Below are 143083 nucleotides of genomic sequence, written 5' to 3' on the forward strand. Positions count from 1 at the left end.
GGAATTGAACCCAGGACTTACACGCCGAGCCAATGCTCTACCACTGAGCCAACTGGCCAGCGCTGGCTTCATGATTTTTTTTAATGATATTTGATTTTGTGTTGTTTTAAAAGTCTGGTCAACAGCCATGCAAGTTGCAGCTAGAAGGAACTGACTATAAAGGAGCACAGGGAGGTATTTGGAGTAACAGGGATGTTCTGAATCTTGATTAAGGTGGTGTACAGTAGTGTACATTTGTCACACCTCACTCACCAGCTATACCCTGAAAAAGAGTATTTATTATGTGTAAATATATCTCAATAAAATTTAATAAAAACAGTAAGATCCACAAAAGTGATTTCACAATCCGTTATTTGCTTGTGACCCACAGTTTGAAAAACACTAGAAGAAAGAAAAAAAGGAAGAAAGAATGTGGGAAGGGAAGGATGAAGGGAGGTTGAGTTAGTCCACAATATTTAAAGTAGGGAGATTTCAAGTGCGGTCTGCATTTCCTGCTTCTCTTGGGAAGTGGAAAGATCCTGGCCTGGAGGAAGCAGAGTTTGAGCACCTGGACAATCCCACCATTGCTGAGGGCTGGCATCCCCTCTTGACCAGCTCAGTGCTGGGCACTCAGAGGCAACTCACCCTGTAGTTTGGTTAGTTTAGGGGCACACAGAGGGTAAGTGCAGAGCAGACAGAGCCCCAGGGCCCTAAGGATAGAAAGGACAGGAGTCAGCCAGTCAAAGCTAGGGTAGGAGTGACAATGGGAAACTGAGATGGAAAAGGGAACTGAAACCCACAAGACAGGGTGAGAGCCAGTGCAGGGGCTGCCCGGGCATGTTCTTGCCAGGTGCCTGGGGTTCCTTCTGGCCCTGGGTCCCTTGCCAGATTTGTTGCAAGTATGGCCAGGTGTGCCTGCTCCGGAGAACGTCCCACCAGTGAGCCAGTTAGCAGGAACCTGTCACAGGTGTGACTTTGTAACTGTGTGTTGAGGGCCAGTTTCTTTTATGTCTGACTTGATCTATGTCTGTGAGGGTCAACTTCTGACAGTTTTACTGTGTCAGCTGTAAGCTAGTGGGGCTGTGTTTGTGTGGGTCCCTGTGGGAGTGCCATCTAGATCAAGCTGTATATCCAGGTATCCATGACAGGTGTGGTTTTGTGTGCGCGTGCGCACACGCGCACCTGCTCAATGGGAATGTCACAAATGCGAACTTGGTCAGCTTGTGGGTCTGGATGTGCTCATTAGTGTGGGTGTCTGTGCACCTGTGTGTGTCGCTCTTGCTGGGTCAGTCTGCGTGTCCCGGCTACTGTGTCAGAGTGACAGTCTATGTATTTGTGTCTGGGGGTATGTGTGTGTGTGCCCCAGGTCAATTTGTGTTTGTACATCCTAGCCCCTGTCCAACGTGTGTATTTGTCAAGCTGTGACCGTGCGTCTGAGTCGACTTATCCCTGTGGCCCTGTCTCCACGTGACTTTGTGTATCTTGGAGCCACGCTTCAGGGGTGTGTGTCTGTGGGTCCCAGTCAGTGTGTCAGTGTGTCAGTGTGTGTCCGGCTGTCCCGCGTCGCCCTGGGCCAGGCCCCGCCCCGCCTGGGCTGCAGGGAAAGCCCCAGCGCCGAGGTGGGGGGCGCGGCGCTCGCCAGCAAGTCCCGACTTGTCCACGGCGGGCAGGCGGGGCCGTGGCGTCACGCGGGGGCGGGGCGTGGGACCCGCCGGACGGGGGCGGGGCGGGGCGGGGCGGCAGGCGAGCGGGCCGGGATCCGCCGGGCGGCCTGAGACGCTGCGCGAGCCACATGCGAGCGGGTGCCTGGCGATCGCAGCAACAAATTCAACAGCAGCGGCCACGACGTGGACGTGCCTGCGGGCAGAGTAGCAGCAGCAGCCACAGCAACAGCAGCAGCCACTGCAGTTAGAGCAGCAGCAGCAGTCGCCGCAGCGAGCGGCGCTCGGCGGGCGCGCCCTCCTGAGGGAAGCCGCCCGCCCCCCATCACCGCCCCCTCCGGCGTGTTCATGCCCCCGGGGTGAGTGTGCGTATCCCGGGTCCCTGCCGACCGCGATTGGCCAAGCTGGGTGGGCTCCCTGGAGGAGGTGGCGGGGAGTGCACGCAGAGAGCACTGGGAGCACACTGCATTCCTACCGCGTGTCACCCTCTCTCCCCGCCCTCCACGCACACGAGGGACTCTGGACTGGGCTGGGGTCGCTGGGCCGGAGGCACTAAGGGTCCGGGAGCGCAGGTGCCTCAGCGGTCTGGCGGGTTTGTTTACAAACAATGGGGTGCGGGCTCGGCAGCGCCCCCTGGCGGCCAATGCGGCCCCGGGGAAGTGAGTCGACCCCGACCGTCCCGGCCCCCGCAGTCCGGGAGGGGCGAGGTGGGGGTAAGGCAAAGAGGGGCGGCCACACCCCGGGCGCGCGCCCGCTGAGGGCGGCGACAGGGGGCGGCTCGCGGACCGCGGAGTCTGCGGCTCCTGCGGGCGGGGGCTGCGCCCCAGCAACAGCCGGTTATTGGCCCCGCGCTCTCCTGGCGGGCGGGGCAGGCGCACGTGGCGGCGGCGGGGTTGGGGGGGCTATGACAGCGCAGGGGGGCGTCTGGCCCCGCCGTGGGAGCGCGCGTGTGCGGGGTTGTGGATCTGCAGGTGTCTCGCCTGGGTGTGTGCGTGTGTCTGGCTCCGAGTTTGTGCTGGGGTCCGCAGAGGGTGGTGGTGTCTGTCCAGGGGAATGTTGGGGCAGTGGCCCGGGGTATGTGCGTGAGTTCCCGTGTGTGTTTGTGTGGAGTGCTGTCTGTGTCCGCCCAGCCTGAGGGGTGGGGGCTCTGTTTATGTGTGGTGTACCTGTGTGTATGTGTTTCTCTGTGAGAGTTGTCTGTGTGTGCTGTTTGGGGGTGATTCTGTGGATCTGGATTGCTTATGTATGCTCTTGTGTGGTTGTGTGCTGCTTAAGTGAGCTGTGTTTGTGTGTTTATATGTGTATTCTGCCCGATGAGCTGCTCTTGTGCTCGTGTGTCTTGCCTGTGTGGACTGTGACTGTATATCTCCAGGGCATGTGTCTCAGCTAAGCGTTTGTGATGTGCCTGCTGAATACCGATGTCTGTTTTCTGTCCAAGTGTCTGTGAGTTCTGCACAGTGTGTGTGTGTGTGTGTGTGTGTGTGTGTGTGTTTGTATGGTGAGGGCTTGTCTCGGATTCTGTTTGGCTTGTGTGTCTGGCATTGGTGTCTGGGAATTGAGGACTGCGTCTCTGTGGGGTCTGTGCAGTGCAGTCAGTGGGTGTTGTTGGCAGCCTCTTGCATGGGGCTGTGTCTGAGCCTGTGTGTGTGTGTGTGTGTGTGTGTGTGTGTGTTGGATCTGAGGGGCTTGTCTCCGTGATCGGCTGGCTCATGTGTGTCATGTGGTGTGGGCTGCGTGTGTGTAGTGTTTATGTCAGTCACGTGAGACCAGTGTTTTCTGTGGGTGCTTTAGGTGTGGTGCTGCCAAGGCTGTGTGGGATTAGAGTTAGCTGGTGTGTGCAGTGTGTGTCCCGGGCTGACAGTTCGGGATGGTGTTTTCAGGTTGAGGGAGGAAGGTGGGTTGATGTCTGCTGTTCTGCTGTTGTGTCTGTGTGTCATTGCGGGCATGTGTTGTGATGCGTCTGGGTCCCATGATATGTGTCTCTGTATGGCTGATTTAATGTGTCCTGGGGTCTAAGAGTTGGTGACACGTGGGTGTGTTTCAGTTGTGTTGGTTTCTGTGTGTCTGTGGATGTCTGTTTTGCGTTGATATATGTGTGAGACCTGAGGTGTGTGTATGCCTTATCTCTTGGGTGTGTTTATGTGTGGGGGGAGGGCTATGTGTGCTTGAGAAGTATGTGTTTCTGTCTGTGCTTGTGTTGGCTGTATTGTGCGTGTGTGTGTTTGTGGGCATATCAACAGTAAGTCAGTGTGAGGTTCTGACAGTGTGTATATGTGTGGTGGGGGCTGGGTTTTGCCAAACAGTATGCATTGTTTGTATAGTTCTTCTAATAGTCTGAGTGTATGTGTATGTTCACTGTTTGGTCAGTGTTTCTGTGTGTGTGTGTGTGTGTGTTTGTGTGTATCCTGTGTACTGAATAGCGACACTGGGACCATCTCAATATTTCTGTGCAAATGGGAGGTGAGGTGGGAGGTCAGGCTGGCCAATCATGCCTGAGTCCTTACGTGTGTGTTGTGTACCCTCACACACATCTACAAATTTTCTCCATTTGGGTCCTCTGTGAGTCCCTGTGTGTGTTGGGGGAGCCATCACAGTGCCTGGCTGCCTTCCATGTGTGCCTATCATTGTGTCCCAGAGCTAACCCCACCAGCCTATGTCCTGTGTGAACGTATCAGGTTGGGTGAGTTTGTGTTGTGGGGCTGTCAGCGCTCACATACACACACACACACACACACACACACACATCTGACAGACCCCTGCCTCTGGGTCCTGTGTGAGCTCTTGTACTCCCTGTGAGAGCCATCCTATGCTTCCCTGTCCCTCATGTGTGCCCATCACCATGTACTTGCGAGGCTGGCCCCTGCTGAGCTCTGGGTCAGGCCCTAAGTGAATGTGCCTTGTGTGCTCATCACACACACACATAGTCCCCTCCATCTGGGCCCAGTTTGTGTGTGCCCTCTGTGTGCAGGAGTGTAGGTGCCCTGGGGACCCTGTACGGGTTGTGTATTGTGGGGCCCTGATGACCCCTGCTCTTGCTAGCTGACAGCACCTCTCTCCCCCCTATCCTGCAGGCCTCAGGGAGCGCCATGGCCCGAGCACGCCAGGAGGGCAGCTCCCCGGAGCCCGTAGAGGGCCTTGCCCATGACGGCCCTCGCCCCTTCCCGCTCAGCCGCCTGGTGCCCTCCGCAGTGTCCTGTGGCCTCTGTGAACCTGGCCTGCCTACCGCCCCCGCCGCCCCCGCCCTGCTGCCCGCTGCCTACCTCTGCGCCCCTACTGCCCTGCCCGCTGTCACTGCCGCCCTGGGGGGCCCCCGCTGGCCTCGGGGTCCCCGCAGCCGCCCCCGAGGCCCGCGCCCCGACGGTGAGTGCCTGCCCCACACCAGGAATGATGAGAGCTGGGAGAGAGACACTGAGGAACTAGCCAAGTGGGAAGGGGTGGGGGGAGGTGGGAGCTGGCCCGGCCACAGGGAGGGTGTGGCCAGTGTGGTCTTTGTGTTGCAAGAAGCAGGAAGACAGAGTAGGAAGCTGGGAGGTGGGGGTGGAGAAGGCCGAGTGGGAAGTCCCTCCTGGAATCTGACTGCAGTCCCCGAGTTGCAGCCGTGGCCTTTTCCGGGCCTGGGGCAACAGCTGTTTCCCAGCCCCTCTCCTGTAGTCTGGGTCCCCTTAGCCCCCCTGAGGGTTGTAGTGAGAGAGAGTGCAGGCCGAGTGAGAGGACGGTCACTTCAGGATTTTGGGGAGGGGTCGAGCGTGGCCTTTTGCCATTTATCTGCGTCTGTTTTGGCCAGGGCCCGCCCTCTGCGCAGTCCGGGAGGAGGAAGGAGGGAGCAGGAGCCATTGTGTTGGGGAAGTGTGTGTATGAGGTGGGGTGGGGGGGAGTCTTGGGAAGGGAAGGGTTAAAGGTCCCCTGCCTGATGGGCCGTTAACCCTGTGCTGCCCAGGCCGACACACTCGGTGGCAGGGGAAAGACTGTCCCGGTTTCCTTCCAGCCCCACCCCCTCTTAAGCCCAGGAAGGCTGGGAAAGAGAAACTTCTCTGGCTCAGTTCCCTGGCGGTGGGGCAAAAGAGGACTCCATTTCAAGACCCGAGTCCCAGGTGTGGAAACTGAGGTCCTGATTTTTGGCCTTAGGGAGCTCTCAGGCCAGGAGCTGGGGTGACAGGAGGGAAGAAGAAACGTCAGAGGAGCTGAGAAGGGGGTGGGGCAGGAAGGCATCCCAGCCCCCCAAGCCCATACTCATAAGGCAACCAGTCTGGCCTTCTAGTCTCCAGGCCCCTGCCACATCCGGGGGTGTGGCTTCACTGTGGTTGGACACGAGAGGGCAGGAGACCTGAGACTTGTGACTTTGGGTGTAGCCAGTGGCTGTATCCCTATGTGACCTTGGGCCACTTCTTAGGGTGGGCTTTAGTTTCTCCATCTGTTAAATGGAGCAGGCAAAATTTGGCACCGTTTTGGAAGAGGCACTTAGGTCGATTAAGAGGAAGGCCCTCCAGACTAACCCTGGCTAGACGGTGATTTGAGAGAGACCACCCCAGGACCTCTTTCTTGCTTTTTGGTGCCTGGGAAGTAGGAGCTGACAAATCTGGCTCTAAGAGGGGAAAACAGAATCGCTAGAAATGAGGTGGGAAGCAGAAGAGAAATCAGGCGTCAGGAAAACGGAGCAGCAGGCCTTAGCTAACTAGTTCCTCGGGAACACCTCAGGGCTAGAAAGGTCATGGGTGCTGACCACAACCCTCGGTTTTCCCAGGTCCTCAGCCCTCACTATCGCCCGCGGAGCAGCACCTGGAATCGCCGGTGCCCAGCGCCCCGGGGGCCCTGGCGGGCGGCCCCACCCAAGCAGCCCCGGGGGTCCGGGGGGAGGAGGAGCAGTGGGCCCGAGAGATCGGGGCCCAGCTGCGGCGAATGGCGGACGACCTCAACGCACTGTACGAGCGGCGGGTGAGTGCTGGGGGAGGGGCAGACGGCAGGTGGGACTTCCCGCCGGGGAGGGGGCTGCGGGCGGCCCCGCCAGATGTGCGGCAGCTGCTGTCCTGCGCGGCGGGGTCGAGCTGGGGACGCAAATGGGAGGGGCAGCGTGGCCGCGAAACCGCCGCCGAATGCCCCGCGCGGCGGCTGGCACGGCCTAGGCTGGGGCAGCCCGGAGCGCTGCAGCGCGCCCAGGCCCGCGGCCGCGGGGACTGAGGGCGGCGTTCCGCGAAGCAGCTCATATATCCCCGGCTATTTATAGCCGGTGAGTCAGCAGCAGCGGCGCAGCCGCGCCCGACGCGCGAGGCAGTGCGCCACACAGCCTCCCGGGCCGTCAGGGGGCGGGGCTCGGAGCCCCGCCCCGCGGTAGTCCCGCCCCAACCCGCAGCTCCGCCTCTGATTAAAACAAAATATTTGAAAGTTACAGCAAAGAGTAGAGATTAACAAACATCAGGTCGCCCACCGGGCACTGTACAACCTCGGCGTGACACCCTCACTGCTTGCATATTCGAAGAAATACACAAACCGGATGTTGTGAAGCCTGTTTCCCTCCGTGACCTTCTTTTCCCCCCTTTCCAAGGAAACCCTTCAATTTGTCTTGTTCCATTCCTTTGCAGGTGTTATTTTACTCCGTATTTACCATGCCACAAACAATGTTTAGGGCTATGGGGCGTTTTGGGCGTAATATATATGATATAGTGTGTTTCTCTCCAAACTTTTTCCTCTCTCAATTTCTGCTTGAGGTTTCTCCATCTGGGCAGAGGAGCTTTGGTCCACTATTTTACTGCTACTTAGCATTCTGTTGGATCAACATATAGTATCCATGTTCATTTTCCCATTGGTATTTAAAAATGTTTCAAATTTTATTAATTGGCTTTTTTATTTCTCTCTTCCAAATGATGCACGTTTTCAGGTACACTCCTGTGTCTCCAGAGTAGATACCTGGGTGGTCTGCCCACCCTCACCTTTATTAAATGATTGCCAGCTTACTCACCAAGGTGGTGGTGCCATGGAGCACCCGGAAGCCATGGAACGGAGGCAGGCTTTTTAATTTACGCCAATCCCAATCTGATGTGCCTCCTTTGCTGCCTCCTGGCTTGGTGGGGAGTGAAGTGTCAGGATCTGTACCAGGCATCCGTTAGGATCATTAGGATGGTTTATCTGACTTTATTCTCATCTCTAAGATGGGTTTCTCTTTCCCAATAATGGGGGGGGAGTGCTATATCTTGCCTTTCAACTTTATCTTTACTGGTGGGAGTCTTTTTTTTTTTTAAACAGACAGAGAGACAGGGACAGACAGGAACGGAGAGAGGAGATGAGAAGCATCAATTATCAGTTTTTCATTGCGACACCTTAGTTGTTCATTGATTGCTTTCTCATATGTATCTTGACCATGGGCCTTCAACAGAATGAGTAACCCCTTGCTTGAGCCAGCGACCTTGGGTCCAAGCTGGTGAGCTTTGCTCAAACAAGATGAGCCCGCGCTCAAACTGGCAACCTCGGGGTCTCAAACCTGGGTCTTCGGCATCCCAGTCCGACACTCTATCCACTGCGCCACCACCTAGTCAGGTGGTGGGAGTCTTCTTGTATCTAGCTTTCTACTTGCCCACTTTCCTAACAATTTGGATCTGAGAGGCCACTTTATCTTCATCCTGGTCCTGGAGAGAGGGCAGGAGTCAGCTCTGCCTGGAAGTACTGTGCAGCTTCAGCACAAATGTTAAATTGTTCCCAGTTCTCCTTCCACAGAGTGTTCTAGCATCACTGAGATTAAGTTCCCTGCTCCCTTCTCTCCATATCTCACCAGCTTTTAGGGCAGGGCAGGATGGGCTCCGGCCCTAATCCACCCCTCACCCCCTGGGACTTTGGTTGGGTGATTTTCTCATCTGGAAATCGGTGACGAGATCACAGCTAATACACACTGAGCACTTGCTGTCCTCCCTCAAGGTGATGACATTGGCCCAGTTTGGCAGAGGAACTAGGATTTGGGCCCAAGTACCAATAATAGCACCTACTTCAGAGGGTTGGTTGAGGTTGTAGCTCACCCTCAGGACCACGCGTTGTTCCTCACTCCCCTTGGACCCGACCACTCACATGCCTCTGTCACAAGCCCACTCTAACTTCCTCTTCTTTCTCTTTCCCTAGAGACAAGAGCAGCAGCAGCGACACCGCCCCTCGCCCTGGAGGGTCCTGTACAATCTCATCATGGGACTGCTGCCCTTACCCAGGGGCCGTGGAGCCCCAGAGATGGAGCCCAATTAGGTGCCTGCATCTGCCCCGGGGACGTCAGGGACTCGGGGGGCAGGATCCTCCCACCTCCTGACGCCCTGGCCAGAGCAGGGGACATTTTCTGCACCATGTAGCATACTGGACTACCGGCCTTGCCTGTCACAGGGGCAGGCCAGAGCAGCCAATGCAGACCCAGCCCCGGCCTCGCCTGGGGTGCACTGATGGAGATGTGGACTCCTGGGTCCCTGGCTGAGGAGCCAGGGGAGAGAGGGCTGACGGACTTAGTGTCTGCAAGGCGGTGACTGAGGGGGTGGGGACTGAGCCACCCGCCTCTGCCACCCATCACCATCTCAGGAAAGGCTGCTGGTGCTGGCTGCCCGTTCCAGCTGCAGGGGTGACACTGGGGTGGGGGGTGTCTCCCTCCCAGTGCTCCTTCACTTTGGGCCTGACCTCAGGCCCCTGGTGCTTCCCCCCCTCCTCCTGGGGAGGGGGCCCGTGAAGAGCAAATGAGCCAAACCTGACCACTAGCCTCCTGGAGCCAGAGAATGGGGTGTGTCTGATGGCTGCCCCAGCCCAGTGCCCAGCCATCTTCCCTGAGCCAGCTGGCAGGTGGTGGGCATGCCTGCCTCACCTTCATCTGGGGGTGGCCAGGAGGGGCCCAGACTGTGAATCCTGTGCTCTGCCCGTGACCACCCCCACCCCATCAATCCCATTGCATAGGTTTAGAGAGAGCACGTGTGACCACTGGCATTCATTTGGGGGGTGGGATGTCTTGGCGGAAACCGCCCCAGCCTTAGTCCCCAGGGCGAAGCGCTGGGGGGAAGAGGGGGAGTCAGGGAGGGGGGAAATCTCAGAAGAGGGAGGAGTCTGGGAGCGGGGAGGGATGGCCCAGCCTGTAAATTACTGTATATGCTCTGCTGTAGATACCGGAATGACTTTTCTGTACATGTTTGGTTAATTTTTTTTGTACATGATTTTTGTATGTTTCCTTTTCAATAAAATCAGATTGGAACAGTGGATACTCTTTCTGCTCTCCTTCCCTGCCGCGTGACCTGTCAGAGCCTCTGACCTGTCTGGGTCTGTGGGGAACTCCTTATTGCCTGCAGCTGCTCCTAAAGGCAGGCCAGGGGGCATGGCACTGCTGTGCGAGCCCGGCCTTCACGAGTGCCTGTGCACTCCCACTCGAAGCAAAGCTCCACGCCCTGGCCAGATGGCTCGGTTGGTTGGAGCCTTGTCCTGAAGGGATGAGGTTATGGTTTGATCCCTGGTCAGGGCACATACAGGAACAGATTGGTGTTTCTCTCTCTCCAAAATCAAATCCTTTTTTTTTTTTTAAAGCTCCATGAAGGTGGGGTGTTTCAGCGCTTTTCTCATTTTATCCCCCGCTGGATAAAGTATGCCACGGGGGCACGGTATTTACTGAATGAGTAAATGACCTGTAACTTATTCAGAAGCATCCACCACGAGGAATCCTGGGGAACACATCAGTAATGAGATGGTGTTGTCACTGCTCTCGTGAAGAGCTCAGAGCGGGCTTCACCTGGGTAGCTAGCTGCCCCACAGCCTGGCACAGTGCCTGGCACGAAGAGCTGTTGTTGAATTAATATAAGGAGGGTGACCCTGGGTTATCTTATTATTTTTGGACATTTTAGAGAGGAGAGAGAGAGAGAGGGAGGGAGAGAAAGAGAGAGAGAGAGAGAGAGAGAAGGGGGAGGAGTAGGAAGCATCAACTTCCCATATATGCCTTGACTGGGCAAGCCCAGGGTTTTTTTGTTTTTTTTTTTTAAATTTTTTTATTTTATTCATTTTTAGAGAGGAGAGGGAGAGAGAGAGAGACAGAGAGGGAGAGAGAGGAGAGAGAGAAGGGGGGAGGAGCTGGAAGCATCAACTCCCATATGTGCCTTGACCAGGCAAGCCCAGGGTTTCAAACCGGCGACCTCAGCATTTCCAGGTTAACGCTTTATCCACTGCGCCACCACAGGTCAGGCAAGCCCAGGGTTTTGAACCAGCAACCTTAGTGTTCCAGGTCGACGCTTTATCCACTGCGCCTCCACAGGTCAGACCAAGGTTATCTTCTTGAAAACTGGCCAAATGCTTTCCTTTTTTTTTTTTTTTTTCTTTCTGATTGATTTTAGAGAGAGAGAGGAAAGGAGAAAGAGAAAGGGAAGCATTCCTTTTTTTTTTTTTTTTAAGATTTTATTTATTGCCTGACTGGGTGGTAGCGCAATGGATAGAGCATCAGACTGAGACACAGAGGACCCAGGTTCAAAACCCCGAGGTCGCCAGCTTGAGCGTGGGCTCATCTGGTTTGAACAAGGTTCACCAGCTTGAGCCCAAGGTCGCTGGCTTGAGCAAAGGATCACTCAGTCTGCTGTAGCAGCCCGGTTAAAGCACATATGAGAAAGCAATCAATGAACAACTAAGGTGCTGCAATGAAGAACTGATGCTTCTAATCTCTCTCCCTTCCTGTCTGTCCCTATCTGTCTCTGTCTCACCCCACACACGATTTTATTTATTGATTTGAGAGAGAAAGGCAGGCTGGGGAGGAGCAAGAAGCAACAGCTCACAGTTGTTTCTCGTTTTGTCTTGACTGGGTAAGCTCAGGATTTCAAACCAGTGACTTCAGCATTCCAAGTCAATGCTTTATCTATTGTGTCCCCCAAGCCAGGCCATTCATTTGTTGTTCCACTTAGTTGTACATTCATTGGTTGCTTCCTATACGTGCCCTGACCAGGGTTTGAACCCACAACCTTGGTGTTTCCGGATGATGCTCTAACCAATTGAGCTAAATGGCCAGGGTCTCGCCAAATGTTTTTCTGTGTCCTCCCCCATACAGGACTGGCACAGGTTCAGATCCCAGTTCTGCACCTTCCTGCTGTCCTCACTGGAAAGTGGAAGTTCAGGGGAAATTGCCCTTCTCCTGAAACACCACACCCAGGTAAAGAGAACTATCACTTTGAAGAGGTATTTGTCAAAACCCTGTCAAGGTAAGGTTCCAACATACTTCTGCCAGTATTTGCCTTCCTTGGTATCTCCCTTAGAAGTAGATGTGCACGTGTCCAAGTGTTGGCAATACACAAAACCAACTAAGTATCCAACAGCTGTCGAAAAGGAAAATTGGGTATGCTGTAGCCATACAACAGAATGGATAGCAGTTAACTTGAACTAGAACCATATCAGTATAAAAAAAAAAAAGAAAAAAAGCAAGTGGCAGAATGATGATACCTGGGTGTTTATTATTCTATTTTTCCTCATGATTAAATACTTGCTCACAGGCCTGAGACCCCACAGGGGCGGCCACCCCCATCTATCTGACAGCAAAGCTCTGTTTGTTTTTTGTTTTTTTTAATTTTTTAAATTCATTTTAGAGAGGAGAGAGAAAGGGAGAGAGACAGAGAGGAAGAGAGAGGAGAGAGAGAGAGAGAGAGAGAGAGGAAGCATCAACTCTCATACTGTGCCTTGACCAGGCAAGCTCAGGGTTTCGAACCGGCGACTTCAGCATTTCCAGGTCAACGCTTTATCCACTGTGCCACCACAGGTCAGGCACTATTTGGTTCTTACTGTGGTTTGGGAACCTCCTTTTTCTAGTTAACAGTTCATGGAGTGATTGATATGGTCAGATTAGGTTGCTCAGTTTATTATTGTTTTCCAGTCATCCTATTTTTGATCCTCGTTCCTCTCTCCTGCCTCTTCTTGGATTACTTGAGTACTTTTTGAATTCTTTTCAATTTATCATTTGGAGCTTGGCATTTCTTCATCACTGCTCTAGGGGTGCCACCCACATGTGGACCTGCTTAAAGCTCGTGCTGTACCACTTCATGGACAGTGTAGACACACTGCCACAGTTGAAACAGGTCCCTGAGCCTCTCCACTGTCTCATCAGTCCATGCTAGAGCTGTTGTACAGATTACATCTACACACATGGCAGAGTCTGCAAGACAATGTCAGAACATTTGCTTTAGTCATATATATTCCAAATAAATTAAGAAGAAAAAGTATTTAAAAAAAATTTCCCTGCCCTAGCCGGTTGGCTCAGCCGTAGAGTTTAGCCAGTCGTCCTGGCATGTGGAAGTCCCGGGTTCAATCCCTGGTCAGGGCACACAGGAGAAGCGTCCATCTGCTTCTCCACCCCCACCCCTATCTTTCTCTCTTCTCCTCCAGAAGCCATGGCTCAAACGGTTTGAATGATTCAAACAAGTTGGCCCCAGGCGCTGAGGGTGGCTTCCTAGCCTTGCCTCAGGTGATGAAATACCTTGGTTGCCAAGCAATGGAGCAGTGGCCCCAGATGGGCAGAGCATCACCCAGTAGGGGGCTTGCCGGGTGGACCCTGGTGGAAGCGCATGCAGAAGTCTGTCTCTCTGCCTCCCAATTAAAAAAAAAATTCCCCATTTCTCTACCATTTCTAGTGCTCTTCAATGTGTCCTGAAGTTCCAAGTTTCTTCTGGAACGATTTCCTGTGAGCCTGAAGACCGTGCATTAAGCATCCCTCAGTGCCCTGGCCGGTTAGCTCAGCTGGTTAGAGCACTGTCCTGACACACCAAGGTTGCAGGTTTGAGCCCTGAGTGCATGAATATGTAGAGCAATAAATCAATGTTCCTCTCTCTAAAATCAATAGTATGTCTTATAGTGCATTTCTGCCAGCAACAAATACCCTTATATACTTCTATGATTGACTGTTTCCTTCCAGCATTAATTTTTTATTTGATTTGAGAGAGAGAGAGAAACACTGATGTATGCATTCATTGACCAACTCTTTTTTTTTTTTTTTTACAGAGGCAGAGATAGACAGGGACAGACAGACAGGAACAGAGAGAGATGAGAAGCATCAATCATCAGTTTCTCGTTGCGCGTTGCGACTTCTTAGTTGTTCATTGATTGCTTTCTCACATGTGCCTTGACCGTGGGCCTTCAGCAGACCGAGTAACCCCTTGCTGGAGCCAGCGACCTTGGGTCCAAGCTGGCGAGCTCTTTGCTCAAGCCAGATGAGCCTGCGCGCGACCTCGGAGTCTCGAACCTGGGTACTTCCGCATCCCAGTCCAACGCTCTATCCACTGCGCCACCGCCTGGTCAGGCCATTGACCAACTCTTTTTTTTTTTTTTTTTTTTTTTTTTTTTTTTTTTAAATTTTTTTTTTTTTTTTTTTAATTTATTTTTTTAGTTGTTTACAGAGGCAGAGATAGACAGGGACAGACAGGAATGGAGAGAGATGAGAAGCATCAATCATCAGTTTCTCATTGCGCGTTGCGACTTCTTAGTTGTTCATTGATTGCTTTCTCACATGTGCCTTGACCGCGGGCCTTCAGCAGACTGAGTAACCCCCTGCTGGAGCCAGCGACCTTGGGTCCAAGCTGGTGAGCTCTTTGCTCAAGCCAGATGAGCCCGCACTCAAGCTGGCGACCTCGGGGTCTCGAACCTGGGTCCTTCCGCATCCCAGTCCGACGCTCTATCCACTGCGCCACCACCTGGTCAGGCCATTGACCAACTCTTGAATGTGCCCTGACAGAAAATCAAACCTGTGGTCTTGAAGATCTGAGAAGTCCAGGATCATCTGAATCATAGCTCCTCTGCATGGTGTTATTGCGTCAGGCTGCTTTCAAAATGTTTTTTTCTTCATTTTTTTTTTTTTAATTTTTATTTATTCATTTTCAGAGAGGAGAGAGAGAGGGAGAGAGAGAAACAGAGAGAGAGAAGGGGGAGGAGCTGGAAGCATCAACTCCCATATGTGCCTTGACCAGACAAGCCCAGGGTTTCGAACCGGTGACCTCAGCATTTCCAGGTCGACGCCCCATCCACTGCGCCACCACAGGTCAGGCTTTTTTCTTCATTTTTGATGTTCATATTGGTTATAGTATGTCCAGGAACAGTTTCTACACACACACACACACACACAATTTATCCTGTTTGGGCTTCATTGAGCTTTTCAAATCTGTAAATTTATGTCTTTCACCAAATTCCAGAAGTTTTAGGTCATAATTTACTCATTTCTTTTCTTCCCCACTTTCTCCTCTTCCTGGGACTCCAATTATGTATATATCAGACCTCTTGAGGATGTTTCACAAGTCCTGGAAGCCCATTTAAAAAAATTTTCTTGCGGCCTGACCTGTGGTGGCGCAGTGGATAAAGTGTCGACCTGGAAATGCTGAGGTCGCCGGTTCGAAACCCTGGGCTTGCTTGGTCAAGGCACATATGGGAGTTGATGCTTCCAGCTCCTCCCCACCTTCTTTCTCTCTCCCTCTCTCCCTCTTTCTCTCTCCTCTCTAAAATGAATAAATAAAACTTAAAAAAAAAAAAACAAAAAAATTTTTTTTCTTGCCCTGGCCGGTTGGCTCAGTGGTAGAGTGTTGGCCTGGCGTGCAGAAGTCCCGGGTTCGATTCCCGGCCAGAGCACACAGGAGAGGCGCCCATCTGCTTCTCCACCCCTCCCCCTCTCTGTCTCTCTCTTCCCCTCTCGCAGCCGAGGCTCCATTGGAGCAAAAATGGCCGGGGCCCTGGGGATGGCTCCTTGGCCTCTGCCCCAGGCCCCAGAGGGGCAGAGCATCGCCCCCTGGTGGGCATGCTGGGTGGATCCCGGTCGGGCGCATGTGGGAGTCTGTCTGACTGTCCCTGTTTCCGGCTTCAGAAAAATACAGAAAAAATAAATTTTTTCTCTTTACACTAAATTTCTTTTTATAAAAATTCCTTTTGCCCTGCCTGTTGAGCTCGGTTAGAGTATCACCTGGAAGTGCAGAGGTTGTGGGTTTGGTCCATGGTCAGGGCACATAGAGGAGTAGATTGATGTTCCTGTTTCTCTCTTCCTTTTTCAACCTCAGCCTTTTGTTTTGTATTGTCTAGAAATTATTTGCCAGGGGGACTGGCTGTCAGAATCTTACTCCACCACAGAAGAAACAGAACTTCAATATCTCCTTTTTAATAGAACCAAGACCATGATATTTAGTGGGGAATCTCGCCCCAACATCCAGGTTAGATGGAAAGGCAGAGATCCAGGGACAGTCAAGGCCAGAGGCCACATTTTCTTAGCAAAGCCTGAAGGCCTCCTGGGAAAACAAGGATTGGTTGCTCCAGTCGTCTATGTGGCCTTCTCCATTGGAATCAAGGTACCGACCAGTCCTGCAAGTTGGCCAAGCTGAGGTTTAGAGGACCTGGCAATGAGGCTGCAGCCAAACCCCTGCCACCTGCAAATTGTGTGACCACTAGCAAGCTGATACAAATGTTCCCATCCTGCAATGGTTTCTTTCTCCCTTTTTTTCCCCTCCTGCAATGGTTTCTTCTAAAGAGATTTACTTTTCATTGTTCATAGTTTTCTCCTTCCTTAAAAAAAATGACTGTGTTTCTGCAAAACTTTCAGTTCTATACATACAACACACATGTATTATCTACCCAAATAACAAATGAAATGTACAGTGCTGCCACCCTACAGTCTTTTGGAAAGAATCACCATCTCAAATGCATTTATATACTCTGTAACCTGAGCATTTGGCTTTGGGGAGTCGTTCTCAAGTGAGCACAAAGAAAACAGGCTCAATGTCACTCAACAGCAGCCTGATTAAATAGCTTATGGTTCATCTGTGGTTTCAGAATTCGATGCCTGTTGCACCGACAAGGATCTCCAAGGCAATGAGAAAAACCCAGTTGCAGAGTTATTTATAAATATGCACAATAGCAGCTAACATTGAGTAATTTGTACTCAGAGAACATATTATACATTTATCAGAGGAATGTACTACTGTCCCATTTTACAGATGGGGCAATCAAGGTACAAAGAGGTCACTTGTCCAGGGTCACATAGCTAAGTAAGTGGTGGTCTGGGTTTAAACCTGAGAGACTGGAAGGTTTTGATCTCAATGGCTGTGAGGGGTGATCTCTGGGAGCTAGTTACGAAGGTAGACACACGTAACCTACACATAAAGCATCTCATGTATCTCTCCAAAACCCTGAGTTTAGATGTGATGTCAGCTGCTCCCATTACATGGCCACATTGAGCTGACGGGACCGTGCAGTGGGGAGAATTCTTCTTACTTTTATGCTGATCTATTGCTGGAAGGTTTTAGTGTAAGGTGGCCCTTCTGGACCCAGCTGAAGGCCCTCCATTAGCACCTGGGCCTGCCTTATGGTTTTCAGTGGTGACGAACTAGGTCTAAGGACCTTGTGAAAGCAAAGCCCAAGTCTCCTTGTCCTCACCGAGATCACGTCCTGCATGAAAGCCTTCCCCATCAGCCCACATTCAATCCCTTACCTCTTGGGTGAAGCTATTTCCTCTGCAATATGGTCACAAACACAATCTACCCCCATGGGGTTGCTGTGAGGCTTCAAACAATTTAGCTCAAGTATAAGCATTTTGAAAAGTACCAGGCAGCCTAACCTGTGGTGGCTCAGTGGATAAAGCGTTGACCTGGCATGCTGAGGTTGCTGGTTCAAAACCCCAGACTTGCCCGGTCAAGGTACATGCAAGAAACAACTACTATGAGTTAATGCTTTCCACCCTCCTTTCTCGACACTCTAAAAATTTAATAAATAAAACCCTTAAAAAAAAAAAAAAAAGAGTACCAGGCAGGTACTGTGAACCTGTTAACATTATTATTAAACCATCTGACTTGAAAACTGCAACTTAAGCTTCTGTTTCCCCACCAGTAAAAGGGCAAGTAGGACATAAAACACACATTGTATTTACAAGAGAAACACAAGAAACTGACAAAGTGCATCTGCAGTGCCAGAACAGGGCCTGTGGTGGACTGAGAGCATCTGCCTTTGCAGGCACTGCCTTTGGGTTTGTGTTGAGCGGCACCTGTTCTGCCTTGGGCACACTAAGCACTTACAGGAGTGGCTTCTGCACAACCAAACAGAAGTGGGGACGCAGTGAGACCTGCCTCCCAAAGCCAGCTGTTTCCTCTCACACAGTAGCGCCAGCGCCCTAGAGGTATGTCACTTTCAGAGAGGAGGGCCTGCTTCCACGTGGGCCTCTCCTGGAGGTACTAGAAACCACAGCATAATCACTGCGCACTACCTGGAGACTTCGGGAAATCCATTTTATAATAGTGACGTGTACTATAGGGGAAGATGAAATTTGATGAGAATAAAGACATTTCTTGCCTGGGGCTGGCAGCTTCCAGCACCACCTCCCTGATTCCCGAGGGGTCCTCCCTGCATGACTCAATCTCTGCCATGAGAGGTGCAGGATGGAAAAGTTTGAAGAGCTTCAGAGAAGAGTCAGTCTACAATGACAATTTTGTTTTTATCCATCCAGACCTGCCTGCTCCCCCTTGTGACCAAGTCCCCACATTGCAAAGTAAAGGGTGTAATTAGCTCAACATTTCAAAGAGGGCGTGAGATTCATGCATTAATAAAACTGCTGAGCCTGACAAGACTGTGGCACAGTGGATAGAGCATTGGACTGGGATGCAGAGGACCCAGGTTCGAGACCTTGAGGTCGCCAGCTTAAGCGCGGACTCATCTGGTTTGAGCAAAGCTCACCAGCTTGGACCCAAGGTCACTGGCTTGAGCAAGGAGTTACTCGGTTTGCTGAAGGCCCACGGTCAAGGCACATATGAGAAAGCAATCATTGAACTAAGGTGTCGCAATGAAAAACTGATTGATGCTTCTCATCTCTCTCCATTCCTGTCTGTCCCTGTCTATCCCTCTCTCTGTCTCTGTAAAAAATACACACAAACAAAAAAACATGCTGAACTTAGTGTCCCTGATTTGACACTAAGAAACAAGGCCCCAGCCCCACCTAGGGTGGGAGCTGAGGTGACCAGGTTAGGAGGGCTGCGAATTGAGCTCTGCCTCCACGAGACTAACCCTTTCTCAGAGTGCGACAGGATTCAATAGGAAAGGAGCTGATTTATTCAAACTAGCCAGCCCCAAACCTCCCACCATTTCACATCGAGGAACCCACTCAGACTGCTGAGTCAAAAAAGACTTGGTGCTCCAGTGACAGCTGGCTTGTACCAGTGCTTCATTGGGACTGGGGCATATTACTGAAGTGTCACTTAACTTGAAACTGAGGCCACGGCCCACTTTAACCACGCAATGCCAGGTACACAGAGGAGCTACACCTCACATTTTACTCCTTTTCCATTTTAAATCTCATCACTGAGAACAGCCACTATTTAACCAAATTGTTCAACAGACAACTGGAACCAGAAGCTTCTAAGCCAGGGGTACACACACTTTTTACAGAGGTCCAGTTCACTGTTCCTCAGACCGTTGGAGGGCTGGACTATAAAAAAAAACTATGAACAGCCTGACCAGGCAGTGGCGCAGTGGATAGAGTGTTGGACTGGGATGCAGACGACCCAGGTTCGAGACCCTGAGGTTGCCAGCTTAGGCGCGGGCTCATCTGGTTTGAGCAAAGCTCACCAGCTTGGACCCAAGGTTGCTGGCTTAAGCAAGGGGTTACTAGGTCTGCTGTAGCCCCCCTGGTCAAGGCACATATGAGAAGGCAATCAATGAACAACTAAGGTATTCCAACAAAAAACTAAGGATTGATGCTTCTCATCTCTCTCCGTTCCTGTCTGTCCCTATCTATCCCTCTCTCTGACTCTGTCTCTGTAAAAAAACAAAAAAAAAACTATGAACAAATCCCTATGCACACTGCACATATCTTATTTTAAAGTAAAAAAACAAAATGGGAACAAATACAATATTTAAAATAAAGAACAAGTAAATTTAAATCAACAACCTGACCAGTATTCAATGGGAACTATGCTCCTCTCACTGACCACCAATGAAAGAGGTGCCCCTTCCGGAAGTGCGGCCGGGGCCAGATAAATGGCCTCAGGGGGTCGCATGCAGCCCCTGTTCTAAGCTCTCGGAACTTTCCTGCTTTACCCAGAAAAATGGTGGCAGCAATGGTGTTGGAGGGGAGGACTCTTGTCACGTTGAAAGCAGCCAGTGGCATTTCTTCAGGTTTGAAAAGGCAATGGGTGGGATCACACCATGTCGGAGGGAGTTTCAAATGTGGAAGAAAAACAAGTCCTAAAGCAAATAACTTTATTTCTACCATTCTTTTTTAAAGAACCATGGAAATATAGAAAATATAAAAAACGAAACTGCTGGGTAAATGAAGAACCGACACAGCCCTTAAACGCAAGTCTCCAGCGCCACATCAGAGTTGGGGGATCCCCCTCCCTGTGAGGCCCCAACAGATCAGGAGCCCCAGGGGGTGGGACCCTGGCACCTGCCTTTTAAAACAAGTTTTCCTACCGATACTCAGCTTGCAAGGTCTCCCCATTTCCTCCGCCCGCAGCCCAGGCTGCGCGCACTAATCCTCCACTAGACTCACAGCACACCACAGGCCACCTGTTGTTTTTCAGAATCTCAAACTTTGGAGAAAATACCTCCCGCCTGCCATGTTTTTTCCTCTCAGGGCACTGTCTGCCTTTGGGACAGCAGGTCCACCAGAGTCTCACCCGGTTGGGCCTCTGTGTGACGGCAGGTGGGGAGGAAGTTGGGGGAGGCGGCGAGGGCCCCTAAGCAAGCAGGTGAGCTGGGTCCTGGCAGGCACCACCAGCTGTACCCTGCCACCATGACGGCACCAGGACAAAGGGGTGTCAGAGGGCACTCTGAGGTGACTACCACTCAGGGGAGCTGGCAAAGAGTTCCAAGCAGTCCTGGGTGAAGACAGACAGTCCCTCCGCCCCCTAATGTGTAGCAGCTGCTGGTGCTCACGAGGAGCATGTCTGCACAACCTCATCGTTAGCAGGAAATGGTTTGTATCGATCCAATGACTTCACTTTTCTCTCGCCTGTAGATGCCTTCGTTGGGGAGGGCACAAGGGGACACACAAGGGCACGCTGGGGTTGGCATCCTGGGGCTGTCACGTCCTGGCTTCATTTGGGGCCGAGGCACTCCACAATCCCACTTCCCTTCATACCATCAAAAAAGAAGAAGTTGTTGTGAGGTGGGTCCCTTTGAGACAGGGCCTGGGGGAAAACAAGAAGAGAGGTCAGCTCGTGGTTTAAAATGGATAAAGGCAAATAAAAAACAAAAAAAATACAAAAAAGAAAACCCCAAACCAGATCTTCTATGAGCAGTGTGGGCAGTGGTTTCTCAATAGAGGTACATTTTATTCCCCAAGTGCTACCTGGTCACATCTGGAGATCCCTCCCCCCCGCCACCCAAATTCAAGCAAGTTTATTTAGAAAGTCACAGAGGTAGAAAAAGTGAGCCCACTGTGCATGGGCTCAAGAAATGAGTCTCAGAGGCAGAAGAAGGGCCCCTGGAGCTTGGGAGAGAGAAGACAGAGGCAGTGTGCCAGGGGGAGGGAGAAGGTGCCAGCAGGTTCTTGAGACGGTGAGCACGCATGGGGACATTTATTGTCGTGTCTCTGTGTCGGGGCCTGCAAGCTTTGTGCTCTCAGACAGATCATTTAGCCTCTCTGAACCTTACTTTTCTGTGTGAAACCAACCTAACAAATGTAATACCCTAGGCACTGAGAGAGATGATGTACCTCAAGCAGCGCCTAGCACGAAGGAGTGCTGCCTGGCAAACGCAGAGGTCATTTATGACTGAGAAAGGCAGCAATTCACTGTGACACGTCTTGGCTGCAGCCTTCATGACCCCCGGCACATGCACTGCACAGAGGGCGCTCCATGAGGAGACCGTGTGGCCCACCCTCCACAGGGCAGGCCTGGGAGCTGCTCTTCAGCCCTGGAAACGGCAGGGGTCTCATGGGGTTAACAGGACACAGCGCTCAGGAACGGGGTGAGACAACCTGAGATCACAAGCTGAGTCACACATGCACATGTGTGTACTGGGTTCATACATGTCAGTGATAGTTCTAAGAGGTTCTGAACCCAAACAGGATGACCACTTGGAGAGGGCATCCCCTAAGCAGGAGTCTAGGTAGAGTTGCAGGATTCCCGGGAGCACCACGGTGTCCCTCAAGACAGAGGCTCATTTACAGGGTGCTCTACACACCCAGAACTTCTTGAACGGAGCGCCAATCCCATCCATTTCCTCAGCCCCCTGTCCGAGGGGAGGCACTGGACATCCACTCTGTCAGGCATAGTGCTAGACACTAAGCACTCTGGGACAGTCTATGGAAAGGCAGAGAATTAGCACCCACCTTCCAGTTTCTGGTGAGAATGAAATGCGACCCACCTTGTAATGTGCCTGGCACAGCGCAAACTCCCAGTGAGCGTGAGCTGTGGTCAGTAACGGGCCGCGCTCCCTGAGCAGGACCTGGGCCCCCAAGCACTCAGGCGGAGGGCCCATGGCCCACACGACACTCCTGGAATAAACCCAACTTACAGATACAGGGTGACTCAGCATGGAGCTGGGGTGGCCACTGCTGTCACTGGCACCTGGGACACTACTGGCAGGGATACCTACTGTGGACAGTGGGGAAAGGAAGGGTGACGTAACAGGGACGCGGACAAAACACATGGTGTCTGCAATGACACAAGGAAGGAAGGAAATGAAGATGATTCCAAGGAAACAGACTTATACATTTGTCCCACCTCCTAATGTTTACTTCCGAGTGGTCAGGTGGTCGCTCAGGAGAGGAGGGTGTGCGGCCCTCAGCCGGTCGGGCCCCCGTGCCAGCTGAGGTGGGGATCGCATTAAGCAGGGGAAGCAGTGGGGACAGACAGCAGGGCATGGGGTGAACAGGGGGCAAAAGGTAAAGTGCTTCCCCAGCAGATGGGGGCAGGAGATTCCAGACACACCCAGCAACCAGGAATGCAGAGCTGCGGCTGGCTGCCATAAACAGAAACAAGATGCCGCAGCAGCTGTCCCCAGCAGGCAGCGAGGAGGGGCTGCATCCGAGGTGAGGACTGGGGTGCAAGCAAGCCGCTGCAAACTACGGAATCAAGGCCACTTGCCTTGACCCCAATCTCCATCCTACATGAAAAATTCAGGGAGCAGCTTCTCCATGGGACGTACAGAGTGAGCCTGGAGGCCCAAGGACAACTGTCTGGTCCTCACATTTGCAGTGCTGCTGGACAGGCGGGCTGCTGCTTTGGGACAGCACCTGAGGCACGACAATGGCCCAGAAACCAGACTGCCTGGGTTTGAATCCTGGCTCTACCACCTCCCTGCACCCCATCCCACCTCACAGCCTAGAGATCACACTTCCTCCTCAAAGGCTGCTGTGAGGGCACAGGAGGCCGTCCATATAGAGGACAGGCTTGGGGTGGCACATGGCGGACTTCTGGTGTGTGCTAACTACCACTGCTGTCATTATGGACTACAAAGTGTGCCTGTCCCCACCGCCACCTCACCCTTCTCATGTACCCAGGCACAACTCTGCTCCCACAGAAACAGCACAAACCATCACGACAAGGTCACTAAAGCTCCTAGAACCTGACAAAGGCAGTTAACATCTTTGGGCAGATGGCAAAGTCCCCAAAATTATTTATTAGAGGGTATGCTATAGTTTTAGCAATCCAAATGTTCTTCTAGAAGAAATAGAAAATGCTGTGCTAATTATTGGTTACATGACTCCAGGTGAGTCTTCCCTTCTGAGCATGTGAATGCCAGCTGCCAGACTGGGCCGATGTCTCCCTCCTCTGCAAACATCTGCAATGTGAGTCTCAGGAGAAGGGTGCCGGAGGCCATGGTGACGGACAGAAACCCTACAGAGGTTAAGAGCGCAGATTTGAGAGTCCCTTCCCAGGGCCTTGACAGTGTCCTCGCCCTAAGAGGGGGTTATGCCAGGGCTCATTCACAGAGCCAGGAGAGCAGAACACCTGGGACTATCACAGCACCAGGTACCTGACTAGTTCAGCTACGGGAGGGAGACTGCACTATGGCCAGCTCTGGGAGTAGCACAGAGCAGGCTCTCGGAGGCCATCTGCTGAACGCCCACCTGGATGGGACCAAGAGAATGGGATGGGATGGCAGAGGGAAGGCAGGAAAGAGCGGGCGTGAAATACGAGGAGTGGGGCTGGAGACACCAAGCAGCCAAGACAGCCGGGCTCTCTCAGCACAGGCACAGCTGTAATGTGCACGTGCTGTGACTGTTTGTTTACCTTCACAATTTCCTGGGCCAAGATCCCTCCGACCACTGCACACACTGGGGCCATCTCGGAGAAGCAGTACCTGGAAAAGACAAGTGGCACGAAGCACTGAGGGACAGGAAGGCTGGCAGGACACGTGGGAAGGTGGGTAAGGGGTGGCCAGTATGTCAATTCAGACCTCAGAGCTAATGCCGGCATCTAGGTGTGAAAATTACAACTGACCCAGGGCTCTGGGTGGCTGGGGAAGACTTTTGACCCTTGGCAGGCAGGAATTGTTTCACAACACTTTTTTTTAAGTTAAAGGAAAGACTATATTTGTACTTCCTAAAAATAAGGACCTACATTATCAGATGTTTCAGTGCCCCGGTCACATTCTCGCAATTCTCTCCTTACCCACAAGGGGCGGGGTGTCCATATGCCATCCCCAGACAAATGTCAGGGGGACAGCCTGTGGTAACATGCAGGAGGCATGGGAAATTTGGGACTTGAAATTCAAGTATAGGGACAGAAAAGTCTTCACTACTCACACAGATACCGTCTCTTCTGGGCCAGATTGGGGCAGCCAGAGGACAAATTGGAGCTGATTCTCTCACTGGCCAATCCAAATCAACCATCATGGGGAGCTCAACTCTCCCCCAACCCGACCTCCCCAGGGGAAGCACACTCTGCCAGTTCCCAGCCCTAAACTCAAAAATATTTTTTAAATAAGTGAACTGTGACACAGACAAGTGCAGCTTCTCAAAGGAGCCATGTCAAGAGACCACCTTCAACCTTCCCAGTTTGTGCTCATTCTCCTAGACATTTTTTAAAGTGCACACATTGGCACTGGCCAGGTGGCTCAGTGCGTAAAATGTCGACCTGGTGCACCTGAGGTCATGAGATCAACCCCTGGTCAGCGCACTTACGAGAAGCAAGCAATGAATGCAGAACTGAATGGAACTAAGTGAAACAAGTTGATGCTTCTCTCTCTCCCTTCCTCTCTATTAAATGAATGGGAAAAAAATTTTATGAGTACATACACCTAAACAAAATAGTTTTGAGCCCAAGCAGTATCAACTATTATTCATTCCACACTGTAATCTACTGATAGATATTTAAATTATTCAATATCACAGCCATATATCTTTTTTTTAAAGACTTTATTTATTCATTTTAGAGAGGAGAGAGAGAGAGAGAGAGAGAGAGAGAGAGAGAGAGAGAGAGAAGGGAGGAGCAAGAAGCATCAACTTCCATATGTGCCTTGACCAGGCAAGCCCAGGGTTTTGAACCAGCAACCTCAGCATTCCAGGTCGATGCTTTATCCACTGCGCCACCACAGGTCAGGCACAGCCATATATCTTGGCATAGTGTCCAAACAATTTCTTAAGGCAAATCCTTGAATAAAGATTTGCTGGGTCATAATACATTTTGCCAAAATGCCCTCCAGAAAGGCTAGACCCATCACCACCTCCACCAACTGCTGTGACAGTGCCCTCTGCTGACGCCCCAGCCAGGCCCAGCACGCCCACCTGTTCAGCCAGAGGCAACCTTTCCTCCTGTTTAGCTGGCTCCATTATAAGAGAACTATACCAAAGAAAAGTTAATCACCCAGAATTCTACTCAAAGATGATCAATGTGGGAATTTTTTCCCTTTAATATATATCTATATAAAAAGTGCACCTATTCTCTTGTGATAATACCAAGCAATATGATATTCTGCTTTTTCTCTTAAAAGTACAAATATTGATTGACTTACGACCTATGCAACTTATGACCATTCGACTTTAAGACCACAATCACTAGCCACGACTGCTCTGCGTCTGGCAGCGCAAGTGTTGCCCAGTTGGGCATACGACAGTGCGGACCAGCTTCCGGAAGCACTACCATCTCCGCCTGCACCATTTCAGCTCTTATCCCAGACTCGGTACAGCAATTTGTGTTTTGTGTCTTGGATATTTTTCATCAAACCCCTCCCAAGATGTCTACCAAGAGGAAACTGTCTTTACAATGATCAGTTGTACTGGTAATGCAGTGTTTTACTTAAATCTGACGAATGTAAAAATAAGAAACAAAATGATGTAGAGATGATACAAATGGCATAAAATGAACAAAGAAAATTATGATATATAACAATGAAAAAAAATTATGATAAAATATGACTTAAAGATTTTTTTTTTTTTTTTTTTTTTTTAAAGACCATTTATATCATTGAGGGTCAATTTTCTGCTGTATGTGCTCACCTAGTGTTCACTGACAATCTTATCTTTCTTTTTTTGTTTGTTTGTTTTTTATTATTCATTTTAGAAAGGAGGGGGGAGAGAGAGGAAAGGGGGGAGGAGCAGGAAGCATCAACTCCCATATGTGCCTTGACCAGGCAAGCCCAGGGTTTCGAACCAGCGACCTCAGCATTTCCAGGTCGATGCTTTATCCACTGCGCCACCACAGGTCAGGCTTAAAGATTTTTATAACATCATTTCACAGTACTGTACATATAGCCTACTCACCTTATGACCAAATAGTGTTACGACCGGTCTGTTGGAACGAATCATGGTCGTAAGTCGAGCATTAGCTGTATATTATTTTGCCTGGCCTGTGGTGGCACCGCGGATAAAGTGTCAGCCTGGAACACTGAGGTTGTGAAACCCTGGGCTTGCCCAGTCAAGGCACATATGACAAGCAATCAATCGATGAACAACTGAAGTGAAGCAGCTATGAGTTGATACTTCTCACTCTCTCTCTTTTTTTAAGGCACACTCTTAGGTAAGAGGTGCTTTTTTAAAATTTATTTTTATTCATTTTTAGAGAGGAGAAAGAGAGAGAGAGAGAGACAGAGAGAGAGAGAGAAAGAGAGAGAGAGAGAGGAGAGACAGAGAAAGAGAAGGGGGGAAGGAGCTGGAAGCATCAACTCCCATATGTGCCTTGATCAGGCAAGCCCAGGGTTTCGAACCGGCAACCTCAGCATTTCCAGGTCGACACTTTATCCACTGTGCCACCACAGGTCAGGCTCTTTTTTTTTAAAGACTTTATTTATTCATTTTAGAGAGGAGAGAAGGAGGAGGGGGGGGGAGAGAGAGAGAGAGAGAGAGAGAGAGAGAGAGAAGAGGGGAGGAGCAGGAAACATCAACTCCCATATGTGCCTTGACCAGGTAATCCCAGGGTTTTGAACCAGCGACCTCAGCATTCCAGGTCAACGCTTTATCCACTGCACCACCACAGGTCAGACACACTTCTCACTCTCTATCCCTCTCTGTCTCCTCTCTCTGTAAAATCAATATACAACATCTATTTTTAAAAATTTTTATTTACTGATCTTAGTGAAAGAGGAAGGGAGAGAAAGAGAGAGGAATATCAATCTGTTCCTGTTAAGATCACTCTGCTCCTGTATGAGCCCTTACTAGGGATCGAACGGGCATCCCCTGTGCTTCGGGACAATGCTCTAACTGACTGATTTATTTGGCCAGGGCAATAAATGAAACCGTAAAAAAAAAGGGAAAAATGCCCTGGCCGGTTGGCTCAGTGGTAGAGTGTCGGCCTGGCGTGCAGGAGTCCCGGGTTCAATTCCCAGCCAGGGCACACAGGAGAAGCTCCCATCTGCTTTTCTACCCCTCCTCCTCTCCTTCCTCTCTGTCTTTCTCTTCCCCTCCCGCAGCCAAGGCTCCATTTGAAGCAAAGTTGGTCTGGGTGCTGAGGATGGCTCTATGGCCTCTGCCTCAGGCGCTAGAATGGCTCTAGTTGCAACAGAGCAACGCCCCAGATGGGCAGAGCATCGGCCCCTGGTGGGCATGCCAGGTGGATCGCAGTCGGGCGCATGCAGGAGTCTGACTGCCTCCCCATTTCCAGCTTCGGAAAAATACAAACAAACAAACAAAAAAACTTATTACTAACAAAGATATAGTAACTAATATACTGTGATACTGGCACATAAAGACAGGCATATAGATCAATGAACTAGACTGAGTCCAGAAATAAATAAATACTTAAATGGCCAATTAATTTTTGACAAGGGTGCCAAGACCATTCAACAGGAATGAAGAAGTCTTTATAACACACCTAGCCTGTGGTCGCACAGCGGACAGAGTGTCGATCTGGAATACCAAGGTCGCCAGTTCAAAATTCCAGGCTTGCCTAGTCAAGGCACATGCAAGAAATAGTCAATGAACAACTCAAGTAAAGCAACTATGAGTTGATGCTTCCCGTCCTCTCTCTAAAAATCAATAAAATCTATTTAACAACTGGTATTAGGATAACATGCACAGAATGGAATAGGACCCCTACCTCACACCATGCAAAGGTTAACTCAAAAATGGATCATAGACCTAAATGTAAAAGCTAAAACTATTCAAATCTTAGAAGAAAACAAGAGGAATAAACTATTATGACCCCTGATTAGGCAGTTGTTTCTTAGATGTGATACCAGAAGAATATGTAAAAAAATAAAACAGATCAAACTATATTTCAGTAAAATTAAAAACTGTACCTCGCCCTGGCCGGTTGGCTCAGCGGTAGAGCGTCGGCCTAGCGTGCGGAGGACTCGGGTACGATTCCTGGCCAGGGCACACAGGAGAAGCGCTCATTTGCTTCTCCACCCCTCCGCCGTGCTTTCCTCTCTGTCTCTCCCTTCCCCTCCCGCAGCCAAGGCTCCATTGGAGCAAAGATGGCCCGGGCGCTGGGGATGGCTCTGTGGCCTCTGCCCCAGGCGCTAGAGTGGCTCTGGTCGCAACATGGCGATGCCCAGGATGGGCAGAGCATCGCCCCCTGGTGGGCAGAGCATCGCCCCTGGTGGGCGTGCCGGGTGGATCCCGGTCGGGTGCATGCGGGAGTCTGTCTGACTGTCTCTCCCTGTTTCCAGCTTCAGAAAAATGAAAAAAAAAAAAAAAAAAAACACACACAAAAAACAAACTGTACCTCAAAAAATACCATCAGGAAAGTCAAAAGAAAAAAAAAAGTAAAAAGACAATCCACAAAAAGGGAGGAAATCTTTGCTAGTCATTTACAAATAGAGGACTTCTATCCAGAATATATAAAGAACCCTTGCAAGACCTTCCACCAACAAAATAATCACAATTCACTTTACTGCGATACTGGTGTTATTACGGTGGTATGAAGCCTCGAGCCCTCAGTATCTGAGGTGTGCCTGTGTATTCCATTACTGGGAAAGGCAGAATGACAGGAATAGAGAGCAGACCAGCCACTGCTGGTGGGGAAGGGGCTGACTACAACAAGGCACCACGGGGAATTTTTTGAAGTGATGAAACTCTTCTATATCTTGATTGTGGTGGCGTTACATGACTCTATGCCTTTGTAAAAATTCACAAAACTTTAAAATAAAAACAAAACTCATAGAACAGTATACCAAAAATAAATTATGTTTTAAAAAATACACCATGAAAAAACAGAAATGAACTTTACTGCACTAAAGTCTAAATAACAATTAAACAAGACAAAACAAGTATCACCTCAGGAAACAATCAGACAAATAAAAATTATGGGATATTCTACCATATAACCAGCCTTGACTTGTTCAAAAAAAATGTAAACTGTTCTAGATCAAGAGCTAGAAAACTCTGTAAAAAAGACAGTAAATTTTCTGGCTTTATAAGCCATATGGTCTGCTTAGATTCTTTAAGCCTGCCATTATAGAGTTGTAAGAACTCTACAAAATCTGTCACAAATAATACATAAATCAGTAGGTATGGAATGAAACTTTATTTACAAAAAAGTCATAGTTGCCAAGGCCTAGGATCAGTGATTTTCAACTAGTGCATCACAAGAGGCACACAAGAATTTTTAAAACATGCAATACTTGACTCTTAGGTCAACAGTACTGACCACTTGTGTCTTAGATTGTCAAATAAGAAAATGACAACAGCCAATACAATAGTTATCCAGTGTGAATGAATCAAAATTATACCTTTTTTTTTTGTCAAATCAGCAAAAATATGTATTTTTTTGGTGTGCTGCAGAATTTTAGTAGTTAGTTTATGTGATGAAAAAATGGGCCTGACTGGGCAATGGCGCAGTGGATAGAGCGTTGGACTGGGATGTGGAGGACCCGGGTTCGAGACCCCGAGGTCGCTGGCTTGAGTGCGGGCTCATCTGGTTTGAGGAAAAGCCCACCAGCTTGAACCCAGGGTCGCTGGCTCCAGCAAGGGGTCACTCGGTCTGCTGAAGGCCCACGGTCAAGGCACATATGAGAAAGCAATCAATGAACAACTAACACGAAATGAAAAACTAATGATTGATGCTTCTCGTCTCTCTCTGTTCCTGTCTGTCCGTCCCTGTCTATCCCTCTCTCTGACTCACTCTCTGTCTCTGTAAAAAAATAAATTAAAAAAAATATATAAAAAAATGGAAGGCCTTGGCCCATTGGCTCAGTGATACAGCATCAGCCTGGCGTGTGGAAATCCCGGGTTTGATTCCTGGCCGCCAGGGCACACAAGAGAAGCGCCCATCTGCTTCTCCACCCTTCCCCCTTGCCTCTCTATCTCTCTCTTCCCCTCCCACAGTCAAGGCTCCATTGGAACAAAGTTGGCCCAGTTGCTGAGGATGGCTCCATGGCCTCCGCCTCAGGGGCTAGAGTGGCTCTGGTTACAACGGAGCAACGCCGCAGACAGGCAGAGCATTTCCCCACTAGCGGGCTTGCCAGATGAATCCCGGTCAGGCACATGCAAGAGTCTGTCTCTCTGCCTCCCTGTATCTCACTAAAAACAAACAAACAACAAACTGCTGCCCTAGATTAACAGACATAGAACCAAATGCAACAGAACTTTGATGCATTTGTAAAACCTCACACTGGCATCATGCCCCCCTCTACAAAACTGAAAGCAAAGTATTAGCAACTGAATCTATCTGAGTGGTATATAGGTGTTCATTATTATACTAATCTTTTCATTTTCTGTATGCATGACATTTTCCATGATAAAACATCATTATTTTTTAAGTAAGAAAAAGGGGGGCGGGACAGGAAGGGGGAAGAGATTCGAAGCATCAATGCATAGTTGTAGCACCTTAGTTGTTCATTGATTGCTTTCTCATATGTGCCTTGACCAGGGACTCCAGCCAAGCCAGTGACCCCTTGCTCAAGCCAGCAACTTTTTGGTTCAAACCAGATGAGTCCACACTCAAGCCAGCGACCTTGGGGTTTTGAACCTGGGTCTTCAGCATCCCAGGTTGACCCTCTATCCACTGTTCCACCACCACCTGCTCAGGCATAAACATTTTTAATCTATAACACTGCATTGTCTTACATCATCAAGTCTTTAAAGCCTTTAAGTAATTTTTTTTGTTTTTTTACAGGGCAGAGAGAGGGATAGACAGGGACAGACAGACAGGAACGGAGAGAGATGAGAAGCATCAATCATCAGCCCTTTGTTGCAACACCTTAGTTGTTCATTGATTGCTTTCTCATATGTGCCTTGACCGCAGGCCTTCAGCCGACCGAGTAACCCCTTGCTCTAGCCAGCGACCTTGGGTCCAAGCTGGTGAGCTTTTTATTTATTTATTTATTTTATTTTATTTTATTTTTGTTTTTTTTTTATTTTTCTGAAGCTGGAAACAGGGAGAGACAGTCAGATAGACTCCCGCATGCACCCGACCGGGATCCACCTGGCACGCCCACCAGGGGCGATGCTCTGCCCACCAGGGGTTGATGCTCTGCCCATCCTGGGCGTCGCCATGTTGTGACCAGAGCCACTCTAGCGCCTGAGGCAGAGGCCACAGAGCCATCCCCAGCGCCGGGCCATCTCCGCTCCAATGGAGCCTCGGCTGCGGGAGGGGAAGAGAGAGACAGAGAGGAAGGCGCGGTGGAGGGGTGGAGAAGCAAATGGGCGCTTCTCCTGTGTGCCCTGGCCGGGAATCAAACCCGGGTCCTCCGCACGCTAGGGCTGGTGAGCTTTTTGCTCAAGCCAGATGAACCTGTGCTCAAGCTGGCAACCTCGGGGTCTCGAACCTGGGTCCTCTGCATCCCAGTCCGATGCTCTATTGACTGTGCCATCGCCTGGTCAGGTTTTTCTTTCTTTTAATATAATTTTTTTAAAAGACTTTATTTATTTATTCATTTTAGAGAGGAGAGAGAGAGAGAGAGAGAGAGAGAGAGAGAAAGGAGGAGCAGGAAGCATCAACTCCCATAAGTGCCTTGACCAGGCAAGCCCAGGGTTTTGAACCAGCGACCTCAGTATTCCAGGTCGATGCTTTATCCACTGCGCCGCCACAGATCAGGCTATAATTATCTTTTATACACGTTTGCTCACGTTAGTTATTTAGGGTATCTTATTAGCAAGGAGCAGAATTACTATGTTGAAGAGAAAATATTTTTTTTAATACTTTTTAAATTTTTTCTTTTTTAAAAAGACTTTATTTATTAGAGAGAGGGAGAGAGAGAGAGATGGGGGAAAAGCAGGAGGCATCGACTCCAGTTTGTGTCTTGAGCAGGAAAGCCTAGGGTTTCGAACTGGCAACCTCAGTGTTCCAGGTCGACGCTTTATCCACTGCGCCACCACAGGTCAGGCAGAGAGGGAACATTTTTTTTTTTTTTTGTATTTTTTTTTCTGAAGCTGGAAATGGGGAGAGACAGTCAGACAGACTCCCGCATGCGCCTGACCGGATCCACCCGGCAAGCCTACCAGGGGCGATGCTCTTCCCACCAGGGGGCGATGCTCTGCCCCTCCGGGGCGTCACTCTGCTGCGACCAGAGCCACTCTAGTGCCTGGGGCAGAGGCCAAGGAGCCATCCCCAGCGCCCGGGCCATCTTTGCTCCAATGGAGCCTTGGCTGCGGGAGGGGAAGAGAGAGACAGAGAGGAAGGAAGGGGCGGGGTGGAGAAGCACATGGGAGCTTCTCCTATGTGCCCTGGCCGGGAATCAAACCCAAGTCCCCCGCACGCCAGGCCGACGCTCTACCGCTGAGCCAACCAGCCAGGGCCGAGAGGGAACATTTTAATGGCTCTTGATATGTATTTCCAAAATGCTCACTAAAAAGACTTCACCTTTTGCTGCCACCCTTTCTAACAGTAAATGAGCATATACATATATTTAAATCTACAAAGGATTTTGTTGATTTTACATATGCTATTATAGAAGATGTGGGAAAAGACAGTACCAAGTGTCAGTCTCTGGGTAATGGAATTATGATTTTCTTTTTTCTTTTCTTTTTTTTTTTTTTTTTGGTATTTTTCTGAAGTTGGAAATGGGGAGGCAGTCAGACAGACTCTCATATGCCCCCGACTGGGATCCACCCGGCATGCCCACCAGGGGGCGATGCACTGCCCATCTGGGGCATCGCTCTGTTGCAACCAGAGCCACTCTAGCGCCTGAGGCAGAGGCCACAGAGCCATCTCAGCGCCTGGGCCAACTTTGCTCCAATGGAGCCTTGGCTGTAGGAGGGGAAGAGAGAGACAGAGAGGAAGGAGAGGGGGAGGGGTGGAGAAGCAGATGGGTGCTTCTCCTGTGTGCCCTGGCCGGGAATCGAACCCGGGACTCCTGCACGCCAGGCCGACACTCTACCACTGAGCCAACCGGCCAGGGATGATTTTCATTTTTATCTTTGAATTTATCCTGTACTATCAAATTTTCCCATAACATGTATATTATTTCTGTAATTTAATTTATCTGGTGGGATAGCTCAGTTGGTTAGAGCAGTGGTCCCCAACCTTTTTTGGGCCACGGACCGGTTCAATGTCAGAAAATATTTTCACGGACCGGCCTTTAGAGTGGGACGAATAAATGTATCACATAGCCTGACCAGGCGCAGTGGATAGAGCGTCGGACTGGAATGCTGAAGGACCCAGGTTCGAGACCCCGAGGCCACCAGCTTGAGCGCAGGCTCATCTGGTTTGAGCAAAACTCACCAGCTTGGACCCAGGGTTGCTGGCTCAAGCAAGGGGTTACTCAGTCTGCTGCAGCCCCACAGTCAAGGTACATATGAGAAAGCAATCAATGAACAACTAAAGTGTCGCAATGAAAAACTGGTGATTGATGCTTCTCATCTCTCTCCGTTCCTGTCTGTCTGTCCCTATCTATCCCTCTCTGAGTCTCTCACTGTCACTGTAAAAAAAAAGAAAAAGTATCACGTGACCCAGACAAGCATCAAGAGTAAGTCTTAGATGGATGTAACAGAGGGAATGTGGTTATTTTTAAAAAATAAAACATCGGCCCTGGCCGGTTGGCTCAGCGGTAGAGCGTCGGCCTGGCGTGCGGAAGTCCCGGGTTCAATTCCCGGCCAGGGCACATAGGAGAAGCACCCATTTGCTTCTCCACCCCCACCCCCTCCTTCCTCTCTGTCTCTCTCTTCCCCTCCCGCAGCCGAGGCTCCATTGGAGCAAAGATGGCCCGTGCGCTGGGGATGGCTCCTTGGCCTCTGCCCCAAGCGCTAGAGTGGCTCTGGTCGCGCAGAGCGACCCCCCCCCCACGAAGGGGCAGAGCTTCGCCCCTGGTGGGCATGCCGGGTGGATCCCGGTCGGGCACATGTGAGAGTCTGTCTGACTGTCTCTCCCCGTTTCCAGCTTCAGAAAAAAAAACACACACCATCTTTCAGGCTTAAATATAAATAAAATGGAAATAATGTAAGTTATTTACTCTTTCTCTGCGGACCAGTACCAAATGGTCCATGGACCAGTACCAGTCTGCGGCCCGGGGGTTGGGGACCACTGGGTTAGAGCATTGTCCTCAATATGTAGAGCAGGGGTCCCCAAACTACAGCCCGAGGGCCGCATGTGGCCCCCTGAGGCCATTTATCCGCCCCCGCCACACTTCCGGAAGGGGCACCTCTTTCATTGGTGGTGAGAGGAGCATAGTTCCCATTGAAATACTGGTCAGTTTGTTGATTTAAATTTACTTGTTCTTTATTTTAAATATTGTATTTGTTTCTGCTTTTTTTTTTATACTTTAAAATAAGATACGTGCAGTGTGCGTACGGATTTGTTCAGTTTTTTTATAGTCCAGATCTCCAACGGTCTGAGGGACAGTGAACTGGCCCCCTGTGTAAAAATTTTGGGGACTCGTGAGGTAGAGGTTGCCGGTTCAGTCCCCAGTTGGGACACATAAGAAACAGGTTGGTGTTTCTCTTTCTCTTTCTCAAATCAATCAGTAAAAACAAAACTGTAGGTTCACAAAAAGACAAATATTATATGATTCTACTTATACAAGATACCTAGAATAATTAAATTCACAGAGACGGAAAACAGAAGTTACCAGGCCTGTGGAAGGCAGAAAGGAAAGCTGGTGTTGGAAGGGTGTGAGGTAAGGAAAAGCTCTGGAGATGGATGGCGGTGATGGTACAACAGTGTGAGCGTATTTATCACCAATGGACTGTACGTTTAAGAACGTTTAAGTTGGTGTATTTTATGTTGTATGGATTAAACCACAATAAAAATTTTAAACAGTAAAAGTTATATATACAAATTATGAATGTTCACCATAAACATGTAATAGTAAAAAAACTATGAACAAGTTAATACTCACTATAAGATGATGGTTAAACAAATAACCATCCGTCCGACACAGACATGGATCTGTATTTTTGACACAAATCAGTCTATGACACACTGAAAAAGGCAGGTATTATAGAGAAAGTATGACCTCACTTTGACATTAAAAAAGAGAAAATAGGCCCTGGCCGGTTGGCTCAGCGGTGGAGCATCGGCCTAGCGTGCGGAGGACCCGGGTTCGATTCCCGGCCAGGGCACACGGGAGAGGCGCCCGTTTGCTTCTCCACCCCTCCGCCGCGCTTTCCTCTCTGTCTCTCTCTTCCCCTCCCGCAGCCGGGGCTCCATTGGAGCGGGGATGGCCCGGGCGCTGGGGATGGCTCCTTGGCCTCTGCCCCAGGCGCTGGAGTGGCTCTGGTCGCAGCATGGCGACGCCCAGGATGGGCAGAGCATTGCCCCCTGGTGGGCAGAGCGTAGCCCCTGGTGGGCGTGCCGGGTGGATCCCGGTCGGGCGCATGCGGGAGTCTGTCTGGCTGTCTCTCCCTGTTTCCAGCTTCAGAAAAAAATGCAAAAAAAAAAAAAAGAAAAAAAAAAAAAGAGAAAATATATGGGTAAATACACACAAATGTCTGTGAAGCTAAACCCCAAAATGTGAGCTGTGGCTACTTCTCAGTGGTGGGACCACAGGTAATCCTTTTCTTCCCTACTACATTTCCTGGTGAGAGGCATCTGTTACTTTCATAATCAAAAAAGCAATAAAGCTCTGAAAATAATACATAGGTCACATAAAGGACAGCGCAAGCAGACCACGGCCAGATGAAGGGAACAGAGACTTGTGCACAGCTCTCCCTACTTGAGTGGGCACCCTGCTGGGGCTGGCCGTGGGCAATCTGTGAGGGTAGCTTGGCTGCCAGACAGCCCCGTCCCGTCTCAGGCCCTGAAGAGCCACCAGCCCTCTCACTTGAAGGGCAATAGAGCGGGAACACCTGAGCACACGAGGCTCTGGCCACAAGAAAGCGGATTCTGCGAAGCAGGCAGGCGGGGGAAGGAGATGCTTTGGAGAGAAAGGCAGCCAGCAACTGGTTAGGCTGTTAGCAGTTAGGTGGTGGCTCTCTCCTTCTGAGAAGCGGAGCCTCTGCTGCTGGCTGGCGACACAGAGCCAGGCCACTCATCACTCTAAATGTCCAAATTAGTCACTTGGCTGCGCGCTCACGGCTGGGCGCTGGGTATACAACCTGGCGGCCCAGCCTGCCCGGTGGGGTCTGTGCAGACAGAGTTAGAGCTTCCACCTGCTTCCTATACAGTCTCCCCTCCACTAGGACATGCGTGCCCAGCTGTGGGTCTGGGACAGGGACCACTCCTCAGCCTGCACTGCCATTAGCCCCCAAACTCCCAGTGCCCACTTACAAAAGCACCTTGTGGACGCCACCTCTATAGCGGAGGGCTCAGCAGGGGCTGAGAGCCTACTGCTCGTCCTAAATCTAGTAGGATCTGCTTGTGTCTAAACATGATGCCCAGACACAAGCAAGAAATGACTAGGGAAGGAAGGGACCCAGTATCGCTTTACTCCTGGGAAGAAAACCAAGGGAGCGTGCTCCTACTAGAGATCAGCCTGGTGAGACTGGGGTGAGTGAGGTCTTGGTTGGCTACTTACTAAAACCTCGAGCAAGTGATAGAAAAAACCTTCTGGGCCTCAGTCTCTTTATTTAAATAATGGGAAAACAGCCATACCTCAAGGGAACACTGGGGCAGTTAAGTGTGGTAAAGCACAGGACATCTCTAACATGTGGTGTGGCTGCTCTGAGCCATATATGCCTCTGACTTGGCACTTCCTTTTCCATCATCTATATAAGGATTGTTGTGAAGAGAGACCACACACAACATTATAGCTGCTCAATAAATTATAGCCTCCATTATAACCGATCCAAGCTGGAGGCACAGCAAAGCCATTTGGGAAGTTTCCCCGGACAATGGAAGGGAATGAGTGAGCCGATGGCCCCAGAAGTTCCTGGAAGGGGTTCCTGACCTCGTCACCATCTGGATTTCTCCAATTAAATCCTAAACCTGATTGTATATAAGAGCAAAGACTGGTCACCTAAGGTGAATGCGTCCCAGGATCCAAGGGAGAGGATGCTGGGAATGCGAGTGCTTTGCTGCGCGGGGTCTACACCGGCAAGCCATCAAAGGACAGCAATGGAGTGACAGCTACCAAGTAATAATCACATTCTACTGACCCAGCTACTCCCTTTCTGCCATTTACCCTGCAGTCACCCTGCAGCCACAAGGGCACACAATGCAGCACATGGTGGTCACAAAAGCCTGGCCACAGCTCGAACGAGGCCAGAGGGGACTGGCTCAGTGAACCACCACCACTCCATGCTGGGATACAGAGCTGAAGACACGAGGGAGGAAGCTATGTACCGACTGGGAAATATCACAAGAAGACACTGTAAAGTGAAAAAGGTACACATCAGTGGACGTAGAGTTTATACGGCCTTGAATTCTGAACCAGGTGAATATAAAATGCCTATCAAACAAACAGGACCCATGCCTCTCTGTCTCGCACTGCGGCTGCACCGCAGAGAGGCAGAGGTCTGGGAGAGGTGACAGAACACAGCCGAGGAGGCTCTCCACAGGGCTTTCAGTCTTGATAAAGCAGCTCCCCAACTTAAGACAAATAGAGCGGGCGTTTACCAATCCAGGCCACACTAAGAAATGCTGAGACCAACCTGACAAAGTCCTCGGGAAGCAGGTCAGGACTGATACCCAGGGAGTCAAACACATCATTTCGAATCTGGAGCAACAGCTCCGAATCTTCCCCAAAGGTATCACAGCTTGGGTCTCTTCCCTTATCTGTGCGGAACTTCAGGAGCACTGGGAAAGGAAAAAGAAGGGAGGTTAAAAAACAAGCCTTTCCAAAATAAATGCTGATAGATGTTGAAAATGAATTTTTCATTCTCTAAGAACTATACATTAGTTAAAATGTGGGCCAAGTAAAAGGTAATAGACTTCATTTATTCAGCAAATACAGTAAAGAAAAGGCAATCAAATAACTACAAAAACTACAATGACTGTGATGAGAGCCAGGACAGCATGGCAGAGGATCTGACAGCTGCAGGGCAGTGTCAGGAAAGGCCTCGCTGAGGAAGCAGCGAGGGAGTGAAGTGTGTTTGGGGAGGGGGCGGGAAGCTTCCAGAAGGAAGAGAAGGCCCGATTATGACCCAGAAGAGAGGTCGGAGCAGGAGGCATGCATTCTAGGCATCAGTTCAAAGGGCTGCTTCAGCCAGAAAGGCCAGCCAAACGCTCAGACTCATCAGACAGACAAGTCATTACAAACAAAATCTCCCTTAGTACAACAATTATGTTAACCTCCAGAAATGAGTGTTTAATTTTAGTTTTGAACCAGAGAAAGGCTGAGATGATGGCAGCAAATCAGAGCTACTGTGTAATGAGGTCCTAACAAGGCTTGAATTTTTAGCCCAACCAAAAAGACCCAGGCAGGATCATGACCAAAATAGAAACCCCTTGTACCACCACACCTGTCCACGATATTCACTGCATGCTGGGCAGGGGGCATTCTTGTTCCCTGGGGACTTCCCATGGCCGGTGAGCAGCCCATCTCCAGGGCACTGCTTCTACCTCATCACAAAAGCTGTGTGTATCGGAGCAGACAGAGACATGTGGACCCCGGGTACCCTGGGGTAGCATCTCATACCCCATCTCATACACCAAATGTAAAGGAGACTTTACATTTACTTCTACCAGTGCAAGGGGCTCTTCCCTAAGAATAAAGGTGGACTGAAAACTCAGGCAATTGCTGTGAGGCTCTTTAAAAATGCATTTGGAGTCTAACCTAGACCAAGAAATGACTCCTCCTTTCTACTTGTTTTCTTCTTAAGACTCACAAATAGTTTTGGTGATGAGCAGCCTGGGTTAAGAACTACTCTCCAAGAAATAATACAAATTCATTCGTTCAGCCAACAAGACTGAGCACTCTGTGTGCCTGGCAGACTGAGGCACGGAAGAGACAAGGGCGGGTGAGGGAGTCCTGGTGTCTGCATGTATAAAGGCGATGGGGAAAACAGGGGATTTAGGAGTCACAACAGATGGCTTCGGTTTAGTCTGAAAGAAGTTCACAAATGGCTTATAAAGTGTTCCAAGAACCCCAACCACAGAGGTCCAGGTAAGACAGCCTGCTACTGGGCCACGCCCTCTCAGTGGCTGTGCCAGAGAAAGGCCCCTGGTGTTTCTCTGGCAACTTTCAAATACCCACTTCAGGGCTCTGTTTGTGAGAGGTGTAAAAAAGAGTGGGGATGGGGTGGGGTGCTCGGGAACACCTGCTTTGAACACTGTTTGCCATCCGGGAACATGGGGCTCTTTTTCAAGAACACTGCTCCTAGAACCCTCAATTGTACCTGACCACTTGGCAGCCAACAAGGCCAATGGCCACGTGCATGCTGCTAACTGAGCTGCTTCGTCTCGGCTTAACTTCCACCCCTACAGATATGTTGCTGGAACCCGAATCTGAAATAGGTGCAATCACAGAGGCATTTAGGGGCTGGGTGGAGAAGTGGCTACAGAAAAGGGCAGCTAAACTGTGGTTAGATGAAGTCTCCTTTCCAATCATGTCCTGTGAAGACAAAGGGATCTGGAAATCTGCTAATCCAGCCAAAACGGAGGCTACTCCGAGTGCACTCTATCAAATGTCAGCACCATTCCCATCTACTGCTCCTGAAAGGGCACGCCCACAAACCCAGGGTGAGTGTGAGTGTAGCCTGAGCAGATGATGGAAGCAATGCTTGTAGCCGCTTACTGCACAACCCAAGGCCCAGTGGCAACCACGTGGCAAGTGAGGGAGACTGTCAGGGCGGTGAGCAGCAGCAGGGGCCCCACATGGTGCCGCTAGGGTGATCCTCTCATTTCTGTGTCACTGAGACAGAAGCACCAACTGTCGTACGGGACGAAGAAGACAGGATCATTTTCCAGCCCTCCCTACAAAGCTTTTCTTTTTTTTTCTTTTTTTTACAGGGACAGAGAGAGAGTCAGAGAGAGGAATAGACAGGGACAGACAGACAGGAACGGAGAGAGATGAGAAGCATCAATCACCAGTTTTTTTGTTGCAAGACCTTAGTTCTTCATTGATTGCTTTCTCATATGTGCCTTGACCGAAGGCCTTCAGCAGACCGAGTAACCCCTTGCTCAAGCCAGCGACCTTGGGTCCAAGTTGGTGAGCTTTGCTCAAACCAGATGAGCCCGCGCTCAAGCTGGCGACCTCGAGGTCTTGAACCTGGGTCCTTTGTATCCCAGTCTGACACTCTATCCACTGCGTCACCGACTGGTCAGGCCCCACAAAGCTTTCCATGTTTTGGTTAAATACAAGCTTTTGGAGAAAAGCTGAAACCATCAGAATAGTAAAACCAACAGTGCCTACTTATGCTAAACATTTTGGATACATGAACACTTATCCAAGCCCTGGCCAGCTAGCTCAGTGGTAGAGTGTCGGCCCGGCATACGGAAGTCCCAGGTTCAATTCCAAGTCAGGGCACACAAAAGAAGCGCCCATCTGCTTCTCCACCCTTCCCCTCTCCTTTCTATCTGTCTCTCTCTTCCTCTCCCGCAACCAAGATGCCACTGGAGCAAAGTTGGCCCGGGCGCTGAGGATGGCTCTGTGGCCTCTGCCTCAGGCGCTAGAGTGGCTCTGGTTGCAACAGAGCAACACCCCAGATGGGCAGAGCATCGGCTCCTGGTGGGCTTGCTGGGTGGATCCTAGTCGGGCGCATGTGGGAGTCTATCTCTCTGTCTCCTTGCTTCTCACTGCAGAAAATACAAAATACCAAAAACAACAACAAAAAAACACTCATCCACAATAACCTGGTGAGGTAGGTAGGTCCTATTCCTCTCCCTCCTTTATGGATGAAGAAACTGAAGTTCAGAGAGGTTAAGTGGCTTGTTCAATGTAACTCCCAATAAGTGATAGGGCAGAAACACCAACTCTGGCATTCAGACTCTGTGCTTCTTAACCCTAATGAATCCAGGAGAAACAGCAGGACCATTCGGAATGCAGTCCCAAGGATTCCAAGCAGTCTGGCTCCTTGTCTCCCACCTCAGGAGGACTCCCATCTGACCACATTTTTATGGATTTTCCAGATGGGCCCTCCCCTCTCTCAACTAGTCCATTAATTTTAAGTTACTAATTCAGTGGTGAGAAGTAGAGGCAGAGGCCATACGAGACCATGCCCACCAGTCTTGAGAGAGAGAGAGAGAGAGAGAGAGAGAGAGAGAGAGAAACAGAGACCAGTTTCATTTCAGAAAGAAAGAAAGAAGATGGCACTAAGAGGAGGAATAAAGGCAGCCAGCAGCCAGCCCCGCTGTTTCTCTGGGCCCCTTGCCCACTCCTTGGATGAGGGCCGGCAGGCTGGCACCGTCCCGATACCTCGCTGACCACATCTGAAGTCCTCTCAGGGCCTCTGGGAAGGAGGCCAGTCAGAAGGCCACTTATTTGCAGCAAAGCAAACAGAAGCTGTATTTTTCACTCTTTTTCGAATGTCAGCACTCCAGTTAGCAGGGGTGGAGAGGGGTGGGCAGATGCCCATGTTCTAGACAGGCAGCAGCCTCAGAACTGACCCTAGCCCCTGACAAGTTCGTGCTTATTAAATTCTCCTCTTTGTTCTGTTCTCCTCCCCTCCCCAACAGCCAGACACATACACATCACTGTTGACTTTGCATTTCTGAAGAGCACCTCCCCACCAGTTTCCAGATTATAAAACTGTTCCATTAAGATCAAACATTTTCAGGAATGGAGAGCTGCTCTGCCAAACGATGACTCATCGAATTGAATCAAAACACTGTACGAAATTAGAATCCCAAACTTGATTAACTTCATCTGAACCTTTTAATTAACACCAGTTGCTGAAGTCTGGGGAAATGACCCTCACCATTACAGATGACAGGCTGGTGTCCCTGCTCAAGTCCAGGGCCTGCCCAGGCAACACAAAAGGTCAAGTTTGAAAAGGAAAAACCAAGCACCTTTTCATGCATTAGAAGGAAAACCGTGCACATGTGAATAACCACTTCTGCAAAAAGAAGTGAAATCAAACCCAAATTTAATCTGAATCAGAATACCAGATTATTGTTATTACAGGAACTTGGAAAGCAATACTATTAAGCACTGTATTTCTTTTGACAAATACCTTATTGCATTTAAATAGTGATTATGTTTAGCATAATTGCTAAGACCATTGGGGGGAAAGGTAGCATTTTTATAGGAAAAAAAGTGAAGTCAATGTTGTACATTAGCCCCAACTCTACTGCTGTTCCTCAAAACAGTTCAATTAAGGGGAGGAAGAGCCAAATGTATATTCACTGGCACATCCCAACCTACAGAGAGCCCTTCTCCCCAAGCTGGCTCACTCTTGTGGGGCGCTCATTCGGAAAACGTCCTGGAAACCAGCTCTACTTCTTCCAAGAAAGAGAAAAGCAGTTACCTCTTTAGACAACTGCCTATCTGCTAAAGCAAAACACTAGATCTGACATTTAGTCAATTAATCATTCAATACACAAGTACTGAGCACCAATTTTGTGCCAGGCCCTGGGTTGGGCAGGAGAGAGCAAAATGTACACTCTGCCCCTCAGAGCCCTTAGTGAGTGAGGGTGGCAACTCGAAATGGCTTTTACAAGCTAACAAAAGGTGGGAACCAGAAAAGAAGCTCTGAGAGAGTTATGGGATGGAATGGAGCTGTTCCAACGGGCTGGGTTCCCACCATGGGGCAGGACCACCTCCTCTTCACAGCCCCAGATTTGAACAATGCCCCACCACCTCTCACCCTCAGAAGGTTTGCAGGCTGCTGGAGGCCACACTGTGCTTTCTCTGTGCGAAGCCCTTCCTAGGGACCAGCACGCAGCAGAGCACAGCAGTGAGGAGGAGCACATAGGCTGGAGCCCATTTTTTCACTTACTGTCACCTTGGCAAGTGACAATGTCCCTGAGCTTCCTCTATAAAATGGGAATTGTAAAAGCACCTACCTTTTTTTTTAATGTTTATTTTATGGATTTCAGAGACAAAGGGAGAGATAGACAGGAACACTGAAACGTTCTTGTATGTGCCCTGACCGGGGATCGAATCAGCAACCTCTGCACTTTGGGACAATATTCTTTATTTATTTATTTATTTATTTATTTATTTATTTATTCATTTTAGAGAGGAGAGGGAGAGACAGAGAGAGAGAAGGGAGGGAGGAGCTGGAAGCATCAACTCCCACATGTGCCTTGACCAGGCAAGCTCAGGGTTTTGAACCGGCGACCTCAGCACTTCCAGGTCAATGCTTTATCCCACTGCGCCACCACAGGTCAGGCGGGACAATATTCTAACTGACTGAGCTATCCAGTCAAGAGCAAGAGCACCTACCTTACGGAGTTTAAGGATTATGCCTGACCAGGCAGTGGTGCAGTGGATAGAGCGTCAGACTTGGATGCAGAGGACCCAGATTCAAAACCCCAAGGTCGCTGGCTTGAGCCCAGAGGTCACTCGCTCTGCTGTAGCCCCCCAGTCAAAGCATATATGAGAAAGCAATCAATGAACAAATAAGGAGCTGCAACAAATAACTGATGCTTCTTTTTTTTTTTTTTGTATTTTTCTGAAGCTGGAAACGGGGAGAGACTGTCAGACAGACTCCCGCATGCACCCGACCGGGATCCACCCGGCACGCCCACCAGGGGCTACGCTCTGCCCACCAGGGGGCGATGCTCTGCCCCTCCGGGGTGTCGCTCTGCAGCTACCAGAGCCACTCTAGCGCCTGGGGCAGAGGCCAAGGAGCCATCCCCAGTGCCCCGGCCATCTTTGCTCCAATGGAGCCTTGGCTGCGGGAGGGGAAGAGAGAGAGAGAGAGGAAGGGGGGTGGGGGGTGGAGAAGCGAATGGGCGCTTCTCCTATGTGCCCTGGCCGGGAATCGAACCCGGGTCCCCCGCACGCCAGGCCGACGCTCTACCACTAAGCCAACCGGCCAGGGCCATCTGATGCTTATTTCTCTCCTTTACTGTCTGTCCCTACATGTCCCTCTCTCTATCACAAGAAGAAGAAAAAATGATTAAGTGTACTAACCCACATAAAGCACCTAGGTCAGCGCCATGTGCAGTGTAAAAATTCCATAAATGCTGATATTCCAGATCTGTGGCTACTCTTCCCCGCCCTCCATAAACCCAGCCCGCCCACCCCTTAGGGCTAACATACTTGTTCAAGCCGAACTCCCTCACTAACCAAGCTGCCACCACTAACTCATCTGTGAGCTCTGAAAACGACAGTGACCTGGTGAACAAAACTCTCCTCACCCCACTCTCCCTTCATGGCTCTTCACCTCAGTTTGTGATCTGACAGGCATCTGTATATATTCACTTATAAAAACACTTATCTTCTCTGCTAGATGTAAGCTCCGTGGGACAGACACCATATCTATTTTGTTCACTATTACGTGATATCTAATGTGGGTCTGCCCCCCGACAGGCACTGAGAAGGTATCTGTTCCATAGGAAACCTCAATGTTTGGGGAAGGAAGACAAATAGTCACACGGGTGTTGTGTGAGAGGGCTCATGACAAGGTCCTCACAGATCCTAAGCAGGCCTGCTTTTATTAAGTGAATTGAACAGCATTCAAGATACCCAGGATGGATCTGTTTCTTATCAAGTATTTACTTTTTTTAATTTTTAAATTAAAAAAAAATTTTTTTAGATTTTATTTACTGATTTAAAAAGAGGACAGGAAGAGAGAAATGGGGGAGCGAGAACCATCAACTGATAGCAATTGCTTCTCATATATGCCTTGACCAGGGAAGTCCGGGGTTTTGAACTAGAGACCTCAGTGTTCCAGATCGATGCTTGATCCTCTGCATCACCACAGGTCAGGCTTACCAAGTATGTATTTACAAACGAGCTAGACATGGGAATATCCAGCAAAAAACAAAAAGGACACGGTGCACCAAGTACCCTCAGGAGGGAAATAAGACAGGAGTCCAGCTTCTAAGGCCATGCCTGAGATCTAAGGGTGGAGAACAGCCAGCCAACAGGTGTGAGCCCAAATGAGGGATGGAGCTGGACTGGGAAAAAGCATGGTCACTTCAGGAACCCACCATGACTTTGGCTCTCTCAGGCTCCTATCCCTCTCTCTCTCTTTAAAATTTTATTTATTGATTTGAAAGAGAGAGAGAAAGAAACATCGATTTGTTGTTCCACTTATTATGGTTGATTCTTGTATGTGCCCTGACTGGGGATTGAACCTGCAACCCTGGTGTTTGGGAATAATGCTCAAACCAGCTGAGCGAGTCACCCAGGCAGGGTTCAGCCTCTTACCTGTTAAGGCATCTGGTCATTTGCTCATGCTCGGCCCCACAACACTCCTCTTCATTTACCTCACCCTTAGTTTTTCTCTTTGAACCTCGCTGGTGGCTAGGTGGATAAAGCATCATGAGTTCGGCCCCTGGTCAGGGCAGGTATGAGAAGCAATCAATGAGTGCACGCTAAATGGAACTAAGTTAAACAAGCTGATGCGTCTTTCTCCTTCCCTTCCTCTCTCTCGCCAATCAATAAAAAAGTATGTGTATGAATGTATTCATTCATTCATATTTTGTTTATCCACATGTCCTGAGCACCGGCCCTCCCACCCCCACACCCTATGCTGAGCTGTGCTGGGGACCCAGTAGTGACCCAGACAGCGCCAAGCACTGCCCTTGAATGCAGAGCTCAGAATCCAGAGGGCACACTCATAAGCCCGTCTGTCCCCATGGCCACACAGTTCTGTGATCTTTCTCCAGAGCATCAGCTCCAGAGCGGCCTCCCCTAAAGACTTTCTCTAAAATTTACCAAGTCCTGGCCACCCTTTCACCTGCCCAATACAACCCAGTCTATGGCCTCATCACAGATCAGCTCAAAACTGAGAAAGTCGTCTCTCACTATTCATAGCTTACGCTCTTTCTGAAAGAACTTGAGGCAGCCAGGTGAAGCTGTTGATGAGGGAAAGGAGAGTACTATTTCTCAGAAAAGACCTGAAAACAAGATGCTGGTTTTTGCCTTTCAAATTAAAGACCAAGATTACTCAACCTAAGCAAGAAGGCCAGGCCTGCTCTGTCACCCAAAGCTGGTTGAAGTGTGAACACTCAGGAAACCATGTGAATATGGGCTACTGACCATCTTTATAAAAGGTCATGTCCCGCCTGACCAGGTGGTGGTGCAGTGGATAGAGCGTCAGAATGGGATGCGGAAGACCCAGGTTCAAGACCCTGAGGTCGCCAGCTTGAGCACAGACTCAACTGGTTTGAGTGAAAACTCACCAGCTTGAGCCCAAGGTCACTGGCTCAAGCAAAGGGGTTACTCGGTCTGCTGAAGGCCCGTGGTCAAGGCACGTATGAGAAAGCAATCAATAAACAATTAAAGTGTTGCGACACGCAACGAAAAACTAATAATCGATGCTTCTCATCTCTCCATTCCTGTCTGTCTGTCCCTGTCTATCCCTCTGACTCTCTCTCTCTGTAAAAAAAAAAAAAAAAAATCACTGAAAGCAGGGAAAACATCATTTTAAAAAAAAAGGTCATGTCCCTTGGCCAGTGACAGGATTATGCATTGCTATGTTATTTATACTACAGAAAAATCTGGAAATAATCTCACATCCAATAATACTATGGTTACATGATACACCAGGGGTTGGGAATCTTTTTGGCTGAGAGAGCCATGAACACCACATATTTTAAAATGTAATTCCATGAGAGCCATACAACGACTCGTGTATGTTACGTATTATCCAATAAAAATTTGGTGTTGTCCCGGAGGACAGTTGCATGGTTGGCTCCAGCCACCTGCAACCATGAACATGAGCGGTAGGAAATGAATGGACTGTAATACATGAGAATGTTTTATACTTTAATGTTATTATTTTTTTTTATTAAATATTTGTCTGCGAGGCCCTGGCCGGTTGGCTCAGCGGTAGAGCGTCGGCCTGGCGTGCGGGGGACCCGGGTTCGATTCCCGGCCAGGGCATATAGGAGAAGCGCCCATTTGCTTCTCCACCCACCCCCTTCCTCTCTCTCTCTCTCTTCCCCTCCCGCAGCTGAGGCTCCATTGGAGCAAGGATGGCCCGGGCGCTGGGGATGGCTCCTTGGCCTCTGCCCCAGGCGCTAGAGTGGCAGAGCGATGCCCTGGAGGGGCAGAGCATCGCCCCCTGGTGGGCAGAGTGTCGCCCCTGGTGGGCGTGCCGGGTAGATCCCGGTCGGGCGCATGCGGGAGTCTGTCTGACTGTCTCTCCCCGTTTCCAGCTTCAGAAAAATACAAAAATATATATATATATTTGTCTGCGAGCCAGATACAGCCATCAAAAGAGCCACATCCGGCTCACGAGCCATAGGTTCCTGACCTCTGTGATACACTGACAGAATGAATATTATTCAGCTATTAAAAGTATGTTTAAGCAGTTTTTAGTCACTTTGCAACATTTAGTTTCTTAAAAAGGCAAATGTCCTACTCTCAGAATCGGCTCTCATGTAAAAAATAAAACAGAGTAAGATAGGTTTAACTGCTACCATCTCCATTTTAAAGGTGGAAAACTGAGACTTTAGAGAGACTCAAAGGTCATGATGGACTCAAAAGCCACCACACTGGTCACTTCTATGTTATACCCCACCTTTCCTAGGAGCAGAGACCAGATAGAAGACATACTTTATTTATTATTTATTTTTTTAATTTAATTTTTTTTTTTTACAGAGAGAGTGAGTGAGTCAGAGAGAGGGATAGATAGGAACAGAGAGAGATGAGAAGCATCAATCATTAGTTTTTTGTTGCGACACCTTAATTGTTCATTGATTGCTTTCTCATATGTGCCTTGACCATGGCCTTCAGCAGACCGAGTAACCCCTTGCTCAAGCCAGCAACCTTGGGCTCAAGCTGGTGAGCCTTGCTCAAACCAGATGAGCCCACGCTCAAGCCGGCAACCTCAGGGTCTCGAACTTGGGTCCTCCGCATCCCAGTCCAACGCTCTATCCACTGTGCTACTGCCTGGTCAGACATACTTTTTTTATTTTTGTTTTTTGGGTTTTTTTTTTTTGTATTTTTCTGAAGCTGAAAATGGGGAGAGACAGTCAGACAGACTCCCGCATGCGCCCGACCAGGATCCACCCAGCACGTCCACCAGGGGCTACGCTTTGCCCACCAGGGGGCGATGCTCTGCCCCTCCAGGGCATCGTTCTGTCATGACCAGAGCCACTCTAGCGCCTGGGGCAGAGGCCACAGAGCCATCCCCAGCGCCCGGGCCAACTTTGCTTCAATGGAGCCTCAGCTGCGGGAGGGGAAGAGAGAGAGAGGAAGGAGAGAGCGAGGGGTGGAGAAGCAGATGGGCGCTTCTCCTGTGTGCCCTGGCCGGGAATTGAACCCAGGACTCCTGCACGCCAGGCCGACGCTCTACTGCTAAGCCAATCGGCCAGGGTCATACTTTTTTTTTATTTTTAAGATTTCATTTATTGGCCCTGGCCGGTTAGCTCAGTGGCAGAGCGTCGGCCTGGCGTGCAGGAGTCCCGGGTTCGATTCCCGGCCAGGACACACAGGAGAAGCGCCCATCTGCTTCTCCACCCCTCCCCCTCTCCTTCTTCTCTGTCTCTCTCTTCCCCTCCCGCAGCCAGCCGAGGCTCCATTGGAGCAAAGTTGGCCCGGGTGCTGGGGATGGCTCTGTGGCCTCTGCCTCAGGCGCTAGAATGACTCTGATTACGGCAGAGCGATGCCCCGGATGGGCAGAGCATCGCCCCCTGGTGGGCGTGCCAGGTTGATCCCAGTCGGGCGCATGTGGGAGTCTGACTGCCTCCCCGTTTCCAACTTCAAAAAAATGCAAAAAAAAAAAAAAAAGATTTAATTTATTTCTTTTTTAGAGAGTGGAGAGAGAGAAAGAGAAGACAGGAGGAGAAGAATAGGAACCATCAACCTGTAGCAGCTGATTCTCATATGTGCCTTGACCAAGCAAGTCCAAGGTTTCAAACTGGCGACTTCCTCTGTGCCACCATAGGTCAGGCAAGACATGTTTTAATTTTTTTTTTTTTTATGGGAGATGACGGGAGATAGTGAGAAAGACACTCACATGCTCCCTGACCAGGATCTACCTGGCAACCCCAGTCTGGGGCCAATACTCGAATCAACTAAGCTAATCTCAGTGCCTGGGGCTGATGCTCAGACCAACCAACCTATCCTCAGCACCTGGGGCCAAGGCTTGACCAATCACTGGCTCCAACAGGGGAAGAGGGAGAGAAGGGGGAGAGAGGGGGAAAAGCAGATGGTCACTTCTTCTATGTGCCTTTACTGGGAATTGAACCTGGGATAGCTGCAAACCAGGCCAATGTTTAATCCACTGAGCCAACTGGCCTGGGCCAAGACATGCTTATTTTTTAAAAAATCACTTCAAATGAATTTGGTTCCCCACCCCAGAGCCTACAAGTTCGAAATAATGCAAACCATCCATTAAGAAACTGTAGCCACGGCCTGACCAGGTGGTGGCACAGTGGATGGAGCGTCGGACTGGGATGCGGAAGGACCCCAGGTTCGAGACCCTGAGGTTGCGCCAGCTTGAACGCAGGCTCATCTAGCTGAAGCAAAGCTCGCCAGCTTGGACCCAAGGTCACTGGCTCCAGCAAGGGGTTCCTCAGTCTGCTGAAGGCCCACGGTCAAGGCACATATGAGAAAGCAGTCAATGAACAACTAAAGAGTCTCAAGAAAAACTGATGATTGATGCTTCTCATCTCTCTCCGTTCCTGTCTGTCTGTTCCTATCTGTCCCTCTCTTTGTTCCTGTAAGTAAATTAAAAAAAAAAAAAAAAAAAGGGAAACTGTAGCCAGCCCTGACCAGGCTGCTCAATTGGTTAAGAGTGTTGACCTGATACAGTAAGGTTGCGGGTATGACCCAGTCACGGCACAAACAAGAATCAGCCAATAAATACATTAAAAAAGTGAAATAGCCCTGGCCGGTTGGCTTAGCGGTAGAGCGTCGGCCTAGCGTGCGGAGGACCCGGGTTCGATTCCCGGCCAAGGTACACAAGAGAAGTGCCCATTTGCTTCTCCACCCCTCCGCCGCGCTTTCCTCTCTGTCTCTCTCTTCCCCTCCCGCAGCCGAGGCTCCATTGGAGCAAAGATGGCCTGGGCGCTGGGGATGGCTCTGTGGCCTCTGCCTCAGGCGCTAGAGTGGCTCTGGTCGCAACATGGCGACGCCCAGGATGGGCAGAGCATCGCCCCCTGGTGGGCAGAGCATCGCCCCTGGTGGGCGTGCCGGGTGGATCCCGGTCAGGCACATGCGGGAGTCTGTCTGACTGGCTCTCCCTGTTTCCAGCTTCAGAAAAATGGAAAAAGAAAAAAATAAATAAAAAAATAAAAATACGCTTAACAAGCCCTGGCCAGTTGGCTCAGCGGTAGAGCATCAGCCTGGCGCGCGAGGGACCCGGGTTCGATTTCCGGCCAGGGCACATAGGAGAAGCGCCCATTTGCTTCTCTACCCCCCCCCCTCCTTCCTCTCTGTCTCTCTCTTCCCCTCCCGCAGCCAAGGCTCCATTGGAGCAAAGATGGCCCAGGCGTTGGGGATGGCTCCTTGGCCTCTGCCCCAGGCGCTAGAGTGGCTCTGGTTGCGGCAGAGCATCGCCCCCTGGTGGGCAGAGCGTCCCCCTGGTGGACGTGCCGTGTGGATCCCGGTCGGGCGCGTGCGGGAGTCTGTCTGTCTCTCCCCGTTTCCAGCTTCAAAAAAATACCAAAAAAAAAAAAAAAGTGAAATAACAAATTAATGTTTTTCTCTCTTTCTCTCTCTTCCTCTAAAACCAATAAATTAAAAAAATAAAATAAAAGCATGGAGGGTGGAGGGGGTCTGCCCTGGCTGGATAGTTCAGTTGGTTAGAGCATTGTTCTGAAGTGCAGAGGTTGCTGGTTTGAGCACCAGTCAGGGCACAAACAGGAGCAGCTCAATGGTCTTGTCTCTCTCTTTCCCTTCCTCTCTTGATGAAATCAATAAATAAATTTTTAAAAAATTAAAACAAAACAAAAAACAAAAGTAGAGGAGGATGAACACACAATATGGTGTACAGACGTGCTGTAGAATTGGGTACCTGAAACATATATAATTCATGTTAACCAGTGTTACCCCAATAAATAAAAAGAAGTGGAATATTGAAGTCTCTATAAAAAGAAGACCGCAGTCAAATGTTCTATTTCTCCTTCAAAAAATGTCAAGTGATTCCTAAGCTTGACTCTCACCTTTAAAGTGGAGCATTCTGAGTAGTATGAAAAGCTTGTAATTTTCAATAAGAAGGGGACAAAAAACTTCTAAAAGGCAGAGACAAATTATGTAGAGGACAAGTACAGAGTTCCATGGACCTGTCATCACATGGCCCCTCGTCAGTCAGCCTGGCCAACTGCACCCCCTACTCACACAGCAAGTCTGACAGAGCCCTCCACATTCAGACCCACCCTGCCTGGTCACAAGCAGCAGGGAGACAGGGTCTTTTCTCCAGCCCAGCACTTGAGTGGCACATGACCTTGACTCTGGGCATCTGCTGCTCTCTGCCAACAGCTCTCACCGAGGGAAGATGGCACAGGACATTCCCGTGACTGTTGTCTGACAGAGAAAAGATGTGAGGCTTTAAACAAGAATTGCAGCTGGGCTTGGGGCCCAAGAGCTGCCCAAACAGGCTAATGCCAAGGGTGGGGGAGATGTGGGCCTGCAAAGAAAAAACAAGGCAGGTTGCTGACAATGTTGCCCATTATTGCAATCTGGTCTCGGTGGGCCTTAGTTTCCCATCTGCAAAAGTGGAATAAGAAAATGTCACAAGGCTCTTGTGAAACCCAGATTTTTAAAAATGGACATAATGCTATCATTAGTAATGCTAACAATCAATATCTGGGGATGGTGAGACATGCAGTGTTAGTTGATGCATCAACACTTTCTAGATGCAGCAAACCTGGACACATGACTTCGCCTCTACACAACTCAATTTCTTCTTGAGAAAATGGGATGATCACAGTGAGATCTGCTCTCAGGGTGCAGTGAAGATTTAATGTGATCATGATGCACATAAAGCACTTTATCAACAATTATTAATGCACAACATGTGCCAGACCTTCCTTCAATCCCTGTGCCCTGTGAGGGAGCCGTAGGGCTGTGCCCGTTTCTCAGACTGAGGAGTGCTGCAGGTGCTAACCCAGTAGTTGCTCTTACAAGACTCTAACCTGATGACTGAAACGCGCTTACCTCTGCTCTCCCCCCTCAGCTCTCCTCTCTGCACAACAACGTCTCCTTCTCTTCTGAATGACTGTGTTCTGTCTTCTCTACCAGTGATACGGCAGTGGCACCAAACAAACAAACCCCCCCCAAACCCACTGCTTTTTCTTTCTCCCTCTCTACAAATCATGTATTTTTTTAAACATTGTGGTCACGACAGCAGCAAATCAACAGTGCTCAGCCACTGCCCCACTATCAGAACCCATTTCCCTGTGGCTGTCACCTTCTCAGTATAGGTCCTGTCATTGCGGGACACCAAAAACCCCCTGGGGAGCACCAGGTCCAAACACTGATGGCTGCTTGTGGCCTGGTTTACAAAGGTTACAAGTTCTAAAACAGGGGTCCCCAAACTATGGCCCGCGGGCTGCATGCGGCCCCAAGGCCATTTATCCGGCCCCCGCTGCACTTCCGGAAGGGGCACCTCTTTCATTGGTGGTCAGTGAGAGGAGCATAGTTCCCATTGAAATACTGGTCAGTTTGTTGATTTAAATTTACTTGTTCTTTATTTTAAATATTGTATTTGTTTCCGTTTTGTTTTTTTACTTTAAAATAAGATATATGCATAGGGATTTGTTCATAGTTTTTTTTATAGTCCGGCCCTCCAACGGTCTGAGGGACAGTGAACTGGCCCCTGTGTAAAAAGTTTGGGGACCCCTGTTCTAAAATAAGACGTTCCTTCTGAAGAGAACTGATCATCAAATCAAGCTGAGGTCTAGAGACAAAGTCAATTTAAAAAAATCATAAAAACAGGGAAGCTGGGACTATGATGGAGGCAAGGAGAAGAGAAGGAATCAAGGAAAAAGTTTTCTCAGGTCTATCTGTAATAATAAAAAAATACAAAGTGTCCATCTTTAGAAAACCTTGCAAATAGAATCCATGTAGTGATGAGGTATAAAATATTAGAAAGTTCTGGAGGAATACATAAGAAATGGCAGTTTCCTCTGAGGTATCTGAGTATCTTACTAAAAAGATGTCGGGTTTTTAAAACTGATTTTAGAGAGAGGAGAGAGAGAGAGAGAGAGAGAGAGAGAGAGAGAGAGATATGGAGGTAGTGGAAAGCATCAACTTGTAGTTGCTTTTCGTATCTGCCTTGATTGGGCAAGTCTGGGGCTTTTGAACCAGCGACCTCAGGTTTCCAATTCGACCTATCCACCACGTCACCACAGGTCAAAAGTGTCTTACTTTTACAACTTAAAAAAGGAAGAAAATACAACTTTTTCTAAGGCTCTCCTCAAATAAAGCCACAAGTTAAGAACTGCCAAAAGTCTCCAAACTTGGGACAGGCGATCCCATTAATCAGTCACCCCATATCTGCCAACCCCCCTGCTCTGCTTCAGGCCTGTGCTGGGTAGTCAAGAGACAAGGGAGCTGTGGTCCCTGCCCTCAGGTCGGCTCTGCCGTCCAGAGGGTAGGACAGGGTTATAAAGGAAGGAAACTCAACTCACATAAGTGAGTTAGGCTACCGAGGTAACATCAGATCTGAGCAGTGAGGACAAAGGGAAGGGCCAAAGCAGGTATCCCAGGCAGAAGGAATAGAAATGTGTGTATGAACAAGAGAGTGACAGCATGGAATGATAGATGTCTAGGGGACAACTAGTAGTTCAATAGTAGGGTAGGGCTCAAGGAGGGAACTAGGTAATAGAAGGAGAAAAGGAGATCATCTGGCCCCATGTCTGGGATGCTAATCCAGGAAGTCTAGCAAAAGAGAATCATGGGAGGGCTTCAGTTTTTCAATAGATTAGTCTGGTGAAAGAAAATGGAAAAGGACGAGATCTAACAGCAGAGGGCAGCGGGGAGGCTGGTAAAGGGGCCAAGTCTCTGATGAAGGCGGATGGTGGGAGGCAATCCTCTGGGAGAACTCTTGGGCCTATGAATACGGAGAACAGAAGTGTCTAGGCTGAACTCCAGAGTGCCACAGAGGGTCCCTGTCTGGGGCTCTAGGTGAAAGGAGCTGTCAATCAAGTTCCTGAATTTGACTAATGCTCTGCTGAAGAGGAAGTTACAAATTAGTTGGAATAAAACTAAGAAACAGCTCACTTTGGGAGCACCGGTTTCCAACACAGTATTGCAGGCCAAGGTGTACATAGGCAACGCATTAGGTCATTTCATGACTTATCTTTAATCCTTATCCTTAATCCAACCCACAACCAACAGTGGGGCTCAGAAGGGGAAAGTGATCCATCAGAAGCCACCACCAGATGTCCTCTGCCCCTCTAAAACCTGCCTCCAAGCCACAATTTGTATTCCTACAAAGGTCTTGCCCAGCTCTAGACAAAAACTGAAGGGCGTTTGCAGTTGGAAAGTTGTTTATATGCAAATACTCCACCTGCACTGGGCCTAACCCTACTTGTATGCCAAGGGAAAGGCCTTCTGCAGAGCAAGAGCCCAAAGTGGAGGCAACACCACCCTTGCTCAGCAGTGTGGTAGTCGTATGCACTGTCTCTGGTCTGATTCAAGGTTTTGCTGTTCTCGCTCCTGAGGTGTGGGAGTTCTCCCACAGCAGAAGTCTCTCAGTACCCTAGTAAGTCTGGGGGGAACCTACAGGGATCCTTTCTGAAAAAATTGTACACAAAGAATACCAGATTAATGACCTGGTCTGTTGGCTCAGTGGTAGAGCACTGGCCTGGCATGTGGGTGTCCTGGGTTCAATTCCTGGTCAGGGCACACAGAAGTGACCACCTCCTCCACCTCTTCCCCTTCTCTTTGTATTCTCCTCCCACCACCATAGCTAGATCAATTCGAGTGAGCTGGCCCTGGGTGCTGAGGATGGCTCCCTGGCCTCTGCCTCAGGCACTAAAAAATGGCTCCATTGTTGAGCAATGGAGCAACAGCCCCAGAAGGACAGAGCATTGCCCCCTAGTGGGCTTGACAGGTGGATCCCAGTTGGGACGCATGTGGGAGTCTGTCACTGCTTTTCCTCTCTCACTTAAAAACAAAAACAACCACACCTGACCAGGCAGTGGCACAGTGGATAGAGTACTGGACTGTGATGCAGAAGACCCAGGTTCAAAACCCTAAGGTTGCCAGCTTAAATGCGGGCTCATCCAGCTTAAACGCAGGATAATAAACATGACCCCATGGTCACTGGCTTGAGCAAGGGGTCACTCGCTCTACTGCAGCCTTTCCCCGCCCTGAGACTAAGGAGCTGCAATGAAGAATTGATGCTTCTCATCTCTCTCCCTTCTAGTCTATCTATATCTGTCCCACTCTGTCTCTTTGTCACAACTCCCCCCCAAAAACAAACAAACAAAAAAAACCCCAAAACAAACAAAAAAAACAGATTAAGACCTCCCTACCATCTGAAGAGATAAGGATGCACTGTTAGACGTGTTCCCTTCCTATGGACCCAGCACAGATCAAAAAGCCCTTTGCAGGTATTATTCAACCAGTCATCAAATATAAAGGTCTTTCCAGGCACTGAGAACTGGTTTTTTTTGTTTTTTTTTGTTGTTGTTGTTCAATTTTATGTTGAGAGGTTGCCGGTTTGATTCCCGGTCAGGAGACATATAAGAACAGATCAATGTTCCTGTCTCTCTCTCTGTGCTTCTCTTACAAGAATTCATACATACATACAATTTTATGATAAAATAATTTTAGACTTACAGAAAAACTGTGCACAGAATTCCAACATAACTGCACCTGGACTCCCCAAATGTTGATACCCTCCCATCTCTGTCAGTATTTCTTCATATCCATACACACACATTATTTCCTGAATGATATGAAATTTGTCGCTAAATACTTGTGTATTTCCAAGCAAGAATATTCTCTTACATAGCTAAAATATAATTATCAAAAAAATTGCCCTGACTGAATAGCTCAGTTGGTTAAAGAATTGTCCCGATACATCAAAGTTATGGGTTTGATCCCTGTTCAGGGCACATATAGTAACAGATCAATATTTCTGTCCTTCCCCACCCCTTTCTCTAAAATCAATCAATAAAAATTTTATAAAAAACGAATCAACCAGCCTTGGTTGGTTGGCTTAGCAGTAGAGTGTCAGCCTGGCATGTAGAAGTCCCAGGTTCAATTCCTGGTCAGGGCATACAGGAGAAGTGACCAGCTGCTTTTACACCCCTCCCTCTCTCTCTTCTCTCTCTCCTCCCCTTCCACAGCCATGGCTCTAACTTTCCAGTAAGTTGGCCCCAGGGACTAGGATGGCTCCATGGCCTTGCCTCAGGTGCTAAAATAGCTTGGCAGCTGAGCAACGGGAGCAAGGCCCCAGATGGGCAAAACATTACTGGGTAAGAGGCTTGCTGGGTGGATCCCAGTCAGGATGCATTTAGGAGCCTATCTCTCTGCCTCCTGCTTCTTAATATTAAAAAATAACAATAAATCTACCAACGAAGGTATAAATATATGTAACAGCAAATCAATGTTTCTTTCCCTACCCCTTCCTCTCTCTCTAAAATAAATGTTATAAAATTTATATTGACAGAACACTATCAGCTAAATGTACAGACCTTCATCAAATTTTACCAACTATTCTACTAATGCCCTTGAGAGCAAAGTCTATGGAAAAACTAAGTGAAACAAGTTGATCCTTCTCACCCCTCCCTTTCTCTCTCTCTCTCTCTCTCTCTCTCTCTCTCTCTCTCATCAATGAAAATTTTTTTAAAAAAGAAAAAGAGGCCTTGGCCGGTTGGCTCAGCGATAGAGCGTCGGCCTGGCGTGCGGGGGACCGGGGTTTGATTCCCGGCCAGGGCACATAGGAGAAGCGCCCATTTGCTTCTCCACCCCCCCCCCCCTTCCTCTCTGTCTCTCTCTTCCCCTCCCGCAGCCAAGGCTCCATTGGAGCAAAGATGGCCTGGGCATTGGGGATGGCTCCTTGGCCTCTGCCCCAGGCACTAGAGTGGCTCTGGTCGTGGCAGAGCAACGCCCCGGAGGGGCAGAGCATCGCCCCCTGGTGGGCAGAGCGTCACCCCCGGTGGGCGTGCTGGGTGGATCCTGGTCAGGCGCATGTGGGAGTCTGTCTGATTGTCCCTCCCCGTTTCCAGCTTCAGAAAAATACAAAAAAAAAAAAAAAAAAAAGAAAAGAAAAGGAAAAAAAATCTTCCCAGCTTTCGAATTCAATCCAGGATTCTACATGCCATTTCATTATCACATCTCTTTATTCTCCTTTAATTGGGAATGGGGTTCCTCAGTCCTTCAGGATACTTTTGAAGATTACAGGCCATTTTTAAAATAGATTTTCTTTAATTTGTATGATGTTCCCTCATAATGAGATTCCAACTGCCCACCCTGAACGGGAAATCCTGCATGGTGCCCTTTCTCAGTGCATCCTATTGGCAGGTATGAGATCTGTCTGTCCTGTGCCTGGAATGCTAACTTTGGTCTCTTGGTTGAGGAACAACGCTTCCAGGGTTGGCTCAAGTCTCTCTCAGTATTGAAAAACATCTTGAGAGGAGACACCTATCCTGCTTTAAGCATGTTCCCATCAGCTTTAGCATCCATCAATGATTTTTTTTTTCTGTATTTTTCTGAAGCCGGAAACGGGGAGAAATAGTCAGATAGACTCCCGCATGCACCCGACCGGGATCCACCCGGCACGCTCACCAGGGGGCGATGCTCTGCCCCTCCGGGGCGTCGCTCTGTTGCGACCAGAGCCACTCTAGCGCCTGGGGCAGAGGCTGAGGAGCCATCCCCAGCGCCCGGGCCATCTTTGCTCCAATGGAGCCTCGGCTGCGGGAGGGGACGAGAGAGACAGAGAGGAAGGAGAGGGGGAGGGGTGGAGAAGCAGATGGGCGCTTCTCCTATGTGCCCTGGCCGGGAATCGAACCTGGGACTTCTGCACGCCAGGCCGATGCTCTACCACTGAGCCAACCGGCCAGGGCCTATGATTTTTTTTTTTTAATCAAGTGAGAGGCAGGGAGGCAGAGAGACAGACTCCTGCATGTGCCCTGACCGGGATCCACCTCGCAACCCGTCTGGGGCCACTGTTCCACTGCTTAGCAGCAACCAACCTAATTTTAATGCCTCAGGTGAGGCCATAGAGTCATCTTTCAGTACCCGGGGTCAACTTTCTCATTTGAGACATGACTACGGGGAGAGAGGAAGAGAGGGAGAGAGAGAGAAAGGAGGGGAATGGGGGAGAAGCAGATGGTTGTTTCTCCTGTGTCCCCTGACTGGGAACTGAACCTAGGACTTCTACATGCCAGGAAGATGCTCTGTCGCTGAGCCAACCGGCCAGCACCCATGGCTGATGAATCTTGACTGAAACAATTTTTAACACTATGGTGAAAATACAGATATTTTATCTGTATCATTTCTGCTTTATTTAGTATTATTCTACTATAAAAAAGAACTTTCGCCTGACCTGTGGTGGCGCAGTGGATAAAGCGTCGACCTGGAACGCTGAGGTCGCCGGTTCAAAACCCTGGGCTTGCCTGGTCAAGGCATATATGGGAGTTGATGCTTCCTGTTCCTCCCTCCCCCTTCTCTCTCTCTCTCTCTCTCTCACTCTCCTCTATAAAAAAATTAATAAAATAAAAAAAATTTTTTTTAATCATATATTCTAAAAAATAAAAAAGAACTTTCTCCTTTCCTGCCTTTATTTACTTATTCACTTGTCAGTGTAGACTCATGGGTTCTTATTTTATTCCATGGTTATAGTTTATTACTACCACTACTTATTTGATCCTAATGAATTGACCCAGATAAGACCAGTAGGAGCCCCTTCAAATTGGTTTATGTCCTTTTGACATGACTCACCATTCTTTGAGCACTTTCTTACTTTCTGGCATAGATGTTCCAAGCTTACCTGTAATTTTCTTACCCCAGTCCCCAAATCAGCCAGTTCTCCCAGGAGCCCTGTCCCTGTGGATGTTAACATCACAGTATGGGGGATCTGGATGGGGTATGTTCACTGCTACCAGACTGCCTTTGCTTCTAAGCCCCCTCAACAAACAGAGCTAGAAAATACATATGTATAAATATGAAAACATGCATACACACATCTATTTCTGTAACTACAAATAAAAAACCATGGGTTTATCTGATGAATCAAATTCTGACTCAATCCCACAGGGTTCCTTCTAACCTCTCCCACCTTCCATACTTACAAGAACTCACTTTTCTGGCCAAAAAACCCAAAAAAAAACAAAACAAGATACCCCCGATTCTCATTACTTACAGTATATAGGGTGGGCTCAAAGTAGGCTTAAAGTTATTCATATGGAAAATATAACTAATAAATAATAACCCAGGAATACTGTTTCATATAATTACAACTGTAAACCTACTTTTGTCCCACCTTGTATTTACTATTTTCTTCATTCTAGAATATATGCTAACTATCTAGTTTCAGAATTGCTAACCCATGCCACTGTAAAAAACAAACCTACTAAACCAGAATAAATTATTTGTTTATGGTTCTTTTTTCTTTAGTCTGAGGGCACATAGTCAAAAATACTATATTCAAACTACATGGTTTAGTTCCTTTTTTTCTGCCTCAGTGTAGTAATTCTCCCATATGAAACACAGCGCTTTATCGATTAGAAATAAAAACACAAATAGTAAATCAAGGATTTGACACAGGACACGGGTTCCTGTTCCTGGGGTACTGGTTCCCCTCTAACTGGCTGACCTTCAGGAACCTGGGGGCTTTACAGAAATGTGGCAATGCCAGCCACATCTCATTATCCTGATTCCGTGAATCTGAGATAGAACCAGGGAATCTGTATTGTTCAAGGTTCCCAGAGTGATTTTGATACCCTATCAGTTGGGGAACCACTGGCTATAAGATAAAGCCTAAAAAGTAGCCCCTGACAATCTCTGGCCAGTTCCCACACAGCTCCAGTCTCGCTGGGACAGGGTCTCTGCATTGCTGCCCGTCTGTACGTGCTCCTCTGCCTGCAGTAGTTTCCCCTCTCCTCACCATCTGGTGAACACCTAGCCTTCAAAATCCAACTCAGATATCTCCTCCTCTATGAAGACTTCCCAACTTCCCAAACATGGCCAGATCCTCAAATCCCTGAGCCCCTATATGTTTGCTTTTGATTATGGAATAATTTACACATACTGAAAAGCAGAACAGCACAACACAACAGCTTTTTCCATTGCCCTCTATTATAACTCTGCGTGCAAGGAGTAGAACTATCTGTCTTTTCCACCAGCAAGACTTCCTGTTCTTCCTATCAGGGACACATTAGGTGCTCAAAAGTTGTTTGGTCTAAATTGCAGCTTTAACCCCATGGCTCAAAGAAGGCACAAGTTCTTTTCCATGAGTCATCAGAACCGAGACTGAGCAAATCAAGGTTGCCACGGATTCTCTGCTAAGTAATTCTCACCTTTAGATGAAATCCATTTCTTCCTGCTTTGGACTAAACCTGCCTATTATTCATGCTTGCAAGTGAACACTGTTTCCATACTAGACCCGATATTTTTAGCACTCCTGTTATGATAAACTCACACTAACCTCAAAAAGAACAAATCAAAGTCAACTTTTTGCCACAGGAAACCAGCTCATACTTAATGTTTTGCAACATGCCATGGGAGAATAATAAAAAGATGAGACCTTTTGCTCATAGATGGTGCGGCCAACTCTCTTTTTTTTTTTTTTTTTTGGCCAACTCTCAAGATAGTGGAAAAATGCAGCAGGAAGCATTCAGCCTGGCCACTATCTTATTAAGTAAACTGGAAAAACACTCAAGCACCCAAACAAGGCAAACACGCACATAGACAGTAAGGCAGATGCTTCCCCAGAGGCTGAATTGTGAGTGGGCAGTAAGACCATCTACATGTGAGGGGCAGGCTGGGCCAGGGCAGCGCTGGAACCAAAGCCTGCTGGGTGCCCGTGGAGCAGCCAAGAGAAAGGACCCTGCAGAGACACCAGTGGGCAGGTAACTCCCCCTGCAGAGTAGAGTACATGACCAGACAAGCAACAGCCAGTCACTTATGCCAAAAACATTGATTCATCAGGCACCTACTCTGTCCTCCAGTGAAGCAGTCAGGTTCTCAGTGAGGTGCTCTCACGGTGCACCACAGCCAAGCGCCCTGGGCTCACTAGGTAGCCCGAAAGCACCATCAGGCAGACCAGTCACATTCCTGGAAGGGCCTTAGGACCAAATATCAAGGACTGGGAAAAACTGAGAACTTATGTGACTTTCAAGATGAGACAGGTCACAGAACCTGTCAATGATATCAAGTGAGGACTTACTGTACACTTACAAGTGGGTCAACTTTCTGGTATAAATCATACCTCAGTCAAGTTGTTAAAAGCATAAAAGTAAAAATACAGAAAAATAAGATTTCATTGACCATCTAGAATGAGAAAACATTTCAGACACAGGCTAGCTAACTTAGCCCTCCCATTTTTACAGGAAAGGAAATAAAATTCTACAGAGGCAAACGGACTCATTTGCCCAAGGTCACCAAGAGGTGATGGCAAGCATACTTGGCAGAAGGCAGCTTAACCTGTGGAAGCTGCTATGCTCTCCTGGATAAACCTAATAAGGTCAAATTACGAGAGAATCTCAGTTACAGGAATAGCTGAGGGGAAATCCAAAAGTATCTCTCTGCATATAAGATGATAAGCCCACAGAGATTCAGCTTCATGCTTACAAACTGAGGGCTCTAAGCTGCTGGCAGTAAGCCGGGAGTGAGATCACAAGAGCACCCCCTCTGCTTCCAGAACCTTAGTTCAGCAGGCAGTTGAAGGAGTTAAAACTATCAGGCACCAACAGAGAAACTCCCAGAAAGTACCAGGCCCTTGTGCTCAGAGCATTAGGTACATGCTTTATAGTTCCAGCTGCGGCTCCTCTGGAAAGACACAGTAGAGCTCTGAAAGACCAAGTGGGGTGAGGGGTCCACATCAGGAATGTGCATATGCCAACACCCAAGAAAGATTGGGTCTTGTCATTGCTGCAAAGAGGAAGGCTCAGGAAAGATTGGATATCCAAAACACCCAGGAAGAGCACTGGGTGTGGTGTAAAAGAACCAGACCCCGCAGGACCCAGGAGACTTGGATTTTAGACCTAAGGCCATGTAGGCCAGATAACTCAGTTGGTTAGAGCATCATCCCCATATGCTAAGGTTGTGGGTACAGTTCCCTGTCAGGGCACATACAAGAATAAATCAATGACAGCATGAATAAGCAGAACAAATTGATGTTTCTCTTCCTCTCCCTTCCTCTGTCTCCAAAATTCAATCAATAAATTAAAATAATTTTAGAAGGGCCCTGGCCGGTTGGCTCAGCGGTAGAGCGTCGGCCTAGCGTGCGGAGGACCCGGGTTCGATTCCCGGCCAGGACACACAGGAGAAGCGCCCATTTGCTTCTCCACCCCTCCGCCGCGCCTTCCTCTCTGTCTCTTGCTTCCCCTCCCGCAGCCGAGGCTCCATTGGAGCAAAGATGGCCCGGGTGCTGGGGATGGCTCCTTGGCCTCTGCCCCAGGCACTAGAGTGGCTCTGGTCGCAACATGGCGACGCCCAGGATGGGCAGAGCATCGTCCCCTGGTGGGCAGAGCTTCGCCCCATGGTGGGCGTGCCAGGTGGATCCCGGTCGGGCGCATGCGGGAGTCTGTCTGACTGTCTCTCCCTGTTTCCAGCTTCAGAAAAAAATGAAGAAAAAAAAAAAAATTTTAGAAGGACCAACTAAATGAATGTATAAGTAAGTAGAACAACAAATCAATGTTTCTTTCTCTCTCTCATCCATAAAATAAATAAACCTAAGGCCACCACTACTAACATGTTGCATGATCATGGCAAGTCACTTCCCTTCTAGGCTTCATTCTTGTCATACAGAGAGTTGCCCTAATCAGAATTGAGAAGTGAGTTCATTCTGTATGTTGAGTCCGAGAGCAGCTGCAGGTAGTTCTGCTTGAAAGATCCCAAGGCTATGGGAAGAGTGTCCCGTTAGTTTCAACATGCCAGTCAACAGTGAAGGCTCCTTCAGCCAAGTCTGCCACAGGTGAGGGATGGAGAGAAGAGTGGGAAGCACAGACCTGCCATCCTTGGCCTAGACCAGTGGTAGTCAACCTGGTCCCTACCGCCCACTAGTGGGCATTCCAGCTTTCATGGTGGGCAGTAGCGGAGCAACCAAAGTATAAATAAAAAGATAGATTTAACTAGAGTAAGTTGTTTTATAAAGATTTATTCTGCCAAACTTAGCGAAAATCCGACATAAAGTACTTGGTAAGTAATTATTATTACATGCTTTAACTTGCTGTAACTCTGCTTTATAAATTTTATAAAGTAAAGTTACTTCCCTACTTAATAAATCATCATTACTGTGGAACCAGTGGACGGTTAGAAAATTTTACTACTAACAGAGATACAAAAATGGGTGGTAGGTATACAAAGGTTGACTACCCCTGGTCTTGACAATATGTGGGGTTCCCTCCTTCTTTTCAGATTCTATGCCTATGAGAGAATTGTGCATGTAATAATGGTTAAGAGCCTACATTTTATGGTATGTAGTTTTCTACCATCATAAAATATCCTATGACTATTTTTTTTTTAATCAACGAGAGGAGGGGAGGCAGAGAGACAGACTAGACTGTCTCATGCGCCCTGACAGGGGTGTACCTGGCATGCCCACTAGGGGGCACTGCTCTGCCCATCTAGGGAGTTGCTCTGTTGCTCAGCAACCAAGCTCTTTTTAGCGCCTGAAGTGGAGGCCATGGAGCCATCCTCAGTGCCAGGGGCCTCATTCCAATCCAGCCATGGCTGCAGGAGGGGAAGAGAAAGAGACAGACAGAAGGGGGAGGGGCGGAGAAGCAGATGGTTGTATCTGCTGTATGCCCTAACCCGGAATCAAACCTGGGACATCCACACTCCAGGCTGACACTTTACCACTGAGCCAACCAGCCAGGGCCAATTCTATGACTATTAACTAATAAATATAAGTTTTATTCACCAAATCCAAAGTGCCAGAGCTTGAAACTGAAAAGAACTAGTACTATTTAGAAGAAGTAAACTTAGGAATACAGAGGGTGGGGCAAAAGTAGGCTTACAGTTGTTAGTATAGAAAATAATATGATAAGTAATAAATAATAATACAAGAGAAGACTCACATACTCACAACTGTAAACCTACTTTTGCCTCATCCTGTATAGCTAGTGCTCGACTTACAACCATGATTGGTTCTGACAGACCAGTTGTAACACGATTTGGTCGTAAGTTGAGTAGGCTATGTGTACAGTACGGTGAAATGATGTTATAAAAATCTTTAAGTCATATTTTATCAAAATTTTCTTTCATTATTGTTATATATAATTTTCTTTATGCCATTTGTATCATCTCTATACCCTTTTGTTTTTTATTTTTACATTCCTCAGGTTTAAGTAAAACACTATATTACCAGTACAACTGGTTTAATATTTGTAAAATATACAAAATTACAAAATACAGGTGCATACAAAAATACAACTGGGATGCTGAGGACCCAGGTTCAAGACCTGAGGTCGCCAGCTTGAGCACGGGCTCATCTGGTTTGAGTAAAAGCTCACCAGCTTGGACCCAAGGTCGCTGGCTCAAGCAAGGGGCTACTAGGTCTGCTGAAGGCACGCGGTCAAGGCACATATGAGAAAGCAATCAATGAACAACAACTAAGGTGTCGCAATGTGCAACAAAAAACTAATGATTGATGCTTCTCATCTCTCTGTTCCTGTCTGTCTGTCCCTATCTCTCTCTCTCTCTCTGACTCTGTCTCTGTAAAAGAAAACAACAAAAAAAATAGGTATAAAAAATACCATAGGAAACATTTTCCCAATTGCAAAACATATCAAAATATATATAAACATGTACGAAACATTTTATTGGCCAGCACTGTCGTACACCCAGCTGGGCAATGCTTGTGCTGCCAGACACAGAGCAGTCGTGGCTAGCTATTGTGGTTGTAAAGTCGAATGGTCGTAAGTTGCATAGGTTGTAAGTCGATCAATACCTGTATTATCCAACAAAGGGTCACAGGCAGCAAATACACTCAGTAAGATTGCTGCTATGACACTACTACTCAAGTATGGGATTAAGGGTAAATAGAGTCAATCCTCTCAAACTTCTACTACATGCAAAACAAAAAACAAAACAAAAAGCACACAACCTCGTGAACAACCCAGGTCTCTAGGACTTGACATAGTACACACCACCCAGCCTCACACAGGCCCTCTGGGAATGCTGCTATTAACAGCCCTATAGTCAGAGGGAACCTGAGTGAGCCTCAGGGAATTTAAGTCAGTGGCTCAACACCACTCATCTAAGAAAATGATGAAGCCAGAGCTGAAATCCAGGTCTGTTTTCATTCCGAAGCTTAAGTCCTGAACCACCGTACCACTGCCTACAATTCGGGCCACAATGTTAAAACTCCTGATTCTCCCTGGCCGGTTGGCTCAGTGGTAGAGTGTAGGCCTGGCGCGCAGGAGTCCCGGGTTCGATTCCCAGCCAGGGCACACAGGAGAAGCTCCCATCTGCTTCTCCACGCCCCCCCCCCCTCTGTCTCTCTCTTCCCCTCCCACAACCAAGGCTCCATTGGAGCAAAGTTGGCCCAGGCGCTGAGGATGGCTCCATGGCCTCTGCCTCAGGCACTAGAATGGCCCTGGTTGCAACAGAGCAATGCCCCAGATTGGCAGAGCGTCGCCCCCTGGTGGGCATACCAGGTGGATCCCGGTCGGGTGCATACAGGAGTCTGTCTGATTGCCTCTCCCTTTCCAACTTCAGAAAAATACAAAAAAAAAAAAAAAAAAAAAACCTCCCAAAAAACCACTCCTGCTTCTTCCTCAAGACAGGTCTCCACCCCCAGCCCTGGACAACTTGTAGGGAAAGGCCAGCAGCACCTGGATTAAATATATACCTTTCCCCACACTGTTTCCAGGGTTTTTGCTGTGCCTCTCCATTTCAATGATAGGCTCCTGAGGGCAGGGATGACCATAGGCCTGGGTCTTCATCTGTCTGTGCCTTTTAAAACACCTATGAACGAGGGCAGAGCAGCTACTTCATATGACTGTGGCGATGATACAGGTAGTGCTGAGAATGGAGCCTGGCTGTTATTTAACTACCCAGAATCCCACACAGTATTTTTTTTTTACAGGGACAGAGAGAGAGTCAGAGAGAAGGGTAGACAGGGACAAACAGGAATGAAGAGAGATGAGAAACATCAATCATCAGTTTTTCGTTCAACACCTTAGTTGTTCATTGATTGCTTTCTCATACGTGTCTTGACCGTGGGGCTATAGCAGACCGAGTAACCCCTTGCTCGAGCCAGTGACCTTGGGTCCAAGCTAGTGAGCTTTTTGCTCAAGCCAGATGAGCCCGCGCTCAAGCTGGCGACCTCGGGGTCTCGAACCTAAGGTCCTCCACATCCCAGTCAGACACTCTATCCACTGCGCCACCACCTGGTCAGGCCCACACAGTATTTAATTCATTAGACTTCAAAGACCTGGGCTGTTCCGCTTCTACCTCCTTTGCCATCAATAATCTGTGTCCTCTTAGGCAGTTAGGCAGAACACCAAGCCTCTCTCGGTCTGTTTCCTCATCTCAAGAAAACAAACTGGGGATTTTCTCACCCTGTTGACCTCATACACTGTGATAATGATTTGGAAAAGAAAATAACTGAAAACTGCAAAGGGTTAGATCATGGTTTCTGAACCTTGGCACTTTTTTTTAATTTTATTTATTGATTTCAGCAAGAGAGGAAGGGGGAGGGAGAGAGAGATAGGAACATTGTCTCTGACCGGGGATCAAACCAACCTCTGAAGCTTTGGGATGATATTCTAACCTACAGCCACACTTGCTGAAATCAAAGCCCAAAGCACTCACAGCCCAACAGGCGTCTCAAGCCCTCACCTTGAAGGAGGAAGTAATCCGGGGTGGTGCGCTTCAGAGCAGCCTTGGCTTTGTCGCTGCTCCAGTCCACTTCCAGCGCTTCTTTAACAGAGCAGAAGACCACCTTCTGTTGAAAAAAGGTGAAAGTGCTTAGGGATAAATAAGAAAATAACTGTGAAAACTGCAAAGGGTTAGATCATGTTTTCTGAACTACGCTGGCTTTAAATCACAAGGCAGCAACTCTTCACCATCTAGAAAAAAGTCATTACCTAAGGTTTACTGTTCATTAAAAGGAGTTGAGGTCCACTCAAATCCAATAAATGTTTACTGCGCACTTACTGTGTGCTCCTTTGGGCACTTGCACACAGCGATGCGTAATGTGCTCCCCACACTGAAGGAAGACTGAGCAAAGCTAAGTCCTAACACCATTCTGGCTCTTTAACTCTGGCTGAATATACCCTGCAGATAAAGAATACATGTCTAAACCCACAGTTAACAAAAACAAACAAAAATTAATAAATCTTGCCCTGGCTGATGGCTAAAGTGTTATCCCAGAGCACTGAGGTCACTGGTTCAATCCCAAGAGTCTCCATTCGACCCTGAGGTTGCTGCTTCGAGCCCCAGTCAGGGCACATACAAGAGGCAATCAATGGTACAACTAAGCGGAACCAAAAATTTAATGCTTGTCTCTCTACCCCTTCTTCTCAAAAATAAATAAATAAATAAATAAAATAATAGTAAGTAACAGCAAGAAGAATAAGGAAGGAAGATGAAACAAAGTTCCAGGCTATGGAAATGGCATTTGCAAAAGCCCTGTGGTAGAAGGAGGTATGGCTAATACCTATTAAACTGAACCAAATAATCTTGGAAAACGCGCGCGCGCGTGTGTAATACAATTAAATATGAATGAGAAGGCCCTGGCCAACTGGCTCAGTGGTAGAGCGTTGGCCTGGCATGCAGGAGTCCTGGCAGGGCACACAGGATAAGCGCCCATTTGCTTCTCCACCCTTCCCCCTCTCCTTCCTCTCTGTCTCTCTCTTCCCCTTCCGCAGCTGGGGCTCCACTGGAGCAAAGTTGGCCCGGGCGCTGAGGATGGCTCCATGGCCTCTGCCTCAGGCACTAGAATGGCTCTGGTCACAACAGAGCAACGGCCCAGATGGGCAAAGCATCGTCCCCTGGTGGGCATGCTGGGTAGATCCTGGTGGGGTGCATGTGGGAGTCTGTCTGACTGCCTCCCCGTTTCCAACTTCAGAAAAATAAAAATAAAAAATAAAAAAGAATAAATATGAATGAGAAAATGGTTTCCCTTTTCTGAACAATTCCATTCAAAGCCATTTGCTGGGACTGAGGAAGGGCAGGGAAGACTGTGTGTGGAGGGCCGGGTGCCTGGCTTGAAGGAACAGAGCAGAGAGGGCAAGAAGGACATCAGCAGGGGCACAGTGGGGGGGCTGATTGCACCTGCAAACTTGACGCAAGAAGTCAATAAATACTGAGACTCTGGGAAGCCAGGCTTTGTAATGTCAGAGAAAAGAATTAGAAATATGGAAAGGGAGAAAACTAGAATGAAATCTGTGGTCATTGGTGTAAACTCATTTTCTTTTCTTCCCCCCTTTTTTTTTTAAGTGAGAGGAGGGGAAATAGAGAGACTCCCTCCTGTGCCCTAACTGGCATCCACCTGGCAATGCCCTGTCTGAGGCCAATGCTTGAATCAACCAAGCCACTGGCTGCGGGAGGTGAAGAGAGAGAAAAGGGGGAGAGGATGAAGGACAGAAGAATGAGCACACGGACACACACACAGAAACTAGTTATATTCACTGAGAAGATCTAAAAGCAACAAGACTCTAGAACAGGCATGGCCAATAGTTTTTGCGCCCCCAGGCCAGATTAGAAAGAAAACTTTTTTCATGGGCTGGATGAAATATTAAAATTAAAAAATGTTAAATACAAAAATGATTTGTTTAAGTAAACAAAAGTATGTAATTTGTTTATAAATAAATGTTAAGTATGGCCCTGGCCGGTTGGCTCAGTGGTAGAGCGTCGGCCTGGCATGTGGAAGTCCTGGGTTCAATTCCCGGCCAGGGCACACAGGAGAAGCGCCCATCTGCTTCTCCACCCCTCCCCTCTCCTTCTTCTCTGTCTCTCTCTTCCCCTCCCACAGCCGAGGCTCCACTGGAGCAAAGATGGCCCGGGTGCTGGGGATGGCTCCTTGGCCTCTGCCCCAGGCACTAAAGTGGCTCTGGTCGCAACAGAGCGACGCCCCGGAGGGGCAGAGCGTCGCCCCCTGGTGGGCAGAGCGTCGCCCCCTGGTGGGCGTGCCGGGTGGATCCCGGTCAGGTGCATGCAGGAGTCTGTCTGACTGCCTCCCCGTTTCTAGCTTCAGAAAAATACAAAAAAAAAAAAAAAAAAAAAAAAAAAGTTAAGTAATTTAGTACAACAAATTAACAAAAACTAATGAGACGTGTTGAGGCACTTTGCATCGCCTATTATTTTTTTAATATCTGGCTCTATACTTGTAGTAGCTATTCTTAATACAGCCTCCAAATGTAAATCATTCAATCTTGATCTTGTACTTTTTTTAGATTCATTAAAGAAAAAGTTCGTTCACAAATATAAGTTGAGCTGAAGATTACTAAATATTCCTTGGCAAGCTTCTTAAAATTTACGTATTTTCCATTATTCAATTGCTTATAAAAACTGCACAGACGAGTACAAAAGTTATAAATCTTTATAATGAAATTATTTTTAAAAGTAAGGAAGTATCACGAATCCATTCGACCAATTATTGGAAGTTAACCCTTGATTAGTCACACGTGGAATTCTTTTCCATGTATCACTATCTTCTTAAATATCTCCAATAATCCTTTGAATATTATCAATAATCAAAGATGCTTCCGCTTCTGAGTAGCTGAGATTTTAAAGTAGTGGAGAATATTAAAAATTTAATCGCGGGCTGCATAAACTCATTACGTGGGCCGGGTCCAGCCCGCGGCCCATATGTTGGCCATGCCTGCTCTAGAAGCAATCAGTACAACAAGCATCCATATCTTGGTTTCTAACCATCATCCATATTTTGGTTTCTAACCATCATTCTGGTATTTCTAAGAGAAACATTTCTCCTTAGAGAAAGGGCTGATGGCAAGCCTGGGGCGGGGAGAGTGCAAGCAGACTCTGGAAAACCTTACTGTGCCTGAAACCAAGGAGCACTCAGGGAATGATGGGGACATGAAACAGAACCCAGGAGCCAGCTTAAAGGAGCACCCACTGGTCAAAGCTAAAACACTTTGAGGATAAAAAATAATTATAAATTACAACACTTTAAATCAGTGGTAGTCAACCTGGTCCCTACCGCCCCCACTAGTGAGCGTTCCAGCTTTCATGGTGGGCGGTAGCAGAGCAACCAAAGTATAAATAAAAAGAGATTTAACTACAGTAAGTTGTTTTATAAATATTTATTCTGTCAAACTTAGTGAAAGTCCGACATAAAGTACTTGGTATTATTATATGCTTTAACTTGCTGTAACTCTGCTTTATAAATTTTATAAAGTAAAGCTACTTCCCTACTTTATAAATCACCATTACTGTGGAACCAGTGAGCAGTTAGAAAATTTTACTACTAACAGAGATACAAAAGTGGAGGTAGGTATAAAAAGGTTGACACCTCTGTTTTAAATAAACTATAATCCATTAGTCCACAGACATTAAAGTAACAAGTTTAATGAGGAATATAATATTTACTATTTTTAAAAGACTTCTCCATAAAATACATATTAGTCACACAGGAAAAAGGAATTGTATTCAAAGAAGTCTGGCAGACATAACCTTACTCAGATTAAAAGTGAATATCAGCAGTAGAGCAGCATGTGGAAACCAAGCACCAACCAGACCACAGGATGTGATGGGAAGCATCCATACCAGGATACTCCTGCCAAAATGTGTAGCAGGAACCTAATCATTAGAGAACATCAGATGAACCCAAACTGAGGGACACTGTACAGAATACCTGGCTTGTAATCCTCAGAGTGTCATGAAAACCTAGATGCGCACGAAACCCTGAACTGGATCCTTTTGCCATAAGGACATGACAGGAAGAACTGGTAATGCGTGAATGGGGTCTGAGGCTTAGCGGGCAGTGATGGAACCAGGTGAGCGTCCCAATTTTGATTGTTGATGGTTGGTTTGTGGCTAGGAAGTATGCCTTGTTTGAGAAGCTAGAGACCGAAATATCTGAGAGTAATGGGTGGAGCACCCTGTGGGCAGCTAATGCTAAGATGGTTCAGAAATAAAAATGGCTCTCAGTACTAGCTGCTTTTACTAAATTTAAGATGGGTATAAGTGTATACATAATTTTAAACTTACAGAGATATGTGTCCATTCTTTCTTCTCTCTCTCCATATAGATACCACAACACCCACCACCACCAGATATTTAAGAGAGAGAGACTCAAAACAAGAGTATAATTTAGGAGAATTAGTGAGCCAAGATCTATCAGCTAGCTACCAGACAGTTTACACAGCTTGCTAAGGACCAAAATGGATTTTATACAATGAAGTTCAAATTGCTAGTGAAGATCAAAGTCATATATATTTTTTTTATGTAGTGAGAGGAGGGGAGGCAGAGAGACACTCCTGCATGCACCCCAACCGGAATCCACCAGGCAAGCCCACTAGGGGGCAATGCTCTGCCCATCTGGGGTGTTGCTCTGTTGCTCAGCAACCAGAGCTCTTTTTAGCACCTGAGGCAGAGGACATGGAGCTATCCTCAGCGCCCAGAGCAAACTCACTCCAACTGAGCTATGGCTGCAGGAGAGGAAGAGAGGGGGAAAAGGGTGAGAGAGAAAGAGAGAGGGAGAGAGAAGCAAGGGGGGAGGGGGGAGAAGCAGATGGGCACTTCTGTGTGCCCTGATTGGGAATCAAACCCAAGATATCCACATGCCAGGCCAACATTCTACTACTGAGCCAGGGTCAAAAGCCATAGCTTTTAAGGTGGCTTTCTGTCTCCCCAGAATAACTCCTATGGAGTGGTACACAAGATATCTAAACCTTTTGGTCAGTAGGCCTGTTTGACCTCAAAAGGTAATCATATAGTCAGCCTAGTGACATTTAATGCCTGATACAGACTGCCAGATCCGTCTTAAACACAGATCACGCCATCAGCAGTATGGTCTGGGAATGTTACCACAATGAAGAAGCAAAGCTTTTTCAGGTTTGAAAAACTGTAGTTTGCCCGGCTAAGAGCAATGCTAAGTGTCCACTGATTCGCTGACCACTACCTGATGATGAATGAGGAAAAAAGTTATGGTTTTCTTTTTAATCTTTTAAAATTTATTTTTAGAGAAAAAGAAAGACAGAAATAGAGAGAACCATCGATTTAATTTCCACACATTCATGCTGTCATTGGTTGATTCTTGTACGTGCCCCGACTAGAGGTCGAACCCACAACCTCAGCACATTGGGACGCTACCAGAACCAAGTTAGCTACCCAGCCAGGGCCAAAAAAGTTCTCAGTCCCAAGCAGGACCACTTCTAACACTTTCAGGGCCTGGAGCAAGTATCTAAATGAAAACCCATTTGTCACATCTACATGGTTTAGTTACAAATCACACTAACACAAGCTATCATATAAAGGATATTGTAGCCTGACTGGAGGTAGTGCTACAATAGAACAGAGTGTTGACCCAGGAAACTGAGGTCCCCAGTTCAAAACCCTGAGGTCTCTGGATGGAGCACGGGCTAATCGACTTGAGCACAGGGTCGCTGACATGAACATGGGATCATCAACATGATCCCAGAGTCACTGGCTTGAAGCCCAAGGTCACTGGCTCGAACCCAAGGTCAGTGGCTTGAGCAAGGGGTCACTGGCTTGCCTTGAGACCCCCAGTCAACACACATATGAGAAGCAATCAATGGACTAAAGCGAAACAACTACAAACTGATGCTCTCATCTCTCTACTCCCGCTCTCCATCTCAAAAAAAAAAGAAAAAAGAAAAGGATATTGTATTCTCTTGCCTTAATATACTTTCGGTAGACATCTGGAAGATTGGTTCAAATTTAAATTCTCATACTCTGGGGTTCTATGCAAGAACCATGTGCACCGGGGAAGCTGCCACCAACCTTTTCCTCTTCTATTTTAGCTCTGTCCCACAAAGCAAGAGGCTTTGCACTTGAGTGTGGCCCGGAGCCTGTCCTTTCCCATCAAAACACCCGCCCACAGGCCTGGGCATGTCGACACTGTGGAGAGGCCTGCACTCCAGAGGCGGATTAGAAAAGTAGCCCACAAATGCCTGAGAAGCCTTGGTTGTCTAAGCAGGAGATTCGATTCTGGGGTCCTAGACATCCAGAATGTGGTCTAGAACTAGGGCAAAGGCTATGGGCTCCAGGGGGTGCACCCCCTTGGTCCCACAGAATCCTTCACTGGAAGAAAGACAGTGGGACCATGCAGGCAAAAGACAGAGGCCCCTATTCCTTCCCAAGTATAAGGGCAGAACAATTCCCAGTTTTGCCACTAACTTGTGACCTAAGGCAAATAAGTTTACCTCTCAGCCGACTGTGGCAGACAGAGAAGCTTCCGGCACCTGGGCAGGAGGCCCCACTGGCCCTATCTGTAATGTGTACTAGCCCTCCAGCCACAGGTGACAGAGCCAGTGGTGGACCCATAGCCCAAGCCTGACCAATCAGATTCTTTCTTCTGGGAATTTAGAATTCTAGAGTTGATAACAAAGCCATATTAATGGCAGGGCTCTAAAGAAAAAGGGCAAATTCCTATAGCCTCCAAGGCTTCTCAACTGTCCGGTGTTTACCCTTCTCAGCCTGGCCTGTGGTGGCACAGTGAGTCAAGTGTTGGACCTGGGACGCTGAGGGCACTGATTTGAAACCCTGGGCTTGCCGGTTTAGAGCACATACAATCAGATCACAGTAATTATGCAACACTTCCTGGGCTACTCCAGCCTGCCTCCAACTAATGTCTCCTTTTTATTGTTTAAAATATCCAAAATCTACTATCACTGCTCCTAACAATTAAAAATAAAAGAAAACTTAATCAAATCACCTAACTGGTAGAAGAACAGATGCAGAATGTAGTGTTTGCCTTACCCACCTCACCAGCATTGGATTTATAAAGAGAAACATACTTGACAGCGCACTCAGGGAAGGAAGGATCTTTCAGATGAAGTGCTCAGGACAGTGTCTACCAAGCAGTAGTAGCCACCACTGAACACGCTATGATGGGGAACTATCTCATCTTACCCACCCCTCCCACTTTCTCTACTCCCTTGGCTCCTGGATCCCTCTGTCTAGAATGGCACTAAATTTTTTAAAAAATTGATTTGAGAGTCCTGGCCGGCTGGCTCAGTGGTAGAGCGTCGGCCTGGCGTGCAGGAGTCCCGGGTTCAATTCCCAGCCAGGGCACACAGGAGAAGCGCCCATCTGCTTCTCCACCCCTCCCCCTCTCTTTCCTCTCTGTCTCTCTCTTCCCCTTCCACAGCCAAGGCTCCATTGGAGCAAAGTTGGCCTGGGCGCTGAGGATGGCTCCATAGCCTCTGCCTCAGGTGCTAGAATGGCCCTGGTTGCAACAGAGCAACGCCCCAGATGGGCAGAGCATCGCCCCCTGGTGGGCATGCCAGGTGGATCCCGGTTGGGCACATGCGGGGAGTCTAACTGCCTCCCCATTTCCAACTTCAGAAAAATACAAAAAAACATTTTAAAATATTGATTTTAGAGAGAAGGGAAGGAGGGTGGAAAAAGAAACATCAGTTTGTTGTTATGCTTATTTATGCATTTATGGATTGATTCTTTTATGTGCCCTGACTGGGATCAAACCTGAAACTTTGGCATATTGGGATGATGTTCCAAGCAACTGAGCTAGTCAGGGCCGGATTTTACCTTTTAAATCAAGCTGCAAATCTATATAACAGATGATATAGTTCTGGATGTAAAGGTGAATGTAAATGCAAAACAACTTTCAAAACTATAGATTTCTAGGTTTGATTTCCACCCTACTCAGAAGGCTATAGTTTTCAAAAGGATTGTAACAAATGACAACCACAACCAGTGACAGTTTTCACACTCAGCAAAATGGTAGAGAGCCTGAAGTTATTTACATGTGTTACTGTCCTATATTTCTGGCTTTGGAATGTAAGTGAATAAAACTACTTAGGAGGCCTGACTGGTGGCACACTGGCTAGAGCATCAACCCAGGATGCTGAAGTCCCAGGTTCAAAACCTTAAGGTCAACAGCTTGAATGTGGGGCTACTGACACGGTCCCATGATTGTTGGCTTGAGCCCAAGGTCACTGGCTCGGCTGGAGCCCCTGGGTCGAGGCACATATGAGAAAGTGATCAATGAACAACTAAGGAGCCACAACAAAGAATTGATGTTTCTCATCACTTTCCCTTCCTGTCTCTCTCTCACCAAAAACCAAAACAAACTAACAAAAAAATACTATTTGGGAGTAATTTAGCAAGCAAGGTCTGGTGGAAGATGCACACATCCCAATTTTTGTTCTAAGTACCCTGGAGAAATCAGTTGCCCAAGGAAATCATCTGCACACACACAACACACTGACTGCAGCCTGCCCAGTTTTTAACAGTAAAAACTTATATACCTAAATGCCTAGCAACAACAGAATAAAATAGCGATCTATTTACAGTTAAAAAACAAGTCCTGCAGGGCTGTCCAAGAGAACCCGCTGTGATGATGGAATATCCCATCTTTGCAATATGAATGCCAATAGCCACATGTGCTTCCTGAGCATGGCGACTGGTTAGTGAGGCTGAAGAAGCGAATTTTTAAATTTTATTTAATTTTAATTAATGTTAATAGCCACCTGTGACTAATGGCTACCAATATGGACAGCAAGGCTCTAGAACTACAGAGATATAACCTGCTCTTAAAAAGCAGGTAGCAGCTTGACCAGGCGGTGGCGTAGTGGATAGAACGTCGGACTGGGATGCGGAAGGACCCAGGTTCGAGACCCCGAGCTCGCCAGCTTGAGCGCGGGCTCATCTGGTTTGAGCAAAAGCTCATCAGTTTGGACCCAAGGTCCCTGGCTCAAACAAGGGGTTACTTGGTTTGCTGAAGGCCCACGGTCAAGGCACATATGAGAAAGCAATCAATGAACAACTAAGGTGTTGCAACACGCAACAAAAAACTAACGATTGATGCTTCCCATCTCTCTCCATTCCTCTCTGTCTGTCCCTGTCTATCCCTCTCTCTGACTCTCTCTCTGTCTCTGTAAAAAAAGAAAAGAAAAGAAAAAGCAGGTGGCAGTGGTCCGACCTGTGGTGGCACAGTAGGTAGAGCTTCGAGCTAGAACACTAAGGTTGCTGGTTTGAAGCCCCAGGTTTGCCTGGTCAAGGTACAAACAAGAAGCAACTTAGAGCTGATGCTTCATGCTCCTCCCATTGCCCTGCCTTTCTCTCTCTCTAAAATCAATAAATAAAATCTTAAAAAAAAAAAAAAGCAGGTGGCATTCATAGCATATGAAACCAATTTTTAAGAAGTTAAAAAACACACCAAATAATTCTATACTGCTAGGAAATGCATACATCTGTAGTAAGAAAAAATGCGTGGGAACGAGAGCCATCACTGAGGACAGCGGTTACTAACTCCTGCCAGGGAGGGTCGGCCGGGGCCCCACCCACACTGGTAACACCTCACACTCTAAGTTCAGTGATGAGTATATGGTGAGCTAGAGCCTTCTTAACTTATACCTACAACATCATTTAAGTTTTATTACATCATTCAGATTTATAAACATAACAAAACACCATGTCAAGCAGGGCTATGGCTGTCCCTTCTAGGTATCTTATGAAGTACACAAAATGTACCAGCAGCCCAGGGAAGGAGAGAGAGGAGGAGCATACAGTTTGGTAGAACAGTACTGGAAATGTTTTGTTTTTTAAGTTTAATAGTGTATTATTGCCTGACCAGGTGGTGGTGCAGTGGACAGAGCGTCAGACTGGGACGCAGAGGACCCAGGTTCGAAACTGCAAGGTCTCCGGCTTGAGCAAGGGCTCACTAGCTTTGCTAGAGCCCCCTGGTCAAGGCACATATGAGAAAGCAATCGAACAACTAAGAAGCTGCAACAAAGAATTGATGCTTCTCATCTCTCTCCCTTCTTGTCTGTCCCTATCTGTCCCTCTCTTTGTCTCTCTTGCTCAAATTTAAAAAAAAAAGTGTTTTATTTGTATGTTCTGAAATTTGTATTGATTGTCATATAATTTTTGTTTACCAAACATCACACACACAAAAAAGACTGGATTGTGGTGTGATGCTGGGAAGGACCCCCTTCCCTCATCCTTAGAGCCTATAAACTTTTACCCTGTGAGAAAGGGCACATGCCGCCAGTGCCCACCCCACACTGTACAATCACCAGCCCCGAAAACCTGCTACCAGCACTGCACCAAACTCTACAGTTTGCAACCTGAATTTCCCTGCCGCCCCTCTCCTGAACCAAGTGATTCTGACAATTAGCAGATATTTTTCAGGCCTGAAGGATCTGGTCTAGGCAACTCAATGACTGACTTCTAAATATTCATGGTCAAGTCCCTAGTGCTGTATAGAATTCTGTTCTCAGCTTAGCTCAAAAACCTAAACTATGAGAACAAGTGCACCAAAAGTTAATCCATTTAGTTGATCACATAGTAAGTTAAATTCAGGCACTGCCTGGGAATACAGCAGTGGACAAAACTGCCCTGTTCGTGTGGGGCTTAAAAACTCCAACAGTAGAGGCCCTGGCTGGTTGGCTCAGCAGTAGAGCATCGGCCTGGCGTGCAGGAGTCCCGGGTTCGATTCCCGGCCAGGGCACACAGGAGAGACGCCTATTTGCTTCTCCACCCCTCCCCCTCTCCTACCTCTCTGTCTCTCTCTTCCCCTCCCGCAGCCAAGGCTCCATTGGAGCAAAGATGGCCCGGGCGCTGGGGATGGCTCTGTGGCCTCTGCCCCAGGCACTAGAATGGCTCTGGATGCAACAGAGCGACGCCCAGAGGGGCAAAGCATCGCCTCCTGGTGGGCATGCTGGGTGGATCCCAGTTGGGCGCATGCGGGAGTCTGTCTGACTGCCTCCCCGTTTCCAGCTTCGGGAAAAAATTTTTAAAAAAATAAATAAATAAAAAATAAAAACCTCCAACAGGAGAGACACTAACAAGAGATTCGAAGAGCAATAAGCATTACCAATCAAAGTGCCACATAAAAGGAGGATGAAACTCGTCAGCCATCAGGAATGTTTCTGTAAGGATGGGGAGAGAGGAGGAGGATAGAGCTGTCAACAAAACTGCTCGGAAAGGGGGAATCAAAATAACGAATCACTATTCCACTGTGGAATCTCACATCTAATTCATGAGAAAAGGATTAACAGTGCCCAATTAGTCACCTACTACTTTCAGAAATAGAGGTAAAATTAAATCTGTATTTCTTAGCATGTCACAAACAAATCCTACTCTGTGTTTAATTTTTAAAGTGCTATTAGGGCAAGTAACCACCATCAGGATCTACTCATATCTGGCAGCCCCCTAACAATAAATATAAGCAGCAAATGGGAGAGTGCTAATAGCCTTTCCTCGAAAGGCTTTTCCAGAATGATTCCCATCTTCACATACTGCATCCCATCATCCTCATAAAACTTTAATAAATTACCCTAGAAACTCCCAGGGGCTTTGCCTTGTAAGTCATGGGATAAGCCAGTGCTCTTAGCCTCAGTCTATGCTCTCCCACCCACTGCTTCATATAGAGCTGTGTGACCTTGGGTAGCTCATTTAACTTCTCTGAGCTTCAGCAACCACCGTAAAGGGTGACATGGCTGGATGGGATTCCCTACTGCCTTGCACACAGTAGGCATTTTGCAACTCAAGATACAGAAAAAGCTGGCTGTTTTGGAGTGAGGAAATCCAGAGTCACTCTGTCCTAGATCTGTGCCTTTTTTCTTCTTTTTTTGGTGACAGAGACAGAGAGAGGGGCAGATAGGGACATACAGACAGGAAGGGAGAGAGATGAGAAGCATCAATTCTTCCATGCGGCACTTTAGTTGTTCATTGACTACTTTCTCATATGTGCCTTGACCGGGGAGCTCCAGCAGACCCAGTGACCCCTTGCTCAAGCCAGATGAGCCCGTACTCAAGCCGGCGACCTAGGGGTTTCGAACCGGGGTCCTCCGTGTCCCAGTCCGACGTTCTATCCACTGTGCCACCGCCTGGTCAGGCAATCCGTGCCTTTTGTTAATCCTGCTTCCTATGACTGAAGGCTGGAGTTGGCTTTAGTGCCTGGCAAACTGGCCTTCACATGCCAACTCTAACAACTCTCTCTGAGAAACTTCTGCACACTTCCTTACCACAAAGTTCCCCTTCTCCTTTATCCACTGTGCATTAGTGTCTACGTCAGGTTTGTGCCCAAGATCCAATTCTAATGAAATCTGTTGCTCAACTTCTCCTGGGCACCAAAGGAAGCAAACAAACCACTGAGCCCCCATCTCAGGGCTGCGCACCTCCCTACTGCTGTATTTATCGCGATGGCCCATGTGCTAGAAAGACCCAGTGTCTGTCTTCCTAGACGGTGTGAAAACCACAAGCTCTGTTTTCCCTCTTTGTTTTTTTAATGTTTCTAATTTAGGAGCACAATGCGTACCTTGAAGCAAAAGTGGCTTTACAACATTTGGACCCTAACCAGAAATCTTTCACAGGAAACAGGAAGTGGCTGCTTCCCCACCCCCATCCCGCACTCAGGGCATAACCATACTACTTATTCTGTACAATTTAGGCAAAAGGCAGAATCTGATGAAGGAATTTTTGAGTTGGAAGAAAACTTCCACACCACGGAGCAGTCTCTGACGAAAAGGAGAAAACCTATAAGGCAGCAGACTCCCGTGCCAGCGCAGCTCAGTCCCTCCACACACAGCGGCTCAGCGAGGCCACACAAAAGCAAGGTCTGGAATCCCTGGGATTGTCACCAGGAATGCACTGAATGCCTCGCAACCTTAAGGGCTCAGGGTTGGAATCCAAGCCTGAATTGTCCCAATGAAACAGCTGACTAACAATGTCAGCTGGGGCATATTTTGATACCTTCCACTTCTGCCCCATGCAGGAAGGGGCTGCACAAAGAGTTCCGTGACTGAAGAGCCCTAGGAATGGTACGAGAGCCAAGAGTGGCCCAGGCTGCCCGCATTCTCCTCATAACTAGATAAAGTGGCTCCCAAAAGACTTTCCAGATCCGCCCCAGTGAGCACCTCAGAGCTGACTCCCGGGAAACTTCCAGCTGTGAAGGGCTAACAAAGCTCCACTCTCCATTTGAATGTGAAAAACCCGCTTCTATCAGAGAAGCCCTTAAGCCATAAAACCCTTCACACCAAGGCCAAGTGTCACACTTGTAAGAGGGTGTGATTTATAAATTGACAGCACCCACAAAGCTGCTTTTGTACTCCTCCGTTAGTTAACAATTTATCTCCCCCCACCAAACTCACGGAGCTATTCAGATGAGCCTTGCCTGGGCCTCAGAAAGAAAGAAAGAAAGAAAGAAAGGAAGGAAGAAAGAAAAGGACCCAAGTTTTGGCCAAAACACCAATGTTCATTCGGGATAATTAATGGTCCTGTGAATAGACACTAAAATTAGGGCTTAATAATTCCTCTGTATCACACTCACAGCACCAAACCATTCCAGTACAAACACAAAGGGCGAGAAACAGAAAACCTCCAGCGCAGCCTTGCTGGAAACTTGAAGATGGTTTCTGCAGCCTCTTTTGTGGTTTCTGCACTTACAGTCCCCCCTTTAGAGCAGTTTTAACTCCACGCTCTGACCAGCTGTTTTTCTTTCTCAACATTTAAATCTACAAAGCAAAGGGTAAATAAGGGTTTGGCTGTATCTTGCCTCTCAGTGGAAGGAACCAATTCTGACCACTTCACCTTGTTTTCCCATAGCAAGGTTCGCTTCTCAGACTCCACCACCACCTAGAAACTGTCGTCTGATTCCCTTCCCATTCCTCTTTCTAGAAAATGAATTTAAACTACTACATAGATTCCAAGTACAGGCTAACTGTAGAGTTGAACTATACATTTAAAAATGTACACCTAATAACATTTGTCAACATTGAAGCCCCTTTTCTTGAAAGATTTGGCGATAACTAAACTTTAAACAAACAAAACTAAAGCAATTCAAAGTTTAAACTACCTCTTACACTCTTAGAACCTTAATAACTTGTCTATCAATCTGATTTTTTTTTTTAAAAAGTAATGGCCTTTGTTCAAAAAGAGTTTCTGAGACTACTCCACACACCAGGGATCTAAATGATGGCCCAGAGACCAAGTAAGTCCTGCAAACATGTTCTCTTTAGCCTCCTGTGTTGAGGAGAAAAGCACTCAGGTGAGAATGGGACAGCCTGACCTGTGGTGGCACAGTGGATAAAGCGTCAACCTGGAACGCTGAGGTTGCTGGTTCAAAACTCTGCCTGGTCAAGGCACATATAGAAGTAACTACTAGTTGATGCTTCCTGCTCTCCTTCCCCATTCTCTCTCTCCTCTCTCTATAAAATCAGTAAGTAAAATCTTTAAAAAAAAGTTTGAGCCCTGGCTGGTTGGCTCAGCGGTAGAGCGTCGGCCTAGCGTGCGGAGGACCCGGGTTCGATTCCCGGCCAGGGCACACAGGAGAAGCGCCCATTTGCTTCTCCACCCCTCCGCCGCGCTTTCCTCTCTGTCTCTCTCTTCCCCTCCCGCAGCCAAGGCTCCACTGGAGCAAAGATGGCCCAGGCGCTGGGGATGGCTCTGTGGCCTCTGCCTCAGGCGCTAGAGTGGCTCTGGTCGCAATATGGCGACGCCCAGGATGGGCAGAGCATCGCCCCCTGGTGGGCAGAGCATCGCCCCTGGTGGGCGTGCCGGGTGGATCCCGGTCGGGCACATGCGGGAGTCTGTCTGACTGTCTCTCCCTGTTTCCAGCTTCAGAAAAATGGAAAAAAAAAAAAAAAAAAAAGTTTGAGACAGCACATAAAATTTTAAAAATCTGTATTTGATTCTCTTTAAAAAAATCACTCCTGGCATCCCAGGTCCACACACTCCCTCACATCTCAGCTGCCTCACCTCGAAGGAGGACAAGAATGGGCCAGGTCTCTCCAAGCCCTCCATGCTGGCTTCCCTCACTGGCCGCTGTAACAGCCTGTCCCCGTAAAGCCCAGGGTTCCTGACCCTCCCCCGGACCCCCACAACAGCACACATACCTTTTTGACCATAGTTGTCTCAGATGAATCCAGTCTTGCTCTCTTGGTATCGGGTCCATCTTCTACTCCTTGGCTAACTTTGGCAACTTTGGTTTTCTCCCTGGAGGGTGACAAGGGAGGGAATCCAGTTCTACACTCGAAACCATGCCATTAGAACAAATAAGAGCATTACCAGATCACAGAAGAGGATGTGGGTTAATAGCAAAAGCTTTGGAGTCAAATAGATCTGGATTCAAATCCCAGCTTGGCCGGTTACCGGATGAGCCAGTCACTCTCTATGTGGAAGTAACAACTGCTAACAGAAGGCTTGTATAAGGGGAAGAATAATATACATTGCTTAGTGCACTGCCTAGCCTAGTAAGCTGTCTAACTCTGTGAACGTTCCACCTGAATCATGAAAGAGTCAAACCGAATTCCTGCCCTGTGCCACGGAGAGCTCACATTAAAATAATTTGGACTTCTTTTCGCTATGACTTATTTACCTATTTATAATGTCCCCAAAGAACCAGATTTTCTTAAAGCCATAAAACATTGGCGTTATAGGAGATTCTGAACATGTTTGGCCCTCCCCATGTCAATTTTACAGGCAAGAAACTTGCACACCAGAGAAATTTCAGTGACTTGCCTGAGAAGCTGAACTCAAGACATCAGTCCTTGACTACTAGATTGGAAGTGTCACCTGCCACACAGCAGGGTCTCTCTTTACCTCTCATGAGGGGTTAGGGGAAATATGCAGAGACAGTGGTCAGAAAATTACAGCCAAAAAACCAACTCCTATAGTTTTACAATACTGGTATCATCTTGAAGCTACAAGTTCAAAACACTGCAGGTCCCATCATGTGAGAATTACCACAGTCTGCAATCACAATGTTCGGAATGAGAGGATACGGTCTGCTTGTTGCAACAGGGCAATCTCTGGACCATGGAGGCTTGTCTTCCTAAGGAGACTTTGGGTCACTGTGCCTCCGGAGTTGCCCGTGTATTTCGCACTTGTTTTACTATCTCTCAACCTGAAAACAAACAAGCCTAAGCCGGGCAACAATGCTTACAACCCAAACAGCCTTCCCAGAACAAAAAGCGCGCTCCACCCTCTGAAATCCAGATTCATCAAATCCCAGTGATGTACTTCCATTGCCCAGACCTCTCCTTTCTTTATGATTTAAATGAGACTATCATTCTCGGAAGGCAGGGATGCATTGCCTAAAATTCTGAACATAATCTATGTAACACAAGCTGTTAATAAATCCATTTCCCAATGGTCTACATCAAAGACTTTCCTTGAATGGTTCATTTCCTATCAGCAAATAAAACCATTTTGAAAATGTTATAGTCTTTCCTCCTCTCCAAACACTTACTCTATGAATTCATGCTCTCCAAGATTGGCAAATGTGTATCCGTGGTAGCCAAAAACGTCTCCTGTAAAGAACTTGATACTGTTTTTGTGACAGATCTGGTCAATTTTAACTATGACATCCCTGGAGCAGCAAGTCAGACATACCTGCAGAAAGAAAGAAAAATTGGCCAGGTGTGAGTTCTGCACACTGAGTCACTGCCCTGATGTCTAAATAAATCAATCTTAACAAACAGCCTTGCTGGGCATGTCTAAAGCCAGTTTCAAACTGGTACAACAGGTTCTTAGGATCCTATGGCTAGAAGACAAAAGAAGAGTTGCAGGTTTCAGTGTGTTGAAAACTGTAAATTATAAGACCATCACTTCTGCAACCCAAATGAAATGTATTTAGCTAGAAAGTAAAAGCTATTCGTTGAATTTGTTTCCCCTGATCGATAAACATATATAAACCACATTTTATAGTTTTCACGAAAAGAAAAGACAGTAATAACATAGTGCAAATTATTCCTAAATGATTAAATATATTAAAATCTGAATAGCCTAACAGTGAGGAGCAAAACCAGTTTTTAAAATTGACCCATAGGCCTGACCTGTGGTGGCGCAGTGGATAAAGCGTCGACCTGGAAATGCTGAGGTCGCCGGTTCGAAACCCTGGGCTTGCCTGGTCAAGGCACATATGGGAGTTGATGCTTCCAGCTCCTCCCCCACTTCTCTCTCTCTGTCTCTCCTCTCTGTCTCTCCCTCTCCTCTCTAAAATGAATAAAAAAATAAATAAATAAAAATTTAAAAAAAATAAAAATAAAAAAAAAATAAAATTGACCCATAGGTCACATTTAAATTTAAGATAGGCATATTTTTCCCTACTTTTGATTGATATGTTAAGATAAAAAAGATAAACAAGTCCTGTTGAGATTACTTTTCTACAGTTTTCCATGTGAAACTTTATCTGAATTTAAGGACAAAAGAAAAAGGTTACAGGCCCTGGCCGGTTGGCTCAGCGGTAGAGCGTCAGCCTAGCGTGCGGAGGACCCGGGTTCGATTCCCGGCCAGGGCACATAGGAGAAGCGCCCATTTGCTTCTCCACCCCTCCGCCGCGCCTTCCTCTCTGTCTCTCTCTTCCCCTCCCGCAGCCAAGGCTCCATTGGAGCAAAGATGGCCCGGGCGCTGGGGATGGCTCTGTGGCCTCTGCCCCAGGCGCTAGAGTGGCTCTGGTCGCAACATGGCGACACCCAGGAGGGTCGCAACATGGCGACGCCCAGGATGGGCAGAGCGTCGCCCCCTGGTGGGCGTGCCGGGTGGATCCCGGTCGGGCGCATGCGGGAGTCTGTCTGACTGTCTCTCCCTGTTTCCAGTTTCAGAAAAATGCAAAAAAAAAAAAAAAAGTAAAAAAAAAAAAAGAAAAAGGTTACAGACCAAGTGACCTTCCATTCAGACTTAAGACAATGCGCTAGTGGTTCACTCAGTGGAATTATCATTGCTGCTCTGAGGCCTCTAGGTTCTGTTCCAATATGTTGACCAAGTGGAAATAGCTAAATTTTACTGCACAAAACACTGTCTTTTCCCCCTGGCTGGGTAGCTCAGGTGGTTAGCACATCATCCAGATACACCAAAGTTGTGGGTTTGATCCCTGGTCAGGGCACATACAAGAATCAACCAATGAATGCATAAATAAATGGAACAACAAATCAATGTTTCTCTCTCAAATCAATCAATAAAAATAAAAACAAATACTGTCATTTTGGAAGAAGCTTTGTGACCAGGGCCAAGAAGGTAACTTCTAACATGTACATTTTTTATCTGAACATAAAAAGTTAGAGCCTGACCAGGCGGTGGCGCAGTGGATAAAGCGTCGGACTGGGATGCGGAGGACCCAGGTTCGAGACCCCGAGGTTGCCAGCTTGAGCGCAAGCTCATCTGTTGAGCAAAGCTCGTCAGCTTGGACCCAAGGTTGCTGGCTCAAGCAAGGTGTTACTCGGTCTGCTGTAGCCCCATGGTCAAGGCACATATGAGAGGTCAAGGCACATATGAGAAAGCAATCAATGAACAACTAAAGTGCCAAAACGAAAAACTAATGATTGATGCTTCTCATCTCTCTTGGTTCCTGTCTGTCTGTCCCTATCTATCCCTCTCTCTGACTATCTGTCTCTGTAAAAAAAAGTTAGAGAAGAAAGTACAAAAGAAAAATCTCATTTGATAGAACCTCTCTGCCCTTGTTTGGCAGCCTAAACACTGAAATAGCACTCATGAAGAAATAAGTGCCTCTTGTGTCATTCAAAGGACACAGCCTCCCCAAAAAATCAAACCTAAAAGGTAAGACAACCAGAGTTGAACATGCAATCAACTGATTGAATGGAAGCCTGCAGTCACAAGTGACTAAATCAGTCAAACATGGCCTGGACAGTCATGCTTGCCCCGTGCACATGTTACACAAGCAGCTGGACCCATACTTCAGTTCTAACAAAGTTTCTTTCTAATTGCTAGGTCTAGGGACACCCAGAATAAATCAAATGTGGTTACTATGGATAAAGAAGTGAAGACTTAATCCACATGGAAAATGTTCCAGTACCTGGAGTTATGAAATAGAATGAATTAAAAAGAAAAAAGGACAAAAGGCATAAACAATCCATCATTTCAAGCCCATATTTGAACAGATGCACATATGAAATACAACAGTGTGAAAAACAAAGTACCCAACCCCAACTCTAACCTCTTTGGTAATGGGCCTTTCATTTAAAAAGTAAGTAGGTCATCTGTGACTGCTTCACAGTTATCCAAGCTTCTTCCAGGGTACAAGGAACCATGTCGGAAAGGTCACAGACACTGAAACAAAATTTAACTTATCCTTTCACCTCCACATAATTTGGCAGTGAAACCCAATGAGATGGGATATGCCTCATTTGGCTTATAACTATAGTGATTCTGTCTAGTTATCCATGGCAACACGGTCAATGTGGTTGGGAAAGAGACAGACCAAGATCAGGTGTGCTCTTTTTAAAGACAAAACACAAGCTGTAGTTTGATATTTCTAACAAAAAAATATGACGCTGCTACAGAAATTAATCACCAACTTGCTAAATTTTCAGGAGAAAACATTTGCAATAAAATGTATCAAAGCTACTGCAAAAATTCTGGAAGGGAGACAAAACACCAAGGATGAAACCTGGTCTAGGCTCTAGGGGAACATATGCCCAAAGAAAAAACCAACAGCGACTCACAGCTACAGGAGCCCCAATATACTGGAGCCACCGACCAACACGTTCAGTCTAAGGCAGTACACTGAGCCGAAAGAACAATACCCCTTATGAACTTACTCATGAAAAAGAGCAGTACACTGAGCCGAAAGAACAATACCCCTTATGAGCGTACTCATGAAAAAGCTCAAAATTCGAGTTTCTAATGCTCAGAACACTCTTAGTGCTTTAATTTGCTTCAATCATCCAGCTCATATACTCTCTTTGAAACTTACAGCATCAAACTGAGTGAAAAACGACTCGGGTTTCTTTTCTATATTCTCAGTGTCCACCTTCACATCCACCATGGGGTTGAGATTCTGGGCTCGCTCCAAAGAGGCTTCGGCCCTGTTTCGGCCAACAGACCCAATACGGATCAGGAACTGAGCTCCAGGGTCTTCTGGAGATACCTAGGAAAAATTTTTTTTAAAAAAAATACTTGATTTTGGGAGAAAGTATATCTCAAAGACAATGATTTTTTTTTCATTTTAAAAGGGTAATTAAAATACCTACCACCTAATAATTGCATGACTGTTTCTGCAAGAATCTGCCTAATGCAGACACTCTATACCCTTTCCACCTGAGGCTTTAAAATAGACATTTAACTTGAACTGGGCATTGATGGTTAAAGAGCGCCCCCTTGTGTTTATAAAGAGAATTCCCCCTAAACAGTAAGTCCATGCTTTCTTCTACTTAAGTTTATAGATGCTGATAAAATGATGTAATTATCAGTGGTAGGAATTTACCAAATACCTACTATGTGCCCAACTCTGAGAATTCAGGAAGAAGCATAAGTAGTTTAAAGCAATGGTTTTCAACTGCCAGCCCACAGACTGGTGCCGGAACACCAGAAATTTCGACTCTTCATACATCAGGGTGGTTAGCTCTTTCACAGACCAGCACAAAATTTCTAGTAAACGATCTACAAAGTGGCAGTTTAAAAGCACTGGTTTAGCCTGACCAGGCAGTGGCAGTGGATGGAGCGTTGGCCTGGGACAGAGGACCCAGGTTCGAAAACCTGAGGTTACCGGCTTGAGCCCAAAGGACCTTGGCTTGAGCAAGGGGTCACTGGTTCAGCTGGAGCCCCCTAGTCAAGGCACATATGAGAAAGCAATCAATGAACAACTAAAGTGTCGCAACAAAGAATTGGTGCTTCTCATCTCTCTCCCTTCCTGTCTGTCCCCGACTATCCCACCCTTCTTAAAAAAAGCAGCAGCACTGGTTTAAAGCAGTGGTCGGCAAACTCACTAGTCAACAGAGCCAAGTATCAATAGTACAATGATTGAAATTTCTTTTGAGAGCCAAATTTTTTAAACTTAAACTATACAGGTAGGTACATTCCTTATTGAGGTAGTGCCCACACAATCTTTTGTGGAAGAACCACACTCAAGGGGCCAAAAAGCCACATGTGGCTTGCGAGCAGCAGTTTGCCAACCAGGGGTTTAAAGGATTGTAGTCCCTGCCTATAGTAGTTTAAAACCAGACCGCTGTAGGCCCTGGACAGGTGGATAATGGGTCATCCCAGCACGCAGAGGTTACAGGTTCAATTCCTGGTCAGGACACACATGAGAAGCAACCAGTGAGTACACAACTAAATGGAACAACTAAGTGGAACAATGAGTTAATGCTTCTCTCTTTCCCTTTCCAAGCCCTTCCTCTCTCCCCTCACCCACCTCAAATCAATGAAAAAATTTTGTTTTAAATAAAATAGTCCGTGGCCAGTTGGCTCAGTGGTAGAGCATCAGCTCAATTTTGTGAATGTCCCAGGTTCGATTCCCAGTCAGAGCACACAGGGGAAGCGACCATCTCCTGCTTCTCCACCCCTCTCCTCCCACAGCCATGGCTTGATTGGTTCAAGCGCATCAGCCCTGGGCACTGAGGATCGCTCAGTGAAGCCTCCGCCTCAGGTGCTAAAAAAATTTGCTCAGGCCCCAGATGGGCAGAGCATTGGCCCCAGACAGGGGTTGCTGGGTGGATCTCGGTCAGGGTGCATCTCCCCTCCTCACACTTGGAAAAAAGAAGAAAAAATAGTAATTTTTTTTAATAAAATAGAACTGGTGCAAAAATCAGACACAATTAAAAATACCTAACCAGGTGGTGGCGCAGTGGATAGTGTGTCAGACTGGGATGCGGAGGACCTAGGTTTGAGACCCTGAGATCGCCAGCTTGAACACGGGCTCATCTGGTTTGAGTAAAGCTCACCAGCTTGAGCCAGGGGTTACTCGGTCGGCTGTAGACCCCCCACCCCCACCCCCTTCCCGGGGTCAAGGCACTTACGAGAAAGCAATCAATGAACAGCTAAGGTGTGGGAACGAAAAAACTGATGATTGATTCTTATCTCTCTCTGTTCCTGTCTGTCTGTCCCTATCTATCCCTCTCTCTGACTCTGTCTCTGTAAAAAACAACAACAAAAAAAAAACCCTGAAATGAAACGTCCTAAATTCAATTAAAAGTCAAGGAGGAGGAAAGATGAGTGGGAGCTGGAGCAGAGAAATGATTTCACCCATAGGCTGGATATACTGCAGAGAGCCTCACAGCCAGGTAACACTGGGATTACAGACTCCATACTGTTTACAAAGCATTCTTCCTATCCTACATCAAACATCTAACTTAATTGTGACTCTCTAGGTACGACCTCAACACCATCACCAAAACCAGGCATACCAGTAGTAACCTCCCACCTTCTTCTCCTGCTAAATATCCACAGCATTACCTTGCTACCTTTCCTCCAAGAAAATGAGCTGGTCCTTCTCCCATTCAAGGCCAGCTCTCTAACAGGAGCCTTCACCCATCTGATCTGTTTCTTCAGGGATCTCACTATATTCTGAAAAACCATACACCCTAGTGGTTAACAGCACAAGGCTCTGAAATAATTCAGGCAGGATCCACATCTTTGATTCAGATGCTGCCTCAACCATTCACTGTGTGACTCTGAGCAAGTATGAGGGACTCACATGTAAAATGCAAATGTTCATTAAAAACAATGCATTTATTAATTACTTCATCAGTGTTAATCATTACTGTCTGAGCTCTGCCCCCTTACCCTCTCAGATCCTGGCTCTCCTCTTCCCTCATTAGAAAGTCCAGCCTCGCAGCAATATATTTGTCAATTTATCTCCATTGGCAAGTGAAATAAAAGACAGGATAAATATATGGGACTATATCAAACTAAAAAGCTTCTGCATAGCCAAAGACAATAAGAACAGAATAAAAAGACAAACTACACAATGGGAGAATATATTTGACAATATGTCTGATAAGGAGTTAATAACCAAAATTTATAAAGAACTTGTAAAACTCAAAACCAGGAAGACAAACAATCCAATCAAAAAATGGGCGGAGCTTGACCAGGCGGTGGCACAGTGGATAGAGCGTCGGACTGGGATGCGGAAGACCCAGGTTCGAGACCCCGAGGTCGCCAGCTTGAGCGCAGGCTCATCTGGTTTAAGCAAAAATTCACCAGCTTGGACCCAAGGTCGCTGGCTCAAGCAAGAGGTTAGTTGGTCTGCTGAAGGCCCACGGTCAAGGCACATATGAGAAAGCAATCAACGAACAACTAAGATGTCGCAATGCGCAACGAAAAACTGATGATTGATGCTTCTCATCTCTCCGTTCCTGTCTGTGTGTCCCTGTCTATCCCTCACTCTGACTCTCTCTCTGTCTCTATAAAAAAAAAAAATCCCTGGCCGGTTGGCTCAGTGGTAGAGCGTCGGCCTGGCGTGCGGAAGTCCCGGGTTCGATTCCCGGCTAGGGCACACAGGAGAAGCGCCCATCTGCTTCTCCACCCCTCTCCCTCTCCTTCCTCTCTGTCTCTCTCTTCCCCTGCCGCAGCCGAGGCTCCATTGGAGCAAAAGATGGCCCGAGCGCTGGGGATGGCTCCTTGGCCTCTGCCTCAGGCGTTAGAGTAGCTCTGGTCATAGCTCTGGTCGTGACAGAGCAACGCCCCAGATGGGCAGAGCATTGCCCCCTGGTGGGCGTGCCGGGTGGATCCAGGTCAGGCGCATGCGGGAGTCTGTCTGACTGCATCCCCGTTTCCAGCTTCAGAAAAATACAAAAAAAAAAAAAAAGGGCGGGAAAAAAAAATGGGCGAAAGAAATGAATAGACTTCTCCAAAGAGGACATACAGATGGCCAATAGGCATATGAAAAATGCTCAACATCACTAATCATTAGAGAAATGCAAATTAAAACCACAATGAGATATCACCTCACACCAGTCAGAATGGCGCTCATCAACAAAACAACACAGAGTAAGTGCTGGCTAGGATGTGGAGAAAAGGGAACCTTCCTGCACTGCTGGTGGAAATGCAGACTGGTGCAGCCACTGTGGAAAACAGTATGGAGATTCCTCAAGAAATTAAAAATCGAACTGCTGGCCCTGGCCGGTTGGCTCAGTGGCAGAGTGTCGGCCTGGCGTGCAGAAGTCCCGGGTTCGATTCCCGGCTAGGGCACACAGGAGAGGCGCCCATCTGCTTCTCCACCCCTCCCCCTCTCCTTCCTCTCTGTCTCTCTCTTCCCCTCCTGCAGCCAAGACTCCATTGGAGCAAAGATGGCCCGGGCGCTGGGGATGGCTCCTTGGCTTCTGCCCCAGGCGCTAGAGTGGCTCTGGTCGCGGCAGAGCAACGCCCCAGAGGGGCAGAGCATCGCCCCTGGTGGGCGTGCTGGGGTGGATCCCGGTCGGGCGCATGCGGGAGTCTGTCTGACTGTCTCTCCCCGTTTCCTGCTTCAGAAAAATACAAAAAAAAAAAAAAAAAAAAAAAAAAAGCTTTGGTACATATATACTATGGAATACTACTCAGCCATAAGAAATGATGACATTAAGAAAAAAAAAAAAGAAATGATGACATCGGATCATTTACAGCAACATGGATGGACCTTGATAACATTATACTGAGCGAAATAAGTAAATCAGAAAAAACTAAGAACTATGTATGTATATGATTCCATACATAGGTGGGACATAAAAATGAGACTCAGAGACATGGACAAGAGTGTGGAGGTTATGGGCTGGGGGGGAGGAGAGGGAGGGGGGTTGGGGGAGGGGAGGGGCACAAAGAAAACCAGTTAGAAGGTGACGGAAGACAACTGACTGGACTTTGGGTGATGGGAATGCAGCATAATCAAATGTCAAAATAACCTAGAGATGTTTTCTCTGAACATATGTACCCTGATTTATCAATGTCACCCAATTAAAATTAATTTAAAAATATATATATTAAAAAAAAGAAAAGAAAGTCCAGCCTCTATATGGGCCCTCTCAGGTATGACTGTCCCCAAGATTCCATTTCAGAATCATTCACGGCTTCACTCTATATATTGCCATAAATCAACTCAATGCCTTATAGTTTCTACCAGAATTTTCTGTCTCAAATCACTCTTACTAGTACAGATTTTTTCCTGAGCTGAGTTGTATTAAACTGCTCACCAGATACTTCCTCCTGGATATCCCATTAGCCCTTCATATTTGACTCTCGTGTTACTGTCTCTGTTGATGAGCCCACCAACTACCTTTCCAGTTATCTGAACTAGAAACCTGGTCTTCACAGCCTGGTATTTCCTTGATAGCTGTCATCTGCTAAGATGGCTAAGAGTGTGGGCCCTGCCAGAAGTCCAACTGCCTGGGTCCTGGTCTCCCACTATCCACTGTGACCCTGAGTGGGCCAACACTTCACTTCCGTGTCCTCAGTTTTCGTATCTATGGCAGAGGGATGATAATCGCCACACAGAGCTGTTGTGAGGACGACAGGAGGTACCACAGCCACAGCTCTCAGCAGTGTCCAGCACCTGCAGTGTCTACTGCTGCTTATTCTTATCAATTCTACCACCTGAGTTTCCTTGCCTCTGCATGACCCTACCCAATCACCAGCATCCTTACAGCCTTTTCATCCTTCACCGAAACTACAAAGCAGCCTTCTTCTAAGTGGGCAGACAGCTGACACAGTAATAGTGATCTACCCAAAGCCCAAAGCTGATTAGGTAATTCCTCCCCCAATTCGAAACTCTTCAATGAATCCTTTAATACCCAGCGGTTTAAGAAAAAGCTTACAGCAGTCTAATCTGTGGTGGCGCAGTGTATCAAGTGTTGACCTGGAATGCTGAACTTACCAGTTCAAAACCCTGGGCTTGTCTGGTCAAGGCACATACAAGAAGCAACTACTACGAGCTGATGCCTGCTCCTCCCCCACTCTTCTCTCTCTCAAATCAATAAATAAAATCTTAAAAAAAAAAAAAGCTGCTAAAAAAAAAAAAGCTGCTGACCAGTGGTAGCACAATGGATAGAGCACTGACTGGTACATTGAGGTCCCAGGTTCAAAACCCCGAGGTCGCTGACTTGAGCGTGGGATCATTGACATGATCCATAATTGCTGGTTTGAGCAAGGGGCCACTAGTTCGACTTGAGCTCCCCAGTCAGGGCACCACACATATGAGAAGCAATCAACTAAAATGATGCAACTGCAAGTTGATACTTCTCATCTCTCTCCATTCCTGTCTCTTGTGTGTGCACAGAGGGGGAGCTTATAGTAGGCTCTTCATGACTTGGACCTTACTGCAACCTGCTCCTGCCTCCAACGACTTTGGGCTTCACTCCAAAACATCACAAACCGCTTGCTATATTCTATTTCTCCCCTGCTGTCTTGTGCCACTACTAACGTCTCCTATCTGCAACACAGACCCTCGACTTGGTAAACCTCTACCTGTTCTTTAATACTCAGCTCAGATCAGAACTCCAGGAACACTTTTAAGTCCTCCTACCACAACCTGAATCAGGGAGCTCAGGGAAAAACTTGAGAATGGGAACCAAATATTGTGCATGCTTGTACGGCCAATACCTACAATATTTTGGGGTAGCAGGAGGTACTCTTGGATGCTTGCTGATGTAAACAAAATGAAAAATTCTAAGGGGCAGAAAATTTATAGATGAGCAAACTGAGTCTCAGTGACCAAGTCCTTTGCCCAGTTTGAGAAGGGGGGATTTGAGCCCAAGTCTGTATGATTTCCCTAGCTTCTGCACTACGCAGCACTGTCTCCCAGGGATGTTTGCGGTCACAGAAAAGGGAAAAAGCATGGGGCGAAAAAGCACAAATCACAAAGGCAGAGCATCCACAGAGTGCGCCTGAACTATTAAACCTATGAAATGGGAGACAGGCTGGGTAAGTTGATTGGGACAAGGTTACATGAAGCCAGTGATTCCCAATTCTCCCTGTCAGACTCACCTGGAGAACTTTTATTTTTAAATAACTCCCTAAATAAAGCATAGTCGGGACTAAGAATCTTTGAGTGTGTGTTTTTTTTAAAAAAGAATCTTTGTGTTAGGCTTTAAAACCCAGTCAGGGGAGTTAGGTCTTGCAGTGCAAGGCAGGTAGAAGTCCTTCAAGTGAAGGGGTAAGGGATGTCAATCAGCCTGCTCACTCCAACACTGAGTGGCATTCATCACTGGACGGAGGCAGCGACAGACCCACAACACACACCCATTGGTGTTACATTATGTTCCCCATTCTCGGATTCCTCCAACCAGGTGAGTAAGTCACCATTCCCACGTGGTTTCATTTTTCCACACCAAAAGGCCTCCAAGTTTAAGAACCATCCTTCCTGTGTCTCCACTTTTCACCTCTCTCTACGTTATGAATTCTTCCTCTAAATCAGGTGTTCCTGCCTCTAGGGGGCACTGTGGTTGGGGAGATGTCAAAGCAGCAGTACTCAGCTTGCCAGCTTGCTTGTAGGAATTTTCCTTCCTTAGGAGGTTTTGAAATCAAGTCAAAAATCAATATATGATTGTGATATTAAGTAAGTCAAGCCATGTTTTTTTACATTGCAATAAATTTTTTAAAAATTAATGATTCGGGGCCCTGGCCGGTTGGCTCAGCGGTAGAGCGTCGGCCTAGCGTGCGGAGGACCCGGGTTCGATTCCCGGCCAGGGCACATAGGAGAAGCGTCCATTTGCTTCTCCACCCCTCCGCCGCGCTTTCCTCTCTGTCTCTCTCTTCCCCTCCCGCAGCCAAGGCTCCATTGGAGCAAAGATGGCCCAGGCGCTGGGCATGGCTCTGTGGCCTCTGCCTCAGGCGCTAGAGTGGCTCTGGTCGCAATATGGCGACGCCCAGGATGGGCAGAGCATCGCCCCCTGGGGGGCAGAGCACCGCCCCTAGTGGGCGTGCCGGGTGGATCCCGGTCGGGCGCATGCGGGAGTCTGTCTGACTGTCTCTCCCTGTTTCCAGCTTCAGAAAAATGAAAAAAAAAAAAAAAATTAATGATTCAGGCCCTAGACAGTTGGCTCAGCTGTAGAGCGTTGGTCCAGAGTGTGGAAGTCCTGGCTTCGATTCCCGGCCAGGACACACGGGAGAAGCGCCCATCTGCTTTTCCACCCCTCCCCCTCTCCTTTCTCTCTGTCTCTCTCTTCCCATCCCACAGCCAAGGCTCCATTGGAGCAACATTGGCCCAGGCACTGAGGATGGCTCCATGGCCTCCACCTCAGGCACTAGGATGGCTCCTGACGCAACAGAGAAATGGTCCAGATGGGCAGAGCATTGCCCCCTGGTGGGCATGTTGGATGGATCCCAGTCAGGCCCATGCAGGAGTCTAACTGCCTTCCCACTTCTAACTTTGGAAAAATACAAAAAGAACAAAAAGATTCGCCTGACCAGGTGGTGGTACACCAAATAGAGCATCGGACTGAGACATGAAGGACACAGGTTCGAAACCTCAAGGTCGCCAGCTTGAGCGCAGGCTCATCTGGTTTGAGCAAGGCTCACCAGCTTGAACCCAAGGTCACTGGCTTGAGCAAGGGGTCATTCGGTCTGCTGTAGCCCCCCCCCCCAGTTAAGGCATATATGAGAATATGAGAAAGCAATCAATAAACAAGTAAGATGTTGCAACAAAGAATTGATGTTTCTCATCTTTCTCTGAAGAACTGATACTTCTCATCTCTCTCCCTTCCTGTCTGTCTGTCCCTTTTTCTGTCCCTGTCTCACACTCTCTCTCTCTCACACACACACACACACACACACAGATTCTAGATATTATTTTTCTTCTGAAACCCAGAACAAGGCATGCTTTTAAAAATTTAATTAAGCCATGGCCGGGTAGTCCCCATACGCCAAGATTCTGAGTTCAGTCCCTGGTCAGAGAATATACAAGAATCAACCAATGAAAAAAAAAGAACTAATGAGCCTGACTGGTGGTGGCACTGTGGATAGAGTGACAACCTGGAACACTGCGGTCTCCGATTCAGAATCCCAGGCTTGCCCCATCAGGGCACATACAAGAAGCAATGAACAGCCTGACTGGGTGTTGGCGCGGTGGATAGAGCGTCGGCCTGGGATGTGGAGGACCCAGGTTTGAGACCCCGAGGTCACCAGCTTGAGTGCAGGCTCATCTGGTTTGAACAAGGCTCACCCAGTTTGAGCCCAAGATCACTGGCTCAAGCAAGGGGTCACTCGGTCTGCTATAGCTCCCCAACCCCCATCAAGGCACATATGAGAAAGCAATCAACGAACAACTAAGGTCCACAATGAAGAATCGATGCTTCTCATCTCTGTCCCTCTCTCTCCGCCACAAAATAAATAAATAAAATTAAAATGCTTTAAAAAAAAATTAAAAAAAAAAAAAAACAATGGCCCTGGCCGGTTGGCTCAGTGGTAGAGCATCAGCCTGGCGTGCGGAAGTCCCGGGTTCGATTCCCGGCCAGGGCACACAGGAGAAGCGCCCATCTGCTTCTCCACCCCTCCCCCTCTCCTTCCTCTCTGTCTCTCTCTTCCCCTCCCGCAGCCAAGGCTCCATTGGAGCAAAAGATGGCCCGGGCGCTAGGGATGGCTCGTTGGCCTCTGCCCTAGGCGCTAGAGTGGCTCTGGTCGTGACAGAGCGACTCCCCGGATGGGCAGAGCATTGCCCCCTGGTGGGCATGCCGGGTGGATCCTGGTTGGGCGCATGCGGGAGTCTGTCTGACTGCCTCCCCGTTTCCAGCTTCAGAAAAATACAAAAAAAAAAAAAAAAAAAGAACAACTAAAGTGGAACAACTATGGTCTCACTCCCTTCTCTCTCTAAAATCAATCAATAGATAAAATTCTTTATAAAATCAACCAATAAATTAAACAAATAAAAATATCATTAACATTTACTTTTGTGCACAGAGCCTGTTTCTTATGCTGTGTGCTAGTCACTTAGCATGAGACAGGACCCTGTTCATTGCCTGAAAGGAAGAGATGACAAAAGTGCATACCACAACACAACCTTTGAAGTACGTTAGACATGACTTCTGGAATTTGCTTTAAAATTATTGTCCAAAACAACAGAGGATAAAAGATAATATTTTTTTAACTTAACAAAATACTGCCTGACCAGAAGGTCGCACAGTGGATAGAGCATCAACCTGGGACGCAGAGGACCCAGGTTCGAAACCCCAAGGTCATCAGCTTGAGCGTGAGCTCACCAACTTGAACGTGGGGTCACTGGCATGAGCCCAAAGGTTGCTGGCTTCAGCTGGAATGCCCCCCCACTCCCGGTCAAGGCACATATGAGAAAGCAGTCAATGAACTAAGGAGCCGCAACAAAGAATTGATGCTTCTCATCTCTCTCCCTTCCTGCCTGTCTGTCCCTCTCTTGAAAAAACAAAATACTGCTATCTGTAGAAAGCAGATAGATAATGTGTTCAAATATTCTACTTTTTCTTTTAAGAGAGAGACACACAGGGAGACAAGAGGGAGAGAGATGAGAAGCATCAACTTGTAGCCATGTTGTCCATTGATTACGTTCTCATATGTACCTTGACAAGGGGATTACAGCTGAGCCAGTGACCCCTTTCTCAAGCCGGTGACCTTGGGTTTTCAAACCTGGGACCTCAGCATCCCAGGTCAATGCTCTATCCACTGTTCTACCACTGGTCAGGCTATTATCTCTACTTTTATACATATTTGAAATTTTCTATTTAAAAAAACCCCTAAGCCCTGGACAGATAGCTCAGTTGGTTAGAGCATCATCCCAGTACTCCACAGTTGTGGGTTCAATCCTCAGGGCACATACAAGAATCAATCAACCAATAAATGCATAAATAAGAGAAACAACAGGAAATGTTCCTCACTCAAATCAATAAAAAAAAAATCTAAAATGTCACTGAAGCATGAGAATGTAGAGAAAAAGAGCAGTTATTTTAACCTTAGAGAAAAGACAGAGGAAAGATACACTGCAGTTGGGTGCTATTATATTATCAAATAAACAGCATTTATCACATAATTACTACTATTTGATGCTTTGCTTGTTATGCACAGGTGCTATGCCAAGCAGTCTACATACATCCTCTCTGATCCAGTGTTTTCCAAAGTAATGTCCGTGAATTATCTACAATAAGATCTCCTAGGATACCTTATATTTTCTTTCTTCCCTCCCTCCTTCCCTCCCTCCCTCCCTCCCTCCCTCTCTCTCCCTCCCCCGCCCACCCTCTCTCCCTCCCCCCTTCATTTCTCTTTGGGGAGAGAGACAGGGAGAAAGAGACAGAAATGTCGAGCTGCTCCCGCATGTGCCCTGAGCAGGTAACTGAACCAGCAACCTCTCTACTTGAGACAGTGCTCCTACCAACTGAGATATCTGGCCAGAGCTTAATTTTTCTTATTCATTGATAGAGACAGAGAAAGGAAGGGAGAGGGGAGGCGGAAGGAAAGCACGCATTTGTTGTTCCACTTAGTCATGCATTCATTGGTTCCTTCTCGTGTGTGCCCTGAGGGTGATTGAACCCAAAACCTTGTCATTTCAGTTAGTCAACTGAGCTAACTAGCCAGAGGGATACTTTTTATTTTTACATTTACATACATGCAAATTTTTATTTTTAAGAGAGGAGGGTAGATAGACTCCTGCAAGTGCCCTGACCAGGATCCACCAGGCAACACCTGCCTGAGGCCAATGCTCGGACCAACCAACCTATCTATCCTTAGCACCTGGGCCAACACTCAAACCAATCAAGCCACTGGCGGCAAGAGGGGAAGACAGAGAGAAGGGGGCAGAGAGGAAGATAAGCAGATGGTTGACTTCTCATGTGTGCCCTGACCGGGGATCAAACCCAGGACTTTCTGCATGCTGGACCAACACTCTATTCACAGAGCCAACTAGCCAAGATCTATTTTTTAACTTTATAAAACTGAGTTGAACTTGCCTGTGATGGTGCAGTAGATAAAGCATCAACCTGGAATGCTGAAGTAGTTGGTTTGAAGCCCTAGGCTTATCTAGTCAAGGCACATGATAACCAGTCAATGAAAAACTAAAGTGAAGCAGCTATGAGTTGGCATTTCTCACTCCACCACCCCTCTCTCTCCTCTCTCCGAAAACTCATTAAATAAAATCTCTCTGCCCTGGTCAGTTAGCTCAGTGGTAGTGTCAGCCCAGCATGTGGATGTCCCGGGTTCAATTCCCAGTCAGGGCACACAGAAGCGCCCATCTGCTTCTCTACCTCTCCTCCTCTCGCTTCTCTTTCTCTTTCCCTCCTGCAGCCATGGCTCAATTGGAGCGTGTTCACCCCGGTGCTGAGGATGGCTCTATGGCCTCCCATTCCGGCACTAAGAGCTCTGTTGCTGAGCAAAAAAGCAATGCCCTACATTACCAAAGCACTGCCTCCTAGTGGGCTTGCTGGGTGGATCCAGATTGAAGTGCATGCAAGAGTATGCCTGTGCATCCTCCCCTCACTGAATAAAAATAAAATAAAATCTTTCAAAAAAAACACTGAGATACCTTTTTTTTTGAAAGAGAGAGAGAGAAAGGAAGGGAAAGAGGGAGGAAAGAGTGAAAAGCATTAACTCATAGTTTTGTCATTTTAGCTGTTCAATGACTGCTTCTTATGCGTGCCTTGATGGGGGGGGGCCTCAAGCCAAGCGACTGACCCCCTGCTAAAATCAGTGGCCTTTTGGCTCTCAAGCCAGTGACCATGGGATCATGTCAATGACCCCTTGCTTAAGCTGACAACCCACACTTAAGCCGATAATGCTGGAGTTTCGAACCTGAGACCTCAGCATCCCAGGTTGACATTCTATTCACTGTGCCACCACCAGTTAGGCAAGATACATTTTAAGTGTAACTACCCCTGTCCTGGCCAGATAGCTCAGTTGGATAGAGCATTGGTCTGTAATCGAAGAGGGTTCTAAGTCAATCCCCAGTCATGGCACATACAGGAACAGATTAATGTTTTTTCTTCTTTCTCTCTCTCCTCCCCTTTCCCCCCCGTTCCTCTCTTGCTAAATCAATCAATAAAAAAATTTTAGGCCCTGGCCAGTTGACTCAGCGGTAGAGCGTCAGCCCGGTGTGTGGAAGTCCCAGGTTTGATTCCCAGCCAGGGCACACAGAAGAAGCGCCCATTTGCTTCTCCACCCTTTCCCCTTTCCTTTCTCTCTCTCTCTTCCCCTCCCACAGCCAAGGCTCCATTGGAGCAGAGTTGGCCTGGGCACTTAGAACAGCTCCATGACCTCCGCCTCAGGTGCTAGAATGGCTCCAGTTACAATGGAGCATCACCCTAGAAGGGCTGAGCATTGCCCCCTGGTAGGCATGCCAAGTAGATCCTGGTCGGGCCCATGCAGGAGTCTGTCTCTCTGCCTCCCCGCTAACCCCTTCAGAAGAATACAAAAAAAATTAAAAATAAATTTTTTTTAGGCCCTGGGCAGTTGGCTCACTGGTAGAGAGAGCATCAGCCTGGCCTGTGGATGTCCCAGGTTCACTTCCCAGTCAGAGCACACAGAAGCGCCCATCTGCTTCTCCACCTCTCCCTCTCTTTCCTCCTCCTGCAGCCATGGTTCAATTGGAGCAAGCTGGCCCTGGATGCTGAGGATGGCCTCCACCTCAGGCCTAAGAAGTGCTTGGCTGAGTAACAGAGCACTGCCCCCTAGTGGGCTTGCTGGGTGGATCCAAGTCAGGACATATGTGGAGTCTGTCTCTGCTTCCCCTCCTCTCACTGAATAATAAATAAATAAATATCTTTTTTTAAGAAATGTCCCAGCCCTGGCCGGTTGGCTCAGCGGTAGAGCGTCGGCCTAGCGTGCGGAGGACCTGGGTTCGATTCCCGGTCAGGGCACACAGGAGAAGCGCCCATTTGCTTCTCCACCCCTCCGCCGCGCCTTCCTCTCTGTCTCTCTCTTCCCCTCCCGCAGCCAAGGCTCCATTGGAGCAAAGATGGCCTGGGCGCTGGGGATGGCTCTGTGGCCTCTGCCCCAGGCGCTAGAGTGGCTCTGGTCGCAACATGGCGACGCCCAGGATGGGCAGAGCATCGCCCCCTGGTGGGCAGAGCATCGCCCCATGGTGGGCGTGCCGGGTGGATCCCGGTCGGGCGCATGCGGGAGTCTGTCTGACTGTCTCTCCCTGTTTCCAGCTTCAGAAAAATGCAAAAAAAAAAAAAAAAAGAAAAAGAAATGTCCCTATTCCTGAACCTCATCTCAGACTTTTTTTTCTAGATCGTTTTTTATTTATTCATTTTAGAGAGAAGAGAGCAAGAGGAGAGAGGGAGAGAGGGAGAAAGGGAGAGGGGGAGAGAAGCAGGAATCATTAATTCCCATATGTGCCTTGACCAGGCAAGCCCAGGGTTTTGAACAGGCAAACTCAATATTTTTGGTCAACACTTTTTATTTTATTTTTAAATTCATTTTAGAAAGGGGAATGAGAGAGAAAAAAAGGGAGAAGGAGCAGGAAGCATCAACTCCCATATGAGCATTGACCAGGCAAGCCCAGGGATTTGAACTGGCGACCTCAGAGTTCCAGCTCGCAGCTTTTCCCACTGTTAAGACTCTTTCCTAAAGCAGGATCATTGGAGTGTGAAGGCTCTCACATGGCAATGCCCCAAGGCAAGTCTGCATTTTTAGTTATTCAAGCAATTTATAGGCACAGAATGGAAAGCTACTGGTCTTCCTCTCAGGATCACCCTCCAGGGGAGAAGCTAACTCCACTCACAGACAGGGACAACAAGGAGAGAGGCGCCTGCACCGACTGTTCACCTGGGCTGTGGCGGCCGAGGCTAACACTATCAGTCTCCAAAGCCAACAGTTTTATCATCGCCAGTCCTCCTTCCACAGCCCGAAAGGGGTAGGCAGGAACCCCCAATCCCCCAGGTGTTTCCATGTGAGAAGGAGGCTGCTTGGGAGAATGATGAAGCGGCTGCACATCTCACCTGTTCATGATCCAGCATGGTCAGTCCTTTCACCCCGGCCAGGATGAGGTTCTTGGCAATTTCAGCTCCGAGTCCTTTCATGCCGACAAGAAGCACCCGGGAGGCCCGCAGCCTGTAAGTCAAACTTTGTTAACAGGATGACAGGGAACAGTGGACATGCCACAAATCATTGAAGAATAAAACAAGGCAGTAGTTTTAGTTTTCAATAACTGCACTGAAGCACTATAGCTTCAAAACTAGGAAAGAGACGCTTTAATCCATTCTGCAGAGAACAATTCATTCAACAAATATTTGTTGAGCACCTATGTCAAGTACCTAAGGTGTGGTAATAAGACAACCAAAATCTCTGTCCTTCCATAACTTTGTAAAGGAACCAGATAAATTAGAAAATATAGTATATTATGTCAAAAAGTGATGAAAATCAAGCATGATATGGATAAAGACTGAAGGAGAATGCCATTTTAGTCAGATGCATCATGAAGGCCTTTCTAAGGAGGTTACTGAGCACAAATCAAATGAAATAAAGGATGAATATATAGCTATTTGGGAGAAGGAGCATTACAGACAAAGAAAGCAGCAAGTGCAAAAGCCCTGAGGCAGGACTGCTCTGCAAGGTGCAAGGACAGGAAGAGCAGGGAACAAAGGGAGCAATGGGAGGAAATAAGGTTGTAGACAGAATCAGGGCCTACATCATAAAGGCTTTCACAGGCACAGTAAGGATTCTGGGTTGTATTCTAAGCCTAATGAAAGGTCATAGAAGGGGAAAAGATTTAAAGGGAAGAGTGTTAATAGTCAAAGTGACAGGATGATAACCTGGACTAGTATGACAGCAGAGGAAGAGGTGGGAAGGGGTGCTATTCAGGCTATAACACACAAGCAGAAACAAGGCAGAATGAAAGAGGGTATACCGAGAGAATGTTTGAATTATTCCAACTATGACGTGACAAACGATGAGGCTAACAGAAGGTAAGAGGTTGGGCTATACGAGGGAGTCTGAACTTAACTTTGAGGTCAGTGGAAGGTAGTATACAGATCTACAATATTCTATCTGAAATCTCTTGCAGGGGGTTGTAGGAGACAGACATACAAAATTCCCATATACAGTGACAAAATAAAGGCACAAGGCCTGTCTTGTCTTGGCGCAGTGAATCAAGTATCAACTTGGAATGCTGAGGTTGCTGGTTCAAAACCCTAGGCCTGGCCCTGGCCAGTTGGCTCAGTGGTAGAGCGTCAGCCTGGCGTGCAGGAGTCCCGGGTTCAATTCCCGGCCAGGGCACATAGGAGAAGTGCCCATCTGCTTCTCCACCCCTCCTCCTCTCCTTCCTCTCAGTCTCTCTCTTCCCCTCCTGCAGCCAAGGCTCCATTGGAGCAAAGCTGCCCCGGGCGCTGAGGATGGCTCTATAGCCTCTGCCTCAGGCGCGAGAATGGCTCTGGTTGCAACAGAGCAACGCCCCAGATGGGCAGAGCATTGCCCCCTGGTGGGCATGCCCGGTGGAGTGCATGCAGGAGTCTGTCTGACTGCCTCCCCATTGCCAACTTTAGAAAAATACAAAAAAAAAAAAAACCCAAAAACCCTAGGCCTGCCTGATCAAGACACATAAGGGAAGCAACTAGTACAAGTTGATGCATCCTGCCTCTCCCCCCAAAAAAATCAATAAATATAATCTAAAAATTTTTTTAAAGGCACAAGTTCTTTTCAATGAGAAAAAGAAAACCCTTGAAACAGAAAGGTTTCAGAATCAGAAATTTTCAGATTTGAAAAAGGAATCGAGTACAGTATCATGTAGGTGGTATTTGACTTACGGGGTGATCACTTTGTAATGCACATAAATGTCGAGTCACTTACACTTGAGACTAATATAATCTTATTTGTCAACTGTAATGCCCTCTAGGTCTAAAGACTTGGCTTTGAATTCTAGCTCCGCCACTTCCTACCTGTGACCTGGACAAGCTACACAATCTCTCTAAACTGCAAGTTATTCACGGGTAAAATGGGGATATTAACTCTGACTTCATACATTTAATCCCCTTGAAAACCTGGTAAAATACATATGCAAAGCCATCTAGCACAATCCCTGGCATATAAAAGATGCTCTGTATATGTTACTTGAGTTTATTGAACTTCTCCCCAAACCCCACTGTCTCAAGTATAAATGGCTCAGTAAAGGGTTCATTTTGATTTTCAAAAAAACTTGACCAAAAAAAAAAAAAAAATCTAAAACTGGTGCTTTTTTTTTCTTTTTTGACAGAGACAGAGAGAGTCACAGAGGGGAACAGATAAGGACAGACAGGGAGAGAGATAAGAAGCACCAATTCTTTGTTGCAGCACCTTGGTTGTTCATTGATTGCCTTCTCGTGGGTCTTGATGGGGGGAGCTACATTAGAGGGAGTGACCCCTTGCTCAAACCAGTGACCATGGGGTCATGTCTATGATCCCACGCTCAACCCAGTGATCCTGTGCGACCCTGTGCTCAAGTTGGCAACCTCGGGGTTTTGAACCTGGGTCCTCCACATCCCAGCCCGACGTTCTATCCACTGCAGCACTGCCTGGTCAGGCTAAAGCTGGCATTTAAAGCCATTTGGTATTGGTTTTGTCCAACTTCCCCAGCCTTAAAATCTCCCACAACTAACAGATTAGTTTACTCACACCCAAACATGCCATCAGCTTCCTACTTGCAGACTTTAAGTCACAACATGTAACACACCTGAAATGTACCTGCTCTTCTGCTCTAATCCTAGACAAGTCTTTCCCCAGACTTCAAAGCCCAACCTGAATGCCATTTCCTCATCAAGTCTTTTCTTATCATGGCAGACTCAAAGTGAGCACTCTCTCCTCTGAACGCAGAGCAAACGCCAGGTAAAAATGCCTCAGGAGAGTCACATATAACCACATGGTCTCTCCATGATCCCTACATCCTACAGAGCTCTCCAAACTCTGACTGCTTGCAAGTTTTTTATTCAAGTGGCATTACCACTGACCATCATGTTGATGTTGTTAAGCCTTAATTAACCATGCCAGGGGCCCTAAGACTACAGCTTACTTATGGCTCAAACACATGAAAACCACTTAAGATAGTATCACAGAGTCAGCATTTACTGAATGTTAACTATTACTACTCATACTTACACCTAGGAATCAATCCTACAGAAATATTCAAGGACTGATTGGAGGTGGGACACTGGAGAGTGTGTCAACCTGGGACAGTGAGGACCCAGGTTCGAAACCCTAAGTCAGGGGTCAGGAAACTTTTTGGCTGAGAGAGCCATGATCGCCACATATTTTAAAATGTAATTCCATAAGAGCCATACAACGACCCGTGTATGTTAGGCATTATCGAATAAAAATTTGGTGTTGTCCCAGAGGACGGCTGTGATTGGCTCCAGCCACCTGCAACCATGAACATGAGTAGTAGGAAATGAATGGATTGTAATACATGAGAATGTTTTATATTTTTTTAATCTTATTTTTATTAATTTTAATGCAGTGACATTGATAAATCAGGGTACATATGTTCCGAGAAAACATCTCCAGGTTATTTTCACCTTTGATTATGCTGCATACCCTTCACCCAAAGTCAAATTGTCTTCTGTCACCTTCTATGTTTTATTTATTTTTATTTTTATTTTTATTTTTTTTCTTTTCATTTTTCTGAAGCTGGAAACAGGGAGAGACAGTCAGACAGACTCCCGCATGCACCCGACCGGGATCCACCCGGCACGCCCACCAGGGGCGAAGCTCTGCCCACCAGGGGGCGATGCTCTGCCCATCCTGGGCATCGCCATGTTGCGACCAGAGCCACTCTAGCGCCTGGGGCAGAGGCCACAGAGCCATCCCCAGCGCCCGGGCCATCTTTGCTCCAATGGAGCCTTGGCTGCGGGAGGGGACGAGAGAGACAGAGAGTAAAGCGCGGCGGAGGGGTGGAGAAGCAAATGGGCGCTTCTCCTGTGTGCCCTGGCCGGGAATCGAACCCGGGTCCTCCGCACGCTAGGCCGACGCTCTACCGCTGAGCCAACCGGCCAGGGTTATGTTTTATATTTTTAACATTATTTTTTTTCATTAAAGATTTGTCTGCGAGCCAGATGCAGCCATCAAAAGAGCCACATTTGGCTCGTGAGCCATAGGTTCCCGACCCCTGCCCTAAGTTCTCTGGCTCATTCAGCTTGAGCGTCAGGTCACCAGCTTGAGCATAGGATCACCAATATAATCCCAAAATCAATTACTTGAGCCCTGGGGTCAAGGCACATGTGAGAAGTGCAATCAATGAACTAAAGTGACAAAGCTACCGGTTAATGCTCCTCAACTCTAAGAAAAAAAATGCAAATGGGCACAAAAATCATACACAAATATATTCACAGCAGCACTGTCCACTTGCTCCTCTCCACAGTGCCTGGTCAGAGCCACCATCATTTCTCACCTACAAAACTCAACAGTGTTCTATTTGGCTCCCTATTTTCATTGTCCCCATCTCAGGCAGAGAGTGCTTTTATTTTCATTTTTTGGGCAGAGAGAGCTTTTAAAATGTAAGCCAGGTTTTGTTACTCTGGTGCTTAAATCTTTCTATGGTTCCCCATGCAGGTTCCCTACCTTGGTCTCAAAAACCCTGTGCAGCCTGACCTGTGGTGGCGCAGTGGCATAAAGCATCGACCTGGAACACTGAGGTTGCCAGTTCGAAACCCTGGGCTTGCCTTGTCAAGGCACATATGGGAGTTGATGCTTCCTGCTCCTCCCCTTCCTCTCTCTATCTCCCCTCTCTCTAAAAATCAATAAATATTTTTTTTAAATTAAAAAAAAAAACAACAAAACCCTCTGTGCACCATTCCCCTCATCTCATCCTACTCGCTCCCCTTGATAACTTGCCTGCAGCCATGCTGGTCTTTCTTGGACCCAGAAAACACTACGTGTTCTCCTATCATAGGACTTTGAGATTAGTTGTCCTTTGTGCTTCTTCTCCAAACTTTACACGTGACCCATCCTTTATGTCTCAGCTCAATTGTCACCTCCTTAGAGAAGTCCACATTGGCCATCTAATCCAAAATATGTCCACACCCTCTTCTATCTAGAATTATGCTGATTGCTGTGTTCACTGCTTGCTCCTCAATTAGAATGTACACTCCAGCCTAGAAGACAGAGTGATGATTATAAAATGTAAACTCCAGAAGCTGCCGAATGCCTAGCAGCTATGTCTGTTCTTGGCACTTAAACTGTTCCTCAAATAGCTGTTGAATTAATAGCTACATCTAAAGAAACCCAAGTGTCCATCAGCATAAATACACAAATGTGGTATGTAATAACATAATGGCTAACATTTATTGAACGCTCACTATGTGCCAACCACCGTTCCAAACTCTTTATATGTATTACGTCATTTAATCCTCCTCCTGATTTTATCAGCTGGTACCTTATTATCCCTATTTTACAGCTGAGAAAATAGGCACAAAGAGGTTAACTAGAAGTGGCTAATATAATCAGCTAGTAGATATGGGAAACAATAGGTACAGTTATGAAGATGATGGCTCTGAGGCTATTCAGCCCTGGTGTACACGTTCATACATATGTATGTACGTACCTATACACAGAAACACACACGCTATGGAAAACTATGCTGCCATTAAAAATAATAATAATAATGGGGAGCCTGACCAGTGGTGGTGCAGTGGATAGAGTGTCAGGCTGGGACACAGAAGACCCAGGTTCAAAGTCCTGAGGTCGCCAACTTGAGCACGGGTTGTAATTTGAGCATGAGATCATAGACATGACCCCATGGCTGTTGGCTTGAGGCCCAAGGTTGCTGGCTTGAACAAGGGGTCACTTGCTCTGCTGTAGCAACCCCCTGCAACCCCCCCCATAGAGGCACATGAGAAAATAATCAATGAACAAGGAGCCGCAACAAAGAATTAATGCTTCTCATTTCTCTCACTTCCTGTCTGTCCGTCCCTATCTGTCCCTCACTCTGACTCTCTGTCTCTGTCAAAAAAATAAATATAAGGACTACCAAATTCTCATTCAAACCACCCTTACTGAGTCATGCAAAAATCTGGTGTGAGACTATTTCAAGTGGGGTAGTAAGCACAAAGTCCCCGAGGCCACAGAGAACTTTAGCATATTTGAGAAATAGAAACATCCAAACAGCTCGAATGGAGTATAGGCAAGGTCACACAAGCCAGGGCATGAAAGGCAACGGATTTTAAAAGCTTTGGGTTTTATTCTGAGAATACCAGAAAAATCACTAGAAGGCTTTAAGCAGAATCCTAAATTTAAATTTGTTTGGCTGCTGTGTGAATTTATAAAGAGACAACAGTGGAACAGGGGAGACCAGTGAAGAAACCATTGTGGTGATCTGAGATAATGGTTGTGGCTTAGACTAAAAAATTAAGGTAGATAAGATAAAGGATGAAGCAGAGACTGACCTGTGGTAGCACAGTGGATAAGGCATCAAACTGGAATGCTGGGATCGCCGGTTTGAAACCCTGGGCTCGCCTGGCCAAGGCACTTACAAGAAGCAACCACAGCCCTGGCCAGTTAGCTCAGTCAGTTAAGAGCTTCGTCCTGCCTGACCAGATGGTGGCGCAGTGGATAAAGCATCAACCTGGGATGCTGAGGTCCCAGGTTTGAAACTCAAGGTCATTGGCTTGAATGTGGGGTTGCAGGCTTGAGCAAGGGGTCACTGGCTGGTCTGGAGTGTCCCCCCCCCCAAGGCATGTATGAGAAGCTATCGAACTAAAGTGCCACAACTAAGAGTTGATGCTTCTCATCTCTCCCCCTTCCTGCCTCTCTCGCTCTTACTAAAAAAAAAAAAAAAAAAGAATGCTCTCTCCCTCTTCCTTGTCTGTCTCTAAAATCAAACAATTAAAAAAAATAAAATAAAGTCTCTTCTTTACTTAACAGCACATTACTTTTTAAATATTTTACTTATTGATTTTAGACAGAGGAGAGAAATGGGGGAGGGGTGTAGGAATCGCCAATTCACAGTAATTGCTTCTCAGATGTGCCTTGACAGGGCAAGCCTGGAGTTTTGAACCTGCAATCCCAGCATTCCAGGTCAACACTTTGTCCGCTGCACCGCCACAGGTCAGGTAGTATTTTTCATTTATATCTACAATCTTTCTCCATCCAACTGCCCATTCATTACATGTATTTAAATGTCTTGTCAGAATCCAAAATACTCCTGCTTTATATTTGCCTTTTTTATCTCAAGCTATTTCCTACGCAGTTTGCCTTCTTTTGTTGCTGGTGATTTATATTTGTCAAATAATTGTAGCTACAATTTACTGAATGCTTTCTGTGTCTAGACACCATGCATTATTTCATTTGGTTCTCCATAATCTTATATAGATTATATATCTCCACTTGCTAAATGAGAAAACTGAAGCACAGAGAAGTTAAGAAATATGTATATCCAAGGTTAAGTAACTAACAAGTTCTCGAACTGAGATTCAAAGTCAACTATTCATCATTATGAACCACTAGAACAAATTGGTCCTTCTATGAAACAACCAGTACAGTTATGTACTGGCAAATATGTGCCTATGAAATCAAATGAAGTTCTTCTGAATGGCCAGCAGGGTTGGGTAACAAGTGCTTAAGAACAGAGGTTTGCCCTGGCCGGTTGGCTCAGTGGTAGAGCGTCGGCCTGGCGTGCAGAAGTCCTGGGTTCGATTCCCAGCCAGGGCACATAGGAGAGGCGCCCATCTGCTTCTCCACCCCTCCCCCTCTCCTTCCTCTCTCTCTCTTCCCCTCCCGCAGCGAGGCTCTATTGGAGCAAAGATGGCCCGGGCGCTGGGGACGGCTCCTTGGCCTCTGCCCCAGGCGCTAGAGTGGCTCTGGTCGTGGCAGAGCGACGCCCCCTGGTGGGCAGAGCGTTGCCCCCTGGTGGGCGTGCTGGGTGGATCCCGGTCGGGCGCATGCGGGGAGTCTGTCTGACTGTCTCTCCCCGTTTCCGGCTTCAGGGGGGGGAAAAAAAAAAAAAAAAAAAGAACAGAGAAGGTTTTATAGTCTCTTTTCATAAAGCCAAAATTTTGGAATTGAAAGAGTCCTAAAAGATTTAGTCACACTCACCTCTCCTTTTTGCAGATATGGAATCTAAGGCCAAGAAACTGTACGGCTCTGGCTGGTTAGCCTGATGGGCTAGAGCAGGGGTCCCCAAACTGCGGCCCCCTGAGGCCATTTATCTGGCCCCCGCCGCACTTCTGGAAGGGCACCTCTTTCATTGGTGGTCAGTGAGAGGAGCATAGTTCCCATTGAAATATTGGTCAGTTTGTTGATTTAAATTTACTTGTTCTTTATTTTAAATATTGTATTTGTTTCCGTTTTGTTTTTTTACTTTAAAATAAGATATGTGCAGTGTGCATAGGAATTTGTTCATAGTTTTTTTTATAGTCTGGCCCTCCAATGGTCTGAGGGACAGTGAACTGGCCCCCTGTGTAAAAAGTTTGGGGACCCCTAGGTTAGAGTGTCGTCCTGAAACGCCAAGGTTGCAGGTTCGATTCCCAGTCAGGGCACATACAGGAAGCAACCAATGAATGTACAACTAGGTGGAACAACAAATGAATGCTTTTCTCTCTCTCTCTTCCTTTCAATCTGCCTCTAAAAGCAATCAGTAAATTAAAAAAAAAATAAATTGTGGGACTCACCCAAGGGCAAAGAAGTATTTAGCAGAGTAGGGAACTGAACCCAGGTCTTCTGACTTCCTAGAACTTTGCAATATAAAATTATTTCATTCAATCAACAAATATCTAAATTTCTACACACTTGCAAGCATTGGAAATTTAAGAGAGACCAGTAAAAACCCACATATTAATTGCTACACATTTATAAACTGCTTGCCCTAATGGAGCTTATACTACATTGCTTGCAAAAATTAGGGGAGATTTTATAGCTTCATATTCATTTTTGAAATATCCCCTAATTCTTGTGAGCAGTATACTTCCCTATTCCTAGTCACCCTTCCTCTCTCTTAGGTACGAGGATAAATTAATGTTCAGTGGGAGAATTAGACATGCCTTTGCTGTAAAAGGCAATGCAAAAACTGCTGAAGCACACATTCTAAGAATGTAAGCAACTGCCAGGTCCAGCACTTGCCTTACGTTAATATGTAAGACTGAAAGAATGAGCCCCTATGGTAGAAAATGAGCTGTTGTGGAAATAACAGTAAACTGGAAGTTGGTGACTACGACTGCACTTCAACTTCCATTTATTGATACTTGGTGTGTGAGTTCAGAGAGTTGGCTCCCTTCTTTGAACCTCATCCATAAAATGGGCTATGCACCACAGCAAGAGAAGCAAACTCACATGCTTACAGGGGCCATGTGATTATATCAACAAGTGAAGCTGCTATTGGAGAAGATAGAAAAGTCGAGAACCCCTACTCTGAGAAAGCAGCATCCTCTACTTAGCTCCAACCAACGTGGGGATGTCTGACTTTCCTATTTCTAAAGAAAGAAATCAGCACTGGCTGGTTCGCTCAGTGGTAGAGCGACAACCCGGTGTGTGGAAGTCCCAGGTTCGATTCCTGGTCAGGGCACATAAGAGAAGTGCCTATCTGCTTCTCCAACCCTCTCCCCTTCTTGCTTCTCTTTCTCTCTCTCTTCTACTGCAGCCATGGCTCAATAGGAGCAAGTTGGCCCTGGGCGCTAAGGATGGCTCCATGGCCCCCACCTCAGGCATGAAGAAGAGCTTGGTTGCTGAGCAATGAAGCAAAGCCCCAGATAGGCACAGCATCTCCCCCTAGTGGGCTTGCTGGATGGATCCCCATCAAGACATATGCGGGAATCTGTCTCTGCCTCCCCTTCTCTCACTGAATTAAAAAAAAAGACAAATCAGAACTCTAAGTGAAATCTCCAGATAGAAGGGTCACATTCCCCCCCCCCAACTGCTCATTATTAAAAATGTCAAACATATAGAAAAACAGAAAAAGCAGTAAAATTTTGCCCTATTGGCTTTACCCATATACATACACCACAGGCATTTCCCGCCTTTAATGTGCATCTCCAAAAAAGGACATTCTTCCTCATAATCATACTACATATTATCACATCTAGAAAATAATTACCAAATATCATCCAACAGAACTAAATATTCTAATTTCCTCTATTCTCTAAAAGCAAGATCCAGCCAAGGTTCATGTAAGGACCAAGAGAAGATCAGAAAATAAGCAAGGCACTAATGGAACAGGGAACTTAAGGGTTACAGGCAGGTCCTGCTCCTGTTCTGTTAGGAATAACATGCCCAAGGTCGTTCAAGAAGCAGAGACAGATAGGGACCCTGGGAAGCTGAGAGAGAGGAAAAAAAAAAAGGAAAAAGAGACAAACGTTTGCATTCTATTGGTTAAAAGACCCTTATCAGAAGTTTAGGTTTGGAATTCACCAATGAGCTAGACCCCAGCCCCTGTTGCTATGCTATGTGCAGCCCCCTTAGCAAATAGGTTACCGCCACATCTGCTTCTGTATGAGGCTTGCTTGCTTAGCTTATAAAAAGATTTAGCTGTGAGCGCTAGGTGCGAGTCCCATCTGTAGCTCCTTGTGAGCACAGTGTCTCTGGACACCTTGGGAATTTGCCCCTGCGCAGGTAAAACTGGCCAATAAAGTTACATCTATACTCCTGAAAGTCTCTGACGTTTGTTCTTGACCCGGTGGATGCTACAGTTCACACCTTCCATTTGACTTTACTTTTTTTTTTTTTTAATCTTAGAGAGAGGGAGAGAGAGAGAAACACTGATCTGTTTCTGTATGTGCCCTGACTGGGAATAGAACCAGCAACCTTTGCATATCAAGATGATGCTCCAACCATCCAAGTTCTCTGGCTAGGGCTTTTTTTTTTTTTCTCTCCATTTACTAATTTTAGAGAGAGAGGAAGAGTAGAGAAAAGGAAGGGGGAGAGGGGAAAAAAAGAGGGAGAAAGAGAGGGAAGGAGAAAGAGAGGGAGGGGGAGAGGAAGGGGGGGGAAGGAATCTGTCCTATATGCGCCCTGACCCAGGATCAAAACCGCAACCTCTGTTTTGGACGAAGCTCTAACCAACCTAGTTATCCAGCCAGGGCTCCTACTGCTTTACTCTTAATGTACAAACAGTCCCTCCATTGTTTTTCCCATAATATTGACTTCTGCAATAGAACTAGTGCAACTGTCTTATAAAATGTTCCACCTGCCTGACCTATGGTGACACAATGGATCAAGTATCAACCCGGAATGCGGAGGTCACTGGTTGGAAAACCTGGGCTTGCCCGGACAAAGCACGTATGAGAAGCAACTACTGTAAGGGCATGCTTCCCGCTCCTCCCCCACATCTTCCTCTCTCTCTCTCTCTATTGCTCTCTTGCTCTCTCTCTCCGCTCTCTGTAAAATCAATAAGAAAAATCTTGGCCCTGGCCGGTTGGCTCAGCGGTAGAGCGTCGGCCTGGCGTGCGGGGGACCCGGGTTCGATTCCCGGCCAGGGCACATAGGAGAAGCGCCCATTTGCTTCTCCACCCCACCCTCCTTCCTCTCTGTCTCTCTCTTCCCCTCCCGCAGCCAAGGCTCCATTTGAGCAAAGATGGCCCAGGCGCTGGGGATGGCTCCTTGGCCTCTGCCCCAGGCCCTGGAGTGGCTCTGGTCGCAGCAGAGCAACACCCCGGAGGGGCAGAGCATCGCCCCCTGGTGGGCAGAGCGTCCACCCCTGGTGGGCGTGCCGGGTGGATCTGACTGTCTCTCCTCGTTTCCAGCTTCAGAAAAATACAAAAAAAAAAAAAAAAAGAAAGAAAAGAAAAGAAAAATCTTTAGGCCCTGGCCGGATAGCTTGGTTTGTTGGAGCATTGTCAAGAAGTGCAGAGGCCCTGACAGGGCGGTGGCGCAGTGGATAGAGCATGGGACTGGGATGCAGAGCACCCAGGTTCGAAATCACGAGTTAGCCAGCTTGAGCGCAGGTTCATCCGGCTGAGTGCAGGCTCACCAGCTTGAGCATGGGGTCTCTGGCTTGAGCGTGGGATCACAGACGTGACTCCTTGGTCGCTGGCTTGAGCAAGGAGTCACTCACTTTGCTATAGCCCCCAGTCAAGGCACATATGAGAAAGCATCAGTGAACTAAGGTGCTGCAATGAAGAACTGATGCTTCTCATCTCTCTCTCTCTTCCTGTCTGTCCCTCTCTCTGGCTTTCTCCCTGTCAAAAATTTTTAAAAATAAATTTTAATTTTTAAAAAGTTTCACTTTCTAGATACCTTGACATTGAACTCAATGAGTAAAAGATATATTGAGAAGAAAAACTTCAAAGATGATGCATTGTTCTTATTTCTCCACATCAGAAGGACATAAAAATCATTTCCAGCCTGACCAGGCGGTGGCACAGTGGATAGAGCGTCGGACTGGGATGCCAAGGAGCCAGGTTCGAGACCCCGACGTTGCCAGTTTGAGCGCAGGCACATCTATCTGGTTTGAGCAAAGCTCACCAGCTTGGACCCAAGGTCGCTGGCTCGAGAAAGGGGTTACTCGGTCTGCTAAAGGCCCACGGTCAAGGCACATATGAGAAAGCAATCAATGAACAACTAAGGTGTCACAATGAAAAACTGATGATTGATGCTTCTCATCTCTCTCCGTTCCTGTCTGTCTGTCTGTCCCTATCTATCCCTCTCTCTGACTCTGTGTAAAAAAAAAAAAAAATCATCTCCAAATAAGTTTTTATTACTTTGTTTGAATATTACCTTGGTCTGGTCCTGGCTGGGTAGCTAAGTGGATAGAGCATCATCCTAGCACACCAAGGTTGCAGTTCGATCCCCAATCAGGGCACAAACAAGAAGCAACCAATGAGTATACAACTAAATGCAAGGAGTTGATGGTTCTCTCTCCCTGTCTCCCTTCCTCTCTTCTCACTCTCTCAAATCAATGAGGGAAAAAATGAATGTTACCTTGGTCTTATGAATTTTTAGTTAACTATTTTTAAATGAAGTTGATTTTGCCTGGCCTGTGGTGGCGCAGTGGATAAACCTCCGGCCTGGAATGTCAAGGTTGCCGGTTTTAAACCCTGGGCTTCCCTGGTCAAGGCACATACAAGCAAGCAACGAACAACTAACACGAAGCAACTATGAGTTGATACTTCCCATTCCATGCTCCCCTTTCTCTCCTGTCTCTGAAAAATCAATAAATAAAGTATTTAAAAAAAATAAATGAAGTTGATTTTATTCTTTCTGACGCACAGATTGTCCCAAATTTAGCCAATTCTCTAGATTTTTATTTATTTTTATTTTTTGTTTTTTGTAGCCAATTCTCTAGATTTTTAAATGCTGGCAACTACCTTCAAAAAATGTAAAATAAGCCTGACCTGTGGTGGCGCAGTGGATAAAGCGTCAACCTAGAAACGCTGAGGTTGCCGGTTCAAAACCCTGGGCTTGCCTGGTCAAGGCACATATGGGAGTTGATGCTTCCTTGCTCCTCCCCCCCTCCCCTCTCTATAATGAATAAATAAAATCTAAAAAAAAAAAAAAAAAATGTAAAATAAGCCTGACTTACGGTGGCACAGTAAATAAAGCAACAACCTGGAAACGCTGAGGTCACCAGTTCAAAACCCTGAGCTTGCCCAGTCAAGGCACATGTAGGAGCTGATGCTTTTTGCTTCTACCCTCTTCTCTCTCCCCCCTCTAAAAACGAATAAAGGCTTAAAAAATTTTTTTTTAATGTAAAACAAGAGAGACAGCTCAATCTTTGACATCTAGACTGTGTAAGTTCCCTGGGAAGGCCCTTTTTGATATTAGTCTCCCTTTCAGTTCTCTGCCAGCCTTGGTCTAACGTCAGTCAGAGGCGAAACGAGAGCCAGATGCAGTCTGCCAATTCACAAGCCACCTTCCATGTTATGAAAGAGCCCCAGCCCCCAGCGTTTTGCTATCCCACCGGAGTTCCCTTAAAGGCCAATCTGCTCTGCAGAGCATCCATCATATCTATACAAGGGAGGATATCACTGCCCTTCCTACTCCAGAGCCCTGCTATGAGGCTCGACTAAAAAGTGGACGTGAGAGTACACTAATAAAGTCTGTAAGACTGTCTACAAGTATTTCCCAAATTATAGATAACCCCTTCTTTCCCTTCCCTTTGAGCCCTCAACCAATATTGTTCAGGTTCTTCAGAGTTACATCTTCACTCTCTCAGAATAACTCCAACCTCCCAAGAATTCCAAATCCTTCAAACAGCAGTCCTTAAAATCAACTCCACCCAGATTTTTAGGCCCAGTCTGTCATTCCTGAATTGTCTCTCATAACCTACATATTGACTCCATCAGCAAATCCTGCCCCTCCACCCTCAAAATATATCCAGAATATATATTTGACCCCTTCTTTAGAGTTCCAAGCACCATTGTTTATGTCTCAAATGGACTGCTGTAGTAAATATTGCCATAATCTAACTCAGTGGTCCCCAACCCCCCGGCTGCGGACTGGTACCGGTCCGTGGGCTATTTGGTACCGGTCTGCAGAGAAAGAATAAGTAACTTACATTATTTCTGTTTTATTTATATTTAAGTCTGAACGATGTTTTATTTTTTAAAAAATGACCAGATTCCGTTACATCCGTCTAAGACTCACTCTTGACGCTTGTCTTGGTCATGTGATACATTTATCCATCCCACCCTAAAGGCCGGTCTGTGAAAATATTTTCTGACATTAAACCGGTTCGTGGCCCAAAAAGGGTTGGGGAACACTGGTCTAACTGGAACTCTTATTTTCACCTCTGCCCACTTCAACCTATTCTCCACACAGCAAGAGTGGGCCTTTTAAAACACAAATCAGATCATGTTACTACTACTCAAAACTCTCCAACAGGTTTCCCAGCACACTCAGAAATAAATAAATAAATAACTTGCACTCCTTAACTGTTCCAGCCATACTGTTTAATTCACAGAGCTTGCACTTGGTCCTCAAGATTCTACACTTGCTGTTCTATATGGCAGAAAGGTTCTTCCAAACAGCTTTTTCCTTTTAGACAGGTCTGAGGCACAATGCTACCTCTTCAAAGGCCATCCCTGCCCACCCTATCAAAAGAGCTCTCCACTGCACCATCCTTCTCTTCTTTAAATTTTTTATTTACTCAGGGAGGAAGGGAGAAGGAAAGAAGAGGAGAAAGGAATAGAGAGGGATGGAGAGGGATGAAGAGGGAAGGAGAGAGAGAAACGCATCAACCTGTTACTCTGCTTAGTTCTGTACTAACTGGATGCCTCTCACATGTGCCCCTACCAGGAATTGAACCCACAACCTCAGCACGTTGCAACCACCCTGCCAGGGCTTCACCATCCTATACTGATGCTCTTATCCTGTTTTATTTTGTCCCTTGAGCTTGCATTACCTATCATTATGTTATTTGTCGCAAACACTAGAATGTAAGTTCCAAGTAAGCAAGGAGTTTTAGTTCAGAGACCTATGCTCTATGCCTAGAACAGTGATTGTGGAAAGTGCTCAATAAATATTTGATCAAATCAATCATCTCGTTCCAAGACCTCATCTCCTCTGGTAACTATTCCTCAATATCCCAAGTACTGTATGCCCAACCTCAATGAATGTCCTGTCCTCTCTGGACACACCCTCATACCTAGATACAAGCAACTTCTTCAGGTACCTCCAACCCCCCTAAAATCTTCGAGTCTCTGAAGGCTCCCACCTCATTCTTTCAGAATGGCTCACCCCTTAGAAGCCACAAGAATGTAAAGTGTGCACGTTCAGTTCACCAGTCTCCCCAACGACCAGCACAGAACAAGTCCCCACTATCTAGGAATGAATGACATATGACCCCCTTCATCCTTTCCAGGCAGCCCCCACCCGACCTAAGCTTCTCCATCACCCCTCTCTAGCTTCGGAGTCCCGGAATTTGAATTCTCTTAATTCCTTAGGACTCCCCCGACCCCCTCCCAGAAGCCTCCAATCACTCGGAAGAGCCCTCTTACCCCCAGGGTCGTCCCCGCTTGCCATACCTTCCAGAAGCATCCTAAATCAACCCTTCCAGTTCTCTCGGGCCGGCTACCATCCGGGTACCGAATTCTCGGGAACCGAATTCCCGTCTCCTCTCTTCAAATTAGACCCTCCCGCTCCCTGAGGGCCGCGAACGGCTCAGGCCAGACGCTCCCTGCAGACCTCAGCCCCACAAGTTGCACCAGCCCTGACCGTTTCTGGGCCTCCAATCCCCAGAGACGGATCTGCCGGTCATACTGCGCTGCCTCCTCCTCGCTAATGCCGCCGCCAGCTTCCTCCTTCTCCACCATGGCGCCGGCACTCTGCCTGCGCCCGGGTTCTGCTCACGCCAACCGCCGCTGGCCGCGCATCCCGGTCGCATCTACGCCTGCGCCAAAGACCACGCCTGCGCAGAAACTCCTCCACGGCCCGGCCCGCCCCTGCAGTCTGGGACCACGTGAACCTCCCCCGCTTCAAAGGCGGGCGGATAACTGCAAGTCACATGACGGAGGCCTCAGCCAATCCCGACCAAAAATTAGCTCGGCCTAAGGCCCGGGAGAGGATATCCACGTGATGTTCTGAGACGATTCATTCAGCAAATATTTATGGAGCCCCTTGGCAAACCGGGATTTGGGAGTGTTGTGAAATAGAGTGACGAATGTAATAGACGAAATCCTGCCCTCAGGGAGCTTACCTTAAATTGAGGAAGGCCCAAAGAAAAATAAATATAAATCAGGCCGTACTTCGGAGAAAAATAAAGAAAGGTTTGGGACTACAGGGTGACAGGAATGGCCAGGGAAGGTCTCTCAGAGAAGGAGACGTTAAGCAGAGATCTAAAGAAACAAGCTATGTGAATAACTGGGAGATGGCACATTTCCGGACAGGGGAACGTTAGGTGCAAAGGCCCTGATGCTGAAGTGTGCTTTTGCATAGTTGAACTGTGGAGAGAGCATGATGGCTGGAACAAATTGAGAAGCTGGCAAGTAGTAAGAGATTAAATCATAGGTGAAGCAAGTGGAGGGATCACATAGGGCCTTGTAGGCTGGTAATAGCTAATATGTATTTTCCTTAGGCAAGGTGCCTTTGTATTATTCACTGATTAAATACTTATTGAGCACTTGTTCTGTGCTAGGGATAGAGCAGTGTAAAAGAAAGAAAATACGGCCTGACCTGTGGTGGCGCAGTGGATCAAGCGTAGACCTAGAACAGTGTTGGAGGCCCCAGGCTGTGCCTAGTCAAGGCACATACGGGAGTTGATGCTTCCTACTCCTCTTTCTCTTTCTCTCTCTCTCTCTCTCTCTCTCTCTCCCCACACACACACCTCTAAAAAAATGAATAAATAAAACCTTAAAAAAAAGAAAAGAAATAGCCTGGCCTGTGGTGATGCAGCGTTGACCTGGAATGCTAAACTCCCGGGTTTGAAACCCTGGGCTTGGCCTGTCAAGGTACATATGACAAGCAAGCAATGAACAAATAAAGTGAAGCAACTATGAATCTATACTTCTTGCCCCCGCCCCTGTCTCTATCCTCTCTCTGTAAAGTCAATAAAATAAAATCTTTTTTTTTTTAATATTTTATTTTTATTCATTTTAGAGAGGGGAGAGAGAGAGAAGGCCAGGAAGAGCAAGAAGCATCAACTCTCATATATGCCTTGACCAGGCAAGTCCAGAGTTTTGAATTGGCAACCTCAGCAGTCCAGCTCAGGACCAGGTCAAGCCAATAAAATAAAATTAAAAAAAAAAAAAAAAAAGAGCCTGGTCTGTGGTCGTGCAGTGGATAAAGCATCGACCTGGAATGCTGAGGTTGCCAGCTCAAAACCCTGGGCTTGCCTGGTCAAGGCATATATGAGAAGCAACTACAAGTTGATGCTTCCTGATCCTCTGCCCCCTTCTCTCTCTCCTCTCTCTAAAAGTAATATATAAAATCTTTTTATTGTTTTGTATTATTTAAGTGAGAGGAGGAGAAATAGTAAGACAGACTCCTACATGCACCCCAGCTGGGATCTATCCCGTGACTCCTTTCTGGGGTGAATGCTTTGGCCATCTAGGGCCATGCTCGCAACTGAGCTGTATTTAGTGCCTCAGGCGGATGCCTCATGGAGCCATCCTCAGCACCCAGGGCCAACACATTTAAACCAAGCCATGGCTGTGGGAGGAAGGAGAGAGAGAAAAAAAGGAGAGGGGAGGAGAAGCAGATGGTTGCTCCTTCTGTGTACTCTGACCAGGAATCAAACCCAGGACTTCCACACACCACGTCAATTCTCTACCATTGAGCCAATCAACCAGGGCCACTAAATAAAATCTTAAAAGAAAAGAAAATAGCTACCCTCTCATAGGCATTATATGGATTATTTCTCAAATTCTTATAAAAGTAAATGTCCTTTATTATTTCCATTTCATAGCTAAGAAGTCTAAGGTCCAGCAAAGTATCAGTAGCTTGAATGAAGTCTTATATCTTGGAAGTAGTGAAGCTAGGATTCAAATTTAAGCTGTGTGGCGCTCATGATTCATCAGGAGGTTATACCGCTGGTGGCATATTAACCTCGTACTATGTGATCCCTAATATGTATATGCTGTGTACTTCAGAGGGGCTATTTCTTCCCCTTTTACAGATTACAGCTCTGGGACTCACAAAGGGGTATCAATGCATCCAAGGTCACAATATCATTTTAAAAATTTGACCAATGCCTACACTATTTGTTATTGATATATAACAAACTATGTAAAAATTAAAGGACTTTAAAAAATAATAAAGAGTTATCTCATAGTTTCTGTGGGTCAGGAATTCAGAAGCAGATTGGCTAAGGTTCTAGTATAAGGTCTCTCGTGAGCATACAGTCAGAAGTAAACTTTCACAACAGTCCTCTGATGGCATAGGATGGAAGAGCCCCTTCCTAAGTGACTGACCCACATGGCTGGCAAGTTGATGGCTGTTGGCTAGGGACCTCAGTTTCCCAGGCCAATTTCTGAATCCAGGCCTTAAGAAATGTGCAGGCTCGCCTGACCAGGTGGTGACACAGTGGATAGAGCGTTGGACTGGGACGTGGAGGCCCCATGTTCGAAATCCCAAGGTTGCCAGCTTCCGCACAGGCTCATCTGGTTTCAGCACAGCTCACCAGCTTGAATCCAAGGTCGCTGGCTTGAGCAAGGGGTCACTTGCTCTGCTGTAGCCCCCTTGTCAAGGCACATATGAGAAAGCAGTCAATGAACAACTAAGGAACCACAACGAATTGATGCTTCTCATCTCTCTCCCTTCCTATCTGTCTGTCCCTATCTGTCTCTGTCACACACAAAAAAAATATTAAAAAATAAAAAAGAAAGAAAGAAAACATTATGGTAAGTGAAAGCTCCCAGATGCAAAAGGTGATGAAAGAAGAAATACGTGGCCCTGGCTGGTTAGCTCAGTTGGTTAAGAGCATTGTCCTGAGATGACAAGCTTGCAGGTTCGATCTCTGGTCAGGGCACACATGGGAAGCTACTAGTGAATACATGATTAAGTGGAACAACAAATGAATGCTTCCTTTCCCCCTCCCCTCTCTGTCCCTTCCTCTCTCTGTCTCTCAAAAAAAATAAAATTAAGCCCTAGCTGGATAGCTTTGTTCGTTGGAGCACCATCCTGAAGCACAGAGGTTGCCAACTCAATCCCTGGTCAGGGTACATACAGGAACAGATCAATGTTCCTGTCTTTCTCTTGCTGCTCTCCCTTCTCTCCTCTAAAAATCAATAAAATTAAACCCTGGCCGGTTAGCTCAGCGGCAGAGTGTCGGCCCGGCATGTGGAAGTCCTGGGTTTGATTCCCGGCCAGGGCACACAGGAGAAGCGCCCATCTGCTTCTCCACTCTTCCTCTCTGTCTCTCTCTTCCCCTCTTGCAGCCAAAGCTCCATTGGAGCAAAGTTGGCCTGGGTGCTGAGGATGGCTCTGTGGCCTCCGCCTCAGGCACTAAAATGGCTCCTGTTGCAACAGAGCAACGGCCCAGATGGGCAGAGCTCGCCCCCTGGTGAGCATTCCAGGTGGATCCCGGTTGGGCGCATGTAGGGGTCTGTCTCTCTGCCTCACTGCTTCTCACTTCAGGAAAATACAAAAATACAAAAAAGAAATTAAAAATCAATAAAATGAACAAAAAAAACCTTCAAATAAAATAAGTGGAACAATGAGTTGATGCTTCTCTTTCAAGTCAATGGGGAAAAAGTTTTAATGGTTAAAGTAGCAGATTTTATGTTAATATATTTGATACCACAATTAAAAAAATTAATCCTGCCTGACCAGGTGGTGGCGCAGTGAATAGAGCGTCGGACTGGGATGCGGAAAGACCCAGGTTTGAGACCCCGAGGTTGCTGGCTTGAGCGTGGGCTCATCTGGCTTGAGCCAAAAAAAGCTCACCAGCTTGGACCCAAGGTCGGTGGCTCGAGCAAGGGGTTACTCAATCTGCTGAAGGCTCACGGTCAAGGCACATATGAGAAAGCAATCAATGAACAACTAAGGTGCCACAACGAAAAACTAATGATTGATGCTTCTCATCTCTCTCCGTTCCTGTCTGTCCCTATCTATCCCTCTCTCTGACTCTCTCTCTGTCCCTGTAAAAAAAATAATAAATAAAAATTAAAAAAATATTTTAAAAAAATTAATCCTGTAATATATGCCAACAGTGATTGAATTGTACACTTTATTTATTTATTATTAGTGAGAGGCGGAAAGGCAGGGAGGCAGAAAGATGAGCTCTTGCATGTGCCCTGACTGGGATTCACCCAGCAAGGCCCTTACAGGGCAATGCTTTGCCCATTTGAGGCAGCTGCTCCGTTGCCTGGCACCCAGAGGTGGATTTACCAGTGGGCGCCCCAGGTGCACACCCTGGGCCCCAGCTTCCGAAGGGCCCAACTTTACGCTTTTTTTCTAATGACACCAAGTTTGGTTTCATATGTGCAATTTTAACATAAATAGTACATAATATTTTTTATTTATTTAAAAATATGATTAATATGTATTTTTATTTTCTTTGTCTCTTTTTTTTAAGGAGCCCAATATTTTCTTCTGCACCCGGGGCCTCAACCGACCTTAATCCGCCTCTGCTGGCAACCGAGCTATTTCAGCACCAAGGCAAGGCCATGGAGCCATCCTCAGCACTCAAGCCAACTTGCTCGAACCATTTCAGCCATGGATAGCTGTGGGAGGGAAGAGAGAGGAGAGAGAGAGAGAAAGAGAGAGAGAGAGAGAGGAGGGGTGGTAAAGCAGATGGTTGCTTCTCCTGTGTGCCCTGACCAGGAATTCAACCCAGGACTTCTGCACTCTGAGCCAATGCTCTATTGCTGAACCAACCTGCCAGAGACAGATTGTACACTTTATTATTCCTTTTTCTTTCTGTTTGTTCTTTTTATTAAGTGAGAGGCGGGGAGGTAGAGAGACAGGCTCCCACATGTGTCCTGACCAGGATCCACCTGGCAAACCTCCTACCAGCAATGCTCTGCCTATCTGGGGCTGGCTGCTCCATTGCTCAGCAACTGAACTAATTTAGCACCTGAAGCAAGGCTGTGGAGCCCTCCTCAGTGCCCGGGGCCAATTTGCTCAAACCATTGGAGCCATGGCTGGAGGAGGAGAAGAGAGAAAGAAAGAGAGAGAAAGGGGAGGAGTGGAGAAGCAAATGGTCATGTCTCCTGTGTGCCCTGACTTGGAATCGAACCTGGGACTTCTGCACAGCGGACCAACACTCTATCACTGAGCCAACTGGCCAGGGCCATATTATTCCTTTTTCTTATTGATTTTTTGGGATGAGAGAGGAAGGGAAAGCGAGAGAAGGAAACACAAACATCAGTCTGTTCCTGTATGTACCCTGACCAGGGATCAAACCCACAACCTCTATGTATTGGGATGACGCTTTAACCAACTGTGCTATCTGGCCAGGGCTGAATTGTACCTGTTATATGAGCAAATTGTATGATATGTGATTATCCCAGTGAAGCTGTTTAAAAAAAAAAGAAAGAAAATGGGCAACTTACACTTTTTATCCCTTGGGACACTTGTTTTGAACTCCAGCCTCCATGCTAGCAGAAGCCAAAACAGCCCATGGCGAGGTCCACATGGAGAGGAACCAAAGCTCCTGACCCTCAGCCAGGCCACCAGCTGCAGCCAACAGCCAGCACCAACTTCCTGGCCATGTGAATGAGCCAGCTTAGAAGTGTATCCTCTGGCAGCTAATCGTCACCCCAGATTGAGAAGAGACAAGCCATTCTTGCCATGTCCTGCCCAAAGTACTTGTAAGGTATTTTCCCCGCTGAGGAATAAATAAAAGCATAGCCACCAAGTGTGGAACAGCAAAAGCTTTATATAGTAGAGCACATCCTGAACGAAGTTCTCTGGTCCACAAAATAGGAGGGGGTAAATTTACAGCATTGGTAAAGTGGTCGGATTGATATGACATAGCGAAATTTCACTGCCTTACAGACACTCATTCTTTTTCAAAGGGCTCTTGGGAAGTTTCTTTTGGCGCGCATGGGTGTGGGCGGTTCCAGCCAAAGTTCCTGGCCTAGTTCCTCACGTGACCCTCTTCCATTGCCAACCGACCTCACATTCTAACCTTTTATTAGATTGGGGCGCCGCTATTCATCTGGCTACTTCCTGCTGGTTAGGGGCCTCGTGGGGAGGGGAGGTCAGAAGGTGGTGGCTCTGAGGGGAGTCGCATATATGGGTGTAGGAACATCTGGTTGACTGTGACTCGAGAAACCTCATGGATGCGGCCCTGTAAGTTTTTTAAAGAGGAATAAATATGAGTAATATGTTGATAATTAGAAGAGGACCTAGGATAGGGGCAGTCCAGGTGAGGATGGGTGGCTGCCACCAGGAGTTAAGCGGGTTGTAGGAGGAGAGGTCCTTGTGCAGTTTCTCTTGTAGATGGTTGAGGATATTGATGTTTTCTTCCATTGGGCCAATCTCATTGAACAGTATTGCTCCCTGCTTTAACTCACTCTGGTTGCAGGTTCCTGGTGGGAGGGAAAGGAGCAACAAGAGGATCTGCAGGGCCCAACCTTTTGGTGAGTCGGAGATGGGTGGGGTCCAATGGTTCCGACTACCAGCAGTCCTGTATAGGGGCAAGCTTGAGGCGAGAGACATGATGCCATTGCCAAGGTGTTTGCCCTAGGAGCCTGGCTGCAGTAAGAGTAGTCAATATTACCATATGGGGTCCCGTCCACCTGGGCTATAAGGAGTCGGGCTGGAGCTCCCTCAGAAGAACCTTTTCTCCTGGCTGGAGGGGGAACACTGGATGTGCTTCATCTGGACCCCCTATGGGAGGAAGGGTCCATCTGCGTGTCCCCTGAGAAGATGGCGGAGTAAAGACAGAAAGGGGAGGTATGTGGCAAGAGGAGGCGGGTTTGGCTAAGAGAGTAAAATTGGGAATTCATTGTCAAAGGAAGCCTGCCGCGGACCAGTGCAGCTCCTAATAACGGTGCGGAATTGAGGAAACACACTTTGTCAGAACAAAACCAATGGGACTGGGAGGACTCCTCAAACTGCCTGGCAGTATCTGAGTGCCTCATAGCCCCAGTTCGCTTTATTATATAGACCTATGCAAATCAAGGACCCTGATACAAAGTTGCACATCAAAGGCTAAGACAGGAACTCTCCCAAGGCAAAAACAGGATACATTAGTGAAATTTACAAACATCTGAAACAAACAAAGAGTCAGAGGAAGGGCATGTATATTGCTTCCAGCAACCCAAGGAAGGAAGTGGAGTGGGTGCAAATACTCAGCATCAAAGCCAAATATGGAGACGGAGGGGGGAGAACTTAGCCCCCTGCCAAGCCTCGAATCTATAATGGCTTTTTGCCATTAACAATCCACAACAGAAGCCTATTAGATCAAGGAAAGAAAGAATCTGAAGGAATGTGAAAAGGGAGATTCTGTTCAAACTGCATGTCAGGGGTGGTGTGCAAAGGGGAAAAGAAGGGGTCCCATACACTCCCATAACCAAGACCTGTGAGGGAAATAGAGGTCCAGGGTGTGATGGCAAAACAGAGAAGGTAGCCCTGGGTCCACAAGAAATGAGATGGACTTACCCGCTCCCTGAACTATTACCCTGGGCTTGGTGAGGGTGATGGGGGTCTTCAAGTCTGGGCTGCGTCAGTCGTCCATGAGGCCTAGGAGTTTGAGCAATGGGCCCGCCTGGCTGGCTTGGCCTCACATTTGGGTGGCTTATAAGAGCCTGTTGCCCAAAAGGGTCAATCACTCTGCCAGTGACTGGGCTGCTTACAGTTAGGGCAGGGCTCAGTGGGCGGCCACAGGAAGGGGCACTGCCGGGACCAGTGACCCTCCCTGCCACATTTAAAGCAAGCTCCTGGTGGGGTTCCTCTTTGCAGCCCGGACTTGGGTCAGGCACTTTCTATGCCTTGCTCCTGTTGCTCTGCCAGCCTCAGGGCTGTTTTGGAGAGTTACCTTTTGCTACATGCGGGCCTGGCAAGCAGCCTTGGCCTCTTTCTACTATTCGCAACCATTAAAAACTTTAAATGCCATGTTCACAGGTCTCAGATAGGGGTTTGGGGGTTGAAAATAAGAGAAGGAGGGCTCTTGGGGAGCCCAGCACCCAGATCTGGCTGAAACGCCGGAGCAAGAGGCAGGACAGGGTCAGGCCTTCCTGTAAGAAGACTGGGGTTGCCTGACCTGTGGTGGCACAGTGGATAAAGTGTCGACCTGGAAATGCTGAGGTCGCCAGTTTGAAACCCTGGGCTTGCCTGGTCAAGGCACATATGGGAGTTGATGCTTCCAGCTCCTCCCCACCTTCTCTCTCTCTGTCTCTCCTCTCTCTGTCTCTCCCTCTCCTCTCTAAAATGAATAAATAAATAAAATTTAAAAATAATAATAATACTCTTAAAAAAAAAAAAAAAAGAAGAAGACTGGGGTTGTGCCATGGGGTCAGGAGCCCTGCAAACCCGCATGAGGGCCAATGGCCAGCGGAGGAGGGCCTGATGGGGGAGGGGCTTAAGAGCACAATGGAGAAAGGAGGGGCTCCTGGCCGGTGGGGTGGGGGCTTCCTGGAGGGAAGAGACCCGAGTGGAAGATGTCCGCAGAGGGACTAGAGAGGGGTCCCAAGAGAGGGGCGCCCCAGGGGTTGGGTAGGAGGGGGAGAGAGCTGGGGGTTGTTGAAGGAGGAAAGATCAGGAGTGGAGGGTTTAGCTGAGGTTTCTCTGGCCAAAAAGGGCCTGTGCTGTGTAGCAGGCAGCACAGAGATTAGGACGGGAGTGCAAATACTAGAAACCTTGGCCCTGGCTGGTTGGCTCAGTGGTAGAGCGTCGGCCTGGCGTGCAGAAGTCCCGGGTTCGATTCCCGGCCAGGGCACATAGGAGAAGCGCCCATCTGCTTCTCCACCCCTCCCCCTCTCCTTCCTCTCTGTCTCTCTCTTCCCCCTCCCGCAGCCAAGGCTCCATTGGAGCAAAGATGGCCCGGGCACTGAGGATGGCTCTGTGGCCTCTGCCTCAGGTGCTAGAATGGCTCTGGATGCAACAGAGCGATGCCCCAGATGGGCAGAGCATCACCCCCTGGTGGGTATGCCGGGTGGATCCCGGTCGGGTGCATGCAGGAGTCTCTGACTGCCTCCCCGTTTCCAGCTTCAGAAAAATGAAAAAAAAAATACTAGAAACCCTGAATGTAAGGGATCTCCAACCATTTCCCAATTCTTTGGCAATAGTTAAATTGATGAGGATGTTAAAATTGAAAGTCCCTTCAGGAGGCCACCTGGTTCAATCATCCAGTGGGTATAGTGGCCTGGCCACATCGGAGAAGATCAGTTTCTTCTTCTTTAGGGAGGGAGAGATTCCGGATAAAGCACTCCAGGAGTGTTTTTAAGTCAGGTTTAGATTCCTGTGCTTCGGCCTGACCTGTGGTGGCGCAGTGGATAAAGCATCAACCTGGAAACGCTGAGGTTGCCGGTTCAAAACCCTGGGCTTGCCTGGTCAAGGCACATATGGGAGTTGATGCTTCCTGCTCCTCCCCCCTTCTCTCTCTCTCTCTCTCCTCTCTATAATGAATAAATAAAAAAATCTTTAAAAAAAAATAGATTCCTGTGCTTCTATGGTCACCCTCAGCCCTTGGAGCGATCAGAGATGAGAATTGGCATCCTGCAACTCAAGCTCTGGTCACTGAACGGTTAGGTAGAGTGGGTGTGTCTGGGACGTCTCCAGGGGCACACACGCACTCAGAATGGATAAGAGGTCCCTGACACAGCTGTGATTACGGACAGAGAGTCTTGGCAGAAAGAACAGGGGAGGCTGGAGGCAGGGGACTTACCGCATTGTGTGCCAAAGTGGGTGGAAAGTCAGAGGTCCTGTTCTTCCTTGGAAGGGAAGGGGAGAGGAACAGTCCCATGTGGACTTCAAGCTCCTCCCAGGTTTGGGGCACCAAATGTAAGGTATTTTCCCCACCAACGAAGAAACAAGGGCATAGCCACCAAGTGTGGAACAACAAAAGCTTTATTTAGTAGAGCACATCCCGGATGAGATTCTCTGGTCTGCAAAATAAGCCAGAGAAGCCGCATGGATTCTCCCGCCCAGGGTGGGGGGTGGTAATTTATAGCGTCAGTAGGATGGTCGGGGGATATGATGTGGCAAAATTTCTTTTTTTTTTACAGAGTCAGAGAGAGGAATAGACAGGGACAGACAGACAGGAACGGAGAGATGAGAAGCATCAATCATTAGTTTTTCGTTGCGTGTTGCAACACCTTAGTTGTTCACTGATTGCTTTCTCATATATGCCTTGACCACGGACTTTCAACAGACTGAGTAACCCTTTGCTCGAGCCAGCGACCTTGGGCTCAAGCCGGTGAGCTTTTGCTCAAACCAGATGAGCCCGCACTCAAGCTGGAGACCTCGGGGTCTTGAACCTGGATGCTCCGCGTCCCAGTCCAACACTCTATCCACTGCGCCACCGCCTGGTCAGGCGACAATCATTCTTTTTCAAAGGGCTCTTGGAAGTTACTTTATTTATTTATTTATTTATTTATTTATTTTATTAATTTTAATGGGGTGACATTAATCAATCAGGATACATAGGTTCAGAGAAAACTTCTCCAGATTATTTTGACATTTGATTATGTTGAGTACCTATCACCCTCTTGGGAAGTTTCTTTTGGCGCACATGGGTGTGGGCGATTCCAGCCAAAGTTCCCGGGCCTGGTTCCTAATGTGACCTTCCCCTATTGCCAACCAACCTCACAGTACTGATCTGGAACAAAATAAGAATAGATAACCTATTGAACAATTTTTTTTTTTTTACAGAGACAGGGAGAGAGAGTCAGAGAGAGGGATAGATAGGGACAGACAGACAGGAATGGAGAGATGAGAAGCATCAATCATTAGTTTTTCGTTGCGCGTTGCAACACCCTAGTTGTTCATTGATTGTTTTCCTATATGTGCCTTGACCACGGGCCTTGAGCAGACTGAGTAACCCCTTGCTTGAGCCAGTGACCTTGGGCTCAAGCTGGTGAGCTTTTGCTCAAACCAGATGAGCCCGCACTCAAGCTGGCAACTTCAGGGTCTTGAACCTGGGTCTTCTGCATCCCAGTCCCGTGCTCTATCAACTGCGCCACCACTTCATCAGGCATATTTAACAATTTTTAAAAAACTTTTATTTATTCACTTTAGAGAGGAGAGAGAGAGAAAGAGAGAGAGAAGGGGGTAGGAGCAAGAAGCATCAACTCGCATATGTGCCTTGACCAGGCAAGTCTTGAACTTCAAACCGGCCGGCAACCTTAGCATTCCAGGTCTTCACTTTATCCACTGTGCCACCACAGGTCATAAACTATTTGACAATTTTTATTTATTTATTTATTTATGTATGTATGTATGTATGTATGTATTTTTCTGAAGTTGGAAACGGGGAGGCAGTCAGACAGACTCCTGCATGCGCCCAACCGGGATCCACCCAGCATGCCCACCAGGGGGCGATGCTCTGCCCATCTGGGATGTTGCTCTGTTGCAACCAGAGCCATTCTAGCGCCTGAGGCAGACGCCACGGAGCCATCCTCAGAGCCTGGGCCAGCTTTGCTCCAATGGAGTCTTGGCTGCGGGAGTGGAAGAGAGAGACAGAGAGGAAGGAGAGGGGGAACGGTGGAGAAGCAGATGGGTGCTTCTCCTGTGTGCCCTGGCCAGGAATTGAACCCGGGACTCCTGCACACCAGACCAATGCTCTACCACTGAGCCAACTGGCCAGGGCCTAAGATTAACCATGTGCCCCAACCAGAATTCACCCAGCAACCCCATTTGGGGCTAATGCTCCAGTACCAAGCTATTTTTAGTTCCTGAGGTTGCTGCACTCTAACAGAGGTATCCTCAGTGCCCAGACCTTGCTCAAATCACTCGAGTCACTGACTGTGAGAGGGAAGGAGGGAGAGAATGGGTGGGGGAGAAGCAGATGGTTGCTTCTCTTGGGTGCCCTAACCAGGAATTGAACCTGGGACATCCATATGCTAGGTCAATGCTCTATTCACTGAGCCACTGGCCAGGGCTAGAAAAAAATTTAAAACCCTAAAACTCTATACTTATTAAACATCTGCCCATTTTGCCCTTCACCAGCCCTGGAAAACACCATTCTACTTCTGTTTCCATGAGTTTTACTATTCTAAATACTTCATATTGGTGAAATCAGACAGTATTTGTCCTTTTGTGACTGTCTTATTTCACTTAGCATGATGTCCACAAGGTTCATGTGTAGCATATGTTAGAATTTCCTTCCTTTCTAAGGCTGAATATATTCCATTGTAAGTATAGATCACATTTTGTTTATCCGTTCACCCATCAATAGGCATTGGCTTGTTTCTGCCTTTGACCATTGTCAATTTTGCTTCTAAGGCTCTGGCCAGGTAGCTCAGTTGGTTGGAGCATCTTCCCATATGCCAAGATCACGGGTTTGATCCCCAGTCAGGGCACATACAAGAATCAACAAATAAATGTATAAATAAGTGAAACAACAAATCTTTCCCTCAGAAAAATTTTTAAAAAACAGTGCTGCTGTGAACATGGGTGTACCAGTATCTTCTTGAGACCTTGTATTCAATTCTCTTGGGTATATACCCATGCGGCAGTTCATTTGTCAGCCACAGCTAATCAGAAAAACTGTCAAAAGTGAGACTTTGTAATTCAAAAGGGGTGGAAAGCAGTTATTCAGTAGATGAGGTCCCTGGGTTTCAGGACTACATAATTACCTCCACCCAGGTGACTGCTCACCATTAACCAAGGCAGTGGTTCTCCATCCCACTTGAACATTAGAATTATCTGGGGAGCTTTTCAGCGAATATGGTGCCCACGCCTCACCTTCAGAGACTCTGATTAATTGGTCTAGGGTGGAGCTGAGATGTTGGGATTATTATAAAATCCTCCTCAAGTGATTCTAAAATGTGGTCAGGAGGAGATCCATGGAACACAGATCTGTGTGCCACTCATTCTAGTCTCAAGCCTTACTGTTCTTCCTGTTAGGACCGCATAACTCTTAAGGTTGCTGGAAAGGCATCAGATTGAGCTCTGAATATCTGTCATGGCTCTGTAGCACTTTTTTTTTTTCTTTTTTTTTTTAATTTTTTTTATTTAGGCCCTGGCCGGTTGGCTCAGCGGTAGAGCGTCGGCCTAGCGTGCGGAGGACCCAGGTTTGATTCCCGGCCAGGGCACACAGGAGAAGCGCCCATTTGCTTCTCCACCCCTCCGCCACGCCTTCCTCTCTGTCTCTCTCTTCCCCTCCCGCAGCCAAGGCTCCATTGGAGCAAAGATGGCCCGGGCGCTGGGGATGGCTCTGCGGCCTCCGCCCCAGGCGCTAGAGTGGCTCTGGTCGCAACATGGCGACGCCCAGGATGGGCAGAGCATCGCCCCCTGGTGGGCAGAGCGTCGCCTCATGGTGGGCGTGCCGGGTGGATCCCGGTCGGGCGCATGCGGGAGTCTGTCTGACTGTCTCTCCCTGTTTCCAGCTTCAGAAATATAAAAAAAAAAAAAAAAAAAAAAAAAAATTTATTTATTCATTTTAGAGAGGAGAGAGAAAGGGAGAGAGAGAGAGAGAGAGAGGGAGAGAGAGAGGAGAGAGAGAGAGACAGAGAGAGAAGGTAGGGAGGAGCTGGAAGCATCAACTCCCATATGTGCCTTGACCAGGCAAGCCCAGGGTTTTGAACCGGCGACCTCAGCATTTCCAGGTCAACGCTTTATCCACTGCGCCACCACAGGTCAGGCTTTTTTTTTTTTTCTTTAGAGAGAGAGAGAGAGAGGCAAGAAGGGTGGAGAGAGATGAGAAGCATCAACTCATAGTTACTTCCCTTTAGTTGTTTTTTTTATTGCTCCCATACGTGCCTTGACCGGAGAGCTCAAGCCAGCAACCTTGGGATCATGCCCATGGTCCTGTGCTCAAGCCAGAGACCCTGCACTCAAGCTGGAAAGCCTGCACTAAAGTTAGCAACCTCAGGGTTTCAAACTGGGGCCCTCAGTGTTACAGGGCTGATGCTCTATGGTAGTCAACCTGGTCCCTTCCACCCACTAGTGGGCATTCCAGCTTTCATGGTGGGTGTAGCAGAGCAACCAAAGTATAAATAAAAAGATAGATTTAATTAGAGTAAGTTGTTTTATAAAGATTTATTCTGAGCCCTGGCCGGATGGCTCAGTGGTAAAGCGTCGGCCTGGCGTGCAGGAGTCCCGGGTTCGATTCCTGGCCAGGGCACACAGGAGAAGCACCCATCTGCTTCTCCACCCCTCCCCCTCTCCTTCCTCTGTCTCTCTCTTCCCCTCCTGCAGCCAAGGCTCCATTGGAGCAAAGTTGGCCCAGGCGCTGAGGATGGCTCTAGGGCCTCTGCCTCAGGCGCTAGAATGGCTCTGGTTGCAACAGAGTGACGCCCCGGATGGGCAGAGCATTGCCCCCTGGTGGGCATGCCGGGTGGATCATGGTCGGGCGCATGCGGGAGTCTGTCTGACTGCCTCCTCGTTTCCAACTTCAGAAAAATATTAAAAAAAGAAAAAATTTATTCTGCTAAACTTAGTGAAAATTTGACATAAAGTACTTGGTAAGAAATTATTACATGCTTTAACTTGCTGTAACTCTGCTTTATAAATTTTATAAAGTAAAGTTACTTCCCTACTTTATAAATCACCGTTACTGTGGAACCGGTGAGCGGTTAGAAAATTTTACTAGTAACAGAGATACAAAAGTGGTCAGTAGGTATAAAAAGGTTGACTATCCCTGCTATACACTTCGCCACCACCAGTTGGGTGGCTTTGTAACACTTTTAACTATATTTTCTAAGCCATTTTGTAGACATGGGCTACTGGTAATAGGAATTTATGGGAGTCAAGTGATAAATGGAGATTTAAAAACTAATAAGTTTTGGTTTCGGCTTGTTGGCTCAGTAGATAGAGTGTTTGCCTGGCATGCAGATGTCTTGGGTTTAGTCCCCAGTCAGGATACACATGAGGAGCAACCATTCACTTCTCTTCCCCTCTGGCAGTCAGTGGCTTGATTGGTCCAAGCATCAGCCCTAGAGGAGTTGCCAGGTGGATCCTTGTGGGGACTCATGTGGGCATTGTCTCGCTATCTCTCCTCCTCTCATTAAAAAAAAAACAACAAATCAAACTACCCTGGCTGGATAGCTTGGTTGGTTGGAGCATTGTCCTGAAGTGCAGAGGTTGCTGGTTTGATCCCCAGTCAGGGCACATACAGGATCAGATCAATGTTCCTGTGTCTGTCTCTGTGTCTCTCTCTAAAATCAATAAAATCAACATTTAAAAAAAAGTTAAAGAACAAAACGGAATAGGTTTTGCCATGGCTGGCCGGCTCATGGGGTAAAGCGTCGTCCTGGCAAACCGAGGTCACAGTTTTGCTCCCTGGTCAGGGCACATAAGAGAAGCGATCAATAAGTGCACAATTAAAAAAATAAAAAATAAAAATAAAATAAGTGCACAACTAGATAGAACAACTAAGTGGAACAAGTTGGTGCTTCTCTCCCTTTCTCCCTCCCGCCCCCTGCCTCCATCAATGGGAAAAAAAAAAAAACTTAACAGGTTGTAATAAAAGTGTAATATCGTCTGACCAGGAGGTGGTGCAGTGGATAGAGTGTCAGACTGGGACATGGAGGACCCAGGTTCGAAGCCTCAAGGTCGCCAGCTTGATTGTGGCCCGTCCTGCTTAAGCACAGGCTCACCAGCTTGAGTGTGGGGTCATTGGCTTGAGCATGGGATCATAGACATGACCCCATGGTCATTGGTTTGAGCCCAAAGGTCACTGGCTTGAGCAAGGGGTCACTCACTCTACTGTAGCCCCCCAGTCAAGGAACATATGAGAAAGCAATCACTGAACAACTAAGGAGCTGCAACAGACTTGATGCTTTTCATCTCTCTCCCTTCCTGTCTGTCTGTCCCTATCTGTCCCTCTCTAACTCTCTTTGTCTCTGTCAAAAATAAAGTGTAAAATACCTATAGTAAATTATAAACATTTCATTATATAAATAGATAGATTTCTGTTAGAGTTAAATTGACTCCTGTGAAACTCGGATTCCCCTCACCTGCCTCCCAGCAATTTCTTCACTGAACATTTCTCTCGCCCAACCTCCCCCTCCCCTTAAGCAACTCCCCCTCCCTCCCCCCTGCCCTGGGAAGGTTCTGAAAAATATCTTTGAGACAAGGCCATCCTGAGAGGCCTGAGGGTTGGAAAAAGGAGACAGTCTGTAACCAAGGCACCAACCCGGATATGCTAATCTAAGTATGTCCAGATGGCAACCCCAATGTCAGTAACCCCTATATCAAATGCTCACTCCCGCAGCTATTGTGGGGGCTGACACCCTTTTGCTGGTCTCAGCCCACTTGCCCCAAGCGATTTTAAAATGAACTTTCCTTGCCTGACCAGGTGGTGGCGCAGTGGATAGAGCATCGGACTGGGATGTGGAAGGACCCAGGTTCGAGACCCTGAGGTCGCCAGCTTGAGCGCGGGCTCATCTGGCTTGAGCAAAGAGCTCACCAGCTTAGACCCAAGGTCGCTGGCTCCAGCAGGGGGTTACTCGGTCTGCTGAAGGCCCGCGGTCAAGGCACATGTGAGAAAGCAATCAATGAACAACTAAGAAGTCGCAATGCTCAACGAGAAACTGATGATTGATGCTTCTCATCTCTCTCCGTTCCTGTCTGTCTGTCCCTGTCTATCTCTGCCTCTGTAAAAAAAAAAAAACTTTAAAAAAAAACCCAAAAAACAAAAAAAAATAAAAAAATAAAATGAACTTTCCTTTTGGAACCCATCAGTTTCGTGTTTTTGGTTTGTCTCCCATGTCTCCCTTTGTAGTTTTCACCAATACAAAGGTATAGATAGAATTCTGCCCCCAATCTCCCCAAAAATATGTTCTGATCCCTGCTACCTATGAATGTGACCTTATTTGGAAATAGGGTCTTTTAGATGTAATCAAATTAAGATGAGATTATTAGGATGGGTCCTAATCCAATATAACTGATGTCTTTATAAGAAGAAAAAAATTTACCTGGCCTGTGGTTGCACAGTAGATTAAGCATCAACCTGGTGGTGCAGCGGATAAAATGTTGACCTGGAACACTGAGGTCGCCGGTTTGAAATCCTAGGCTTGCCAGGTCAAGGCACACAGGGGAGTTGATGCTTCCTGATCCTCCCTCTCTCTATCTCTCTGCCCTCTCTAAAATGAATTTTAAAATAAAATAAAATAAAAGCATTGCCTGACCTGTGGTAGCACAGTAGATAAAGCATGGATAAAAGCACTGACCTGGAACTCTGAGGTTGCCAATTCAAATGCTTGGGCTTGCCCCATCAAGGTACATACAGGAAGCCACAACTATGAGTAGATGCTTCCTGCTTCTCCCCCTCTTTCTTCCTCTCTTTCTCTCTCTCTCTCCTCCCTCTTTCCAAATAAAAAATCAAAATAAATAAAATCTTAAAAAAATGTTTAAAAGGGGGTCTACTATATCATGCTTTTTACTTTAAAAATTTTTTAAACTTCTTTTGAATGCTGATGAACAGGAGACGCCAAATCTTTTTCGCCTGCAAACTATTATACTACCTTCTTTATTTGATCCAGCTAATAACACTGTTTTGTCTTTTTCCAAATAGCTCCAGATATATGGAAAAGATTTATATAGGTAGATGGGGATCCTCAAACCCCTCAGCGAGATCTTCTGAGCATGGCTTTTAAGATACCTAGAGGCAGAAAAAGCCCAATAGAGATCAGGGGAACTACCAGCTTTTAGGATACGCCCTTAAAGGCTCCAACACCCCAAAAGGGTCTCATGGGATGCCACCTGGGTCCTGCTTCAATAGTGGAAAGGAAGGTCATTGAGCTAAAGCCTGCCAGGCTTACATGCCTCTGCTGTGAGGAAACAGGGACACTGGAAAGTAGGCTTCCTCCTCGCTCCTCTAAGGGAGGGTTCAGTCTCTTCCAGCCCTGCTCCAGCCACCTATGACCTAACCTTGCCCAGAAAGCTGGGGTTTGCCACTGAAGGCTGAAGGTGCCCAGGGCCATCGGCCCCATCTACGACACTGTGGACGAGCCTAGGGTATTTCTTCCAAGAAGCAGGTAAATTGATCTCATTTGCACAAGGGCCACTTAACTATGTCTTGCCTGAATAGTCAGGTTTTTTATTCTTCCCTTGAAGATCTCTGTTGTGGGTGTTGATAGTCCTATTTTCTGCTGCTTTGTTTAATATATAGTGTTTCCTTTATTCCTCCTACCTCAATGCCCCACTCATATTTCAGGCTGGGACCTACTCCTAATTTAGAGCTCTCTTTCCCCCTTTTGCCAACTTCTATTATGAATCTACCTTTGCCACCCAGCTTAGTGTATCCCAAGGTTCTCTTTACCAAGCCACAGTCACAGAGCTCCAGGGAAAAGCAACCTGGTCTCATCTCTCCAGGCAGAGGAGAACAGAAGCTCCATATCCACACATGCTGCAGATGGCTTTTCCAGTCTACCTGAATCATTACCAGCTAGAAGCAGCGGTCATTGGGACTTGGACGTGAGCTGCAAAGTATAGAATTGTGACCACAATTCCAGTGCCATGTGGACTTTTCCTGGACTCCTGCTCCTTGTGACAGTTCCTAACAGACTGAACTGGGGTTGGGTTGCATTTTTCAGAGATTTAGCATGGTGTTGGGGCCAACTTGGACTTGGTGAACATGTTAAGGACACTACTCTTTTATGGATTCTTGCTGTATTGGCCAAGAGTTTGCTTAAAGGCTTTAATCACTGTAAAAAAAAATAGAAGACTAGATAAAGAAGATGTGGCACATATACACCATGGTATACTATTCAGCCATAAGAAATGATGACATCGGATCACTTACAACAAAATGGTGGGATCTTGATAACACTATATGGAGTGAAATAAGTAAATCAGAAAAAGACAAGAACTGCAGGATTCCAGCCTGACCTGTGGTGGCGCAGTGGATGGGGCATTGACCTGGAAATGCTGAGGTCGCCGGTTCAAAACCCTGGGCTTGCCTGGTCAGGGCACATATGGGAGTTGATGCTTCCAGCTCCTCCCCCCTTCTCTCTGTCTTTTCTCTCTTTCTCTCTCTCTCTCTCTCTCTCTGTCTCTCCCTCTCCTCTCTAAAATGAATAAATAAAAAATAAAAAGTATTTAAAAAAAAAAAAAAAAGATCCCACCATTAAGAACTGCAGGATTCCATACATAGGTGGGACATAAAAACGAGACTAAGAGACATGGACAAGAGTGTGGTGGTTACGGGGAGCGGGGGGAGGGAAGGAAGGAGAGGGGGAGGAGGAGGGGTACAAAGAACACTAGATAGAAGGTGATGGAGGACAATCTCTCTTTGGGTGATGGGTATGCAACAGAATTGAATGACAAGATAACCTGGACATGTTTTCTTTGAATATATGTACCCTGATTTATTGATGTCACCCCATTAAAATTAATAAAAATTTACTTAAAAATTTTTTTAAAAGGCCTGACCTGTGGTGGCGCAATGGATAAAGTGTCTACCTGGAATGCTGAGGTCACTGGTTTGAAACCCTGGGCTGGCCTGGTCAAGGCACATATGGGAGTTGATGCTTCCTGCTTCTCCCCACTGCTCTTGCTCTTTCTCTTTCTCTTTCTCTCTCTCTCCCTCCTCTCTAAAAATGAATAAAAATAAAAATGTTTAAAAACCCTGAGTGTGAAGCCAGTAGCCTTGGCCATCATCACAGCCGCCTGGCCCACGCAGGTTCGCATTAGATTCGGCAGACGGTAATGAAACAATGAAGCCAAGAACTGGTGGGCCATTATCTTTAATCCTAGCTTGCACCTGGCAGGCAAGTAAAAACACACACTGGGCTCCAAAACCCACTCATTCAGTGCTCACAAAGCTACTGATTTATCCGAGATTCCTAGAATCAAAGGTTTCTAGCTAGCCTTATTCACCTCTGTTCCCCATCTCCTTCTCCCTGCACAAACTGCACAAACTGGCTTCTCCTTTAGCATTCTGCTATCTTGGCTGCTTCTCCTGGCCTTCTCCACATGGCCATTCTCTGCTCTTCCTCTCTAATGCTAATCTCAGGAACCAAGTGAGAGCAAGCTCCCGGTCTGCCCCACTATATAGTGTAGAAACCAAAACCTTTAATCCAATATACAAGCAAGGTAGTCTCTGATACAAAGTCACTCATCTGAGGCAGAATGGGATTCCTCATGAGAGTGCACCACCCCACATCCAAAAGGGTGGGAAAGGCTTAGTCCCAAAACCAAGCCCCAGGCTACAAGGATCCTGCCTGCCCATAGCCTGCCCCCAACACACATTAATATAATCATTCCCATCCCAAACAAGAAGGGCAACCAATACCATCACCTGGGCGACAGGCTTCCACATGGACAGCGCCATCTTTAACAAAGTGAGCATAATATATTTTATCTGCCCAACCCTGGGCTTGCCTGGTCAAGACATATATGGAAAGCAATTACGAGTTGATGCTTCCCATTTCTCCCCATCTTTTCTCTCTCTCTCTTTGTCTCCTCTCTCTAAAATGAATAAATAAAATCTTTAAAAGAAGAAGAAAGTTTGAGTCCTGGCTGGGTAGCTGTAAAGCCAGTAGCCATGGGCATCATCACAGCCACCTGGCCCGTGCAGGTTCACATTGAATTCGGACAGTTGGTAATGAAACAATGGAGCCAAGAACTGGTGGGCCATTAGCTTTAATCCTAGCTTGCTCTTGGCCGGCAAGAAATACACACAGTGTGAAAACACTTCCCTTTCCATTCAGAGCTCCCAAAGCCACAGACTTATCCGAGTTTCCTAGAATCAAAGTTTTCTAACTCACTAGCCTTATTCACCTCTGTTCCCCATCTCCTCCTCTCTGCACAAACTGGCTTCTCCTTCAGCAGTCCGCCATCTTGGCTGCTTCTCTCCTTCACGCGGCCTTTCTCTACTCTCCTTTTTCTGCTCTCTCCTCTAATGCTAATCTCAGGAACCGAGAGAGAGCAAGCTCCCGGTCTGCCCCCATTTTATAGTATAGAAATCAAAACCTTTAGTCCAATATACAAATAAGGAAGTCTCTGATACAAAGTCACTTATCTGAGGCATAATGGGATTCCTCATGAGAGTGCACCACCCCAAATCATACAATCAATCAAAGGTGTGGGGAAAAGCTTAGTCTTAAAACTAAGCCTTACACTATAATGACCCGGCCTGCTTACAACCTGTCCCCCACACCCAATACAAACATAAGCAAGCAAACATGAATATCATATTCACAAACTTATTTGACCAGCAGTAGCTCAGTTGGTTAGAGCATCTTCCCAATACACCAAGGTTGTGGGTTCCATCCCCAGTCAAAGCACATACAAGAATCAACCAATGGCCCTGGCCGTTTTGCTCAGTGGTAGAGTGGAAATCTCAGGTTCGATTCTTGGTCAGGGCACACAGGAGAAGCGCCCATCTGCTTCTCTACCTTTCCCACTCTCCTTTCTCTCTATCTCTCTTTTCCTCCCACAGCCAAGGCTCCATTGGAGCAAAGTTGGCCCGGGCGTTGAAGATAGCTCCATGGCCCCTGCCTCAGGCACTAGAATGGCTTCGGTTGCAATGGATCAATGCCCCAGATGGGCAGAGCATGGCCTCCCAGTGGGCATGCCAGGTGGATCTTGGTTGGGCACATGTGGGAGTCTATCTCTCTGCCTTCCTGCTTCTCACTTAAAAAAAAAAAGAAGAATCAACCAATGAGTACATAAGTGGAACAATAAATCAATGTTTCTCTCTCTAAATGTAAAAGAAAGAGAAGGAAATTTGGATACAGACACACAGGGAGGACCATGTACAGATGGAGACTGGGACAATGGATCCACAAGCCAAGAACTCCAAGGCTTTCCAGCTTTCACCAGAAGCTGGGGAAAAAGACAAGTGATAGATTCTCCCTCACCACCTCTCAGAAGGAACCAACCCTGCCAACACCTTGATCTTGGACTTCTAGCCTCCAAAACTATGAGACAATAAATAACTGTTGGTTTAAGCCACCCAGTTTGTAGTAGTTTCAGCATGTTGTTAAAAATAGAAGATTAATTCATAACCCCATTCAGTAGATGAAGAATAATGGAAGTCAGCCTGACTTGTGGTGGTGCAGTGGATAAAGTGTCGACCTGGAACGCTCAGGTCATGGTTTGAAACCCCAAGCTTGCCAGGTCAAGGCACATGCAGGAAGCAACTACTACTGTTTCCTGCTTCTCTCCCCTCTTTCTCTCTTATCTCTCTCTTCTCTCTAAAAATCAATAAATTTAAAAAAAACATAAGAATAATGGAACTCAGGTTGTCTTGGTGTTGGAGGAGATACAAATATAGAAAAGGTGGAGGCTGGGCCCTGGCGGGTTGGCTCAGCGGTAGAGCGTCGGCCTAGCGTGCGGAGGACCCGGGTTCGATTCCCGGCCAGGGCACATAGGAGAAGCGCCCATTTGCTTCTCCACCCCTCCGCCGCGCTTTCCTCACTGTCTCTCTCTTCCCCTCCCGCAGCCAAGGCTCCATTGGAGCAAAGATGGCCCAGGCGCTGGGCATGGCTCTGTGGCCTCTGCCTCAGGCGCTAGAGTGGCTCTGGTCGCAATATGGCGACGCCCAGGATGGGCAGAGCATCGCCCCCTGGGGGGCAGAGCACCGCCCCTGGTGGGCGTGCCGGGTGGATCCCGGTGGGGCGCATGCGGGAGTCTGTCTGACTGTCTCTCCCTGTTTCCAGCTTCAGAAAAAAAAAAAAAAAGAAAGAAAAGGTGGAGGCTGGAATGGATCGTGTGGGAGCCAACTGGAATTAGTTATTAGTATGTGTTAGGCTCCTACGACTCTGCCATAACAAAGTGCTAGAAGTGAGGGGGCTTGAAACAACATAAAGTTATTATCTGAGGTCTCGGGGATTTGAAATGAAGGTCTGAGCTCTCTGAGGGCCACACTTCTTCTAGCTTCTGGTGTTGCCAATAATCTTGGCATTCCTTAGTTCACAGATGCATCATTCCAATCTCAGCCTCTGTTGTCACTTGGGGTTCTCCCTGTGTGTGTAACTCTGTGTCTCTTCTGCTCTTCATATGACAATAGTCATAGTGGATTAAAGGCCCACCCTACATCACTGTGACCTTATCTTAATCTAATTAATGCTATCTTCAAGGGTCCTATTTCCAAATAAGGCCATGAATTTGTGAGAAGGAAATTATTTAACCCAGGACAGGTACAAGAGCATATTTTATTTTTATTTTTTTTATTCAGTGAGAGGAGGGGAGGCAGAGAGACAAACTCCTGTATGTGCCCTGAATGGAATTCACTTGGCAAACCCACTAGGGGCAATGCTTTGCCCATCTGGGGCGCTGTTTTGTTGTTCAGCAACCGACCTCTTCTTAGCGTCTGAGGCAGAGGCCATGGAACCATCCTCAGTGCCCGGGACCAACTCACTCTAATCTGAGCCATGGCTGCAAGAGGGGAAGAGAGAGAGAGAGAGAGAAAGAGAGAGAGAGAGAGAGAGAGAGAGAGAGAAGAGAGAGGAAGGGGTGGAGAAGCAGATGGGCACTTCTCCTATGTGCCCCAACTGGGACTTGAACCCAGGACATCCATACGCCAGCTGACACTCTACCACTGAGCCAAAGGGCCAGGGCCCAAGGGCATATTTTAAATGTATATTGACATATATGAAAATAATTTTATGTGTATATGTGGGACTTGGCTAGCTAGATAAAATAAATCCGTGATTTGAGTTAAATCCAGCAGATTTGGGGGGGTGGTTGTCAGTGGGTGGCAGTAAGGAACAGACTGGCTGTGAGTTTATAATTGTTGAAGTTAGGTGATGACTATGTGAAGGTTCATTTTATTCTTCTCTGCATTTTTGCATATATTTGAATTTTTCCATAACAAAAAGTTTTTTTAAAACTCTCATTTTATTTATTTATTTATTTATTTTTGTATTTTTCTGAAGCTGGAAACGAGGAGAGACAGTCAGACAGACTCCCACATGCACCCGACCGGGATCCACCCGGCACGCCCACCAGGGGCGACGCTCTGCCCTCTGCCCTTCCAGAGCGTCGCTCTGCCGAGACCAGAGCCACTCTAGCGCCTGGGGCATAAGCCAAGGAGCCATCCCCAGCGCCCGGGCCATCTTTGCTCCAATGGAGCCTTGGCTGCAGGAGGGGAAGAGAGAGGCAGAGAGGAAGGAGGGGGGGGTGGAGAAGCAAATGGGTGCTTCTCCTATGTGCCCTGGCCGGGAATCGAACCCGGGTCCCCCGCACGCCAGGCCGACGCTCTACCGCTGAGCCAACCGGCCAGGGCCTTAAAAATTCTCATTTTAAAGTCCTGAATCCGCCTGACCTGTGGTGGCGCCGTGGATAAAGCGTTAACCTGGAAACACTGAGGTTGCCGGTTCAAAACCCTGGCTTGCCTGGTCAAGGCACATATGGGAGTTGATGCTTCCTGCTCCTCCCCCTTCTCTCTAAAATGAATAAATAAATAAATAAAAAATATAAAAAAATAAAGTCCTGAATCCAAAGCTATAGCACTACACCATGATACTGTCTGATCTTAGGTAAAAAGGCCAATAACAGGATCAAATAATCTCTTTGTGCAGGAAAGATGTTTAGAAGTCATGGCAGCAGAGGGCTATGCTAAGTATCTTCTGGGTAAGCCTTTGGAA

General features: G+C 47.4%; 2 protein-coding genes across 4 annotated transcripts; one reads left to right on the top strand and one right to left on the bottom strand.

Moving 5' to 3' along the window:
* The first annotated feature begins 1733 nt into the window (after nucleotides 1-1733).
* On the top strand, nucleotides 1734-9836 carry BBC3 (BCL2 binding component 3). 2 transcript variants are annotated; one of them, XM_066265306.1, is made up of 4 exons: nucleotides 1734-2005; nucleotides 4712-5000; nucleotides 6382-6572; nucleotides 8742-9836. In XM_066265306.1, exons 2-4 carry the CDS (start codon nucleotides 4727-4729, stop codon nucleotides 8856-8858), a joined length of 582 nt encoding a protein of 193 aa, XP_066121403.1. In that variant the 5' UTR covers nucleotides 1734-2005; nucleotides 4712-4726; the 3' UTR covers nucleotides 8859-9836. The 2 variants fall into 2 exon arrangements, with proteins under 2 accessions (XP_066121403.1, XP_066121402.1); XM_066265305.1 differs by having other exon boundaries at nucleotides 1734-1999.
* Nucleotides 9837-19797: 9961 nt separating this feature from the next.
* On the bottom strand, nucleotides 19798-118389 carry SAE1 (SUMO1 activating enzyme subunit 1). Of its 2 annotated transcripts, XM_066271711.1 has the most exons (9): nucleotides 118212-118387; nucleotides 102107-102218; nucleotides 87220-87393; nucleotides 83758-83900; nucleotides 82403-82502; nucleotides 67233-67338; nucleotides 37912-38056; nucleotides 23798-23867; nucleotides 19798-20746 (listed from the first exon to the last, which is right to left on the bottom strand). In XM_066271711.1, the coding sequence occupies exons 1-9, from the start codon at nucleotides 118307-118309 to the stop codon at nucleotides 20654-20656; spliced, it is 1041 nt and encodes a 346-aa protein (XP_066127808.1). In that variant the 5' UTR covers nucleotides 118310-118387; the 3' UTR covers nucleotides 19798-20653. The 2 variants fall into 2 exon arrangements, with proteins under 2 accessions (XP_066127808.1, XP_066127809.1); XM_066271712.1 differs by lacking the exon at nucleotides 87220-87393 and having other exon boundaries at nucleotides 118212-118389.
* Nucleotides 118390-143083: the final 24694 nt, after the last annotated feature.

This window comes from Saccopteryx bilineata, chromosome 3 (assembly GCF_036850765.1).
Source record: "Saccopteryx bilineata isolate mSacBil1 chromosome 3, mSacBil1_pri_phased_curated, whole genome shotgun sequence".
NCBI lineage: Eukaryota > Metazoa > Chordata > Mammalia > Chiroptera > Emballonuridae > Saccopteryx > Saccopteryx bilineata.

Excerpts from the sequence above, each read along its gene's own strand:
- BBC3 (XM_066265306.1), top strand. The coding sequence starts at position 4,727 with ATGGCCCGAGCACGCCAGGAGGGCAGCTCCCCGGAGCCCGTAGAGGGC. Across the intron at positions 5,001-6,381 it reads CCGAGGCCCGCGCCCCGACG|GTCCTCAGCCCTCACTATCG; the intron begins GTGAGTGCCTGC and ends CGGTTTTCCCAG. Across the intron at positions 6,573-8,741 it reads ACGCACTGTACGAGCGGCGG|AGACAAGAGCAGCAGCAGCG; the intron begins GTGAGTGCTGGG and ends CTCTTTCCCTAG.
- SAE1 (XM_066271711.1), bottom strand. The coding sequence starts at position 118,309 with ATGGTGGAGAAGGAGGAAGCTGGCGGCGGCATTAGCGAGGAGGAGGCA. Across the intron at positions 83,901-87,219 it reads TTTTCACTCAGTTTGATGCT|GTATGTCTGACTTGCTGCTC; the intron begins GTAAGTTTCAAA and ends TTCTTTCTGCAG. Across the intron at positions 23,868-37,911 it reads CTTCCCGAGGACTTTGTCAG|GTACTGCTTCTCCGAGATGG; the intron begins GTTGGTCTCAGC and ends TGTCTTTTCCAG.